Below are 144,179 nucleotides of genomic sequence, written 5' to 3'. Positions count from 1 at the left end.
GCCTCCCCGGTGGCGCAGCGGTTGAGCGCTGGGTTGCGAAGCTGCCCGTGGCATCTGCGGCGCCTGTTCCATCCCGGGCTGCTCCCCGGCCACCGGAGGAGGGTCCCACATGGCACGCAGACCTCTCCTGCCGCCCGCTGCTCCCCTCAGCAGTGTACTTCGGTCCTTCTGCCTGCTCTGCTCCCCGCTCTGGCTCTGGTGAATTCTCTCACCCTCCCATGCTTCTGACTGTACCCAGTGCATGTATAAACAAAAACAAACAAACAAATAAATAAAAAAAACATGCCTCTTTAAAAAAAAAAAAAAAACTAACTTCAAGGACATCAATCATTTGTCCCTATTGGATAAACATACCATTCTCCTTATGGGCAAAATCCTCAACTGATATTGGCAAAATTCACAGTGTACCTCCTATTAAGAGCCAAATATGTCCCTTACTGGATCAACTGAGGTTTGGCAAATGGATTTTATTCAGCTCCCTCTGTTTCATGAATGTAAATGTTTTTATAATGGTTTGTATGTTTTTTTCCAGGGGACTGAAGCTTTTCCTTGTAGATAGGCTACTGCCTCCTCTGTGGTTAAAATTCTATTAGAAAAGATTTTATCTGAGAGAATGTAGGTGGACTACACCAAAGCTGGCAGGATTTGGCCAACATCTTATTTAAATTACGTGTTTGACTTATTTCTCCAGACTAATAGCCAATTCCTGAAAAATGGCACCACACCCTAAAATGGCTAGTCCCCCCACCCTTTTTCAACAGCTGATAGTGGCACAATTCCTTGGAAGGGGTAATGTCAGGGGCTCCACATATGCTGATAGTGTAAGACCCTGACTTATAATGACCAAAGTCTCACTAGCACACTAAGACACAAATCCCTGGGTAGAGATTTAAGATGCTACTAAACAGACATGAAGCAGCATGTAATCTGTCTGTGCATACCCCAGGGCAGTCCAACCCAGAACACAGTATGGACATTGCTCCACTTTACTTCACCCTGATAACCAAACTCCTTCAGCCCCTTCCAGGCCCTCAATAAACCAACCTGAAAACCTCTCCTTCAGTGCTGCCTCCCTTGTGCTTAAGCATAAGCCTAATACAATCTTGTTTGGATGTAATGTTTTGCCTCCTTGTCAATTTTTTTTTTTCACAAAGGGTCAGAACCCATACAAAGACCCCAGGCTGCTAAGGCACCTACATGGAGAACCCCTCGAGCTCCAAAGCAACTGAGAACCCATTTTACTGGCCAAATATTACAGCAAGTTTATTTGACCAGTGCTACATTTCTGCTGTGCTTACCACCCTCCATCCACAGGGTTAATGCAACATACAAATGGCACCACTAAGATGCAACTGGCAAAATTTATAAACACTGCAAGAACCCTGGCTAAAAGCCAAAAACCCTTCTATTATTTCTCTAAATCTCAGGTCTATCCATTTTAGAACTCATAAACTCTCTGCCTTGAGATAATCACAGGATGCCCAATGTGCCTGGTTCCTGTTTCTTTTGATCTACAGCTAATACAAGGGGAGATAGACTTCATTATCAAAAGGGCCTAATTGTTTACGTTGAAGATAACCACCCTTGAGTAGAGCAATCTTTCGCAGCATGCTCACAAGAGATGACAACCCTGTATACCTCATTTAGCAACCTGTAGATCTTGTTCACTGGGAAAATATTCTCTCCAGCCTCGCCAGAAAGGTCTCTACCAGGTAATGTTAACTAATCCTTGTGCCACAAAATTCCAAGGAGTAAAGTCTTGGTGCACATATTTCATCTAAAGGAAACACTGAACTCCCACGTACCTGCAAACCATGTAACCTGAAAATAAAAATCTCTAGGACTTCATATAGATGACATTGGAGGCCCACAGATTTCATAAGGAGACCAGACCAGGCCTGTATACTTTGTTTACCTTGTTCATTCTCTTACCTTTTGCCCTGTCTTTCTTGGAAAGACAAAGCTCTTAACCTGCATTTCTCAATCTACTGCAAAGAAGTGAAAAATCCATCTTACTGTCTGTCACCAGAAACTGATCTGTCCATGTTCATGATATTGGAACACTCTGGTCTTAACTATAACCAATTTCTTTTTAGACCCTGTAAGCGGGTGATCTGGAGGTCAGTGCATATTGGGATGTCTGTCCCTGTTGACAGTCATAACAAATCTGAACTAAACCTTCATTGTCATTTTGAATAGGAACTTCCTGGAGGTGTCACTGTTGGGTCTGTGGGGAGCCTTTTCCCATTCATTGAAGTGAATGCCAGTGAACAGGTGACCAGGAATGTCTCCCTAACACATGAGAGCGAGCTAATTCCACAGGCAAAGCAGTTGTATTCCCAGAACAATCACTTGGCAACTGGCTACACTGGTTTTGGATAATTAGTCTTGGATTAGCTACTTGCTGAACAAGGAGGGGTTTATGAGACATCAACCACCACCTGATGGAGAGGGCTGTGTTCCTCTGGGGAAACAGAAGCCTAATCACATAAAATTGGAAAACAAGCACATTGTCTGTAACACACTGTACCTGACGACTCCTGGTCTTTTTTTTTTTTTTAAGATTTATTTATTTATTTTATACAAGAACCTGTGTACAGGCCAGATGTGCAGAAGAGTGAGAGGACTCACTAGAGACAGAGTGGGGAACAGAACAGGCAGATGACCGAAATACACTGCTGAGGGGAGCAGTAGGTGGTCCAAGAGGTCTGCCGTGCCATGTGGGACCCTCTCCGGCTGGCCGGGATTGCACCGGCGCTGCAGAGGCTGCGGGCAGCTTCGCAGTGCTCAACTGCCTGCGCCACCATGGGAGGCCCGACTCCTGGTCTTTTGATCTATTTAGCTGGTTACTTTCAGGTTTGGGCTCCTAACTTAGAACCATGATACAACCTGATCTCATTCAGGCATCTATCTAAGAAAAATGAAAATATATATCCACACAACGGATTATTTTTAACTGTCCAAAATGGAAACAACTCAAATGTCCTTCAACTGTGAATAGACAAAACATGGTATCCTCATGCAATGGGATACTATGAAACAATAAAAGGAATAAAGTCCTGATATCCTACAACATGGATGAACTTAGAAACACATCAGTGAAAACCCAAGACGACATGTAACTCTTTTTATATAAAGTGTCTAAAGAAAGCAACTCTATGATGACAGAGAAAATGGGTTAGTGGTTGCATGGGATTGGGGTTTAACTGTAAATGACTTGCAGGATCTTACTGAGATGACAGTGTCCTGAAAATGGGTTATGGTGATTGCCCAACTCAGAGAATTTGCTAAAACTCACTGGGACACTTGAAATGATTTTTATGACATGTAATTTATACCTCACTAAGGCGGTTTAAAAAATAAGTATACACTCCAGATTCCCAACTGATACTGGTACAAATTTGGGGGAGTATAACTAGGAAACATTCTGGAACAAGCTTTTTCAAGAATTTTACATATTTAATTTTTTCTATAAATTCTATCTTTTCAGAAGAAACAAACCAGGGTGCCTATCTTTGCAGAAAAAAAACTTAAACCAGGGCAAATGAGTCTCATAAACCATGTTCCTTCCATGGCTTGGATGGTTCTGACTAATCCATTTAGTAACTATACAGATAAGTGTATCATGATAATATTTAAACTGTAAGCTCCCCCTCCCCAGGGGGACTAGGGGCACAAAGAGGAAAAGAAAAATACCCCGAGGTAGCGGTACAAACGTAAACCTACTATATCACAGCAAATATTGCCAAATCTCAGGTGAGCATTAAGCATCTCTTCACTTTCATAACCTGAAAGTCTTCTGGTTTAGTTGTCTTTTTATAGGAGCTGCTGAGCTCATTTCAGCTTTAGGGAGCTCTTTACTGCTGAGTCAGGGGTGCTCCTCCTCAACCCCACGGCCTGAGTCCCAAACCCAACTGAGTCCCAAGCCCAACTGAGCTGCTTTTTCGGTTAGTAATTATCATTCAGACTCCACAATGAAATTTATAAGGAATAAGCTACTCACATATCTATCTACTCCGTTCCTTCAAAGTCTAATTTCACAACAGAAGCCTTAACTAAAAATATATTCTGTATCATTTCTATATTCTTGTTCTGAATCAAGGGAGTCTTTTTAAATTTTAGAACATATATTTACCAGGTGGAAGGGGATCATATCAAATTCCTACAGCTAGGAATAAGTAAGTCAGATTAAATAAATGAGTAAATTTGGCTTGTAGAGAAGTTGATTCTCCATTTAAAAGACTGTAGCTACTACCTAAAACCAGTGGAATATCCCATTGAAACATGGGCAAAATGTTGTCAGCCCTTATAATTTTTCAAGATAAGATTTTTTTTTTGGTATGAAAAATTCCTAATTTTTAAATGGTAGCAGCTAATTACACACACACACACACACACACACACACACACACACTCAATATACCAGGCAGACCAGATGACCATGTTCAGTGGCCCAATCTTAGCCTATGCCCTTTGCATACAGAATGCTTACACACTAAATATATATAGGACGCTCTTTTAGTATAGGCAAAAATTAAAAAAATACTATTCTATTTTGTGAAAGATAAACTTTCCAGAATAGCTGTTATCAGCACCCATTCCCTTCCCCACCCCCTGTCCCCAAAACCCCCATTCTGTTTTCCTAGAAGTGTTGTTCTTATGGCTGAGATGGTTCAGGTACATGCCCACTAGATTCCCAACCTCCTCAGCCAGCCAATGCCCAGAGGAGAAACAGGGTGGGGGTTCTGACCAATTAAGACATTCCCTGAAAGCAAAGTTGTCTGAGTTTCACTGACGTGCCTGTCAGTAGTATTCCAGTGATTGTATTCTAGCATCAAGTATTCAAAAAATACACTGCATTCTACTATGCTGGAAGGTCAGCATCCTGAGCGAGGACTCTCCTACTGGGGAAACATGAAAAATCCAAGGAATCAAAAAATGTTTGACTTTAATCCCCTCAACTTCAGAGTAACAGAGATATAAAAAATAAATAAAATAAACCTTAGAATTCCTGAGTCCCACTTACTCATTCTACCAGTAAAGAAACTAAAATTCAGAGAGGTCAAATGATTTGCTCAAGGTTAGATAGGGAGTTGCTTGGCAAACTGGGACAGAATGCATGCTCTCTGACTCCAGTCAATATCTCTTCCTCCTACACTACATGGTAATGAAGTAGAGAAGAAAAGGAAATCTGAAAAGATGGTAAGGATGGTCCTGTGCATCCCTCCCCCGCTTTTTAAATTCACATTTGGCTTTTTAGAATCATTTCAAGTCTCATACTACTCTCTTGACTTTGCATGTGATTTTATCAACCCTAATGCTAACCTACCGAAAGGTGACATCCTAGCAAATATGTGTGGTGAATGGGAAAAAAAAATATTCCTAGCTGCCAACCTATCAAGAGTAGCAGCTACTAATCAATGCAGGTTTTCTTTTAAAAGGGTCAATTTGGAGCAGATATCCCCCCCCACCTTACCATAATCCAAAATTACTCTCCAGAATGGAATCCCCGATGCCTGATGAGGCCTGAATTACTCTTAAATGTCTTCTCACACTCATTACATTCATATTCTCTTCTGCCAGTATGAATTTTTAGGTGTTCTACCAGAATTGAGCTTCGACTAAAGGTTGCTCCACAATAGTTGCATTCATAGGGTTTCTCTCCAGTATGAATTCGGTGATGTTCATTGAGAGATGAACTCTGGCTGAAGGATTTTCCACATTCTTTACATTTGTAAGGTTTTACACCAGTATGAATTCTCTGATGGCGACTAAGGAGTGAATGGGTAGGGAAGGCTTTCTCACACTGGTTACATTTGTAGGGTTTTTCTCCCGAGTGAAGTCTCTGATGGTAAATGACAGATGTAAAATGGCTAAAAGTCATCCCACAATCATTACACAAATATGGTTTTTCCCCAGTGTGAATCCTCTGATGACGGGTAAGGCAAGAGTTCTGTCTAAAGGCTTTTCCACATTCACCACATTTATACGGTTTCTCTCCAGTGTGAATTCTCTGATGTTTGGAAAGGGATGAGCTGTGACTGAAGGATTTTCCACAATTGTTACAGGTATAGGGTTTTTCTCCAGTATGAATTCGCTGATGCTGAATTAAAGATGAACTGTCACTGAAGGGTCTCCCACATTCTTTACACTTATAGGGTTTTTCTCCAGTATGAACTCTCTGATGCTTAATGAGGTGAGCACTCAGGGTGAAAGCTTTCCCACAGTCATCACACTTGTAGGGTTTTTCTCCACTATGAGTTCTGTGATGTGGCGTGAGGGATGAACTGTCACTGAAAGCTTTTCCACACTCATTGCACATATAAGGTTTCTCCCCAGTGTGAATTCTCCGATGTTTGGTCAATGAGGCACTATAGCCAAAGGCTTTTCCACATTTGCTACATTTATGGGTTTTTTCTCCATTATCAGTTCCCTCATCTTTATTTAAGGTTGCCTCTTGACTCAAATCTTTGCAACATTTTTCACACATAGAGGTGTTTTTTCTCTTAGTCAGAGAAGAGCTTTGAGTCAAGGCAATCCCACAGTTACTACACTTCTGTGATTTATCTGCCAGATGAATTTTATGATGTTTCTGATGTTCAGTAAGAGATGAAGAATGATTTAATGTTTTCCTGCCTTCATTAGATTTCCGTGATTTTTCTCCAGCATGTTCCTTGCGGTTCAGAATGAGATCTGAATGAAAACTGAAGGGTTTCTTGCATTCATTATACCTCCGAGATTTCTTCCGTAAGTAGACTCTCAGATGTTTAATTATGTCTGAAGTTTGTTTGAAATTATTTCCAAAGGGAATCTTTTCTGGGTCAAATCCCTCACCCTTACTGCCTCTCCCATGAGTTTTCTTTTGTGTGACTGCTACTTGTGAATAGTCCTTATTACTAAACACCTCTTCTAAACTGCCATAACGTTTCCAGGATTCTCCCGTCAAACCACAGTCATCACCACTCAGGTATCTTTCTATTATTTCCTCTAAAGTCAATTCTTCCATAAGAACATCTTGAACAGTTTCCTTCAATTCACCTCTAGGATCATACTCTAATAAAAGAAATAACAGAATATTTCCTGTTTGTAAGAAAATCAGCTTATTTGGGACTGAAATAGGAACAGACAGTAGTGATTATAAGGAATGGCTGGACAGTTCTCAGTTAAGAGTCTTATAAAACAGGAGAAAGAATGGTGATTTAGGGAGACTATGTAAACACAGGGGCTAAGAAAAATTTGAAGGAGATGAAAGTTTGTGCTTTATAGTTATAAATGAAAGTTCTCATCCTCATTTCAAATTTCTGTAATAGGCTCAAACTTACTCTCCACACATCCAATCTATTCTCTTGCCAAACTGATGAACATTTATATTTACCAAAAGCCAGGTCCCATACCATATCATGCACTTATATTTCACATAATTTTCAGAACTGCATGAAATGTGCCTATCACTGTTCCTGTTCTATGGATGTGAGCTACTTAGAATGTAAGCAGCCTGCCTGAAGTCAGCATATTTGTAACCCAGTCTGACATCAAAGTCCATACTTTTGATCCCCATACCATACTGCCTCTCTTCAAAGCAGCCAAATAGCACTAGGTTTATAGAAAACGTTAAGTACACGTGTTGCCCAGATATGCAACAATATTTTACCCAAATCTGGCCTCGGCAACCTTATGGATTCTCTAAAATCAGGCATCTACTTATTGTTCCCACTACTCTACATTCAATTTCAATTCTATTCTTTCAGTCTTAACTGCACACCTGCAATGTAATCCCACAGCACCTTCACTGTTACAAACGTATAAATTTGTAGGACTTAGAGTTCAGGTCTCCTCAGAGCTTTCTCCAATACCATATGCTCAAGTCTTTTTTAAACAGATTAACTGATTACCCAAAATTAACCTATTAAAAGGTCTGCATTTTCTTCTAGAAAAATTTCTATATATTTTAGAACAGAAAAACTATGTAATGTGTAGTGTGACTTTTTTTTTCATTATGTAATTCTTTCCCCTCTCATTGGTAATTCTTCATAAATATAATTTTATTCAGTTATATGTAATTTATGTTTGATTTATGTTGGTTAGTTATTCCATCATTAAATATTTATGAAATGATTATGTTCTCAGAAAAGTCATAAAAGGACTGCCGAACCAAAAGGTAGAAAAATCTCACCACTAGACAATGATGAGCAGAAGTTTCTGAGCATTGATCTCTGGTCAGATGATGTTTGCAAAAATCTTTGCAAATACGATTCATAATATATTGACCAGAGATGCTGAACTTCTGTTGTCCACAGCTATTTAGATTTTTTTAAAGCTTGTCGGTTGTTTTTAAATTTGACAGTTTTGTATTCAATTTCTTTACCCATCTTTCTAAGCGTAAAAGAACTCAAGAGTTCCTTTTACATGAGCTTTTTATAAATTATGGCAATTGGCGGTTGTCTATCAAAAGTTTTCTTACCAATTGTGTTGTAAGTTACTTTTTAAACAAGTTGTACATCTAAATGATCCTTCTATTACATACGCATCTGGGGGGGGGGCGGGTACAGAGGCTGTTAAAAGTACTTAAAACACTTTTAGAATTTATTTTTTGGAATTACTCTCCCAAATTCTACTTCAGCCATAATAAATCAATTGTTGTCATCATTTGTTTTAATTATACTGAAAACAGCCAATGGATTTTATAAAATTAATTGTAAAGATGAATGAGGCATGAGGAATTACTTTTTCTTTAAAATAAACCGAGGTCTTGATATACCATTATTTTTATTTTTTATTTTGAAAATTTAAATTTAAAATACTTATTACTAAACTTTAAGATAAGGAAAGGATAAAGAAAAAAATGTAATCCCTCAAAGGTAAACAGTTAACATATATGGTCTTCAGATATTAAAAATCTATGTGTACCTATGTATTTAGACAGATACATGTATATGTACTTCTTTTTCCTTTTAACAAAAATGGGATTGTACTATGCACACTGTCCATTGTGTGAATCCCTATTTATTCCTTAAGATTCAATTTAAATGCCAATGAAGTCTTTGCTCCTGTATTTTCCCACTATTTGTTATACATGCCATGATTATAGCCTGTATTATATTACTAACACTTATTTTGGTATCTGCCTCTGTGGCATTCGTAAAAATGCTCCTCTGAGGTCTCCTATGGGCTGCTTCCCTATCACCCCTGCTGCTGCTCTGATTCCTCCACAACCTTCACCCCGAAGTCATGTCCCCACTGCTCTCAGTCAGCAAGAATGGCAGCTATATTTAGGTACATTTCTGTGAGTCACAGGACTCCTCTGATAGATGGGGTCGATTCTGACTCAAGGACTCTTTAGGCCTTGCCAAAACTTTCTTAGAATGCCACTTCAGTCTAAGACTCCTACCCAGGCTTTCTTCCTTCTGTTTCTCATGCACAAGTGTTTGACCTGCATCGTTAAGCCTCTGGCAAGGCTAATCACATCTTGACACTTACTTCTCTGAGGACCCAACTCAGAGTCCACCCACTAAAATGAATATTCCAGGAACGCAAAGGATCTATTCTCATCATCTTTGTATTTTAGCATCTGTCCCACCCAACATTTCAAAAGTTTTTCCCAAGACCTTGGTAAACAACTGTTTTAATTTCTTTGTCTACTTTTCACCAACTTACCTATTCTGGAGCCTTCTGAGACTTCTTTTTCCAGCAGCCATGGTAATTCAACCCACTTTAGCTGGGAAATCAAATCTAATTTGGAAACCGGAAAACCTGCTCACAGAGAAAAGAGTAGAAAGTGGCTGTTCATATGTAGAACAAAGGCATCCCAAAATTCATACTTAGCTGTTGGTTCTCTAGGGAAGAGAAGATGCTGTTCAGTACAGGCATCTATACTGGAATTTGAGGAAGAATGTTGGAAAGGTATGGCTTGATGACAGCAAAATGATACTCAACATTTCAAGTATAATGGAACAGACTCTTTATTTTTTTGCAAGTAATACTGCAGAAAAATATTTTCAGGACCCATTTTTAGAATTAGTCATATCACCCCTGCATTCCCAGCCAGAAACAGCTGAAGTACTCTACACAGCCCTTATCTTTCAGTAACAGACAAAAAAAAAAAAACCACAGCTTAAGGAATTTAGAAAACCTAAATAAGGGACCAGGAAAAAAACTAATTATAATAAAGTAAAAAGCAAAATCAACAAGCAACTATAAACCAGAGAAACACGGTGGGGGGGTAGGAGAGGGGAGGGAAGGAGGGAGTAGGATCAAAACAGGGTAGTAGGAATTGTATCGGCACTATAACCAAGATGAAAATGCATATATTGTGCAAAAATGAAAAATGATGTAAAAAATGTATAAAAATAAAAAAAAAAAAAGAAACCCAGCTTAGATGCTAGATCATGAAAAAAAGATGTCTTTACCCAGAAATTCTAGGTTCCTAAAGTTCTCCAGTAATACGTCCTTATAAAGCTCCTTTTGAGGAGGCTCCAGCTTCTTCCACTCTCCTCTGGAAAAGTTCACGGCCACATCCTTAAACGTCACAGGCCCCTAGAACACCATACATGGTCTTTTTGCATTGGTTTGTTACCAGATTGATCCCAAGGATTCAGCGAAATGCTTAGGACATAAAGTAATCACTTTAATAGTACTCAAGTATCTAAGAATTCCAAGGCAACTTACACAGTTGCATTTTATGGTTATTATGAATAACACAGAAGCAGGGTAATGCACACTCCCCACCTGTTCTATTGGTCCTTGGTGTGAAATGCTGTGCAGGGTTTCTCTGGGATGTCTAGCCTCAGGAAATTCTCCCTCACATACTGATTTACAGGGTTAAAAGAAAAATACTAAATGAAGGATACAATTTACATTCCTAGACCCCAAACTTGCAGAACGAATGCAAGCTAACTAATAATTGAATACATTATAGTAGTATCAGTGATGACATTTCCAATGTTAATTCCCAGTTGATTATCAGTAGCAGTTATTTCCTATCACAATCAAACAGGAAACTATATTGAATAACATACTCACTCTTACAGTTACTCCACAAACAAGCACACTGACTCATTAAAATGCACTTTCTATAGCATCCTCTGCATGGCCTTTGCACAGTGGCTGTTAACACTTGTCTTAGCTTCCTGTGAGCAGTGTAACAAATTATGGTAATGGTAGTAAAACAACAGATGTATTTTCTCACAATTCCAGAGCCAGAAGTCTAAAGTCAAGGTGTTTGCAAAGCTGCATTCCCTTCCGAGGCTCCAGGGTAGAATCTGCTCCTTGCCTCTTGCAGTTTCTGATGGCTGTCATCCTTCCTTGCCACTCTTTGGTTTGTGGTATTATCCCCTACCTCTTCCTCTGTCCTCACAATGCCTTCTCCTGTTCCTATGTTTAATCTCCCTCTGCTCTCTCATAAGGACACTTTCTGGATATACTTTCTGGAGCCACTGTTAGCCTACTGCAGCACCTCTATCCACTACTGTGAAAAAGAATTGCTTTTTCTTTGCTGATCTATTTGCATACAGGAAATGCGCTGGATTATCACCAGCTGCTTTTCTCAACTACTACATGAGTATCAACACTTGTTTAGTTGATTCTCCGAGGTTCTCCAAAGATTGTATTATCTGCAAATTATACACATTTGCCTCGTCTCACTGCAAGAATATTCAGAAGACTGCCTGTTCTATTCCAACACTAATCAGTTGGAAATGTTTTAAGTCATGCTAAGGAAATATAATTCTATTTCCGCAGAACTAATTTTATCAGGAGTACCTGCTGAATTTTAGTAATTTTTGTTTGTTTTTATTAGAGACAGACTTGTGGCCAATTTTGGTAACTGAAATAAAGTAGCAGGTGAAGAATGAGTAGTAAGAATGTGAAGAATCTGAAAAGGAGACTAGTCAATATTCCAGTACTTTACACCACTCAGTAGCAGCTCAACCAAGCATTCACTTAAGAGTAAAAGCCTGAGGGCAGAAGCTTACCCAAGACTCAGTATGTGGAAGGACGGAAACCATCTTATCTTCTTCAGGGTTCTCCTCTTGGGAAATAACAGATTCTTGAGAGATCAAATCTAGGAAAGGGAGAAAATAAAAAATCCAGTCTTTCAAATGGATTCCTTACACTGGAAATTCTTTTATATGTCTCATGTCTCTCTGGAGAAAAATGAGAAGAAACAAAAGGTTCCTACTCTTTAAGGTAGACAGAGTAGGCACAGATAAATTTTCTATTAAAATCCAAGCCTTTTGGGCCTCCTTTGGTGGCGCAGGCAGTTGAACGCAGCACTGAGAGGCTGGCTGCAGCCTCTGCAGCGCGGATTCGATCCCGGCTGGCCAGCGAGATCCCACATGGCGAGGCGGACCTCTTCTGTCTCGCCTGCTGCTCCCCTCAGCAGTGTATTTCGGTCGGTCTGCCTGTTCTGCTCCCCACTCTGTCTCTGGTGAATCCTCTCACCCTCCCGTGCATCTGGCCTGTACCCTGGTTCTTGTATGCATGAATAAATAAATCTTTAAAAAAATAAAAATAAAACCCAAGCCTTACTCCTTACACCATAAAACAATCGTTCAATTCCTAAGTTTATAAAAAATACCATTCATCCAATACCATCTGTTTTAATGTATTTAATTTACATAATCATTTTAAAAATATTTGAGATGTGTTACAGTAAAAGCATTTTTCAAATGCATGAACTTTTTTTTAAATGTATTAACTTGCTTTCCTCAGTTCAAGCATAGTTTCTCATAGTGCCTTGTGTAAGCGTCACTTATTGAATGAAAGCACAAAGCTGATCTCAAGAAGAGATTCCACCTCTGGAGTCACGAGCAAATTCCTAAAGATAGAAATCAAAAATTGGAACACGTGAACTAAATGTATCAAGTACCCTGAGATACCAACAGCTCTTCGTCTAATAAAAAGTTACTTTTATAATCATATTCTACTTTCTTATGAAAAGAATTTTAGGTAGCTGCTTAGACAAGCTATAGAAATTAAGGAACAGATAAGTAATCAATGAGAAAAGACAGATTAAGGAAACTGTTCTACCTTAAAGAATGCAGGAGCACTCTGTCCAGGAACTTCTCCACCACAGGGGCTCCACAGAGGCCTTAGTTTAGAAAGTACCATGTTACAGGGACAAATATTTGTAGTCTTACTAGAGGAATTTTATATAAGCTGAGCCACATGGCCTCAAGTGGTTATCTTCTCTAGTCTTTTAATCAATATTGTACAATGACATAATTGTTACAATTGTGCTTCTATTTATACATTTATACATAATTTATAATAATGTAATTATGAAAAATGTAATTCAGTTGTTTCTCCCCGAAGGCTGTGGAGATGCACTATCCAGTAAGACAGCTGTTGCCATATACAGCTGAATTTAAATTTAATTAAAAATTCGTTCTGTTTGCACTAGTTATCTTGCATGTGTGTCATCTAAGGTACAGAACAGTACACAGAACACATTTCCATCATTTCAGATACTGGGCAGGGCCAGCCCAGAAACGTGCTGCTTCACACAACTGGGGCCAGAAGCTGAGGCTGCAATGTGAGCCATGCCTCCAAACACCTGCAGACAACTTCCTTCTCGCTTGTGTTCTAAGGTCCCCGCTAACCCAGTGGTGAAGGGAAAGAAATTAGTATTTCTTGAGCATCCATGCTGTTATATCTCATGTTGTTTAATCCTCACAAGAGAACTGCAGAAAAGATGTGATCCCCTTTATACAAATTTTAAAAAAAGAAATTAAAGTTCTGAGAGGTTACATAGCTTGCCTGAGAGCAGAGTAAAAGGCAGGGCCAATTCAAACCCAGTGCCAACCACAGCTAGACTCTACCTCACAATAAACTTCTTTCTTTTGGCTAGGTCACTTTCACACCTTGCGATGTGTCCCACACCCTCCCTGCATCTATAAACTCACCTTCCTTTTCTTCAAGCATTTGAGTCAAATCCTCTATTAGGGTCACCACTTCCTCACTACTCTCAGGATGTTGTGACTTTACCCAAATCCCGATCTCCCCAGGCAAAATGGTCAGGAATTGCTCAAAGACCAAAAGCTCTAAAATCTGTTCTTTTGTGTGAATGTCTGGCCTCAGCCATCGAATACAGAGCTCCCACAATTGATTCAGGGTTTTTCTGGGTCCAGACACATCTGAGTAAGAAAACCTTCTGAACCTCTGTCTGAAAGACTCTGGCTCAACAGTGTCTCCTCTTAAGAGAGCTTCTTCATCCCCAGAGGCATCCACTTTTAGAGCCGTGTTTTGTTCACTTAAGACCAGAGTTTTAGGGTCTGGGGAGAGGGTGGTCATCTTGTTCAAGGGCACTATCGCTTGCATGAGTATCACCAGCAGCAGTCCAGTCGCCTTTAGCCGCCCCTCGACTATCAGTACACTCCTCCAACAGGCACTAGAGACAGCAAAAGTATGAGAATTCCAAGGATTCAGCTTATGGTCTTGAAGAAACTGTAAAGAAGATTAAATAAATAAAACAAATTGTTAACTCTGAAAATACTGTTCTTGGTTTGGCTGAAATACATATAACTATGCACATAACTTTCAGAAGCCTAGAACAGCCCTGCCCAACTACTATGTTAAAGAATAAATTTTTTTGTAAGTGAAAAGCCAAGCTGTTATTTAAGGGTAATTGCAGGTATGTGCCAAGGAAATCATTCTTTCAAGCTAAATAGGGTCCTATTTACAAGGGTATTCAACAACTCCTGCCCCCTCTCAGTGCATGGCCACACATGTCCCACCACTTGCTCAAATCAGTAGTCTGATTTCATATCTGACTCTTATATTTCTCGCATAATCAATAACCAGGTTCTGGTGGTTTAATTTCCAAAGCACTTCCCCATTCTATCCCAGTGAAAAAGCAGACATACAGTTTCTTCAATTCAGTTTCACGCTGTAGCCTAACAATTCCCTCTAATATGAAATACATGGTCCTATCACTCCCCAACTGTCTCAAAAACCAAAAGCAAAGGTCATGCATGATAATGGACAGAGCCTGCCCTGATGATGTCACCTCTTAAGCTCCAGCTTCCCCGGATGGACACTGCAGCCATAAAGATGTAGCCCCCCATTTTCAGACTGCTCTTAGACATTCTCATTTTTTTTAAACCTGACTCCTTTCACCTGTCACCTCTTATGTGAAGATCTCTGATTCCCACGTGCAAATTTGCACATTCTTTCATTCTCAATAACTGGGGGCAGCCACAGAGGTAGATGTGTTGGTAGATAAGGGGTCCCCCTCTCACAGAGCACCCAGGAAATAGCAATATAGACTAAGATGTGCTACAATGCAAGTGACAAGACACTCTCCTATTGCAATTAAGATACCAATAATGACACAGCCAGAAAACACAACTGGGTACACAGCATACACGAAGTCACTTATTCTTCTGCCACATGTTAGGTGCCCACCACCTACCTGGCGCCCTGCTGGCGCCTGGGACTCTGCAGTGACTAAAACGCGCATCTAGATCCCCAGGGAAATTACAAATGAAGCTCCATGAAAATGTGACGCAGGTAGAAAGAAGTTCTTAAAACCGGGGCGGGAGGTGAGGGTTGCCCACCCGGGACGCGCAGCAATGTCTGAAGACATTTTTGGTTACGGTGGCTGGGAATGAGGGGTGCTCCCGGTACCCAGTGGGCAGAGTCGGAGATGCCGCTGAAGATCCTGCAATACAGCGGGTCTCCCACTCCGCCCCATGCGCACCCTAGGACCTTTCCCGCTAAAACAGTCAAAAGTACCGAAGTTACGAGACTCCAGGCTCACAGAGGGGATGGGCAGAGGCACAGGCAAGCTCCATCACTCAGGAGCGCACGTATCTCCCGAGGAAACTGCAGCAATGGGAGTGCACGGCGAGATCGGTCGGCTGCCCTCGGTCCCCACCCGCCCCAGCTGCGCCATCGGAGCCAGCAACTCGGCTGCGGACCCCAAACTAGGAACCCGGGACAACCAATACCTGCGTCAGCACCTGCAGCCAGCGAGGACCAAAGCGCCACTGCAATGAGCTTCTAGAAACTGGTCCTGCAGGAGCTGCGCGCGCAAGCCCGCTGGCAGCCGCTGCGCCTGCGCAGGGGCGCAGAACTACCATTCCCGGGATGCGCTTGTCCCGTTTTGCGAAAGTCCTGTGTTTTCCATAGGCTCCCACCCTGGCCTGTTGCGCATGGATATTGGGAAGCGGCAGGTGGGCTTGACCGCAGAATTATTGCTGCGCCAGAGGCCTGAAGGCCTAGAACCATCTCTGGTTTTCAGGTCCTTGATGTTATATCTCCTTGGTAACCTCAAACCAGCCCTCCTCCTTCCCTCCTTACTTTCCGTGAAATCCAGGCTGGCAAAACCCACCGCAGAAGCATATTAACGTTGCATTCAATGCAATCCATGATTAATGCCACAATTTGAATTAAACAAATGTTAATTTTATGTTTTGCATACCTGCAACCATAACTCAAACCGCCATCATGTGCCACTGGATTATTGAAAGAGCATCTGGATTTCACTAATCTTCACCCTGACCATGAGAAATTCTTCAAAACATACAGCAGATTATGTCCCTCCTCTGCCTTAAAACCCTGCAATGACTTACCATTTCACTTAGCACAAACAGGCAAATCTTTACAGTGGCCTAAAAGGCCTACTGGACCTAACCTTAACCTCTCTGACCTCTTTCCCATTTTCCTGCCTTTGTCTTTTCTTTTCAATTTTATTGAAAAGATTTATTTATTTATGCATGCAAGAGCTGGGGTACAGGTCAGAGGTGTGGGGGGTGGTGGTTAGAGGATTCACCAGAGACAGAGTGGGTAACAGAACAGGCAGATTGACCAAAACACTGCTAAGGGGAGCAGCAGAAGAGACAGGAGAGGTCTGCTGTGCCATGTGGGTATCTCCCTGGTGGCTTGGATGGGACGCGCAGTGCAGAGGCTGTGGACAGCTTCACAGACCTGCGCTCAACCACCTGCACCACCAGGGGAGGCCCTCAGCCTCTGTCTTTATGGCCTCTTCCTATCTGTCTGCTTCTCTCTCTAACCTGCCTGGCATTTCTGATGGACATGCTCCACCTCCAAGCAGCCTAATGTTTGACTCGCTTACCCCTTCCGAGTCTTCTCTAAGTTCTCCCATCACTGTTAAATTGGAACACGCCCATCTCCAGTCCTATGTCTCTTTGTAACATAGCGTATGTTTCTTTCTTGTTTACTACTTATTATCTGTCTTCTTCACTAGAATATCAATACCACAAGGATGAGGATTTTTATCTGGTTTGGTCCATGAAGATACAACCTCCAGACCCTAGAACAGAACCTGGCATATGGTAGGTACTCGATATCTATTTGTTTATTATATGAATGAGTGCTTGCATAGATCACTGGGGAATAGCAAAAAGGGCTGCAGAACTCTAGAATGGTTGTTTGGAGGGTCCTAATAAATGGATAACACTTAGAGGGGTGGAATTGGGAAAGAAAGGCCTTAAAGACAGAAGGAGCAGAATAAGTGAGGTCCTGAGACTTTAAAAAGACAGAGCAAGCTCAACTAAATGAACCACTAGATTCATCTCACAGACAGCAAGACAAGTGGAAGAAAGAGGGCTGTCCCAGGCCAAGAAGAATCTAGCCTAGTCGCAGGTCTGAATAAGTTACTCCTCTCCTCCACCACCTCCTCTTGGCTGACAAAAGATGGAGAGGACATTAAGGAGAAGCTGGGGAAAGTGGAGGGTTGTGAAATGAAACTGGCTTATTAGTTTGACTGGGAAAGACAGAGACACTTTTATTAGTGGTTCACTATCTTTTTTTTTTTTTTTAATAGAGGCATGTTTTTCTTTATTTATTTGTTTGCTTGTTTGTTTTGTTTATACATGCACTGGGTACAGTCAGAAGCGCGGGAGGGTGAGAGAATTCACCAGAGCCAGAGCGAGGGGCAGAGCAGGCAGAAGGACCGAAGTACACTGCTGAGGGGAGCAGCGGGCGGCAGGAGAGGTCTGCGCGCCATGTGGGACCCTCCTCCGGTGGCCGGGGAGCAGCCGGGGATTGAACCGGCACCGCAGAGGCCGCGGGCAGCTTCGCAACCCAGCGCTCTACCGCTGCGCCACCGGGGAGGCCCTGGTTCACTATCTTTATGTGACTTAGAATCACTTAGTGTTCTGTGTTTGAATATAGTTTTTGGGACTCACCTTCCCTACGACCTGCTGTAGGTGATCCTTGAAATACACTTTGCGAAACACTGCACTAGGTGAAATATTCTATAATTTAATGGCATCCTACATATGAATAAATTATAAGGAAAGAATAACCCCTTCTTGGAACTGGTGACCAAACTAGCTTTTGAGTGGTAAATTGTGCATTAGAAAGAGAAATGCCCTGGGCCTCCCTGGTGGTGCAAGGAGTTAAGTCTCAGCACTATCAAGCAATTGCCAACTACCAGCATGAGAGAAAGAAAGTAAAGATATAGAGCAAAGAATCATTCTATAGAGTAAGAACTCAGAAGTTAGGTGGAAGCACAGAGATGGAGAGATGAACCTCCAACAGCAAAGCCAAGGGCCACTGTTCATTGTAACAGAGGGAAATGAGTCAAGGAATGGTGTGTGTGTGTGCAAGTAGCAGACTAGGGGCAGAGAAGAAGCAAGGTTGGGTTGATCTAGGAGATGGGGTTTTGAAGAGTGAGTTTGACAGTGAAGTTGTGGGACAAGGATGTGAGGAGATGAGCACATGTTTTAAATGATGACGGATGGAATCCAACTTAAATAAGTGAGATGAAGTTAAGGGCTAAAATAAAGGAAGAAAGTAGAGAACTAACATAAAGAAAGCAGAGCTACAGTGACAGAAATTAGAAAAATAAGTGGTTGCCAGGCACTGGAAGTGGCCAGAAGGAGTTCAAGGGAAACTTTGGGGGAATACTCTATCACCTGATTATGGTGGTGATACATGATTTTATGGCAATCAACTTAATAGACTATATACTTTTGTCAGATAAAATTGCGCATTTTATGATAAGAGAATTATACCTTAATAGAAATAAAAGCCTATTTGTATATGACTATTCACAGCAGCTTTTTTCAATAATGGTTAGAGAATGGACACATCTCAGATGTTTACAACTAGACTATAGTGGTATATCCATATGATGGAATACTACACAGCAATGAAAAGGAATTGTTGATACATGCCACAACCTAGATGAAACATCAAAATGTGCGAATGCTAACAAAAACAGAATGCATGGTATATGAGGCCATTTATACAAAATTCTAGAGAATACAAACTAATCTATAGTGGCAGAAAGCAGATCAATGCTTGCCTGGGAGAGAAGAGTGGGAGAAATTACAAAGGATCATAAAGAAACTTTTAGATGTGACATATGTTCCTTTTATTGATTGTGGTATGCATGCATATGATACACCATATATGTGTTGAACAAACTCATCAAATTTTACTTTTTAAATGTTTCGGTTACTGTTTATGAATTAAACCTGGATAAAGCTTAAAAATTTGTTACTCAAAAACTTGACTAAGAAAAAAAATGAATGAATGGGAATAACTGAATTAAAGGCAGAATGACAGGCTAGTGGATGGCCTGAAAACTAAAACAGTAGTAAAGTTGCAGGTGGTGACCAAGTCTAGGGTCAGTGGAATGAAGGTGAGGGGGAATGGAGAAGAAAATTCAAGGAACTGAAAGGCCAAGGTAAGAGATGGCTTCACCAATGGATGTTGACATCCAAGGTAGCCAGCATTTAGGAGGGAGAAGGAAGCCTTATGCTAGGTGGAACATTATAAGAGATTTAGCACATATAAGAGATTTAGCAGTCACATATAAGAGATTTAGCAGTTTATATTGGAAATGGCTGCATACTGAAAGGCATTACTAGATAAGGTCGGATGTAGGAGTAGGTTTTGTGAAGATCTTGAGGATATAGGGTGTTTGTAACTACTTAACAGATTCCAGGAGGCTCAGTGGAGGATTTGGAGGTGATTATGAAAGGTTGGTACAGCCTGGAGGAATGTACAGAAGCATGGGGGTTGTAGCACAGGAATAGAAAGATCCTCTGGGGAACCCTGAGGATTTTAAGAGAGGCAAAGCATTTCTTAGCCCAGGGTGAATTAAAGCTGGGTTTCAATAGCTGTTCCCTCTGTTTGATAGTATTAATAATTTGCTTGCATTCAGATCTTCCCTGCTTCATATTTATTGGCCCCATCCAGTTCCAGAGCTTATCAGCAGAGATAGGTGTGTCTCTCTGAATAGGGTTGTTGTAAAGTAAGTGATTTTTCAGGCTTTTCTGCCATCCTGCCATTGGGATTGCCCTGCCTGAAGGGGCACCTGCATTTTGTTACATTGTTATAAGTTATATTGTTTACTTCTGTGGGCCATGGCTGGAGTATTGAGGTAGTGGCTAAGAGAAGCAGAAGCAGAAGAGGCAGGAGAGAGAGAAGGGGAGAAAGAAGCCAAGAGTGAAGACTTGCCGGGATCCTCCTGGCCTCCTGGACCCCCAGCACCCCTGTAGGCTGTGTACCTGGTGACTGCACTACCTGTAAAAGCTCAATAAAAGCCTGAGAAAGCCACAGAGAGCTCCAGGACTCTCCTTTACCCGTCTGGCAGGCATAGGATCATAGAAAACCTGCTCAGTGGCCCTTCCTGCCCCTACAGGTTGGAATGAAAGGATTCTTGGAGACTGAATACAAACACTGAATGTGCCTGAGATACTCTCTCACTCATATTGTCTCTGCTTTCCCTGAGTCTCAGTGACTGCTATGGAGCTTCTCCTTGGAGTTGGCTGGTTTCTCAACATTGGTTACCAGGTTGCAGGGACTGGGCCCCGATGGTCTGGGAACAAGAGATGCGGGCAAGCTGGCATGTGGTAGATGCTTTTTTGAGTGTGTCAATCTTACCTAGTTACAGTTGATGTCCTCTTGACTCAGAAAATTTCACCTTTGCTTGGACATCAGCTGGATTTTTTCCTGTTTGCTTTATGACTTGGCTTTTGTCTCCATTGACAACCTTTGTTCTTCCTTATTACTCTTATTATAAGAGTACTATCACTACTTTTTTTTTATATATATATATAGAGGCATGCTTCCTTCCTTCCTTCCTTCCTTCCTTCCTTCCTTCCTTCCTTCCTTCCTTCCTTCCTTCCTTCCTTCCTTCCTTCCTTCCTTCCTTCCTCCCTTCCTCCTTCCTCCCTCCCTCCCTCCCTTCCTTCCTTCCTTCCTTCCTTCCTTCCTTCCGCCGCGGGCAGCTTCGCAACCCAGCGCTCAACCGCTGCGCCACCGGGGAGGCCCACTATCACTACTTTTTGATACTAAGTAGGTGGGAGGGAAAAGCTAATGAAGTTTGTTTCTTTGTTTAGACAGTTCAACACAGTCAAAACCCATTTTCGTAGCTTTTCTGTTGTTTCTAAACTCTTCCCTCTATCTTGGTTAATGACATTAAATATGCTATCACATCTCTAAACAGGAACCTCAGGATTGCGCTCTCTACACCTAAACCTCTACTTCCCATCTGCCTTTGCATAGTCCCTTGAATTTGAAACTCAACTTGCCATCTCTGTGACTTTCCATCTGGAACATTGCAATGGCTGCAAATAGTTGTCTTCCCTTTGTTATTTCCTTCACATTTACCAAACATATGCATTTGCAAGTGAATTGAGTACAGCATGAGAATTTAATGCAATTGGAGACTAATAGTCATAAAAAACAAAAAAGAGGCTCTCATGGGCCTCCCCTGGTGGCGCAGCGGTTGAGCGCTGGGCTGCGAAGCTGCCCGCAGCCTCTGCAGCACCAATTCGCTCCTCGGCCACCGGTGAGGGTCCCACATGGCGCGACAGTGTCCTTCTTCAGTCTGCCTGTTCTGTGCCCCTCTCTGGTTCTGGTGAATCCTCTCACCCTCCTGCGCTTCTGACTGTACCCAGTGCTTGTATAAATAAACAAACAAACAAACAAATAAATAAATCTTGAAAAAAAATTAAAAAAAAAAAAGGAGGCTCTCATAAGACAACATGGAAGTTTTTAAGATTCAAAATTTTTCCTGGAACTACTTTCTAGTAAAAACTATTCCTTGGGGAAAACAACCCCAATGCCCAAAAACAAGATGACTGGATCAAGAAGATGTGGTACATATACACAATGGAATATTACTCAGCAATCAAAAAGATAAACTCATGCCATTTGCAGCAACATGGATGGAGCTGGAAGGGATCATGCTCAGCGAAATAAGCCAGAAAGAAAAAGAAAAATACCAGATGGTCTCACTCATAGCAGGAATTTAGAAAACCTAAATAAGGGATCAGAAAAAAGACTAAATTTAAGAAAGTAAAAATCAAAATCAACAAGCAACTATAAACCAGAGACATACCACAGAGGGGGAGAAGGGATTAGGATCAAAACAAGGGAGGTGGGAATTATATGGGGATTATAACCAAGATGAAAATGCATACATTGTGCAAAAATGAAAAATGATGTAAAAATATATAAAATAAAAAAATATTTTAAAAAAGCTATTCCTTGGGGAAAGGGCATTAGAAAATGTAATGGTCAATTTCTTTAAATGGATTTTCCTTAACAAACAAACTTTTTTTTTTTTAAAGATTTATTTATTTATTTATACAAGCACTGAGCACAGTCAGAAGCACGGGAGGGTGAGAGAACTCACCAGAGGCAGAGCAGAGAACAGAATAGGCAGACTGATGAAATACACTGCTAAGGGGAGCAGGGGACGGCAGGAGAGGTCTGCACACCATGTGGGCCCTTCTCTGGTGGCCAGGGATCGAACCGGCACTGCAGAGGCTGCGTGCAGCTTCGCAGCCCAGCGCTCAACCGCTGTGCCACCAGGGGAGGCCCCAAACAAGCAATTTTAATCTTACTAATGTAGTAAAATAGCTCAGCACTCCCTTGGAACTAATACAATGTTAGTGGACCTAGCTGAGCTAAAAGGAACAAGGCAGGAAAAAATTGAACAAAATTATGAGAAGTTATTTCCCTCTTAGAATTCTTTCCCAGACATCCTGGTTGTTTCAGTGTAGATTAGAGATATTTTTTGATATACAGGCCCCTGATAATGACCTTCCTGTCTGCACTTCTCAGGAATGTCCTAGAACAGAAGGCAATGAACTCTGACCCTTAGTCCAAATCTCACCAACTGCCCATTTTCCTAAATCTTTATTGGAACACAGTCCTGGTCCATATGTAGATAAATCTTTATTATTTACCCCCTTACAGACCAAATTTGTCAGTAAGGTACATATGGGAGCAAAAAGGGGAGGTGTTAATGGAATCTGGTAGACTTTATTTTTTTAAAGATTTATTTATTTATGCATACAAGAACTGGGGTGTAAGCCAGAGGTGCGGGGGGTGAGAGGATTCACCAGAGAGAGTGGGGAGCAGAACAGGCAAATCTACTGAAATACACTGCTGAGGGGAGCAAGCAGGCAGGCAGAAAAGGTCTGCTGTGTCATGTGGGTTGCTCCCTGGCTGGGGATCGAACTGCTGCTGCAGTGGCTGGTGATAGCTTGATAGCACTGTCTTTAACCCTTGCGCCACCTTGGGAGGCCTCCTAGTAGACTTTAGAAAGAAGAAAAATGAGGGCCTCCTTGGTGGTGCAGGCCTTTGAGCGCAGCACTGTGAAGCTGTCTGCAGCCTCTGCAGCGTGAGTTTGATCCCAGCTGGCAGCTGGCGAGAATCCCACATGGTGCAGCAGACCTCTTCTGTCTCTTCCGCTGCTCCCCTCAGCAGTGTATTTTGTCAGTCTGCCTGTTCTGTTCCCCACTCTGTCTCTGGTGAATCCTCTCACTCTCCCGTGCATCTGGCCTGTACCCCGGTTCTCGTACAAATAAATAAATCAGTCTTTGGGGAAAAAAAAGAAAGAAGAATAATGAGTCAGGGATGTTATGAAAATGGAGTTGCCAGAAATATTTGATGTTCAAGAGATGCCAAGCTAGCTGTCTTGAAAAACCACTAAATATAATATAAGGGGGTGGAGGATAGGGGAAATGTGTGAAGGAGGCCAACAGGTTCCAGTTACAAGATAATAAAGTCCTGGCATGTAATGTATAGAATGGTGACTGTAGTTAAAAATTTATAATATATATTTGAAAGTTGCTGAGAGAATGGATCTTAAAAATTCTCATTACAAGAAAACATTGTAACTGTGGGTGTGATGGACAATATGTAAACTTACTGTGATCATTTCACAAAATTATATACTTAATCATTGTCATACACCTGGAACTAATACAATGTTACATAGCAATTTTATCTCAGTTTGAAAAATATTTATTATGAGAAATTACCGGTAAACTTTGAGAATAATAGTAGTGATCTTTTATCAGGGTAACTTGAAGAAGTCAGAAACCAGAATGCAAAGGGATTAATGACTGAGAACTTTTTTCCACCAATTGATGCCTTTCAAAACAATAGATTAAGGCAAAATATAGAGAGAAAGTAACAGATTAAAGCCCTTTTAAGGAGAATGAATATTTACTAGTTACACAACTGGGATGTGGTTGCTGTGGTCTTCTATTACTAGTGCCCACTCCCTAGGACAGAGTGGATAAAGTGATCCAAGCTAAATCAATCAACTCTTCCATCCCAGGATTTTAATCTTCATACTGTCTGAGAAATCAAACTCTGTTTTGTGTTTAGATAAGCTACATCAGAAGTGACTTTAATTTCTATAGGTATGAGAGAGAGTCATTCAAAATTATCTTGGTCTGACAAAAGAACCCATATAGTATAGTGTAGTGTAAATTTATGTATAACATGAATAAGGTTAGTGAATTCATTTACAGTATGAATTAGAACAATAGCTTGTGTTCCTTACTAAACTTGAAAGAAGTTGTAATTAAAACAAGAAATGGAGCATGCACAGATTTGAAACTTAAACTTGACTTTGCCCCTTCAGAATTAATTTCTTACAGTTTTAGTTATCAGATTGTATGTTTTTTTCTGATCATCTTGTTCTTTTGTTTTTAAGAAATGTTAGACCAATAGAGTACTTTGGATTCTCAAAGAATTTATACCAACAAATTATTTACCTGTCACCTATTTCAGCTTAAAGTTTCTTTTAATTTTAACCAAGGTTGAATCACAATTTGGGACTTACAGTTCTTATTCCACAATATCCAGAAATGAAAGACTGTGTTGTTGCTGAATTATCTGATTGTGGTCCCCTGGGGCATGAGCTTCAAGTTCCTATTGCAGAGATCCTGGAAGCCGTCCAGTTTCTTTCCTCCTTGAAGCCTGCTTGTTAAACTTTTCTCTGTTTCTGTGAACTACTGCAGTCCTCTTCTACAAATATTTTTGCGCTTGCATGCATCAGTGATACCAACTCACTGGTGATCTGAGGTAGTGAGCAAAGTGAGGGAGGAGATAGAATTGGTGACTACACCCAGGTCTCTAGTTTGGTCTGCGGGATGCTGGTTCCACCTGTTCTGAGGGATAAAGGAAGTACATTTGAGAAGGAAGATTGGTTCAGTTGGGGATCTAGGGAAACATACATTTGAAACATACATTGAAACATACAAGAAGCGTACAAGAAATTTGAAACATACAAGAAAGTTACAACAATACAAGAAGCTTACAACATACAAGAAATTTACAAACTTAACTGGAGAGAGAAATGAAAGGGTCACTTAGTAATGGAGGATGAGGGAGTGGTGAGTGCAAAGAAGGGGAACAGGGTAAGAAGTGGTTGGTGACTCAACCCAAGAAAATACTGACTTTAAAGCAATGGCCAAAAAAGGGGAAGCAGTGAAGATAACTGATAAATAGAAAACAATCAGGAGAAAGTTGGTATAAGGAAAACCAATCAAGGAGTGTTTTGAAAAGGAGGATGGAGTCAATAGTTCAAATCAGGTTTGGATGAAAAAGTATCCACCAGAGTCTATAGTCGGTTTGTCCTCTAGCAACTAGTTTTAGGGGAGTCCTATGTGGTTTGACAATGAGAATGGAAGAAGTAGGATTAGGGAGGTTTTTTTTAAGGACAAACTATGAACAGGATAGGGTAGGAAGAAATGCATCACTCAAGATGCATTGTTCTGGAGCAAGGGTGCACTGAGGCTACATGAAAATTTTCTTTGGACATACAGGCATCCATTTCTGGATCACTTGTATTTTTTTCTCCAAATTGCTTTGTCTAAGTACGCCTGTAAAGTCAAAGTGTCCTTTTTCATTGTGACCTTTCTCTTACTTCATAAAATCAAGTTACACCTCTCTGCCATCTCCAGTCTAAGTATGGAAGACTTCCAAAACACTATCAAAGGGACAATCTGATGTATCAAATTAGGTAACAAGGAAGTGAATGATGTCTGGGTATTCTTTAAAAAAAAAAAAAAAAATTAGGGCCTCCCCTGGTGGCGCAGGGTTGAGTGCTGGGTTGCGAAGATGCCTGCAGCCTCTGCAGCGCCGGTTCGATCCCTGGCCGCCAGGCGAGGGTCCCACATGGTGCGCAGACCTCTCCTCACACCCGCTGCTCCACTCAGCAGTGTACTTTGGTCCTTCTGCCTGTTCTGCAACCTGCTCTGGCTCTGGTGATTCTCTCACCCTCCTGTGCTTCTAACTGTACCCAGTGCTTGTATAAATAAATAAATCTTAAAAAAAATTACTTATTTATGCATACAAGAACTGGGGTACAGGCCAGAGGTGTGTGGCAGGGAGAGGATTTACCAGAGACAGAGTGGGGAGCAGAACAGGCAGATTGACTGAAATACACTCCTGAGGGGAGCAGTGGGTGAGACAGGAGAGGTCTGCTGCACCATGTGGGTAGCTCCCTGGCTGGGGAAGGAACTTGTGCTACAGTGGCTGCAGATAGCTTCATAGGTTGTGTCTTAACCCCTTACATCACCAAGGAGGCCCCAGACTGGGTATACTTTCTGTTGTTGCAAAAAAATCCTATCCTCGGGCCTCCCTGGTGGCGCAGCGGTTGAGCGCTGGGCTGCGAGGCTGCCCACAGCCTCTGCAGCGCCAGTTCGATCCCCAGCCGCCAGGCGAGAGGGTCCCACATGTCGCGCGGACCTCTCCTGCCTCCCGCTGCTCCCCTCAGCAGTGTACTTCCGTCCCTCTGCCTGTTCTGCTCTCCGCTCTGGCTCTGGTGAATTCTCTCACCCTCCCGCGCTTCTGACTGTACCCAGTGCTTGTATAAATAAAAATCTTAAAAAAAAAAAAATCCTATCCTCACTAAAGATGCATTTACAATAAAATATGTATTGTGTTTATTAACTCAAAAGTTGCTAACATAAAAACATGCTAATCACTGATAGTTGAAGACTTAAAAAATTGTAATATATTTCTGGTTGTGATTATGTATACTACTAATTATGATTACTCAGCTATAATGATTTTTAGATGGCCATTGATAATTGTGAAAATTTTTTAAATTATTACACATATTTTTGTTGAGGAAAAGGATGATAAAGTGAACTATAAGACTCATTTAAATGAGTAGAATAAAACTGTTTGCATTAGTAGAAATTATTGTGAGGGAGGTAAAATTGAAATACATGTTCAAAGAAAAAATGCCATTGTATAAACTTTCTGACTAATAAGAACTTGGTCATGTTTTTTTTTTAAGACTTTGTGTATTTATGCATCCAAGAACTGGAATGTAGGCTAGAGAAGCAGGGGATGAGATGCTTCACCAGAGACAGAGTGGGGAGCAGAACAGGTGGATATACTGAAATACACTGCTGAGGGGAGCAGCGGGTGAGACAGAAAAGGTCTGCTGTGCCATGTGGATTAGAGCCCTGGCTGGAATGGAACTCATGTTGTGGTGGCTGGCAATGGCTTCATAGCACTACGGCTATAACCCCTGCGCCACCAGGGAGGTGCTGGTCATATATTTTTTAATAGATAATATAGGCATCAAATTAGTATATTAACTGGAAAAATTTTTACTTAAATTCTATAAATTTATTTTAGAAAGTGATAAAGAAGGGTCTTTCTTTAAAATGTTAATGTTTACACTTGAATTTATTGTTGAAATTTCTCCTTTTCAATTATTTAGGTTAGGAGGGAAATTTTCAGATGCCAGCCTAAAAATGTGTGAATAGATTACGTTGTTTTAAAAAATTTTTTAGGGGGACATGAACCAAAAACTTCAAAGTCACCAAAGGAAATCAGCACAGATAGAGGCAAGTCTTACCCCTAAGAGAAAGCTTGCCTTAGTTTTCTAAAATGCAGTTTGTAGTAATATATTGGATCAGCTCTTTGTCCTTCATATTTGGGAGGAAAAAATAAAGTGAATGGTGGGATTTGTCCAAGGTTGGGATTGGTGTGGCACTTACTGTAGGGTAGAAACAAGGAAAGATTTGAAAATGCTAGTGAGAATTCACTGTCATCTTTGGGGATCAGGGTACGAATCTAGCAAATGATACTTATGAGAAGACAGCTCGGAGCAGAGCGCAGTCAGAATTGAGACAATGAGGATCTAAAATAAATTCTAGGGCCTCCCCTGGTGGTGCAGGCTGTTGAGCGCAGCGCTGTGAAGCTGTCCGCAGCCTCTGCAGCGCTGAATCGATCCTGGCCGGCCAGGGAGAATCCCACATGGGGCAGAAGCAGACCAATCCTGTCTTGCCCTCTGCTCCCCTCAGCAGTGTATTTCAGTCAGTCTGCCTGTTCTGTTCCCCGCTCTGTCTCTGGTGAATCCTCTCACCCTCCCGCACGTCTGGCCTGTACCCTGGTTCTTGTATGCATGAGTAAATAAATCTAAAAAAAATAAAGTAAAATATATTTTATTTATTTTTAAAGATTTATTTATTTATTTATACAAGCACTGGGTACAGTCAGAAGCGCGGGAGGGTGAGAGAATTCACCAGAGCCAGAGCGGGGAGCAGAGCAGGCAGAAGGACCGAAGTACACTGCTGAGGGGAGCAGAGGGCGGCAGGAGAGGTCTGCGCGCCATGCGGGAGCAGCCGGGGATTGAACCGGCGCTGCAGAGGCTGCGGGCAGCTTCGCAACCCAGCGCTCAACCACTGCGCCACCGGGGAGGCCCATAAAATATATTTTAAATCCGCAAACGCAGAGAGTGAAACAGTGGAAGGATTTTATATGATGGTTTGACACTGTGTTTCTGAGTTTGGTTTTTAGAAGGTGGAATGTTGTGAGTTGTAACAGGGGTTTATGTGCAGTGAGATATGACTAATCAATAACTGAGTTAAGAGTGGCGATGAAGATCAATAGTGGTGTTGGCTGCTGGCAGCTTGTACTCAGTCCCTGACTTTTTTCAGCAACCAGAATAACTATTGTATGAGATTTATTTATACAGAATTTTGACTTGTGTGGAACACTTTGGGGTGGGTAATTGATCATTTGGGATAGTTGGACTTTCAGGGTAGTTTAACATTAATCCCTTTAGGAGCCTAAAATTGCATTTAAGATGAAAACCTTGGTAAAATATATTCCATACTTTCTTGGTTTTTGATGCTGATATAATAGACAAAATTTTACCATTTCTTAAAGTTGGGCCCAGCACCGTGGGCCCAGCACCCATATTCAGGGCCTATGGGTGTGGGATGTGGGGTGGGGGGTTGCTTTTTATATTTTACAAATAAGCCCAGAATGTTTTGCTTTTTGAGTTTTTAAACTTCTTTTCAAAGTTTTCCCCTCGTTTTTAGGGTGTTAATTTTCTGTCATGCATGTGAAGATTGCTAGTATTCTGCTCCTAATCTACTTTGACATTGGAAACAAGATTATTTACTTTATTAGAGCCTTAATTTTTTTAAAGATTTATTTATTTATGTACACAAGAATTGGGGTACAGGCCAGAGGTGCAAGGGGTGGGGTGAGAGGACCCACCAGAGATAGAGTAGGGAACAGAACAGGCAGATTGACTGAAATACATTGCTGAGGGGAGCAGAGGGTGATACAGGAGAGGTCTGCTGCACCATGAGGGTCAGCTCCCTGGCTGGGGATCGAACTGCAGAGGCTGCTGGACTGTTTCACAGTACTGTGCCTTAACCCCTTGCACCACCAGGGAGGCCCCACCCTTACATTTAGCATGGCTGACCAAGGCCTAAAACAGGGCAAGGGGACTGCTCAGGAGTAAAAGACGTAGCTTTCAGTTTTTGGATTTTGTTATCTCTTATAGCCGGCAAGAAAGGAAGAGGTCTGCTGCACCATGTGGGCAGCTCCCTGGCAGGCAGGGATTGAACTCTTGCCATGGGGGTCTCAGACAGCTTCACAGTGCTGGGTCCAACCTTCTGTTCCCCCAGGGAGGCCCTGTTGTGTTTTTTTAAACTTAAAATCTCTAGAAGGATCTATATGGGATTAGGGGAAGTCAAATTCTTCCCAAACCAGTCGTTGGTGCAGCCACCCTATATGTCTTATAAACCTTCAGGAAAGGTTGTGTGTACCTTAAGGTAAACAGCGATGATTACAGGGAAAAGCATGAAGTGCTGGTGAGCAGAGAGGTGGAGGAGAACTTTTATTCACTTCTGTGGTGTACTCTTTGTAAATAGTTCATTATGCATTTATTTCATAGTCAACGTCAAATGAAAAGGGCCAAAATGTCCTCAAAAAAGGCTTGGCAAACTTATTACCATGAAGTTATCAACCAAAAAGCGATGGTGGTGGAGAGCTTTTTTATTTTTATTTTTAAAAATTTACTTATTTATGCATACGAGAACTGGGGTACAGGCCAGAGGTGTGGAGGGGGAGAGGATTTCACCAGAGACAGAGTGGGGAACAGAACAGGCAGACTGACTGAAACATACTGCTGAGGGGATCAGCAGGGGAGACAGGAGAAGTCTGCTGCACCATGTGGATAGCTCCATTGGTTGGGTCTTTATTTTTTACATCATTTTTCATTTTTGCACGATGTATGCATTTTCATCTTGGTTATAGTCCCCATACAATTCCCATCCCCCTTGTTTTCATCCTACTCCCTTCCCCCACCCCCATGCAGTGTGTCTTTGGTTTATAGTTGTTTGTTGATTTTGATTTTTACTTTATTATAATTAGGTTTTTTTCCTGGTCCCTTATTTAGGTTTTCTAAATTCCTGCTATGAGTGAGGCCATCGATGTTTTTCTTTTTCTTTCTGGCTTATTTAGCTGAGCATGATCCTATCCAGCTCTGTCCATGTTGCTGCGAATTGCATGAGTTTATCTTTTTTGATTGCTGAGTAATATTCCATTGTGTATATGTACAGAAAAAGGAACTCTCCATAGGTTGGGTCTTAACTGCTTGCAACACCAGGGAGGCCCTGGAGAGCTTTTTGAATTAACAGTGGAGAATGTTTATGGGGCAGAAACTTTATCTCCATACTTTATCTTGAGTACTTGTATTTGGGGTGGCATATATGTGGAGACAAGGATTGGAGGATGAACTTTCAGCAGTACCAGAACCGTATTTTCCTCTGGGTGTGGGGGTGTTGGAGGTGGGAGGAGGGCATTTCCCTTTTACTTTGAAGATAATCAGAAACATTTGAATTTTTTTTTTTTTACAAAAATCACGTATAATTTCTATAACAAAAGCAATAAAGAAAAAAGACTGTCTTTAATGTTGTGTAAGTACCTTGTACCTGCCTACTTTATATCTGGAGTGATACATGTTCATTTTTAAAGACATTAACTAGGGCTTTATAGATTTTCGCTCTGAGGAATAAATGCAGTTTCAATCCATTTAGGATCCTGATTTCTTCCTATAAAGATCTTGTGATCTTGTACCTAATTTGTTATGACAGGACCATCACTTCAAGTACAGCAATTATACAATCCGTTCCTCTGAATTCCATTTAGCAAGTGTTTTTCGCGGACCTAACCTCACGGAAAAACTAAAGCATGCCGTTTACATCGGTGTCTTAAAAATAAATCGCTCGGGTTACCGAAAAGAGCGTAGATATCCGAATAATAATAATAATAATAACAATAATGATACTAATGATAATAATAATGGAAAACCTCCTGTAAGCATATATACTCCAACTCGCACTTGAAAAATCTTGGTTCTTGGAACTTTCTGTAGGGCTGAGTGCTCTTCTCTCCTCAAGTTCCTAAACGCACCCGCGACGCTCTCGCCAGCTCCGCTCGGGCACCGGAGCCGGGGGAGCAGGTCCCGGGCGGCTGGCGGCGCGGGGCTCGCGGGGCCTGGGACTGAGTCAGCGCCGGGGCCGAGAAGTTCGGCGGGAGGCGCAGGGCGGGGCTTCCTCCCGCCGACTCCGAGCCGGGCTCCACTTTCCCGAGTCCACGTCTCTTCCTCCGGACAGGCGTGTTCCCTCAGGTCGGGCATCGGCCAGCGTGACAGCCGCCGGCTTTTACGAAAGGGAGCCGCGGCCTCGCCTCGCGGATCTCCCGGGCCGGGGCGGTCCAGCCCCTCACGGACTGCGGCGCGCGGCTCCTCGGGGCCGAGCCCGCCGGACGCCTCTTCGGGAGCCCCCCTGGCGGCGCCGAGCGCCGCCTCCCCGGCATGGAGACCGGCTCCGACTCAGGTCAGAGGCCCGCGCGTCCGCCCCGCGCCGGGGCCCCGGAGGCCGCGCCGGGCGGCTAGGCTGGGCCGCCCGCGCAGGCCGCCGCGTGCCGGGTCGGCGCGGGGAGCGCTCGCGGGGCGGGCGTCGGCAGGTGGGCAGGACGAGCCGCGAGCGAGCGAGCGAGCGAGCGAGGGCGGGCGGGCGGGCGCGCGAGGGGCCCGGCGGGGGGGCCGCTGGGAGGATGGCTCAGCTCTTTCTAAATATAAAACCGGCGTGAGCCGGGAGCGCGGCGCGGAGCCGCAGAGCCGCCGCGCGGGCCGGGCGCACCGGGTCGCGGCCGACGGACGGCGGCGGCCCCGCAGGGGCGCGAGGCTGCGGGAGCGCGGGAGCCGCGAGCTCGCGGGGGACGGCGAGAGCGACGCGTGCCGCCCGCAGGACGCAGGCGGCGACGGCGGCGCCGGGCGGGCCGCGTGGGTGCAGCGCGGCCCGCGCGCAGCGACCGGCGGCGGCTCCCGGCCCCCGCCGCCCCGCCAGCGGCGAGCCCCCGCGCCGCCCGGCCGTGCCCTCCCCCTCCGGCCCCTCCCTCCCTGCCCGGCGCAACATGGCTGCGGCCGCCGCCTCCGCCTCCCAGGACGAGCTGAGTAAGTGCCACGGCGAGCTGGGGCCGCGAGCCGGAGCCGGCGAGGCGCGGGCCGGGGGTGGAGGCCGGGGCGGGGCCGGGGCCGGGGCCGGGCGGGCGGGCTGGGGCGCGCGGCGGCCCGCGGGGCGCCGGGCCCGGCGGGTGGGCGGGCGGCGGCCGCGGCGCTCGGGGGGCTGGGGCGCTCGGGCCTGCGGGCGGGCGGGGCGCCGGGCGCCGCCGCGGGCGTTTGTAGGCCTCAGGTTTGCACCGTCACCTTGCGAAATTGAAACCGGAGCTCCGGGCGGAGCCACTTCTGCCCGCGGTCCGCCCCGGCCGGGGGCCGGGGGAGCCCAGCCCCCTGCCCGCTGTGCGGGGCCCTGGAGCCCCTTGGGTGGCGAGCTGGGCCCCCCCCCCCCCAACACCCCCGACCCGTCTGACTCCGCCAGGGCCCCGGGCCCCGGTCACTGGGCGAGTTCGGGTCCCGGAGCTTTCAGGGAAGGAGAGAAGGTGCCTTTCGGTGACACCCTAGAAATCAGCCGAAAGGTCAAGAATAGGCGGTGACCCGCAGGAGGAGCAGGAAGGACGCGAGGGCGGAGAGGGTCTCGGCGCTGGGCGCAGGAGACCGCGCGGCGACGGTGCTTCCAGAAAGGAGGCCAGAGCACTCTCGACCCCTGAATGTTGCCATTTTCCGGGGCTCGGCGATCCGCGCTCGGGGAGAGCGGTGGTCACCCTGAATCCCAGGCGGCCCGCCCGCGCCCGGTTCGCCTCGCTGCTTTGTGGGAAGTGTAGTTCCAGGTCGCCGCAGGCCCGCGTTAGGGTCGTGAAAATGGCATTATTCTAGGATGGATAAAATAATTTTTGCTTGCGTTTGGGGTCGTGAAATGAAATATTTTAGGTTGACGGCTCCCTGCCCTCACTCTTCCCCACGCTGGCCTTCAATTGATCACAAAACCCAGAAAGGTGTTATTTTGGGGGGAGGGGGGAATGGGAGTTTTACAGGGAACGAAGCTTGGGTGAGGTGTCTCAGGCTTTGTGAAGTTTGTTGCTGCCTCTTCTGATTTTCCATTTGTAAGTAGTTATAAACGTAATAATTTCGGTTTCTTGCTGCTTGGCAGTTTAAAGCTGATTTAAATACATGAGCTCACTTGTGCACTCATAACAATCTTGTGAGGTAGGTAGGAATTACCCTTATTTTAAAGAGAGACCGGTTTGGAGAGAGTCAGTTCCTTGCTGCTTTGACACAGAACTGGAGTAATGTTTGAAGCTGACATAAACAGTTGATGTGACCCTGGGCAGGACAGTGAGTAGACAGTCTTTTGGTGTGGTTAGAGATAGGGGTTGTCTTTCAGTTCCATGCTGGAGCACCCCAGGTGCTCCTTCTGAGGACATCAGCTCCCTGCCCCACCTCTTTTTTTTTTGTTACTGAGGTAAAACACAAAAATTGCCATCTTAACCATTTTTAAGTGTACAAGTCAGTGGTACTAAGTACATTCATCTTGGTATGCAGTCATCACCACCATCCATTTCCAGAACACTTCATCCTGCAAAACTGAAACTCAGCCCTTTAAACCCTAACTCCTCCTTCCCCTTTCCTCCTGCCCTTGGCCTCCACCAGTTCACTTCCTGTCTCTGTGATTTCTGACTTGACTAGTATCCCATGGTAAGGAAGTCTTTCTGTATTTGTCTTTTTGTGACTCATTTATTTCGCTTAGCATGATGTCCTCAAGTTTCATTCATGCTATAGCATATGTTAATGTAGTCATGTGTTGCCTGACCATGTTTTGGTCAGGGACAGACATTGTATGCTATCACAGTCCTGTATACAGACAGACATACACACACACACACACATTTAGCTTAGCTGTGCAGTAGGCCACACCAGTTTTATGTGAGTATGCTGTGATGACTGTCACACAAGGATGAAGTCCCTTAATGTATCCCTGTCATTAAGTGACTCATGACTCTTATTTCTTTTTTTATAAGGTGAATAATATTCCCTTGTGTGCATATACCACTTTTTTTCTCCATCTGTTGATGGACACTTGGGTTGCTTCTGTGTTTTAGCTATTGTGACTAATGCTACTGTGAAAATGAATGTGCATATATGTCTCTTTGAGACTCTGCTTTCAGTTCTCTTGGATAAATACCCAGAAGGGGGGATTGCTAGATCATATGTTAGTTCTATTTTTAATTTTTTGAGGGACTGATAAACTGTTTTCCACAGTAGCTGTACCATTTTATGTCCCTAACAATACGATAACAGTACACAAGGGTTCCAATTTTTCCACATCCTTCCCAATGCTTGTTATTTTTTGTATTTTTGATATCAGCCATCCCAGTGCCTTTGAAGTAATCTTTTAAAGTTGTTATTCTTCATGATATCTGAGTTACTTTTGCACTGCTAGACATGTTAAAATGCAAATTTCCTGTTAGAATGGGGAACACCACCAGAAGAATTGGCTATCATTCTTAGGTGGCTGTATTTGTATTTGTATGTGTGCAGTGTGCTCCTGTATGTCAGGTACCTGTTAAGACATTAATAGTATTTCTGGTTAAGGAACTTACTTCAACAGCTATTGGTAAAGCTAGGAACAAATAATTCCAGCCCTTGCTTTTCCATTGTTTTGCTTGATCAAATCATCAATTGTTGGCCACACATATCAGTTGACTTGGCTTTTGTATTCTTCAGGAGACATTAACTACTTCATAGTTGGTACCACAGAATAATCAAAATCACATATATTTACTAGCTAAGATGTTTTAAATAAACCACTTGTGGTTCCAGAATGGTTATAATAAAAGGAGAGATGGCTGATAAAAAGATGCTTATAAAAATAATGCCTTAATAAAAGGAGCTAAGTATTTGAATATTTGCTGGGACATTATGTCTGACTAGTAGAGGATAATAAAAGCAAACTGCTAGAGGCCAGCATTGCCTTTCCCCTGCTTAACATTGTAAACATGTTAAAAAGTACAGAGAATTTGAAAATGAATTTTCATATACTCAATACTTATATGCTACATTTGTTGTTTTACTAGCTTTGTCTTTCCCGTCTTTTTACTCATTTTTAAAATTTTCATTTAAGTATTTTATTATTTTTAAAAAAGGCTATGGTAAAATACACAGAATTTATCATCTTAATTTTTTTCCTCTCAAATTTTATTGATTTGCCACTCATTTACAGAACTACAATTTTGGGAGCTCTGTGTTACATTCCATATATGCGCATGCCTCACCTTCTACCAAGGGGCTAGTGCCACCACTCTGTCATTTTCTACCCTCTACTCCCTCATCCTCTTCTCTAGTAACCAGTATCTTAACAATTTTAAGTGTGGAGTTCAGTGGCAGTAAGTACTTCAAACCAGATGTTTCCAATTGGAAAACATCAATTACACCTTTTCTTAAATATTTAGTATTGTTTTAAGTGCTTTTTTTGGGTCAGATTTTTATTTGTCGAGACTTTATATTTTTATTTGTCAGAATAATTTTAAAAGGTAAATAAACTTACCGTGGTTTTATGGAACGGAAGCAGGCTTCTTTGGTTCCCAAGATCCTGCAGCTAGTAGGTGGTGGAGCTGGAATCGGATCCCAGGTGTCTCATCACACTCCACTGTGTGCTCATAACAAATCTTCAGACCACATTACCTCTGTGCACTATAGTCAAAGCATTTATGTTGATGAAAAGAGGTCATAGATTTTGGATGCATTGCTAAATTCTCAGATGTTCCGTGAATCCAACTATTTGACTACTATTTAATGTTGCTGTGGGGTACAGAGGAACACCAGAGTCTAGGAGTGGAGTTATTCTATGAAGAAGAAAGAGGAAGCATAAGTGTAAACAGATACATAAGGACCAAAACTTATGATTATATTGTACAGATAATGTTCAAGTAGTATTATCATTAAATGTTAAAGTAATATTATCAACCGCCTGTGATTCCCAGGTCTTTCATTTAGAGATATAAAACTGGCAACATTGCGTCCATATAGATTTCAAATCAGCATTTGTACCTTTGCATTTGAAGTGATGACATGTCATAAATTTAAATCTGTAGCTCCTTTCACTTGTATTTGTCACCACACTTTGCATTTTCTCTTGAGACACGGAATTGACCGTTAGGTTTTTCTTTGATTTATTTCCTTTTCTTTCTTTCATGTTTTTCATAAGTGAAAATTGTCAGAAGGTAAGCAAGATGATCTTGGGTTGGAATTTGTTAGATTTTTTTTTTCTTTTTCACAAATGTCATGTTAATTGTCACTTTGAATGAGGTGATTGTCATAGACTAATAGTAAAGCTAATGTTTATTAAGGCTTACCTTGTGTTTAAATCACTTTGTAGGTATTAACTGATTGAATCCTTGCCACAAAACTGTGAGTGTGATACTATTGTCTCCCAGGGGGAGCTACCCTCATACTGCAGAGTTAGGGCTTGAAACTCAGGTTCTCTCATTCCAGTCTACGTTAATTTTGCTCTACCACTGTTTTACTTTCTCTGAAAGGAATATGGGCAACCTATAGCAAAATCAATATAAATTCCCCTCTCCCCTCTCCATGTCTTGCTAGTCTCCAGAAGAATCCCCTGTCTTGTGGAAATTGTGGCAATAGTCTGATATTCATTAGATAGAACATACTAGATTTCTGGGGTCAGATGTCAAAATAGAGAAGAATGGGTTCTGACTGTTAAAGGCAGTCCTGAAATCTTGTTTGTAATGTACTTAAGGTTACTGTTTGCAGTTTTCTTTCTTTACATTCGGTGTGATAGAGTTGTATGGCACGGAGTGAAATTCAGTGCAGGGCACGTGGGCTTGCTTTCTTCTAATGCTATTTTCTGCCAATTCATGGAAAGGTGACATTGTAGTTACATGTCAGTGGGGAGATTTCTGATAGAGAGAAACATTTGAGACTTCACGTGCTCAGCTCTTTAGTGGTGTCATATTCAGAGCTTTATAATTTTAAGACATCCTTAGAATTTGATCTTCATTGGAATAAAGACAACTCATGAAGCAGTATTGAACTATAATCTTAAAGCATATGTTTTCAGTTTGACTGTTTAACGTAGCTGCTAGAAACTTTAATTACAAAAGTTGACCAGATAATCAACATGTCAAGCGCCTTCTGAGACCGTCTCTGCCAGTGCTGGTAATCCAAATGGATCTTTTAGAGGATGGGCAGTGGGAAGCTGTGTGTATAGCTGTGTAGGCGAATGCGATTCTGGGGGCATCTGAAATAGCCCCAGAGAGAGAGAGAGGAGCTATAATGATCGCTGCCAGGCAGATGGACTGATATTTGTAGAAAGGCTGAACCAAGTGTGCATCCTTTAAATTTTGGTAACTTAACCAAATAGGAAGGTTAAAGAGGGAAATAATGATATTTGGTTTTTGTTTTAAGCAACCTCTAGTTTTTCCACTACTACCCCATTTTGCTTTAAATTATGCTTTCACTAAATCGTAGTATTTAATAAAGGTCAATGTTGGTGAGAATAGTTGGCAGTGGGGCATTTGACTTTGTTGAGAAGACAGATATTAAAATTGCAGGCACTGCCAGTGTGCTCAGATGGCATGACCCAAGTTGCTGGTCTCTGGTTTCAGGCCTGGCCAGTCTCTGCCTTGATGCAAGCAATCTTATGACTTGTTTTTTCCCACACATTTCAATTCAATAAACAGACTCCTCACAGGTCTTATAATTCAGTGTAGAGACAGGCTTTTATATAAATAACTGGGAGAAAGCATGATTTGAAAATGCCTAACAGATCTTTGGAAACATTAAGGAGAGGACTGTCCTAGGCTAAGGGAACAGTAGCTTGAGCTAAGAAATAAGTGCTGGAAAACATGTGTTTTCAGAGAAAGTTTGAAGAATTATGATAATACTGGAATGGGGTGCTTTGGCTCCACGAAGTTCAGGGAAAGTAAATAAAATTAGGAGTTTGAGGCTTGGCTCTTTCTGCCTTTCACAATTTAGAATCCTGGACAAATTATCTTCTCCAAGTCTCAGTTTCTTTCTCATAAAATTGAGATAATAATAAAAACTTGTTGTACTGTTAGGATTATTATATGTGAAAATGTGCTGTATAAACCATTAAGCTCTATAAATTATTATTATTTTCAGTGAGGTGGCAGGGAAGCTGAGAAGATAGGTTGGAACTAGCTTGTGTAGGAATGCCAACACAACTAGTTTAGACTTTGTTCTGTAGACAAGTAGAGAATCATCAAAGGCTTTCAAGCAGGGGTGTAACATGAGTACATCTGTTTTATAAGGGTAACAGGTGGTAGTGGTGTAACACTGATTGCCAGGATCTAGCGACCAAGAGCAGTGTGGCTAATTATGAGGGACTGGGAGTGGTTGAATAAAAGAAATTTAAGGTCCAAATTGGGACAGTGGTATTGAACTTGACAAGGAAGTAATATAATCTAGAGTCCCTAGTATAGGCAGAAATTATTGGCTAAGTAGATGAGATTTATGTAAGAGAGGGAGGAGTTGGAGATGGTTCTAAGAATCTACCTGAGTGATTGGGATTAGGGAGGAAGGTTGAAGAGTATATAGCTGCCAAACAATTTGGGGAAGTGGAAGTGGAGAAAAGAGAGAGCAGGTTGATGTACAACAACTAAATTATTTGTTGAATGAATGAGATAAATTATTGAGTCACTCAACTGACTTATTTAGGAAGACTGTTTTGAATAGTGGCTTAAAAGCTCAGGTATTGGAGTCAGAGCTGGTTTTGAATCCTGGATCTGCTACCTTTTTTTTTTTTTCTTAGTTCATGTCCTTGAAAAAGCACCTAACTTCTGGGTCTTGTTTTTCTCATCTTTAATTTATTTTTATTTTTTAAAAATTTATTTATTTATTTTTTTATACAAGAGCTGGGGTACAGGCCAGAGGTGTGGGAGGATGAGAGGATTCACCAGAGACAGAGTGGGGAGCAGAACAGGCAGACTGACTGAAATACACTGCTGAGGGGAGCAGCGGGCATGGCAGGAGAGGTCTGCCATGCCATGTGGGGAACTCCCTTGCTGGCTGGGCATCGAACCCACGCCACAGAGGCTGAGCACAGCTTCACAGTGCTGTGCTCAACCTGCTGTGCCACCAGGGAGGCCCCAGTTTTTCTTATCTTTAAAATGGAATAACAAAGTTTATTTATATGGGATTGTTGCAAGAATGGGGAGAGATGATGCATATTAAGAACTTGGCGTAGTGCTCGGCAGGTAGATTGCAGGTGTGTGGAGAGTTTGATTCTAAAACTTGGAGTGTGGGATGAGGGTGATAGTGGAGTCACAGGAATGCTGAGGGTTATAGTAGAGTCCAGAGCACAGTGGGGGAGCGGGGGTTGTGCATATTTAGGAGTGAGAAGACGGAAAAACCAGGCATCAGGAGAGGGCTAAGTTTCTTAGCATTATGACTATTAACTATTTGCGTTCTCATGTGCTAAAATATGTGCCCACCCACTAATACTTAAGTGAAATGTAAACATAATTCAGATGCTTTCTTCCAATTTCAATATAAGGTTTTGTATGTATATCATGTATTCACATGTGATAAAATATATGTTGTATTGATTGGCATTGGAGTATTTTTATAATCTTCAGCAAATAATCACCAGCGTATTTTTTTTAAAGTATTAGCATATTACTTTGCACAATAAATTTTATTTGTGGACATATTCCTTAATATTTTTCCAATTCTGTAATCACTGATTTTCGTTGTTCTTTTGAAATTGCAAAGCAAGGAGGGCATTTTAGAAGATATTAGCAGACGTGGAAAAAGTGCTTATTTTTTTTTTTTTCTTGAAAATGGTAGCTATGAATATAAATCTTTTAATTGCTTTTTTTTCCCCTGGTGTTCTAAATAATAGATTCTTTATACAATTGCATATGTCCGAGTGGATGAACATACCATTGGTGATCCAGAGGATTTTTGTCAAGACTGGATAAACCATGTATCACATTGATTGTAGAGGTTAGTAGATTTAGTTCCTTAGGATATATGCTTTTTTTAAAGTAGCTTATAAAAATGCCTAGGTTTTCCAGCAATTTCATCCCCGGGTCTTCATGAGTTTTTCTCCTTTGTTGGTTATCCTGAGAGAATCAGTGAAGTTCCTGTTCATTTGTATATGCCTGAAGCCTCTATTCTCAGTGATGATAAACAGTTTAAAAATAAAAAAAGACAAAAGAAAGATAAAATTTGAAGATGCTACGTAGCAGTGTGCCCAAGAAAAGACTGTTAGTTTATAAGTAGACTTGTCTGCCACAACAACAAATAATTGTACATGCTCAGGGATATCATTATGGAGTTGTTTTATCTGTGAAAAGCAGTCTTCTGAAAAACATTGTCATAGTAATTAGATGTTCCTAATTCTTCCATTTTGACCTACCCTGTGATGGGAAAGTCACTTAATTCTATTTCATTCTGGTGTCAGTTTCACTCTTAGATGATACTGCATGGTCCTTTGATTGAAATTCGTCTGGTAGTTCTCTGATATCTTGAGTTCAAGGTCTAGCGAGTCATTGGGGCTTCTTAGCTTTTTTCCAATGGTACATTTTATTGCTACCTTCTGATTTAACTGTTGGATTCCCTCTGTCCCACTGTATTCTACTGCTTTGCAGCCAGAAGGTTGCTGATAATGGTGTGATGCCTTCATTTTGAGGGTTGGAATGAATGTTTTATAAAAAAACCTCAGTTTTAGAATGAATTTTGGTTTATTTTTACTATTTCACATATCTTCATTCCAGAAGAGAGAAATGGAAAGTTGGGAGGTTGGAGGAATTGTTTAGAATAGAAGTGAGAACATTGTTTATTCTTTCCTAGATTATTTCTTTCTTAGAGCTTTTGGGCCTGTGATGTGTTAATGTCATTATGATATACCCCAGGCAAGCAGGTCAAACCACAATTGCTGGGATTTAAATAGTGACTTAAAAAAAAACATTCTACAGTTTATACATCCAAATGAGCATTGTTGTATGTAATTAGCTGCTTTGGGTGGATCTTAAGTATCATACATTTGACTTTTATGCAGTCTGAACTCTTGCATAGTATATATTATCTCCTCTAATCTGGCTTTCATAAGCTAATCTTTCTGCTCATCAGTTTACTAACACTGATTTCTAACTGGGTATCTGCCAGCTGCTGTCTCTGGGGCAAAGTGCCTCCCTTGGAGGTGGGAGTGTTTATGTACCTCAGTGTATCTGGAGCCTAGCACTACATTCATTAAATCTAGGGTACAGATGAGGGCTGCTGTTTCGTCACTTGGCCCAGTCCTGCCAACACACCCACTTGGGCTCCTTTGGCTGGAGGGTGGCAACTCTCCCAGGAACTGTAATGGATTACTTCTTTCTGGAAATGGCTCCTCTCCCAACCTTCAGCTTATTGTATTTGTTTATGTGGACTTCCTAACATGCTTCTTTTTAAGTCACATTTGCATTTAGTGACTTAAAACTTTTCAAAAGATGGTGGGTGGGGGTGTAAACTTGTATTTAAAAACACAAGAATAGAAACAGTTTAAAACATTAAATACTAAAGAAATGTCCTGCTGGCTTCATTTGGATTTTGACAAATATTTGAGTGGCATTTAGTGAATTGAAATGGCATATAGGGTTCAGTAGATGATGTGAACTTCACCAGTTAGTATCTGGTTAGATTTATAATTCACATTATTGAGCTATCAGAATATATTGAGTATTACATACAAAATCTAGATGCCAGCAAGGGCTTCCTTACTCTTCATAGTTTGAGCCTTAAACTCTTAGTTGGAGAGATTATTTAAGTCCAGAGGTATTTATCCTTTTTTTTCCCCTCACATCCATAATTTAGTTCACTTTTGCTTTTCTTAGCTTCTGGGCTTCCATTTCTGAAAATGGTATTTTGAATCAGCTTGGACATGAAACCTCTCCATTTCAATGGTCTACACACATATATATACACCTTTCCTCAAGCATTTCAGGAATATAGTTTACTGTTAAAGATTTGGTGAGTCGTGGGGTAAGGCTTCCTGCTCTTGATTTTCTCCTCCTTCATTGGTTCATCCCTTCTCTCCATCTTTTTCTTTTCTACTCTCTCTGTGATAACTGTTGGTCCCCTTCTGTTTTGGAGATGAGTTCTGCTTAAGTGGCCAGAGAAGAATGGCTGAGACCTTCTAGACTCTCTAAGGAGGAATCCCTATTCTCCCTCCTCCTACTTTTCTTTATTTTTATTTTTAAAACTCTAAGCAGGTGTCATAGTATTAAAAAAAATTATAGCCCCCTTTTAAAAGATTTTGATGTCAGGTTTATTGCTACCAGTCTTCTCCTTTCCCTTGCTACAGATGTTAGATATGGAAATTTTTTAAAATAACTTGTTTAATGCACAAGGAATATTTCATGCATTCACCAGGTATTTGGGCAACCATATTCTGCAAGGCATTGAATTTAGTGCTGGAATATCAAGAGACTAAGTCACAATTTCTCAACCTGAGAAGCTCTGGAAATGGATCAAGACTAATGAGTAGGCAGTCTGGTGGAGTCAGATTTAAGTCACACCTCAAAGAGCTGTGATACTCGAGGAAAGGGAAGATTGCTGTTATCTGTAGCAAAAGATAGCAAGTGCCAGGATAGATGTAGCAAGGGCCAGTTTTGAAGGACGGATGTGTGTGTGTGTGTGTGTGTGTGTGTGTGTGTCAGTCAGTGTGTACCATGTACTATTTGAGCTGGACCTCGGATGAGAAGGATGTGTGGAGATCAAGATTTAATCAGGAGAGGTTGGTTGACCAAAAGAGTTGAACTGGAAGAATTTACGGTATACGTAAGAAGTTACTGTGATTTGGATGGCTGTTGGGGAGTGATGAATGCTGGTGGAACTAGCCCTTGAGGCTTGACTGGCCAACTTTTAACTAGGACTCCCTTTCTGGTCTGATATTCATCCTAGGCATAAGCTTGATGCTTTTTATTTTTATTTTTTATACTTTTCTAGAAGAATGTTGTTTGTTTTTTCTTGGCAAAGACTTTCAATTTGTATTTGTACATAGTTATAAGCTGATTTAAGCAAAAATGAGGCACTTACTCTAAGGAATCAGGGAATCTTATGGGAACAAGAGGTGCACTCAAGAGGGGATTGGATCTGCGCACTTAGAAGTCATCCAGTTCTTCCAGCTTTCATTGGGTGCCATTCTTTCTTCAGACTAGCTGCTTCTGATTTTGTGCTGCATGGGTAGGCTGAAGATGCCTGTGTCATAATTCTTGACTTAGTCTTACAGGTTCAGACACTCAAAGGAGGCTTGACTCTGGTCCCAATTATGAATTCCTGAGAAAGGGGCAGTTTGCCTCAGTGACCTCTGTCACTGCGGCCAGGGTATGAAATCACGTTGTCCATAGTTGCCTAGTAAGGCTTAGTGCCATCTCCACCCACATTGCTTCAGCCCTGCTGTAATTTAGGAGGAGCTTCGGGTTGCGAGTTGGACGGCCACTTACCAGCTTTGTAATGTTGCTTAACATTGGTAATGGATTCTGGACTCTTTCCTTATCTGTTAGGTTGAAGCTATTATCACCTGCTTCAGTAAATAGTACTATAGTGGGAGGTACTGTGTTCTGATATATTCTTGGTGTGTAAAAACTTGTATAGGTTCAGTTTATAATTCCTGTGTCTCATTTGCTTGGTAACCTTTGCTTGGTGACTAACATTTATTAAGTTAGATCTCAGGCCCCATCTATAAATACAGACTATAGCTGTCCGTTCACATTGGTTTTCTGCATGAAACTGCTTTGTGACTGTAGTGTATTTACATATTTGTGAATGGGAAGAAACTAAATACCACTACGGAGAATGATTCCTTGTGAAATATTCTCTCATAGTCCAGTGTATTTCCATGGTAGCTTAATAGAGCTTCCTCAAAATATCCTGTAGCTTTAGATAATTAATTATTTTCTGAATGTGATGGCACTTAGTTGTCTAGGTGTTCTGACTTCACTTGAGACTGCTAACCTAATTTATAACAAAATTTACTTTCATATCTGAAAAAATAATGTTCCTTGTAGAAAATGTAAGCAATCTTAAAAAAATCCAATGCTTGTCCCCAAGAAATAAAAATTTTCTCTTCTTAATTCACACAAGTAATTCATGCTCATGAAGTAAATTTACTAGTTAAACAAGTAAGGAAAAAAGACTCCTGAAATTCCACCACATGAACATAATCACTACCTTAAATATAGTCTTTTTCCTGATTCTTTTGACAGTGTTTACTTTTCTTGCATACTTTGTAAGGAATGTTTTGATGTTCAAGTTGTCATGAAAAAATGATAGATCTAGGAAAACTGATTTATTACTTTTTTGTTTTTTACAAGTTTTTTCCTTATAAGTAATGAGTGAAAAACCAGTAATTGCCTTTGTTAATCCTTTGAGAAAATAGCCTTTCCTTTTTTCCCTCCCTTTTTCCCTCCCTTCTACCCCCAGGCCTAGTCCTTAACCTTTCCTTAACTCAAAAATCAAAGTTGTGTACTTTTGAAGAGATCTGAAGAATGAGTGATTTATATGGACAGTTTTATTTCTCAGAAATATTTACACATTTTCAGGAGTATCAGTTCCCAATGGTGAAATGAAGTCCTTAAACCATGCCTGGTTATTTCTTCCTTGGGGAATAGAAGGAAGGCAAGTCCCTTCTTTCTCTTTAGATAGAGAAAATAAAGAGAGATAAATATGAACTAGAGAATTATTTAATGGAAAGGAAATGAATGTATATTTGTTTTAAGTATACTAAACTGGAAATTATTTTCATTTGGTGACTTGAGAATCTCAGTGTTTTTGATGTTTTCTTTGAAATTAATTTTTTTAAAGACTTAAATTTTTTAGAGCAGTTTTAGGATTATAATAAAATTGAGAGGAAGGCACAGAGACTTCCCATAGCTCCCTGTCCTCACAATTTTATAGTGTTCTCTATTGTCTAATATGACTCACCAGAATGGTGCATATTTTACCATGAATGAGTCTGTGTTGACATCAGAATCACCCAGTCTGTAATTCACATAATGGTTCATTCTTGATACTGTATGGTCTATATGTGTAGAAAAAGTACAACGGCATGTGTTCATCATTATAATTTTATATGTACTGTTTTCATTGTCTTAAAAATCCTCTGGCTTGACCTATTCATCGCTTCCTCTCTGGTCTTTTTTACTGTCTCTAGTTTTGTAATTTCCAAAACATCATGTTGTTGGAATTATACAGTGTAACCTTCTCATGCTGGCTTCTTCACTTAGTAATGTTCCTTTAAGGAATATTAACCAGGGAGGCCTTAAATGTTCTTATTTTTATTCTTCCATATTCTTTAAGGTTTCTAACTTTAATATTCTGTGATTCAAATTTTTTTCTTTCTCCTCACATTATGTATTCTTTAAAATAATTTGTTCTGTATATTAATTTTTCTAAAATGTTTATTTTTACTAAATAATATTTGATTAGTACATGAAACTATAGAAAAATTGCTGTTTATTCCTTCCCCTTTTATATAGTTTGATCATAAAAAAGTTATTTTGTGAGGCTGGCCGCAGTCTCTGCAGCACGGGTTCGATTCCTGACCCGCCGGGGAGATAGCCACATGGCATGGCAGACCTCTTCTGTCTCTCCCGCTGCTCCCCTCAGTAGTATATTTCTGTCAGTCTGCTTGTTCTGCTCCCCGCTCTGTCTCTGGTGAATTCTCTCACCCTCCTGTGCTTCTGGCCTGTACCCCAGTTCTTGTATAAATAAATAAATCTTTTTTAAAAAAAGTTACTTTGGTATATACACTTTTTAAAATGAAATACCTCAATTACAGAGAAATGGAATGAGTAATCTTAGAAACACTTATGTGTGTCCTATCTGTCTTTGTCAAGTCTTTTCCTTTTCTTGCTGTTAGCTTTTAGGTCATTTATATTTTTAAGAAATAAACTTTGCAGATACAATTCAAACTCCATGTGTTAGTCCCTCCTCTCCCCTCCCTTAAATCCCCTTCCCCCCAGGTGTTATACCTGTAATCTGTATATCATACGCAGAATATACATATATACACATATACATAAACATATTGGATTTAAAAACTACATAAGTGGAACTATACTGTACAGTTTGCAGTTTTCTGCATTTTGCTTTCTTTGATCTTAGTTTTTTTAGAACTTGTCATGTTGCTTCATGTGACATGTAACTATTGCCTGTTTTCACTGTCATATGATCCGGCCACAATTTCTTTACCCACTCTTCAGTGGACTGACGGTTAGATTGTCTCCTTTTTTAATTCTTTTTTCTTTTACTGATGCTCTGAGCTCTTTCTTGCAGGTATCTTTGCGTTTGTCTCTCTCTGAGAGTTTTTCTCTAGGATAGTGGTACACAAAGTGTGGTCTGAGGACTAGGGAATTATTTCTTACTAGGAAATTTGCAGCAAAGTGTAAATCAACTATGGCTGTTAATTTAGATAAAATTTCTTGTCCTAGACGACTTTCTCAGGAAAGGCAGAAATGTTCCTTATATATCTCTGCTGACTGGTGGCAAGATTTGAAGTGGGGCTTCTTTGACTAGCATTGCTTTGGGGTGCCTTACCCTGGAGTAGAATTCAACCCCAGGATGAAGGGTCTGTGCCTCTTCTTCCACTTTGCTGGAGATGACATGATCAGAGACCTGTCCTTCAGAGGCTTTGTCAGTGTGCACCCTGACACCTGTGACCACCTGGTTGTTCCCAGTCATTGCCAGCATTTGGTTGCTTTAGATTTGGAAAGTTTTTCTAAAGTGAATGGTGTGAAATTGAATCTCGTTGGTGTATTAATTTTGCTTATTCGTGATAATTGTGATCTCTGCTTTTATTCTTTGTCTATTTAAAAAGTTAGAATGAATTCACTGTCTTGGTTTGCAGGATTTTTTTTTTTAAGTATTCTGTGTTTAATTCCTTTTCGTTTGAAAATATTGTAGCTTTTTTTTTTTTTTAAATATTTATTTATTTATTTATATAAGCACTGGGTACAGTCAGAAGTGTGGGAGGGTGAGAGAATTCACCAGAGCCAGAATGGGGAACAGAACAGGCAGACTTGACGAAGTACACTGCTGAGAGGAGCAGTGGGCGGCAGGAGAGGTCTGCGAGCCATGTGGGACCCTCGCCCGGTAGTCGGGGATCGAACCGGTGCTGCAGAAGCCGTGGGCAGCTTCGCAACTCAGCGCTCAACCGCTACACCACCAGGGAGGCCCATGTAGCTTATTTTTTTACCTTATGTTGTGATTAATGATATTATAAAATCTTAATCTATTGGTCTTTTATATTTTATGCTTGATTTAATGTTCCCTTCTCATTTTTCTATTAAAAACATTAGCATCTTGCTTTTTACACTTGACATTAATCTGTGAAGGAGTTTTAGGCATTTTTTTTTTTTTTTGGTATGGAGAAAATTGGTTTATCTATCATTTTCTTTGCTTTTCATCCCCCATAGTCTGTTTTCTTTTTGTTACCTGCCTGTCATACCCATTTTTGAACACTTTTCCTCATTATCCGTAAATGTCGCTGTCTTGAGCACTCTTTCTTAGGTCTTCTGTTTTCTTTCTAACTGCAAGTACCATACACACACACAGTAAATGGCAAATATCCTTGCCTTTTTCATCTTCACATTTTACACCTATGCTCTCCAAGGTCTTATTTATTTATTTTTTTTAAACACATTTTTTTTTTTTTAATTTATAGAGGCATGTTTTTATTTATTTATTTATTTATTTATTTATTTATTTATTTATTTATTTATTTATTTGTTTGTTTGTTTTGTTTATACATGCACTGGGTACAGTCAGAAGCGCGGGAGGGCGAGAGAATTCACCAGAGCCAGAACGGGGAGCAGAGCAGGCAGAAGGAGCGAAGTACACTGCTGAGGGGAGCAGCGGGCGGCAGGAGAGGTCTGCGCGCCATGTGGGACCCTCCTCCGGTGGCCGGGGAGCAGCTGGGGATCGAACCGCTGCGCCGCAGAGGTCGCCGGCAGCTTCGCAACCCAGCGCTCAACCGCTGCGCCACCGGGGAGGCCCCCTCTCCAAGGTCTTATATGTAGTAGAGTTTCAGTAAGTACTGAAATGAGTGAATGAGTGACCTGGAGAGGGAGATAAGTGCATCATAGTAGAAGTAGGAAAATGGGAGAATTTGAAGGAGGAGAACATGTAGGTGAGCAGAGAGGAGAAAGGATGAGTTGCAATTTGACACGTTTGGTATTAGTTTCTTAATCACAGAGAGTTTTCTCTGGTGATGGTGTTTTCTGATCTTGAATTTATACATTTTCCTGTTTTGTCATGAATGCCACATTAATGAGAAAAATTCTTGCAATCTTTTGGTGATACTCTCAAACTGGGCTCCTTGTATAAAGTACAGTATATTGTTTAGTGTCCTATGGAAAATAGGGTCATTGTTGTAGACTGTTACATGATATAGGCAAACATTTTTATACTGAAAGTCAGAAGACCCTAAAGTCAAACTTCTTGTTCTGCTGCTAATTTCCTCTGGGACATTAAGTGAGGCCTTAAAACTCACTGTACTTTTTGTGTCAGTATTTCAGTTCTCTTCAACTTTGAGTCCAGGGTAGAAATCGTTCTTTGTACAAGTTTCAAAATAAAAATTTTACTAAACTTTGGCATTGTTACATGGATGTTTATAATCGTTAAATGGCACATTTATATTTTGTATATTTTTCTGTTTTATTTCATAATGAAAAAGACTTGAAAAACCCATAGAAGACTGTTTCTTAATCCTTCCATGTACCAAAAAAAATTCCAGTTGGTTTAAAGACTTGAGTGCTGAAAGCAAAATCATAAGAACTAGGAGAAAACATAGATAAATATATGTGCTAGGGTCTTCAGGTCACCCCCAAGTTCAGTGATTTGCTGGGAGGATTTATAGGACTTCACACATGTGTATACTCACATCTAAGATTTATTATATGAAAGGAGAAATAAGCAAATTCAGCGAAGGGAAAAGGCACGTGGAGCCAAGGAAACTGGGTGCAAGCTTCCACGCGTTCTCTCCCAGTGGAGTCACGCAGGACATGCTTAATTCCTCTAGCAACAAGTTGTGACAACATGTATGGCATGTTGTCTACCGGGGATGCTCATTAGCGATTCAGTGCTGAGGGTTTTTATTTGGCGCTAGTCACCTTGGAACCTTCTGCCTAGCATGTGCCAAAATTCCGATTCCCAGCAGGAAAGCAGATGTTCTGCATGGGCCCTATTGTTTGTACAAATAGCTGAGGCGTGGTGAGCCGCTCTTGCCAGTTCTGGGAATGGTGGGAACTCGCCTGAAATCCAAGTTTCCAGATATCAGCGAGGGGTCATCCTTACAAGTAGACATTCCTAAGGATGGCAGTCCCAAGACATGCTCTCTTAGCTTTTTTCTGCACAATAGAATGTTTTTGATAATCCAGGATTGAAAAAGTCATTTGTAAGCATGACTGGAAATTCAGAAACCATAAGAAGAGAGATTAATAAATTTTTATTTAAAATCTATTCATAAGTTATGAAAAGAAAATACTAGAGTCACAAGGAATACTAGGAAAAAGTATTTACAATATATGGAAGAAACGGGAGTTTTTTCCTCAATATGTTAAAGCTTTTACAAATCAGCAACTCAGGGCCTCCCTGGTGGCAAAAAGGGTTAAGCACAGCACTATGAAGCAATCTGCAGCCTTTGCAGCATGAGTTCAATCCCCTGTTGGCCAGGAAACAACCCACATAGCGCAGTAGACCTCTCCTGTCACGCCTGCTGCTCCCCTCAGTCAATATGCCTGTTCTGTTCCCCACTCTATCTCTGGTGAATCCTTTCACCCCACACATCTCTGGCCTGTATCCCAGCTCTTGTATGCATAAATAAATAAAAATCTTTTTAAAAAACCCCAACAAATCAGCAACTCAAAAGAAGAATAATTTGCCTAAGAAGAAATTTCAGTAAAAATCTGAAAAAGATACTTTACTTCAGTAATAAAGTAAACAACAGTATGATCTTCCTTCATCTATCATATTCAGCTAAGATTGATTACTCTGGGTGGGAGTAGATATAGGGAAATCAGTGTTTACACATTCTGCTGGTGGTGTAAACTAACACTACACTCCCTTTTCGAAGGGCATTTTCCCCAAATCTGTTAATCTTGATTATACTCATATGAGCACACAGATACACATGGGTAAGGATGTATCCTCTGGAACATTGTTTGTAGTAAAACTAGTAATAGAGGACTATACAAATAGGGGGCTAGTTATATAAATTAAACTACTTATGTAGACAAAGTTGCCATGCAGCCATCATCGGTTCTGTCTTTATGTAGTGCTGAGGAAAGAGATTTAAGATATTTCAGTGTATTTCATTTGATATTAAAATGTAACCTGAGTGGATATATGAAGTTCTTTATAATCTTTGATTATCCCATCCCATATGTTTTATTTCATTATGGGAGGATAGGGCTATTTGAAATACACAGCATTACACTATATTAATCATTTTAAAATCTGAAAAATTCTCACATATGTATATTATTCTCCAAGGGTTTCACGGAGAGAATTTGTGTTATTCAAAGGGGAAAAAAGGATGTCATATTTCCATTTTTAGGTTAAAATGTTAGTGTGTGATTAAGAAAAAATAATAGTTCGGAATATATTCCCCATATAACAGTGATCTGATATGGTAACGTCCTTAATTTTTTTATAAGTGAAATTAATTTGATAAATGTTTGAATAAGATAAAGTTGAAATTGTGGTGAGGATGAAACTTGTCCCTGAGTCTCAAATAGTGTTTGTCACATCTCAGGTATTTTTGTGATGATCTGATCTCAGTTCCTGCAACTAAAACTGAGTATGTGAAAGATGAACCTGAGTTTAGGTTCCTTATAAATTGTCAGAACATTTGGTGACATTGCTTCTTGTTTCTGAACAGATATTTTTGGAGACCTGGGCCTAATTTGGATTGTCTCTTTCATGAGTCTGTGTTTCCTGGGCTGTGGGTAAAGGTACAGGCTTCACATTCTTTTTGTGCTTCTAAAAACAGGATTCGAGGGCTGTACTGTTGCTAAGTCTTTACTCTGTATTTTGCTTGATTTGACAGGCTGAACAATTTAGTAGTTGACTTTATTTACACATAATTTACCTTTCTTTTCATAAAGTTTGAAGGTGTATCTCTAGAACATAGCTACGTGTCTAGAGCTCACAGTGTCAGTTACCTGGCTCCTCTGCAGAGGGCTGGCCTCATCCTCAGCTGCGCCCTGCCTGTTTTAGCCTGACTCCCACATTATGTTTGGTTCTCTTTCTGGCATTCCCATTGTAAGTAATTTTATTGTGTTTAGAATGTTATATTTTCCTTTCTAGTTAGGCACTATACTGGGTATGCATAGAAAGCACCCAAATAAGTAATTGTATGAAAAATGAAAGGGACCAGGTATCACCTGGTGTTTGAAGTCTCTGGCACAGATTCCCTAGTTTGTTATGAAGAATTTAACCTTCTGCCTTTTCCCATAGAGCAGTTCTTCTACAGTGTTTGTAACTAAAATCTGTAGGCATTCGTATATCGTGAAGTGATTACGGTGGTCAGCCTGTGATCTGTAAGATATTAAGGCGAGTCTCTTTGCCTGTAACTTCCACAAAAATGGTGAATTAAATTCTCCTTTCTTCAGAACTCCTTTTGCAATTACCAAATAAGAGCATTTGGTTAGTCAGCCTGCCTGCTTTTCCTCTCATCCCTCATTATTTTCTTCCTTTATTTTTAATTAAAAAGAAACAAACTGAAGACTATATTTCTTACAAGAGGTAGAGACTTTATATTTCATTTTTTTTTTTTTCCCATGAAGATGCTATTTCTCCTGCAGGATCTTACTCAGATTACTGTGTGTTGTTAGTTCTCCTATCACCTGTTGCCTCTGGTCTGTGGTGATGGTTTCTAGTCTTTATTTGTTTCTCATGATCTCAAAAGTCTTTATATCCCAGAATCTTGTCTCTCAGGTTTTTCTGATTTTTTTTTTGTGTGTGCATGTGTGTGTGTGTGTGTGTGTGTGTGTGTGTGTGTGAGAGAGAGATTAGAAGGGGGCTGTGCGTTTTGGAAGGGATACCACAGGGGTGGAACGCCCTGCTGGTCAGGGGTCAGGGCAGCCACATGCATCACTGATGACACATTCTATCACTTGGTGATGATACTATTTATCAGATTTCCCCTGTGTAAAGTTAACATTTCCCTTTTCCTTTATTTTTTGGAGTAAGTCTCTAAATCTATTCTGTCCTCTTGTAGGGGGAAGTATCTGCATATGTTACTATTTGGAATAAATATATTTGGAATTCTGTAAGAAAGACTTGTTTGCTTTCCCCAGTGTGTTTCATTATTCAGTCATTTATTTCTGTCAATATGGATTCATGTGTGGATTTATTTTATACTTGGTGTTATGATCCAGATTCCTCATAGGTCACAGTGGGGCTCTCATAGGCTGCCTCCTGTATCCCATTCATATGTAACAGACTCCATGTTCTTTCTGGCATTATAAGATGCTTCAGGTTTATTTTGCTTTTCCTGCTGCAGCCTTAGAATCAGCTGTTTTTTCAAGGAACCCGCTTCTTTTTTTTGGAGGGGGAAATGGCATTTTTATACAAGATTTGGTGTTGGATATGCTTATTGTTGGAAGGCTGTCTTTGCCTCTAGGTTGTCTCAGAATATCTGTCTCTCTTCCTTTAAAACATTAATTTGGAAAATTTCAAGCACATACAAAAGAATAAATTCTCAGTATCTATCATGCAGCATGAACAATAGAAGTGGTTAATCTTGTTTCATTCTTAATGGTTTCCTATTCTCATGCCATGTACAGTTATTATTTTTTAAATGAGATCCTATTTGAGGCTATGACTTTATAATAAAATTGTATGAACTTAAGGTATGTAATATGATTTGATACTCATGTATATAGTGAAATGATTACGGTTGTCAAGCTATTAACATTTTCTCATATAATTACCTTCTATTTTGTGATGAGGCATCTGAAATCTGTTCTTCTGGCAAATTTGTAGTGCACCCCTGATATCTAATGTAAGTCACAGTAGGCAACTATATTATTTTACCAGAAGTAGTTCAGTCTTTATTTCTGAAAACTAAAGTCTCTCTTAAATAAAATTTTAATTGAAGCATAATAGGTACAGTAGAAAGTATTAAAGTGTAGAATTCAGTGAATTTTTAGAAATGTCTCTCTTCTGTAACCATCATTCAGAGAGAGATATAGAATATTCCTTCAAAGGCTCACTGATCACCACATATAATTTTTGAAAGAACCTTTAAAAAGCAGCTATAGTTATAGTACCAATATGGCATCTAAAAAAGTAATAATAATTCCTTAAAATCATATATCCAGTCATTTGCAATCTGTTGGTTGAAGAAATAGAATTATATTGGTTGGTTGGTTTATATTTATCAGTTTGGGTGTTGCCGAGACCACCCCTCTCTGACCAGCCATCCCTGTTGTAATGTTTAACCTGTTTCTCTCTCAATGGTTTTCTTGGTGGAAACTTGTCTTATTCTGCTTAGGTAAATGAACACAGTATTGGGCAGTGATTCTTCTTTGGAGAAATGTTATCAGTAAGATATTTTCACCAAAGATGTATTGTCTCTGGTGTCTGATTAAATTGTTGCCTTACTCAGGTAGGTCTAGAGATTTCTTCAAAATCCTTGTATACTTTCTAGTGTCCAAATCTTTTTGGAAAACTGAAAAACCTTGTATGCAGAGGAGGAAATTTTGTTATTCCTTGCTGTGTTTTCCTCCCTGGTAGAGGCTATGTGACCAGGGCAGTTGTAAGGTAGTATGATTAAATAGTGAAGCTTTTAGTGTTGTTTCGTAGCTGTATTAGTTATCTGTATACAGGGCTGGCTATGGTGAAAAGTTCTGAGTGAAGTACAGAGAAGAGGATTAAATTATAAAAAAAATCAGTTTTGGTAGAATTTGATTTGCCTAAGTTCTCCTTTTTTCTTTTTATATTATAGATCAGCTTGAACGGGTCTTTTTACGACTTGGCCATGCTGAAACAGATGAACAGTTACAGAATATTATATCTAAATTTCTTCCTCCTGTTTTGCTCAAGCTGTCCAGCACCCAAGAAGGAGTACGTAAAAAGGTAAGCTGGTTGAGACTATTAGGGGAATTAAGTGGTAAATAAATGGTATATATTATCAAGTGAGTTTTCTATTCCCATTATTGAAAATCTAGGTTCATATGCGGATTATAACCTTTGAAAGTGGAGAATAAGCCTAGGACCAGCTTACGTGATGATTTTTTTTTTTTCAATTGAGGTAACACTCATGTACTATACTGTGTATATTTTTGGATTATAGGTTCACACCTTTTTAAATGTCTTTACTATCCCCACCCACCACCAGATTACTAATAACCCAGCACCACAGTCAGTTGGGTCTTTGTCCCCTTTGTTTATACCTTCCCCCCTCCCTCTGGTGACCTTATTTCTTTAGTTAGAATCCAAGGGTTTATTTGGTTGTAGCTAAATCTGTAACTAATTAATTTTATCTTTTCTTTTGCTTTGTTTCTTTATATTCCACACATGAGTGAAGTCATGTAGTGTTTGTGTTTTTCCTTTGACTTGACTTACTTCCCCTCCAATGCTTTGTTGTCACAAATGGAAAGATTTCGTCTTTTTTTCCTAGCTAAGTAGTATTCCATTATGTATATATGCCACATCTTTATCCACTCATCTGTTGTTGGGGGCCGTTTCCATATCTTGGCTATTCTAATAAATAGTGCTGCAGTGAACAAAGAAGTGCTCATATCCCTTTGAATTAGTGTTTTAATATTCTTCCATTTGATATCTAGGAATGAAATTGCCTGATTGTATGGTGGATCTATATTTAATGAGAAGAGTCCATACTGTTTTTCATAAAAGTAGATCATTCCCACCAACAGTTACTACCATCAGTGTATAGGAGTTCCTTTCTCTCTCTGCCTTTTCCAACACTTGCTTTTTCTGGTCTATTTGATATGGGCCTTTCTCACAGGTGTGAGTTGATATTTCTTTGTGGTTTTGATTTGCATTTCCCTGTTAGTAAGTGATGGTGAACATTTTTTTTTCATATGCCTGTTGGCCATCTGTATGACTTCTTTGGAGGAGTGTCTATTTAGCTCTTGTGCTATTTTTTGATTTTTTTTTAAAGATTTATTTATTTATATAAGAACCGGGGTACAGGCCAGATGCACGGGAGGGTGAGAGAATTCACCAGAGACAGAGTGAGGAACAGAACAGGCAGACTGACTGAAACACACTGCTGAGAGGAACAGCGGGAGAGACAGGAGAGGTCTGCAGCGCCATGTGGGACCCTCGCAGGCCGGCTGTGATCAAACCGGTGCCGTAGAGACTGTAGACAGCTTCACAGCACGGTGCTCAACCGCCTGCGCCTCCAGGGGAGGCCCTGATTTTTTTAAAAAAAGATTTATTTATTTATGCATACAAGAGCTGGGGTACAGGCCAGAGATGCGGAGGGCTGAGAGGATCCACCAGAGACAGAGTGGGGAACAGAACAGGCAGACTGACTAAAATACACTGCTGAGGGGAGCAGTGGGCGAGACAGGAGAGGTCTGCCTCCCCATGTGAGTTTCTCCCTGGCCGGCGGAGGGGGATCGAACTTGTGCTGCAGAGGCTGTGGACTGCCCCATAGTGCAGTGCTTACCCGCCTGCGCCACCAAGGAGGCCCTGATTGGGTTGTTTTTGAGTTGTATAAATTCTTTATAAATCCTGGCTATTTACTCCTTGTTAGATGTATGAAGTACAAATATTTTATCCCGTTCAGTAGACTGTCTTTTTGTTTTAATGATGGTTTCTTTCATTTTGCAGGCAGTTTATATGATTTTAAAATAGCTTTTGTATGCTTAGTAGAGCTGCATACCGCGCCAACTGTACACTTGGCATCGGTGCCAGATGATATAATTGAAATAATTATTTTGGAATGTATGGCGACTTGATCTAAAATCCATGCCCTTGATTCCAATATGAAAGTCAGGTATTTTTAATTATTGGCTGACTGTGAATGTTACCTTAATTAAAAGTAAGTAAATAAATGTTTTTAGAGCAAGATAATGTTGTATAGCTCCTCTTTCAGGGTTATATAAAATAGTGTTATTGAAGTTGGAAAACTGTCACATCAAGATTTTCTTTTTTAATTCAGTGTTCTACATGGAACATTTGCTCCAGTCATTTTTAACATAGTTCATTAGTCTTCAGTGTATTTATACTGGACCATCAGATCTTTGAGTGGTCATCAAATTTCATCCCTTAGGTCATTCTAAGTGATTGACAATGACTTCCTGCAGAACTGCCCTGAGAGGAATTCTGAGGCCTGATTTGGGTTTGTTGGAGAAAGAGTATCTTTAAGAATGTCTGTTATGTTTGCAGAATGGAATGGTGCATTCTTGTTCTATATTTGATATGCCTGCTGTTAATACTGCTTTGCTGACACACATATATATGTATGTATGTGTATTTGATCATGTCATCCTTCTATTTAAAACTCTTCTCATGGCCTTCTGCTGCCCTTAGGATAATAAGTTATAAAGGGTTCTTCATGAGTTGGTTTCTGTTTATTTGTTTAGCTTTCATCAGTCTCATCATTCTTTTGACAGATATTTACTGAGTGTCTTTTACATGCCAGGTGTTAGGATTACATTGGTGAATGAAAAATAAACCACATTTAGTTGGGGAGATCAGTATTAAACAGTCAGGCAAATAGCATAAATTATAAATTATGATATGTGCTGATGGGAAAGGATTCTTAAAAAAATCTTTGGGGGCTCACTTTAGGTTGAGTGGGGCAAAAGTGAGGCCTCTGTGGTGTGTAGAGAGGTAACTGCTGATGGCACAACGAGTGAGACAGGTAAAGACACAGGCACAGTGCTGAGATCCTGAGCTTTCACAGAGTGTGAAGGCTTCACGAGACTAGAGAGGGCCACTCAATGCAGGAGAGGAAGAGTGATGGGAGGTCAGGTGTGGGGAGGAACAGGGATTCCAGTGTGCAGTGATTTGAAGGGTATTGGTTGGGAGTGACTCAGACACTGTCTACTGGCGGAGAAAGACTTGCGGTAGAGACCAGGAGACTCAACAGAAGGAAGTTTTTGCATTTGTTCAGGCTATTTTCAGTAGTAGTTTTTTTTTTTCCTTACCTTCTTACTTAGGATTTTATGTTTCCTTGTATTTTACCTTTTTGTACAAAGTAATATCTAACTACTATCTAACTACTAACTTGTACAAAGGAATATCTAATATCTAAATGTTTAGTTTTTTTATTCAACTATCATGCTATTATGACACCTCATATTCTTATAGTCAAATGGAGACATTCCATTTTCATTTCTAATTTTATTGATTACTACTGCCCAAGGTTTAATCTTTTTTATGAGCCATTTTAAAAGAAAAACCAACTTCTAGATTAATTTTCCTTTTTAAGGTATATTTAATAAAAATTATTGTGTTCAAATTATTCCTCTTTGTTTTGGTTTGGTATGTTTTTCTCACCTAAGTTTAATAGTGGTAATGCTATTATGTGTGAGTAGACGCGCTAAGCTCTTAAATTCTCACAAGGTTATATAAGGAAGGTATTATCCTATTTTTATCCCTCAGATAACTTGTTTTAAGGTCAGATAACAAGTACTTGAGGCAGAATTTGAACCCAGGGTGCTAAAATTTCAAAATGTGAGCTTGGTTAGTCCCCAGATAATTGCTTAGTTCTTTGATTGTACAGATTATATTTCTTAAAGCTCACAGAACCAAAAATTACCTTAGTTTATGAATTTCTCTTTAATTATTACCTGGTTATACTCAATAGTTATGTTTATAAGCAGTGCTTGGTTTACTTTTGACTTAGTATTAGTTTATAAGAACTTTTTTTTTTTTTAAAAAAAAACTAGTCCTTTATTGTAAGATTTTTATTTTATTTGTTTTTGCACAGAAGAACTGGGTTGTAGGCCAGAGGTATGGGGGTGTGAGAGGATTCACCAGAGACAGAGATGGGAGCAGAACAGGCAGATCCACTGAAATACACTGCAGAGGGGAGCAGCAGGTGAGACAGGAGAGGTCTGCTGTGCCATGTGGGTCAGCTCCCTGCCTGGATCAAACCCAGACCACTTTTTGGGAGGGCCTTCATGATGGTGTTAGCGCTGCTGAGATTTAACCCCTTGGCCACCAGGGAGGCCCAAGAACATTGTTTTTGGTTAAAAATATTCAGTGTGTGGGCCTCCCCTGGTGGCACAGTGGTTGAGCGCTGGGCTGCAAGGCTGCCGGCAGCCTCTGCAGTGCCAGTTCGATCCCCGGCCGCCTGCGAGGGTCACACACACACACACACACACACAAAAAGAAAAATTCAGTGTGCAATTTACCTGATTTTACTGCATTCTGATTTGCATTTGTACTGTGCAATTGCTCTTCCTTTTAAGGTATATTATTTATGTTGTTTATAAAACAGATACTGCTGGTAGAAGTATAAATTAATATTACCACTTTTGGAAAATGGTTCGAAAATATTCCCAAGCTTATCATATGTGTTTCCTGTGACAGATCATTTCAAACCCTGGGTCTCTATACTACAGAAATATGCATATATGATCACCAAAATAAATATCTAATAATGTTCATAGAAGTGTTGTTAATAACCCAAACTGGAAATAATCTAATGTCCATAATTGTAGAATTCATAAATAGTGGTGTTTTCATTACTGGAGTAATGAAAGTAAAAAACTTCTATAAGCAACAATGTGGATAAATCTCAAATATAATGTAGAATGAAAAAACATTCAGACACATGAGTTCATCCTGTATATCCATTTGTATAAATTTAAAAATAGTATTGGAAGTCAAGACATTGGTTATCTTCTAGTAAGGAGTGGTTATCTTCTAGTGAGTAAGGGATAGGAGCATGGGATGCAGACTTTTGTGGTTCAGTTCTGCTGGTTATATAGGTGTGTTTATTTGGTGAAAATGTTGGGACAGTTTATGTTATACTTAAGTTATAACAATAATTTAGCAAAATAATGAACAGCTATTAAGATAACAGATTTGGACAAAATACTCGACCCCTGAGCTTTTTATTTCTGGGGGCTTATTGATAGAGGTTAACTGTTATCTCTTTATCCAGCAGGAAGGACTGATTCTGCTGACTTCTTGATTTTTATGAACTTACAGAGGATTCCAGAGAATGGATAACCAAATTTAGAAAATTAATCTTTAAGGGGATATTATTGCTAAAAGGAAATTAAGTAGTTAATTCTTTTAAAATTTAAAAATTTGTCATAAAAAGAAAGCATGGGGTCATGAATATGATGTCTAGCATCCTTAATAATGGTTTTCCAGAGTCTTTCCTTTCCATGGAGACCCATTCTGGGTCTCTGTAAAGTATTAGGGGGTCCTGAGATGACTCAGCTGGCCAGACACTTTAGATGAGTAGAGCTCAACTATCAGTGTTTGAAAAGGTTAAGGATATGAACCCTGGGGCCTCCCCTGGTGGCGCAGCGGATGAGCGCTGGGTTGCGAGGCTGCCCGCAGTCTCTGCAGCGCCAGTTTGATCCCTGGCCACCGGTGAGGGGCCCACAAAAAAAAAAAAAAAAAAGGGCCCTGGAGTCAAATCTAGACAGTGCCACTTGTTGAGTGGGTGTCCTTGGACAAGTTATTCCACTCCCCTGAGCCTCTGCTTTCTCACTTGTAAAATGGAGTGGCAAACCATCTCTGGTGAGGATCAGATGAGATAAGGAATGCAAAGTGCACAAGTATCTTTTGCATAGGAACTGCTTAATAAATGTCACTTATTTTATTATTATCATTCATTTAACATTTAACTTTGATTATAGGTTTGTTGTTACTCTTAAAATTCATCGATTTCATTATTGCTGTAAATTCCTTTGAACTTTTGCTGTTGTTTTGAACATCCTTACGACTCTTGTTAATACTTGTTTTGAAACTATAGCATAAATCAGAAATGATGTTAATATGGGCCTGTTTCTCCAGAATAGATATTTTAAATTCTTGAGTCTTTCTTAGGTGAGGTTTTCTATTTGTAACCTTTCTTGCCTCTCTCTCACCAAGATAATCTGACTTTTATTGTAAGATTGAGGCCATTTGACATAAGCATCTGTATCTTCCTTTTCACCCATGGAAATCGTTGACTTGTTGACCTCTATTTCTGCTCTTTTTTTCCCACTTAAAGGAGAGGAAGATTGTTTTTACTTACTGAAAATTATTTGGTAAAATCAGGTGATCTTCAGAATAAAGTAAAAATTCCTCAGCATTGTACCCGAATCCTTTTATAATCCTGAGTCTATCTCTTTCCCCTCTGTCTTCAGCAGATACGGTGTATGTTCCATGTTCTGTTAGAGTTTTTCCCTACTTCCTCTTGGATTTCTTGCTCTGATAGATAATTTCTCTTCTGGAAACACATAGTGTACATTTCACTTTTTGTAGTATCCATAGTGTGCCTTAGTTTGGATTGCTATAACTGAATGCCATAGGATGGGTGACTTAAACAACAAACATTCTTTTGTCACAGTTCTGGGGGCTAGGAGTCTGAGATCAGGGTGCCAGCATGGTCACATTCTTCTGGAGAAACTGCATGGTTTGCAGAGGGCTCCCTTCTTGCTCTATCCCCATGTGGCAGAGAGAACTTTGAGCCTTTCATCCCCTGTTAAGAATACACAATCCTATCTTGACGGCTCCATCCCATGACCTTGTCCAAACCTAACCACCTCCCCAAACCATCACATGGGGAACTAGAGGTTGAAAATACGAGTTTTGGGAAGGCAAAAACATTTGAGTCCATAAATGGTATGTTGCAGTCATTTGTTTATAGGTCTTCTGGGGATTGTGAAAATAAATTCACTAGTAAAATTCTGGCGTATGGAATCTTGGGGGTACCATTTTGGAATAAAATTTTGATACTTATTTTATGGGATGTCAAATTTTATTTTTCAAGAGAACAAAGTAACTGCCACTCATCAAAATAAGTAATACCAAGAAAAGTGAATTTGCTTTTAATAAGGTAGGCTCATTCATTTTGGTCCTTATCTCTGTTTTAGGTTATGGAACTGTTGGTCCATCTGAATAAGCGTATAAAAAGTCGCCCAAAAATACAGCTACCAGTAGAGACACTATTGGTTCAGTACCAGGACCCTGCTGCAGTTTCCTTTGTCACAGTGAGTGCTATTGTGCAATGCTTTCTGACTTACAGTAAGTTTTCTTGCAGCACTTATCAGATGTCATCAATATATTGGCAAGCTTAAGATTTCACCTTAGTTTCTAAATGAAACATAAGATGTTTGTGTTTATTTATATATTTTTTTTAAGATTTATATATTTATGTATACAAGAACTGGAGTACAGGGCAGAGGTGTGGAGGGTGAGAGGATTCACCAGCAACAGAATGGGGAACAGAACAGTCAGATCAACTGAAGTACACTGCTGAGGGGAGCAGCGGGAGAGTCAGGAGAGGTCTGCTGTGCCTTGTGGGTTGCTCCCGGGCCGGGGATCGAACTCGTGCTGCAGTGGGTGCGGACAGCTTCTTGGTTGCGTGTTAACCCCTTGCGCCACCAGGGAAGCCCCAGGTGTTTATCTTTAAATGACACACTTTTCCCACTGTGTACCAGCCCAGAAAAAATATTTACCTTAAAGGAAATGGGAGGAACAGTATAATACGTGGCTGTTTACACTGGGCAAAGGATTGTTGGTGAAGTCACTTGTCAGGTACATTTATATATAAGAGAATAATTACTTCTTGGTAAAGATTATATGAAATCAGTTTGAGTAGAAATAAGAGTTTAATGTAGTGTAGGTGTGAATAAAGGTAGAAGAAGAAAAGGTCCAATGGCAAGAAGAAATTGGGAGACTGAATTAAAAATCTGTGTTCCTGAACTGTATATACGTATATACTCAGAAAGTTATACTTTCAAAAAAGTGGAGTAAACAGAGGTTGGTAAGACGTATTTCTGTTGTCATCTTCATAAAAATTCAGGGTAAAGAATGTTGATGCGGTATGATGACAGATGTTCTTTTTTGATCCCTGTTGTTCCTAGCGTTAAGGCTGAATCTTGTTGGGGTTTATCTAACATCTGGATCCTAAACCTTTGGAGACACCTACTGACTTAGAAATCTTGTCGGTGCCTATTCTGGACATACAGCTTCTTTGCAGTTGTCCTTTCAGCAAATAGAAACATTGCCAATAAAACTGGAAATAGAATCTCTTCAGAGGAATAACCTTATAAAATCTGTTCTAAACCGATAAGCCCTTCAGAAAAACAAACCTTTGTCTTATATATAAATCCAGATATACATTCAGGAGTTTGCTTAAAACGAGGCACTCAGTTTCTTTTGGTTCATTATCTCCTGGTCAGTTGTGGGAGTGAGGAGGCAGAGGGCTGCGGTGTACAAGGGGGTCCTAATGCTTGGCCAGCTGGGAAATGGCAGCTTTGGCTTTGCGCCTGTAGTTTCCTTTTAGCTTGGAAGAATTGATGCGGTAGACTGGGAGAACTGATGCTAATGTGTGGCGTACAGATTTAGTGAAATGACAACTTTTGCTTTTCAGTGAAAAGGAACTACATGTATTTATTCTACTCCTCCGGCTTTCTGGAGGCATGGTTAACAGAAAAATTGTGTGTCTTTAAAGTGTACAGGTCCGGTACATGAGCTTTAGATTAGGTCACGTGCCCTCTCATGAGGCGCCTGTGAGCAGATGTTTTGAGTAAGTGGGACTGGAATTCTTGCTGAGCTGTAGTAGTTGGCCAAGCTATAATAAACACGTATGAACGTGTGGGTTTCTTTTTTATAAATGTAACTCCCTAAGTTATTAGCCATAGAATTTTGTTGAAATTCTGGAATATTGTCTGCATTCTCACTTGCTTTTCTCTTATTATATTAGAATTTTACTATAATTTATGTTAAGATGGGCTATCCTCGCCTGCCAGTGGAAAAACAATGTGAACTGGCCCCTACGCTTCTTACTGCCATGGAAGGGAAGCCCCAGCCACAGCAGGATAGGTATGGTCTCCCAAATTACTTTCTTACCTGCAAATGTTAATAGCTGCCTTTCAAATTAGGTCTGCATATTTGGTTTCACTTGGACAAATGCGTACACTTAAACTCTTTCAGCCGACAAATAATTGAATTTTCTGTTACCTTAACATTATCATCTTATTAATACTATTATAAAATTTTTGGATAAGAGCATATTAAAAATGTGCAGAACTAACAACATTACGTGTATTATGGCCATCAGTTATTTTGAAGCAGCTAATTTGATGTGATATTGAAAGTTAGAAAATGACATAGAAACAGTAATTCTAAAAGGCACCTGCACCCCTATGTTTATAGCAGCACTATTTACAATAGCTGAGCTATGGAAGCAACCCAAATGCCCCGAAACAGATGACTGGATCAAGAAGATGTGGTACATATACACAATGGAATATTACTCAGCAATCAGAAAAGATAAACACATGCAGTTTGCAGCAACATGGATGGAGCTAGAAGGGGTCATGCTCAGCGAAATGAGTCAGAAAGAAAAAGAAAAATACCGGATGGTCTCACTCATAGCAGGAATTTAGAAAACCTAAATAAGGGACCAGGAAAAAGACTAATCAATACAAAGTAAAAATCAAAATCAACAAGCCACTATAAACCAGAGGCACACTACCGGGGAGGGGAGTGGTAGGGAGGGGCAAGGAAAGGAAGGACTAGAGTCAGAATAAGGAGGGGGCGTGTAAGTGTATGGGGAATATAACCAAAATGAAAATACATACATTGTGCAAAGATGAAAAAAGATATAAGAATTATATAAAATAAAATATTTAAAGAAAAAAAGAGTTACGCAATGCTTAATGTCGAAACATTTCTATTCTGGAAAATGTAAAATTACAGAGTAGTTGTCTTAAGAAACAGATCACCTGATTATATTAATATGGAAAAAGGAGAGGTGAAAAAGAGGTTTAGATGACAGCTTTAGTTTCTAGGCTTAGCCCAGAAGTCTGCATTATGGCCTCTCAGTGGTGAGAGTCACAGTAAAGAGTGCAGAAGTCATGGAGGAAGGGTGATACTAAATGGTGTCTTCATTTATTTTTTCAAGCATGCACATTTTTAATAGAGACTGTAATTTGTAGTCAGTACAAATTAATAAGCATTTACAAGTGCCTTTTGAAATTGTTTTCATGTGTTTTAAGCATAACAAGTAGTGTAGTGAAAGAAGGAATTACTGAAGCCACATTACTTAAATTCACAGTAGAAACCTCAATATTCAAAATATTGACAAGATTAATTTTTAATTTCTTTAGATTTAGAATAAGTTCAATTTAATTAACTTTGGAAGAAAAAAATTTTACTGAAAGGAAATGTTCTAAGTTAAACTTTAAGGTTTCATTTGAAATCTCTTATGGTAACTTCAGGTATTAATACTGAATCATATTATGTACTTTATTCCAAGGCATTTTTAGTGATGTGTCAGATTGGCTAAATCCCAAGTACCACTCAGTACATTGAGCTTTCAACAAGAAAGAAATCTGGGCCAGTTCCTGGATTAATACTTTGCACGTTAGTGGTATTGAAAATGAATGGCCCTACTACAGTTGCTACTTGTTGAGTTGTGGTTTTTGTTTGGTCTGTTATTTGCATGTATGAAAACCTTATTTTTTAAAGTAGTTGCAATAAATGTAATTGTTTTTTCAGCTTAATGCATCTTTTAATACCAACCCTTTTTCACATGAAATACCCTGTTGAATCATCAAAATCAGCTTCTCCGTTTAATCTTGCTGAGAAACCAAAGACTGTGCAGCTGCTTTTGGACTTCATGCTAGATGTCCTTCTGATGCCTTATGGGTAAGTTAAAAAAGTGAAAACAAAATAAAGCAGCCTTGTTCTTGAGTGAGTGAAGAACTATTTTTAATGATTCAACGTTCACTTAAAAGTGGATGTGTCTCAAATTCTGTTTGCTGCAGCTCCGACTGCATGGCCTGTTGGCCATATATATAGGTTTGAAGTTGCTGTTGTGATTTCAGACTCACCCTGTCCAAGCTGAAATGTCTTCTCTTATAAAATAATTCCTCTCCTTTAATCATTACCAGTGCTATGATGATTTTGCTAGTTGTCTAGGCTTACAATTATAAATTGAATCCAGTTTTTCCTTGTTGTTACAATATCAATTTCATAGTAACGCCTCCCTCCTTGATATGTCCTGGAACTGTCCCCACTGATATCATCTATTATTGTGGCTCTGTTCAGCTCTTATCATGATGTTTTCTTCAGCTGCTTTCTCACAACTTTCTACCCTGCTATAGAGTTTCCATATTTTTAAAACACAGATCTTATCAGTTCACATCTTAAAATACTTGGGCTATTATTTTACAGTTATTAAACACACTCAAGTTTACACAGTCTCTATTTTTCAAGAAAATATAGGTCTCTCCTATGTGCAATGCTTCCCTATGAAAAATAAAGAAGGAAAACAAGAAATGCCAACTGAAAAAAGTCACTTTGAAAAAGTGTTCCAAACTAGCTTAGCTGCACCCCGTGTGTATCTCTGACTTCTTGCCCTAGACAGGGTCACTGTTGTCCATAACTAGATGCCCTTCTGTATTGCCACTTTGTGTCTGTCGCATTGTTGACATGTGCCTCTTCCCTAATAGATTTGGAGTTCTTGAAGTCAGGAGCTGTTTCATCTCTCTCTGCCCCTGCCACAGTGCACATTGTGAAATGCTCCCAACTTACTTATTTTGTAGGCTGTCCTGCTTTAAGAGAGAGTTTTCTAAAATTCTGCTTCTACCAAGTTTCTTCCTTGATCACACATATAATAGATATTGGTAGCCTTTTCAGATAGAAAATTTTTCCTGATAATAAAATTTAACTTCATTGTTTATTCATTTGGAAAAGTATGTGCAAGTCTTTATAGAGACATTAACTTTTTATTTTTTAATTTTTTTATAGTTTAGTTTTTTATTAATTTTTTAATTTTTTACATCATTTTTCATTTTTAAACAATATTTGCTTGCCCCAACCCCCTCAGGTGTATATTCCCCATAGAGTTTCCTTCACCAATGTACCCGTGTACCATCACCTCAGTCCCCTGTGCTCCTCCCTCCCTTCCTCTGATCCCTCTCCCTGTTCCTCCCTTGTTAGAGACATTAACTTTTTATCTCTTTTCCAGATATGTGTTAAATGAATCCCAGAGTCGCCAAAATTCATCTTCAGCACAGAGTTCTTCTTCAAATAGCGGGGGAGGTTCTGGAATCCCACAGCCTCCCCCTGGAATGAGCTTTTATGCAGCTAAACGAGTTATTGGTGATAATCCCTGGACACCTGAACAGTTGGAACAGGTATCCATCCCACATGCTTGTTCATAATGGCACCTCTACACACTCACCCCTGTGAAGTTGATGAAAGCATGTGCGACATGGTTCTAGTCTTTTCAGATTCTCTCGTGAAATAGCTTTAAAAGGAGCAATTGATGTAATGCTCCCTTCATTATGTCAGTTATTTGTTAAAGCTCCAGGGAAAGGGAGGAGTGGGGTATGCGCTTCAGTTTTTCTAAACAACTTACATATTGCAAGTACAAAATACAGCCCATTTATAGCTTGAGTATATTCAACTTCTTTCATTTTAGTTTTTAATTATAGGTCTGATAACTATCCAGCTGCTTTGATTTAGCTAGAATATAATTTATTTTAACATTATTCAGCCTTTTAGGGCTGTACATTTTGAGTAAAGTGAGGAACTTTAATAAGAAAGAAATCTAGGCCAGTTCCTGGATTAATACTTTGTACATTGGTGTTATTGAAAATGAATGTACTTCACAAGGGACAATATGGGGAAAAAAGCATGACTCCCTTTTATATTTCTTACTGGGAATTAAAAAAATTGGCATTAAGAATTTTATTCTGGATTTAAACAGGACACAGATGTTCTCTGAGCAGCTTTTATAAAAGACTGGTGCTCTACAGAGAAGGTGCCTCACTGTGTCTGTGTCATCAGGCACCTCAGGGAAGAACAGATGAGATCAGTATGTAATTATTTTGGAATTCAAGCAACATGGGTTAGTCTTCCAATCCTTCCTTTATCTCTCCATGGTAGTGTAAATGCCTTGATCCTTTTTTTTGGGGGAATGTAAGTGACCACTGCTCAAAACAAGTGTTTCCAAGAGAGGGAAAATGGCAATCGGGGCATTCTTGTCACAATTTATAGAATGATTTGTTCATCACGGTTAAGTTTGATTAGATTGCCTCCTTCTTGTTTTATGGAGTTTTTTCTTCCTTAAACCATAATGTAAGTAAGAAAGGTAAATAGTAACAGAAACTGTGCTTTATAATTACCTGTGTGGCAGGTACTATACTGAATACTTTAAATACATTATCTCATTTAATTCTCACAGCAACCCAATGAACTGTAGAAATTGTTTCCATTTTTTAAAAGGAACTGAGATTTTGACATTCATCATGTTCTGACTCCTAGGCTTTGAATCTAAGTCTGCTTAGGGGTAAATCTATAAGTTCTGTAATATAATATATAATTTTTAACATTAAATTGTCATCTTTTATTGGTCATTATTTGCTAATTTCTAAGGGCGTCTATGATGTTTGTCAATTTCATAATCTGGTGTTCAAATGAAGAGTTTAGTTTTAAGGATGAAAGTGCTTTTCTTCTAATTTTTTTTAAAGAAAGATTTATTTTTTATTTATACAATAGCTGGGGTATAGGCCAGAGGTGCGGGAGGGCAAGAGGATTCAATAGAGACAGAATGGGGAGCAGAACAGGCAGACAGACCGAAAGCACTGCTGAGGGGAGCAGGTGTGACAGGAGAAGTCTACCCCGCCATGTGGGAATCTCCCTGGCTGACCGGGAATCGAACCCACACTGCAGGGGCTGCGGACAGCTTCACAACCTTTTGCTCAACGCAATGTGCCACCAGGGAGGCCCGCTTTTCTTCTAATTTTTAAGTGTCTTTTGTATCACACTTTTTCTTCCAGATAAAACAACTTTCGTGGGTTTTTTTTTTTTTTGATGATAAAGCTAAGATTCAAGTAGTAAAGAAAATTGTTAAGAAAAATTAATTACCTGGAATTCTACCAACTCTAGTTTGTCATTCATCTGAATCTTGTGTGTGTGTACACAAAATTTTGCATAACACATTTTTTATGTGTCATATAATATTTTATTTGTAGTTCACTGTTTTCATTTTACTTTATATCAGGTTTTAAAAAGTCATCTTTTTAAAAGTCTATATAATCAGTCATTTGTAGCAAAATTCATAGCTCTTTCACATTGCATGTCTGTCTTCAGTGTGTGTTCATTTGAGCTTGTTGATTAGATTGAAAACTGATTAGAATTTCTCTTGCATTGATGCAAGTGCATTTAAAATCAGACTGTTTTTAGTATATAAGAATATTGAGGACAAGAATGAATGTTAACAGTAGAGTAGAGGGGACTCCGTGAACTGTGGGTTGTTTAGTTCTTTCTGGATTGTCTTAACAATCCGTGGAGCACTTTATTCCTAATATACTGCTATTTTACCTGGAGTCTCCAGATTTGGAGTACAGTTTAAGGTGTTATCATTGTAGAAGCTACGTAAACTAAATAGGAAGTCTGGGTATCAAAATGGCCTGGAGTCTGAGAACTTGAATTTTAATTCTGCTGTTATCATTTACAATGTGTCTTCATCTCTTGCCTCAGTTTCCTCATTGAGAAATGGGTATAATAATTCTTACTTTGTAGATTGTGAGGGTTAAATGAAATCATGAATATATTTGGTTTAGTATAATCCCTAGCACATTGTAAGACTTAAAGAGGAACTGCTACTTTGTTATTACTAATCCTTGGTTTATGACCTAATACATTAAACTGTTTTTGGCTGGTGTTTTTTCTCTGTTCCTGTTCTCTGTTCGATTATCACTGTTTTTCCTTCCCTTTATTTGTCTCCAGTGCAAATTGGGCATAGTGAAATTCATTGAAGCTGAGCAGGTGCCTGAACTCGAAGCTGTTCTCCACCTGGTGATTGCTTCTAGTGACACACGCCACAGTGTCGCAACGGCCGCGGATCTAGAATTGAAAAGCAAGCAAAGGTAAACTACTTCCTTTCAAAATTTCAAAATTGAAAATAACTAGATTTATAAAAGCTTGCTTAACATTGTTTGTTATTTTAAGATTTTGTGTGATGAGACATTCAATTTATGCGACTATGAAATATAACTTGATAGTAATACAGTTTTGCTAAAGACCAGAATTCTGTGTAAGGCAAGAAGAAAGCTGTTTGGAGATGCAGTTAAAAACAGGAATGGGTCAGGAACGTTACCATAAGAAATGAGACCTTTGAGGTCTCCCCGGTGATGCAGTGGTTGAGTGCTGGGTTGCCAAGCTGCCCGCCACTGCAGCACCAGTTGGATCCCCTGCCGCTGGGCGAGGGTCCCATGTGGTGCTCAGACCTCTCCTGCCGCGCCCGCTGCTCCCCTCAGCAGTGTATTTTGGTCCTTCTGCCTGTTCTAACCCCGCTCTGGCTCTGGTGAATTCTCTCACCCTCCCGTGCTTTTGACTGTACCCAGTGCTTGTATTAAAAAAAAAAAAAAAAAAAAAGAGAGATCTTTGACTCGATAAATGAACTGATATTAGGAAAAATGTCAAAACCCAGAGGCTAATCAGTTTTGATTCATCTTTTATCACAAACCTTTCGATTGCTTTTAAAAAGGTTATGTCAGTATTGTGATTAATAAAATGAAAGTTGGACCTGAAAAGAGAAGTGCTGATTAGATCATAATCCACACAGGAGCAAGCACAGGTAGTAGGTAGCCTCACAGAAGATACATGAGAAATCAAATTAATACGAAATAATGCACTGGAATAGCAGTTTGTATCCAGTGGTAATAAAGTTGAGTAACAGTTGATAACTCCACTTAGGTTTCTGTTGAAACTATTCTTATGTACCCTGTTGATTGGCATCATGAATTGAAGTACTTTTTAGAAAGCTATTTGTGGTAAGTAGTGAATCATAAAAATATTTATAACCTTTCATCCAAATCTTCTGGGAATTTATACTAAGGGAATCATTGAAAATAAGAAAAAATATTTAGAAAAAATGGTACAGATTTGTTCATTATGCCGTTTCCTATAATTATAACAAATTCAGATTTCTAAGACATGACATGGAAATAGTTAAGTAAATTAACTGTATCTTTATGGAATGTTATTTATTTACTAGCATAATTTTAAAAATAATAAAGGAGCATGTAAATTTTCACCAATGAGAGCAAACCAGTAAAGCAGAATACAGAATTATATTTGTATGGATTTAAAACTTGACATGTGAAAGACTGAAGCATAAAATGAAAAATTGTAGGTACTTGGCTGAAAACTAAAATTATAGAAGTTTTTTTAAAGAACATTTTAATGCTTAATGTGATAGATAACATGCTAGAAGACTGGATAAGATAATAACGCTTTTTAAAGATTGCACATACCAGTTTCCCCTCTTCAAAGAAGCCTTTGCAACTATGTGTAACAGGATAAGGAAATGAACTTCATGGTATCTTAGTTTGCTTATTGAGATATTAGCAAACTGTGTGTGTGCGGGGTAGGGAATAGTTTACACTGAAGGGCATGTGAGGCCTCATAGAGGAGAATCGTTTTAATTATGGAGTTGATTCTGGTTCTGCCTCTTGTTGATTGTCGGCATTTGGAGCACTCACTTAACCTTGTCAGGTCTATAACTCTGTAAAATAAGAAAGTCGAACTACTTTGGACTTAAGTGTAAGTCCACTTAAGTGTAAGTCCAGTATCTCCCTTTCAAGACCAATATCCATTTATGCTGCTAATAACCACATCTTCCTAGTATCCTTAGAAAGGAATTTGTTTTTGTTCTATCGAAAGTCTTTTTAAAAACTCCTTGTGTTTAAATTGATCCTATTCTTTGTACCATATAGTGGATGGAATTGTTGGGAATACAATTATGGTGCTTAAGCATTCTAATTAGTTGTGCTTTTGTCTATTTTAAAACAAGTGTAGGCATTTTTCAATAATAACACTTTAATTTTTTTTAATAGCTGGACTTTATTGGATATAACTGATTGCCATATCATTAGCAAAGATGGTACCAAATCATGTTTTTCTCTTGTGTGTGAATTTTCTAAGTTGCCATTATTTGAGTTGATTTGATATTTCTATTAAAGGAGGTACATAATTCCTATTCAGATGATATCCTTAAAGAATTTGTTGAAGGTAAAACAAAACTAAGAAGCTTATTCTAAATTGTACTGGTTTAAAAAAAAAATATATATATATAGTTACCACAGTAAAAATTCAAGCTTTCATTTAACTTATTAAAATTTGTGATTCTTTTCTACTAATTAAAACCCTTGTTGATGTATCATAAAAAGTACTCTGTGTTCTACTAGACTCCTCTGAAAGTATAAAAAAGAAAGAAAGTAAACTGTATTTTCCTTCCCTTCTACTTATCTCCTGATTCAAATACGTAACTTTTGCAGTCAGCTAAAAAACACAAAATTTTAACATTAAAACATTGTTAAGAGAGGAAAAAGTGAGTTGAGAACAATATGTAGATATTACCCCATTTTGTTAAAGAAGAATCTGAAAGTACTTCTTCAAGTGATGCATCTGTTTGTTATCTATTTCTTCACTACCTGCCTGTTGTACCCATTCACCTATTTTACATTCATTGATGTCTAGAAAAAGATACACCAAAGTTAGCGGTTACTGAAGAGGAATAGAGAGAGAGAGAATGTGACACAGATTATAAGGAATTATATTTTCTATATTCATTTCTGAATTTTCAAAACAAACATGCAATCAGGAAATTAAAATTAAAAAGATGGCAAGAGGAAAAATAGAAGAAAACAGTGAAAATTGTCTTTATTAGTTAACCATTATTAACTTTTAGGGAAATGCCATGGACTGCAAGCTTTCTAGGGTTTTGACTTTAATGGGTAAAATGGGTAAAAATTTTCTTGATCGCTTCCCTTATCACTTTTGATCTAAGTGGTAGTTAGAAGAATCATACCTCTATACTCTTAGAACTAGTGTCTGTATTATAGTGCAGCTCTCTTTGACTATTTCGTGACATTGACCCTGAGAGTGGCCCTGAGAGAGTCTACTTTTTTCCTTTGGTACCAAATTGGGCCCTTGGATACACTGATCTGTTGATTCAAGGAGGAATAAGCAACTTTTTTTTTTCTGTTTTAAAATAAACTTTTGGTAGCTTATTTTCTTCTTTTCTGTAATGTCAATTGTACATTTCAAGTTTGTGTTTTAACACTTGCCGTTGGAAACAAATATTGTGACTTTGATTTCTTGAAATCATAGAAGTGGGAGTAAAAAAAATTAACAAGCTATGTTGAAACCTTCTGCAGCTTGATTGACTGGAATAATCCTGCCATCATTAATAAGATGTACAAAGTATACCTTGGCGATATCCCACTGAAGACAAAAGAGGTAGGTTGTTTTAGTTTATTCTCTCGTTATCATAAAAAATGTTTTGTTGACATGAGCTCTGTATAGTTGAACATTTTCTCATAGTTATTTAAATCAACTCTGTGCTATAGAAAATACTAATTTTAAGTTGATTTAAAAATAGTTTGAGTTGTGTTTTCAATTCAAATAATTAAACCGTGATGATACATTGTCTAGATTTAGGATCAGTAAATTTTTTCTGCAAATATTTTAGATTTTATAGACTGTAGATTCTGAATTCAACTACATGACTCTGTGATACTATGAAGCAGCCTGGGCAACACGTTACTGAGTGAGCGTGGCAGTGTGTTAGTAAAACTGTGTGGATAATGAAATTTGAATTTTCTACAGTTTTTATGTTAAGAAACACTGTTCTTTTGAGTCAAAAAAATCATTTTAAAATGTAAAAACACATTTAAAATGTAGCTCAGAGGCCTTCCCAAGACAGATGGTGGCCCTATTTGGCCTGTGGACTGTATTTTGTTGACTTCTGAACTCTGAATCTAGACGCTTCTGAGCCTTAAGGTAGGGCATTTGCTTAATCCACGCTCTGCTCAGTTTACTGTGTTTAAAAGTATTCTGACCCCAAACCCAGAAATAGAAGATTGTTGCTTTTTAAACTATAAGTAGTTTAAAATTTTTTATTAGCTCCAATTTGATTAACTGAGTGTGATATAATAGAAAGAACAATGAATTAGAAATTGGGACCCCTCTGGATTCTAGTCCTGAATGGTTGTACGTCCATGTATTGGGAGAAGGGATTTCACTAATCTCTCTAATGAACTCCTCTGGGCCTGGTGTTCTTCATGTAGACAATAAAGAGGTTGGATTATATGAGTGGTTTAAGAGTCTGGTGCTGACACTTAACCCCTGGGCCACCAGTGAGGCAAGAGTGTGGTCTATGAACCTTTGTCAGGACACAGACTTTTCAGGGTCCATTCAGGCAAGACTTTTTTTTTTTCAAACTGTGCTGATAGTTGCTCTGATGGTGCAGAAGCAGTGTTAGTATAAGTGCTAGCTAGGGTCACAGCGCCAATCCAAGTGTCTTTGCATACTGCTAAGTAGTGTTCTGTTCTTCGCTGTTAGTACTCATGGTTTAAACAAGAAAATGAATCAAGAGAGAATAAAGCTCAGCTTATGAAGCAGTAAAAATTATTTTGCCTGAAGACTAAACAGGCAAATTATGCTTATGGAGATTAATATTTGGCAGATACTGTCTCTAAAATGAAAAAATGAGACTTCAGATTGACAACGAACATGATTTATAGGCAATGATAAAAGTTGAGCTTTTAAAAAGCAAAAAATAAAATTTTGGAAGCCTGTATTCATCATAATGAACTTGACAATTTCTCAAAAATTAGACTACTGATTGGATCAGTGGTGACATTATTAACATGATTTTTAAATTTTGAATGTTTCATACTGAAACATTTGCTTAACTCAGTGAATCAGTATTTTCGAAATGGCCAGTGGTGTCCCAGAACCATATAAAGATAGGGGGGCTGTTCAGTGTGCAAGATAGACCAGTGGTATTTAACATAACAGCATATGCAAAAGGTTCATTGATGCAGAGTTTCAAATCCAAATGGCAACTAACCTGTAAGCAACTATTTATCAAGTTTTTATGTAGAATCAAAGAATATCCACAGTTACCTGGAAAGGCTAAAGTCATCCTTGCTTTTCCAACCACATATCTGTTTAAAGCTGTTTTTTCCCCCCCGCGCATATTTCTAAACATACTGAGTGCACAAGAAGATTCAAGAATCTGGGTTTTGGGCCTTCCCGGTGGCGCAGCAGGTTGAGCACAGTGCTGTGAAGCTGTCCGCCGCCTCTGCAGTGAGGGTTCGATCCCCTCCTGCTGGCAAGAATCCCACATGGTGCACAGACCTCCTTGCCCACTGCTTCCCTCAGCAGTGTATTTTGGTCGTCTGCCTGTTCTGCTCCCTGCTGTGTTTCTGGTCAGTCCTCTCACCCTCCCTCACCTATGGCCTGTACCCCAGCTCTTGTATAAAAATAAATAAATCTTAAAAAAAAAAATCTGGGTTTCTTCTACTAAGGGGGATATTGAAGAGATTTACAGAAAATGTAGACCAATACCATTGTCAGCATAGTTTTTTCTTTTGGAAAATACAGTTATTTTTCTGACAAGTATGTTTTTGAAAATATGTAGTGGGTTTATTAACATCTTTAAGTGAGTAAATAAGAATTTCTGTTTTAATTTCTAATATAGTAACTATTGATAAGGTATCCCAATATAAACAAAAACTTTTTTTTTTAAGGGTGAGGGAGCTTGAGACAAAAGTTTGAGAGACAACTGATTTAGATATTTCTCATGATTTTTTTCAGTTCAAAACAATTTTGAAATTCTGAGTCATAATCAAATATTTCCTACAGGGAGCAGTTCTGAAGCCAGAGCTGAAAAGGGACCCAGTCAGTACACGGGTCAAGTTAAAGATCGTTCCTCATCTCCTTCGTTCTAGGCAGGCTGCGGAAACGTTTCCGGCTAACATTCAGGTAACTGTTCTTTCCAGAGAAAAATGGCCTTTTTGTAACTTTTGTATTCTCTTTTTTGTTAGAGAAAGAACTGTGTTAATGGGTATTGAGGAGATAGGTTGACATCTCTAAACATATTAAGGAGATTCCACCTTTTTTTTCTGAATCTCAAGTTCAGCTGCAGAAGTGATTTGTGAAGCTCTCTATATAATAAATGTTATGTATGTGGTTACTATTCACACATACTGTGTGGTGATCATCTAAAATTAGTTTTTCTTCACAAATGGTACCACCAGAAGCTTGAATCACTTGAGTAGAAGTGCTCTTGCTCTCTACCTTATGCTTCAACAAAAGATAGTTGCACTTTAAGTATTTTGTGTTCACTGTATGGTGGACACAGGCTGCTGTCTTAGCATCTCTCTGTGTTAAGTCTTGTTTGTTTATGTGGCTGCTTCCTCCTTCTAGATGTAAACTTTCACTCCCAATTATCTGGCACTCTAACGGTTCATTAATTTCAAGTATTCTGTCTTCATGAAGTTAGAATTATTGCACAGCTTCTTCAGTTTCACTTCCAAGCTCTGTTTCTCAGATAATACCTTGATAATTCTGGTTCAGAAAATTTGAAGTAACATTGCATTGCATAATGAGTGGCTAGAATTTTGTGAGAAAATAGTCATAGACTTTTTATTGTGTACACATTAGATGTAGTTGTTTATGTTTTAGAAGTAAGTTCAGCTAAAACTGAGCATTCAAAGACAAACTCATTGTCTGTCATCCTTTTCTTATATTCTCACTACTATGAGAATCACAGTATTCTGTGTTTGTCAATCACAGAATTCCTGAAGGTATGGTGCAGATGAGCTGCTTCTTTCCTGATACCTCAGCCTTTAAGTAGACATGGGCTACCTCACCTTGATTTTCAACATAAGAAAGCACCCAGCAGTTCTTCACATGTTTTCCATGAATTTTATTTTTCCTTTAAAACAGTAGCATTCTGATTTAATCCTTTTGTCGTAGCACATTATTCCATATATTACAGCATTGTCAGATTAATTTAAGAAAAAGTCTTTTCCAGAAAACAAATAATTAAAGTGGGGAAAAGAGCTAAATAGACACTTTTACGAAGAAGACATACAAATGGCCAGCAGGCACCAAAAAATGCTTATCGCTTGCTGTCAGGGAAACGCAAGTTGAAACCAAGAAGAGATACCACCCCACACGTGTGAGAATGGCTTAAATCGTAAAGACCAGAAACAACAAGTGTTGGTGAAGGTGTAGAGAAAAAGGAACCCTCTTACCCTGTTGGTGGGAATGTAGATTTGTCCGGCTTCTATGGAAAACTGTGGAGGTTTCTCAGAAGGTTAAAAATGGATCCTTCCACACGACCTAGCAGTTCCACTTTTGGCTGTCTACCTGAAGAATGCAAAAAAAGATGTTGGATTTTTTTTTTTTTTAAACATAGACTATCCCATTAAAAAAAGGGAATTTGAAGAGTTTAGATTTTTTTGATATTTAATCAATGCAGTCTCTGGATGCTGCAAAGAACCCATTATCTTCATGATCTCTTTGCCTCTAGCCCTAACTACACAACAGGTGGAGCACTTGTCCCCCAAGTACAGATTTGTAGAATGCTTTCATTTTGATATTTTTCTGAGACGCTTTTATTATAGTATCTTCTGAATGGATACATGTAATTAAGAAACCTATTTCCCCCCTATGATCTCATCTGCTAGTGTCCCCTTTGCAGTAGAGAGTGCTGAGTGGTGGTGCACAGCAGCGTAGAATCTTAGTTACTCCCCGGTGGCATACCTGCCAGTTCTGTAGACTGGTAGGACCAACTGTTGTGTTTGTTACTCTACAGACTGCTGAGTGGAGCTGCTGATTGACTTCCTAAGTCAGTAGGCTAAAATGTTTGTACTAAAAAGAACTGCATTAGGGCCTCCCCAGTGGCACAGCGGTTGAGCGCTGGGTTGCGAAGCTGCCCGCGGCCTCTGCGGCGCCAGTTCGATCCCCGGCTGCTCCCCTGCCACGGGAGGAGGGTCCCACATGGTGTGCAGACCTCTCCTGCCTCCCGCTGCTCCCCTCAGCAGTGGGCTTCGGTCCTTCTGCCTGCTCTGCTCCCCACTCTGGTTCTGATGAGTTCTCGCCCTCCCGCGCTTCTGGCTGTACCCAGTGCATATATAAACAAAACAAACAAATAAATAAAACATGCCTCTATTAAAACAAACAAACAAACAAACAATTAAAAAGAACTGCATTCGTTTTGAAGAATAAGATGCACTGCAAAAGGTCTATAGTTGACTCGACTAATACTTGGAAATAGTAATTGATATTCTTGTTAATTGGTGTTCTTGACATTGTTCCTTTCTTATAGGTGGTATATGATGGACTTTTCGGTACAAGTACAAATTCAAAATTAAGAACATTGTCTCTGCAATTTGTGCATCACATTTGTATAACGTAAGTTTTTTGAACAGCTTGTAAAGTTTTCAAGTTGTTGGAATGGTAATGATTCTAGTATATCTTACCTAAAATTAATCCTGTTATCTTAAAACTTTTAGATTTTAATTGTTTATATAAGTGTATTTCACTCTATCTCTATTTTAACTGATTATCAAAAAAGGTAGTAATAGCAATTTTCTTTTCTTGCTTTGTCTGTGTATGTTATTTTTTTAAAAGCTGCCCAGAAATCAAGATTAAGCCACTAGGTCCAATGCTTTTGAATGGCCTCACCAAGCTAATCAATGAATATAAAGAAGTAAGTGTTAATTTCATAAATATTTTATATTTTAAAATATTTTGTTATAAACCTTTCTGGTCTGCATGTTGATTTAGTTAAATTTTGCTGGCTTTTCTTCATTTCTTAACATATTTAGTTGAAGTGGGGCAAATTTTAGACAGTACTTCATCTTTTACTTTTTTTGAAAATGAAAAAAAAAACCTGATACTCTTGAGGAGTCTTATGGCTAATTTAACATAACTCAAAGCAGCATCCATTTGGAGGTACTGTGTAAAAAATGGAATTAAAATTTGTTTTGTAGTTTATTTTCATAAGGGCCTATTTGGATTTGCTTGTATTGAGAAACTGTTAGTTATTAGGGACTGAGATTTTACTGATTCAAAATTCTGTCAAAACATGCATTCAGTAAATTTTTGATTCCTTATCTAATTGGGATGAGGATTCCTTGGAATGTAGATTTTTGAATCCTCTTTGTCTTTGCTGCATCGTTCTCACCATTTCCAGGCTTGCAGGTAAAGTTTTGCTTAAGCAAGGAAAGGTTTCAAGAACTCTAGTTAGCATTTTCCCCCTAAGTTACAGCTAAACATGAATGCATGTTTGCAGTAGTGTGATCAAGATTTTACCGTTTGGAGTTAGAATTGAGTTTGAATACTAGCTTCATTCTTTGGTGAGTAACTTAAATTCTTTGGACCCCCATTCTCTATTAGAAAAAGAAAACAATGTTGCCATTTCACTGAATTATTATGAAGATTAGGAGAGATAAATATGTCCATCGTTCAGCACAATGAATTGGTAAAACACTGTCCCTTCTTACGCAGCTGTGCTCTGGGGGCTGTGTTAGGCCTGAATGACCTATCTTTCTCCTATTGAATAGTGCTTGCATGGTTTTATAAATAACCTTCTGATTATTTTAATGACATAGTCAGATGCTTTGGGTGGTAGGTAGAAATAAAAAAATGCTTTGGAACATTTAGGGGAGAAACTATATTTAAAAATAGATTAGAGAGGCCAGATAGAGCACAGGGCTCTAATCCTCTTACCTCCAGATGACAACGGCATGTTTTTTCAACAGGTATCCATCTAGGTGTGGAAGGGGGAATCCTCCGTTAAATGTATGAACTTCAGCTGATAGAAGTGTTGCTATGTTCTGAGTAATCAGCAAGACTCTGTTTTCATAAAACCATGTAAAGTGGATCTGTATTTTGAGTGGGAGGATTACAAACTCACTTGATGACTGATTGCTTTAAATGTTTTATGGTGGAAGATATGAGGAGCCATTCATTATAGTACAGAGTTTTAGAAAATCACTCCCAAACTTAACGTACTTCTGGGTGAGAGAGGGAGGATTCTAGTCTGTTGGACCAGTGATGAATTTTCTCATGAGTTAAGCTGCTTCATGAGTATGTTGAAGATGAGTTCTGGTGTTTGCAGGTTACATAGTATTGACAATACCATGAACTTAGATCAGTTAAGAGAATCTTTTTATATGTTACTGCTGCAATTTTCTTTTGAAGTGAATTGGGGATTCAAGTTTTGTTTTGTTTTTCCTTTAGTAGTGTGATGAACTCTGGGTTTGGACATTTTTGTTTGTTTTGCTCAGGTGCTAGTATCATGTACTCAGGCAGAGTAGCAAGGAGTAAAGTAATGCATGCAATTGCAGCAAAAAGGTTTGCCGTTTACTATTTTTTTTGTCTGTTTTTTGTTCTTTTTTTTTTCTTTCTTAATTTCAAGGACCCTAAGCTACTGTCAATGGCATATTCAGCTGTTGGAAAACTCTCCAGGTGAGTAAACTCTTTTTCAGTGAGGGATATCCTGTTGGTAAACTAAGAAAAACGATGTGTATTTAATAATGGATGGAGAATAAATTAGTTGTGATTCTGAAAGGAAATGTATTTAATGGCCCTAGATGTTTAGAAGTAACTTCTTTGTAGAAGGAAAATGATGTGAGACACTTTAATTTACATTTGAAATTACGTTGCCATATTAAACGGTGGTCTTGAAATGAGATTTTGAACTGGATTTTGTCATAATGAGTTACTTTCTTGTATCCTGGAGACATTTGATTGTCTTTAAGTGTTCTTGTTGCTACTTACTTTGAGTCTTTATTAACTCTAATAATCAAGGTTTTCCTAGTGATTCTCTTTTCTGATATGATTCTTTATGATTCTGAGTGACTCTGCTTCCAAAGATGGATTTTCCTCTTCCACTTAGTATGATTTCCTCCTCCTCTTCCTCCTGGTGTCCTCTTCCATCACTGTATTTCTAGGTAGGGAGGTAGAGGTGCAGTGACCTCAGTGGCACCATGTGTTGCTGCTACCCCAGCGCTTCCACCCTACTGTATTGGCCTGTGTAGGCTAGGTCTTGCTTTCTGTATTGTGCAGGGAAAGGAGCTTTGGGGCTCAGACGAAAGCTACCCTAGATGTGATGTAGTGCAGGGTTGTCAGCAGTCCTTGTCTCGTGTCTGTTGGCATGAAGTAACAAAGCCCATCATCATAATAGCTTTTAATTTAAATAGCAATTTGGTCTTAATTATCTGTTTTCTTTATATTAAAATCAGAAATGTTAACTGAATGCATGGAATATTATAAAGAGTATCTATCTGGATAGCATGTATGTTAATCAAAGGTTACTTAGATAGTTGAGGAATTAAATATGTACTTTAAAATATTTGGTTCATTGGGGAGGTAATCTAATGATGCTACTAACATTGTGTTCAGAGATGAAAGTGCAAGTTCAGGAATATTTATGTTGTTTTGTTTTCTTCCATCTTGTGGAAATCTATGATAATAATGAGGGTCTTATATTCTCTTACAGTCGAATGCCTCATTTATTCACTAAGGATATAGCTCTTGTGCAGCAGCTTTTTGAAGCCCTATGTAAGGTAGGGAGATACCTGGAAAGTTTATGCTGTTTGGATGCTCTCCTGAATGCCCAAAAGGAGGGAAACATTATCTTTACTATCTTTATAGGAAGAGCCCGAGACGAGACTTGCTATTCAAGAAGCACTATCTATGATGGTTGGAGCTTATAGTACCTTGGAAGGAGCACAGCGAACTCTCATGGAGGCGCTTGTGGCTTCGTACTTAATAAAGGTAGGTCTAGATATGTGCACTACGGTGGCTGGCGCACGTACATACTACATTTTTAAGAACAAGATTTGAATTACCTTGTTAATTATCTTAACAACTAAGAGGAATGCTTACTTTCGTTTGGCTTATGATTTATGATTTATTTTTAGTTCTTCCTGATGGAAATCTGATTTTAGGAGAGAAATCTGGTGATGGTCACAGAAACTTTATGTTTAAAGTCTTCCATGTTGGAAAACTGCTATTAATGTCATGTCCTCCATGTTGGAAGATTTTTATCTTAACTGATAGTGAGCGCTCAAGTCCATAGATTTTAAAGGTAGCATCAGGGAAGATAAGCAGAGGGATTTTATATATATATTAAAAATTTTTTATATCAAAATAAGTATGTTGGAAGTCAGTCAGTACCATCATACCTACTTTTCCTCCTTCTAGTCCTTTTTATTTGGTTTTCATGAGAGTTTGTAGGAGAATTTTGAACATCTATAGATATGCAGGCATATGTACACCTGGTATATATTATACATTATAAAATAATATATTATGTATTTTCTTTAGTCAGTCATCTTCCATTTCTAGTGGAAAGACGGAGATTGAAGAGGGAGTGCTGTCAGACAGGGAGATTGAAGAGGGAATGCTGTCAAAAATACTAGTGAGAAGAATGTATATTGTGTCCTGATTTGACTGGCATATTTAATACATTCATATTGAGGGAATTATACAACATTGAGAAAGGTATCTGATGTCTGTGAAAATATCACAGAATAATTATGTACACTCAGAAAAATTCCTTTTTGGCAAGTAGATTGCTGTAGACTCCCTTTGCCAGCTGCTCTTGGTGTCCATTGTATATAACTCATGATCATATGTCACAGAAAAAAAGAATAGGCCTGGGCTTCCCCGGTGGCACAGTGGTTGAGCGCTGGGCTGCGAAGCTGCCTGCAGCCTCTGCAGCACCAGTTTGATCCCCAGCCACCAGGTGAGGGTCCCACATGGTGCGCAGACCTCTCCTGCCACCCACTGCTCCCCTCAGCAGTGTACTTCGGTCCTTCTGCCTGTTCTGCTCCCTGCTCTGGCTCTGGTGAATTCTCACCCTCCCGTGCTTCTGACTACCCAGTACTTGTATAAATAAATAAATAAATCTTTAAAAAAAATAGACCTGTTAGGAAGCTCATTTGGACACTTAAGAGTACAAAGAAGTAAGATTCTTAATTATAATGTATGTGGGTATGGTTATACTCTTGCAAATCAAATCATGTAACAATATTACCAAGCTAAACTAATTTGTTTCTTTTCTCATACTGCATTTAAGGCAATCAGGGTCCAGGCTAAATCTTAAAGACCAGTCCTTAACACTGTTGCTCTTTAAATCTCAGGAAGTGCTTAAAGATCAAGAACACCAGAATCCATGGGACAGAATATGTTTCTTTTTGCTGTCATCTCAATTCTGTTGTAGCTGGAAGACTGACTGGGTTGGGGTGGGGGAAGTACAGGAGAACAAACCTTTCCTGGTTGAACTTTGTACACTGTTAACCCTTTTAAGCTAATTGAATGTATTTATGTAGTTGAGACTGCTTGGGAGTCAGTTTTAACTGTAGAGTGGATATGAAACAGTTGGAGGTATTTTGCTTCAGAGTTGTAGGGATTCTAGGTAAACTCTGTTTCCTGAAAAATACCTGAATTTCACTTGTGTTACTGAGTTTGAGAGGTGGGGAAGCAGAGGTAATGACAAGAAACTGTCAAAGTCATTTTGGTCTCTGTACACGCACATCCTTGGCACAATCTTGGGACCATTTTTGGGCCGAGGGTGAGTGCGTCCTGAGAGGTTCTCTGATGGTGATCTTTGTGGTCTTGCTTTCCTTGGAGGAGCCTCTTAGATCAGAAATGTACTTTTTAAGTAATAACTCTGTTTAAACAGCTTTAAAGATATGATTAAAGATCTTGAACAAAGAGTTTGTCTTGATTTTATTTATTTGGATACATATCTATTGAGTTAGCAACTTAAATTTTGATTGTTGCAACTAATATAACTTAACTAGACTGAAATGAATTGTTGGTAATTGGAATTTTTAAAAAAAGGGTCTCTCTCTGTATTTGCATTTTTATGTCAATAGCCTGAAGTTCAAGTTCGACAGGTGGCTGTGAAATTTGCCAGCACGGTGTTTCCCTCAGATCATATACCTTCCAGATATTTGCTCTTATTAGCTGCAGGAGATCCGTAAGTATCAAAAGGTCTTAATTTGAATTTGGGTTTATATAAAATTTATGTGAACATTACTAAAACTTACGGTTGCCTGCAGTGTTCATTTATGGAATTTAGAAGCAGTTTGCTCAACAGTTAAAAGTATGACCCTTGATATGCTATAGACACATAGTCGTGTGTGTGTGTGTGTGTGTGTGTGTGTGTGTGTTTGTATCTATATAACACATACTGTGTTTATATTTATAAAATATACATAGGTTACATGTATATATTAATGCGTGAATAGATAATATAGAGAAGTGTTTATGAATTAATCAAGTGTAGATAGAACAAATTATGATTGTTACATAATATAATTATATCTCAAAATCAAACTGTAAGGAGAAAAAAAGATGAAATGTTTATTGATTCAAATGTATTTTAGTACTATGTTAATGGAATATTATCTTGTTTCTAGTAGAATACTAAGATTTTTAATGAGTTGTGTATATTGAATTTTGTTTTAATGATTATATTACTACATTTTTTTGGTATGATACATATTCTGAAACATGTGATTCTGAAGTTGGGACATACCTTTAAAAGCCATGAGTATATATAAATAAGTGTATATGTACATGTTAAAATTAAAATTTTTATCAAATCTATTATCTTTAAATCCATGAAGCATTTTAATATATTTCATAATAGCAATTTCATTACTTCAACTAGTGATTGGAACTTTTGCATCTTTTATGTGAGGTTCTTGCATATTTTTTTCTTTTTTGTGGTAGACTTAGGAAACTTCATCATCTGTGCTTAGGAATGGTTTAAATAAAATCAATCACTATTCTGATTGGTCCAGTATAAGCCCTTCAAACCATTTTTTTTTTTCCTTATAAGTTTTTAAAATTTTGCTATCTTTTTTTCTAACTTTATTGAGATATGACTGACATATTACATTATGTAAGTTTAAGATACACAGTGTGTTGATTTTACGCATTTTTATATCACAAAATAATTAGTGTTAACCATGGTATTAGCTCACACTTGTATCAACTCATAATTACCATTCTTTTTTGTGGTGGCAATGTAGGAACTACTTTCTTAGCATCTTTTAAGATTATAGTGGTATTATTGACTATAATCACTATGCTGTATATTAGCTCTTTAGAAACTTTTCATTTTTATAGCTAGAAGTTTATATTCTTAGACCAGCAACTCCTGTCTTCACCTCCTCTCCCCTACCCACCCTTGCTACTTGGAAATACCATTCTACTCCCTGTTTTTATGAGTTTAGCATTTTTGGCTAGAGCTTTTTTATTGGAATTTTAATTATATTTCAAAGGTTATTGCCAGGCCCCAATGTTGGCTTTTTCTTCTCATACAGTTGCATTTATATTTGGTTAAAGTGGCTTTGGATTGTTAATCTGTATTCTGGTGCTCTACTGTTTGTCATTTTTCTATCTTAGGTTCCTAACCACAGGCAGAGATCACAGACTCTGTGGCCAAGATGGCAGTTTACATTAGAGCTGTATTTTTGAGCCAGTCAGATGGACTGCCAGGCAAAGCTCTTGACCCACTGAGCCTTGTCTCTTAAGTGCTGAAAATTAGCTTTATTAAAGAAAACTAATCAACAGTTTTTCTTCAATTTAGTTAAAACTGTTCTGAGTAAATATTAAAAGTCTTTCTTTTTGATTTTACTCTGTTAAGAAAACTAGAAACAATTCAGAGGCAAGTAAAATAAAGACTTAAAAGAACCTTTATATGGTTTTTGGATAAAACTTTACCTGTAGGTAGTCTGAAATTGGTTTCGTATTTTTACACATTAATTTCATATTATCAGCTACTAGTTGTACATAATTAGAGCAGAATCCATAAAGGTGTAAGAGGGCGTAAGGTAGTGTGCATGGGTCACTGGAGGAGAGGGATTGACTTTTTAAAATATATATTTCAGTTTATGATTTACCTCTAATAAGGATAAAGCATAGACATAGCTATTTATATAATGAATCTTGTTTTTTTTCTTTGGGTAAAATTCAAAAGATGGATTTATAGGGTTTACCAAATCTCTTAAAATTTCCAAGAACTAATTTCTTTCTTACCATGTATTTTATGATTCTTTATTTGATAATTAAGGCATTTTTCCGCAATCAGATAAGATTGCTGTTCTTAACTCTTCAAATGATCATTCTCCAATTGGTTGAAATTTCTTTTTTATTAATGTTTGTCTTTCTGAAAGACGGGAAGAAGTTCATGGAGAAGCACAGCGAGTATTAAGGTGTCTTCCTGGTAGAAACAGAAAAGAAAGTGTTGCTAAGCAGATGCCTTCTTTCCCAGAGATGGTGTATTATATCCAAGAAAAGGTAAGCATTGAACTTCAGATAAATTAGTTTGAATCATGTAATGGAATGATGACAGTAAGCATAACATTTTTTTAGGTTAAAAAGTGTGATCATTTAACTTTAAACAGTATTAAAGTTTCTAAAAATGTTAATATTTACAAGAGGAACAAAATGAGAAAAGTAGAATTCTCCGTGTAATCTTGCCCAAATCTGAATTACTTAACAATTCTTTCTATACTCTTTAGTATCTTAGTTGTATTTAAAACTGTTTTCCCTTGGTATAACTTGCTTAGAAATACATCTTTTTATTTTTAAAAGCATTTTTTAGGGAATCATCAGTTTAAGAATGCTTCAGGAAGCAGTCGATTTTTACACTGAAATCATAAGAGAACATCTCATCTGCTATGCAAATCTCCTCTTTTCACACTCTGCTTTCTGCTGGTAGAGCAGAGAGAGAATAGACAGTCAGCCTTGTCCTTATCCCACTTTTTACATCAGTGTTTCTTTGAATATTCTGGGGGAGTGCCTTCCCCTCTACTGGAGGCCCTAGCTTCTTGCTAGATAGAAATCTTCAGGGAGTTGGGGTTGGGATGGAGCGGCTATGATTCTTTTCTCTGTCAGCACACGTACATATGGTCAGAGATAGATTTTCCCCTGCCTCCATGGTTAATGGGCATAACTAGCATGCAGTGACGTGGGATGACAGTGTCAGTAAATGCTTACAGTGGGTTATTCTTTTTAAACAAGCCAGTGAAAACACAAGGAATGAAAACTACTACATCTGTCACTTAGGGTTTGAGGGATATGTGCAGTTAGAAGGATTAATGGGAAAATGTTTTGGCTAGAAAATCAGTGACCTGTAATGTAGCCAGAAGTAGTTATTTTTGAGTTGAGGAAGGGTGTCTGCTCCATGTGTCAGTTTCTGTATTTGTTTTACACTTATTAGGCTTCCCATCGAATGAAAACACCAGCCAAGTACATGACTGGAACCACCGTCCTCCCATTTAACCCAGCAGCCTTTGGAGAGGTAGGACTGGCACAGATTTTTATTTTGCTTTCTTAAAGTTCTAAAAAGATATTCACACTCAAAGAGATGTCTGAATTTTTTGTGTCCTATGTAAATCCATGCATTGATCTATCATATACTTTGTTAAAGAAAAACAATATTTGTAAATGGTTTATTATATTTCATAATACTCTGTGCATATATGTAGCTCAGTGAGTATCTGAAAAAATTGGGTGCTCTGCATTGATTTTGACGGATTTTACAGCAAGTTAAGTTTGAAATTTAAATTTATTATTGATGTCTGGTTTATCTAGTTTTGAAGTTTAGAGAGTTAGATTAATTTATGTTTACTAAGGGAAGTTTTATTTAAATCATTGTCTTGTACTAATTAAATAATGAGATAATTTTGTTCAGAGTAAGAATACCCACAGTGAAATTGCTGTCTGCCCTATTTAATTGTCAAGGAATGCTGTTTCTAGAGGACTCCTTAGTAACCAGCTTACATCAGAGGTTTTGATGATGGGTGTTCTGTAGGTGATTTGAATTGTTTCCTCAAATTCATGTGTCAGAGAGATTATAACTGGAATTTCACAAGAAATAGATCATCTGACCTAGGTTTCTTTCTAGTGTCTGTCTAGCTTCTTTCTCCTCCCCCTCACACACTTACACATTTTAAAAAAAAATTGTTTTCATTATAATTTTTTAGACATTTTAAATTTATTGAAAGAAATTCTGGATGTATGAAAGCTTGTTATGTAAAATTTTCTCCAGTTAACATACTGAATCATTTTTCTAGTTTCTGTGAGGATTGTTCACTAACTTAATGAAATAAGCTTGGGGGGGATCAAAAGTGGAAACGGTCACTTTGAAGAATACCCTCCAACTTGGGTTTCTTTAGCCCTTACCACGTGTTCTCCCTTCTGTTTGCAGATCGTTCTATACTTGCGCATGTGCCTGGCTCACAGTGCAGGTGTGGTGCCCACCTCTCAGAGCTTGGCTGATATGCAAGACCACTCCCCTGCCATTGGACGCTACATCCGGACTTTAATGTCAGGCAGCCAGGCCACATCCTCCTCGTCCTCTTCCAAGAGTGGAGAAACCAATCCCGTTCAGATCTATATTGGTCTGCTTCAGCAGCTGCTAGCAGGTGTTGGAGGTAGGAGGTTGTGAGACTGAGGTCAGGTATGAAAGTGCTTCAGTGGAAATCTAAACTTTAACCTCAGCTGAAAATAAAAGCAAAATTATTTTCTCTCTCCACTATTGTAACTGAACTTTAAGTCTTTGTTTCTTTTCTAAACTTATCTGATTCATCCTTTGTATACCATTTCTCTGTACAGAAAGAAAGGCTAACAATAGGTAACACAACTGTACTTTGGAGGTGGGTGAGAAGAATAGGGCATCATTTTATAGATAACCTAGCTGTAAATTTCCTGTAACACAACTGTACTTTGGAGGTGGGTGAGAAGAATAGGGCATCATTTTATAGATAACCTAGCTGTAAATTTCCTGTATTGAATCACATACTGTATTAAGGTTACACTTTAAAGGAACTTAGAGGTCCTGTATGTTTGTCACTTTTCTTGAAATTAAAATGGCTCTGAATTCTTTTCTTTTTGAGGTTTGCCAGTCATGTACTGCCTGTTGGAAGCTGTGTCAGTGTATCCAGAAAAGCTGGCTACCAAATTTGTAGACAAAACAGAATGGATAAAGGTATGTCCATTGCCTGCATGTTGCCCTTTATTTGTTGTATTCAGAATTTTGCTTTAATGATTTTTGTCTCCCCACCAGTGTTCCTATGATCTTTTCTGCCTTTGGGTCATTTGGAAAACTCTTTTCATCAGACACTTAATGGGAAGCTTGTAGGTTAGTGTATTTCAGTTGTCCTTCTGTGTGGGAGTTGAGCTAAGTCATAAAAGTAAAAAATAATAAATTCTTTGTTTTTAAAAGTTAAAAAGAAGTAATAGATTTGTATAATTTAAGTTGAAAAATATGTAAAATACCTTCTTTTAATTACTCTCCCTCACTTACCCAAATTGTTCAGTTTTCTCCTTCCTTTCTCACTTGACAAATACATAAGGCATCACTTATTTATAAGTGGTATTTATTTATAAATTATTTATTTATTTATAAGCATATTCAATTTTTCTCCTTTTACACAAAAGGTAGCATCGTTTCACACTTTATTTGTGCCTTTTTTCACTTATGTTAGCCCGTGGAACTGTTGTCATAGAGCAATGGGAGGAGAGCCTCTTCGTGTAACAGCCTCACTGTTTGAATTGTGATAGTTTATTCTAGATCGTTACTCATGGTCATTGAGGGTATTTGAAGTTTACTGCAATGAACAGCCCATCCTTTTGAATATCAAGAAGTATAATTTTTAGATAGGTTCCCCAGTAGTGGAATTGAGGACATGGGCTTTTGCAGTTTTTGTAGATAGTGTACCTCCTCCTTGTAAGCATTACTGGCTTGCATTCCCACCAGCCATGTTAGGAGTGTTCTTGTCCCCTGGTCACACCAGAAAGGATTGCTAGATTTAGCGATGAACATCTTTTTTTTTTTTTTTTTAAAGATTTATTTTATACAAGCACTGGGTACAGTCAGAAGCGCGGGAAGGTGAGAGAATTCACCAGAGACAGAGCTGGGAATAGAATGGGCAGACCGACGAAATACACTGCTGAGGGGAGAAGCGGGCGCAGCAGAAGTCTGCACGCTGCCATGTGTGACTCTCGCCAGTGGCCGGGGATTGAACTGGTGCTGCAGAGGCTGTGGGCAGCTTTGCAGCCCAGCGCTCAACTGCTGCGCCACCAGGGGAGGCCCTAGCAGATGAACATCTTAAATTTGAGTTTCAGATAAACAGTGAATTTTTTTTTACATGTCATGTATGTGTTTGTTTTTTTGCACATACAGAGTCTCATGAATAGCAGTAAGGAGGAGATGCGTGAACTGGCAGCACTATTTTATTCTGTGGTGGTATCTACAGTGTCGGGAAACGAGTTGAAGTCCATGATAGAACAGCTTATAAAGACTACAAAAGACAGTCACGTATGTTGTCAGTTTTGTCTTCATCCTTTATTGTGGGAGAGTTTTACAAAAGTATCTAATATATTTTCAGTTTTTGTGTTCTTGTTTAAAAAATGAACTTAGAAATTCCTTGTTTTTATGATTGCAAAGATTAAATGATATAGATTTAATGGGTTCACTCAACAAATTTGAAGCCTTATGTCTGATAGGCACTTGGCTTAAGTGCTTGGATTGCATTGGGGAGACTATGTGCGAATCCTGGATACTACCTGTGCTCAGAAATGTCAATTCCTTTTCCTTCCCCATCAGAAACCTATCATTGTGCCTGTCCCATCAAAAACACACTGTCAGGACCACATGCTTTCAAATATTGCTGCCTACCTTGTGTTTGGAGATTTTAACAATTAGAAATGGGATCTCTTTATTGTATTTTGTTGGCAGTAGGGAGGACCTCTGCTTGAAAATTACAATAGTGTAGTCACATAAGTACTGTGAGCTAGAAGAAAGTGTAGGTCCTGTAGGAGTATGCAAGAGAAGCCCCTCACCCAGGGCTGGCTGGGTGTGGGGTTAGGAAATCCAAATCCTGAAGTGAGTCAAGACACAGATTAACTTTTTTTTTTTTTGGTGTTTTATCAATGGGAAATATGATTTATCTAATAAGAAATCCAAGAACGGTATATCCATCAAACCCAAACTGGTATTAGGTCCTTACTTTATACATAACCAAAAATTATTTCAAAAAGATTAAAAAACAAACAGAAGCTACAAAAATATAATTAAACAAAAAAAATTAAAACCACAAAGACAAAGATAGATCATTGACTATCAAAATTTAAAAGACAGCAACATTCCCCACCCCCTCGCCACAATGGACATATTATTGTAGTTTTTGTTTCCAGAAAAAAATTTTTTTAAAGATTTATTTATTTATGCATACAAGAGCTGGGGCACAGGCCAGAGATGTGGAGTATGAGAGGATTCACCAGAGACAGAGCGGGGAACAGAACAGGCAGACTGACTGAAATACACTGCTGAGGGGAGCAGCGTGCGAACCAGGAGAGGTCTGCTGCGCCATGTGGGTGTCTCTCTGGCCGGCCTGGGATCGAACTTGTACTGCAGAAGACACAGATTAACTTCTTATTAGGATTCTCTGTTAGAAACTCAAGGTTTCTCTTGTTTACACTTCTGATTCATTAGAGTCCAGTGGAATCTCACATGACCACTTCATTCTTTGACCTTATGTTTTATTGGAGGCACAGCTGTAATAAATGCATAGTTATTTCAGTGCATTCTTACCCTGTGATAGAAAGACAGACATATGCTGTTGTGTTGTTACATTCAGAGCCCGGAGATACAGCATGGATCCTTGCTTGCATTGGGATTCACAGTAGGAAGATACTTGGCTAAAAAGAAAATGAGAATGACAGAGCAGCAAGACCTGGAGACGACAGGTGATTTCCTGCCTGAGCAAGAGCAGCTCATTCAGAGTGCCACGGAAACGATAGGTGAGTGGCATGTGTATGCTGGCTTGGGTGTTGTAGTTCTTGAATAAGGTTAACATTTGTTTCATGCTTTAATTTCTTTTCACAGCATTGCACTATAAAGGTACAAGCTTTCTCATAAAATCTTACTTGATAGTAAATAAATTCTGTATTTTTAATAACAACGAAAGTACTCCTTTTAATGTTTCTATATAACAGAGATGATTCTGTCATGAAAAAAAATTTAAACATTAAGAAAAGGACTCTGCTCTCTTCCCTGTTTCTATAGTGTTTTATTACTGAATAAATTGCTTACTTAAGGAATTCTTTTGTTCCCCTTTGCTTATTCTTCCCTCCACCCCCCCACCCCAGTTGAGGTTGCACTAGTTTACAACACTGTGTGACTCAGAGGTTTAGGTTCACACCTCTTCAGATGTGTGTCGCGACACCACCCCTACCACCCAAGCATCCATATCCTCTTAATACAGTTCATTGGATCCTTTTCTCCCTTTCTTCCCTATCCATCCCCTTTGGTAGCCTCAGTTCTATAGCTAGATTTCTAGGGCTCGTTTTGGTTTAGTTTTGTCTGTTTGTTTTTGTCTCTTTATTCCTCATATGAGTGAAATCATCTGGTATTTGTCTTTCTCCTGACTTCTTATTTAACTTAGCATAATCCCTCTAGTCCCATTCATGTTGTTGCAAATAGCAAGGTTTGTTTTTTTTTTTAATAGCTGCATAGTATTCCATTGTGTGTATATACCACACCTTCTTAATGCACTCATCTATTGTTGGGCAGTTTGGCTGTTTCCATAACTTGGCTATTGTAAATATATTACTGAATAAATGTTAGTGTATTATTAACTGGAAGGTATTACAGACTTTGGTTTTGTTTTGCTATCTTTAAAAAGAGTCTTGAGTACATTGCTGGCTGCTTTGGATCACAGGGGTAATAGTGTATTATTCTCTGTTTTTTCCTAAATGTGCTCACAGGCTCGTTTTTGGATAGTACATCACCCCTCTTGGCAATTGCTGCCTGTACAGCTCTGGGTGAAATTGGCAGAAATGGTCCACTCCCAATCCCTAATGAGGGGTCTGGCTTTACCAAATTGCATCTTGTGGAAAGCTTACTAAGTCGAATACCGTCCAGTAAAGAAACAAATAAGGCAAGTCTTTTTCTTTTTTCCTTCCCTTCTGAAATTCTTTTATAACACTGGGCCAACAACCATCTGTTTACAGGTCACTTTCACTACACTGGGCAGATTCATAAATATGGAGAGGAGCTAAATCACAGTTGTAAAGATAATAGATGGCATTGCAGCTGGAGGAAGGATTTAATATGGAAAGGAATGATAAAGAAGAAAATCTAGGTGACTGTTTTATTTTGAGTTAGGGAGGATTTGTGTCCCACTTTTGTGTATACACTATTTGACCCAATAACTCCAATTTAGGCCCACAGCTGTTAAGATTTTTCTTGCAAAAGGTGAATAACAGGGTTAAATAGCATTTTAATTTCAGTCCAAATCCAAATCTTAATCTACAACCAGTTGTTTTTAAGAAGTCTAGGCGTTAGTAAGCCTTGTGAGTAATCTGTGGAGGAAAGAACATTTAAAATCTTATAGTTTTAGATAAAATTTTCATAGACTTTAAAACGTTTTGTCTGAATTACAAATGATTTAATGAACAGAAAATTCATCTCACTGCAATTTTAATAAACATGTACTCTTACTCTTGATCTGGCTACTACTTCAACTTTTTCTGAGATCATACAGTGTAGTTTTTGCTAGCTATTGCTAACCAACCATTGTTGAATACCAGAAATGTGTCAGGCAGATGCTAGGTGCTTCACATACATTAATTGAATCCTCCAGGTCTATAGTGAAGTATCTATAGTTCTGATCTTTGTTTTCCAGGTGAGGAAATAGAGTTATAGAGAGGTGAAGAAACTGCTTCAGGTCACACACCTGTAAAAGCTGCTGAGTTATGATTTGATCCTAGATCCTCTGGGCTCAGAACTTACATTTATAACTGTTAAAATTTGAGTGATAATAAACCTAGTTAAAAGTTTTCTTCTTTTCAGCTATCCACCATCTACCTTCAGTGTATTATAGACATAATTCTGTAAAATTGTGCATGAATGCATTAAACACATTGCCCTTCTCTGCCATCTCATTTTGTAAACATTGTTTTGCGTTAAAACTTTTACATACTTGTTTTTTAAAAATGAATCTTTTCTTCCAGATGAAAGAACGAGCAATTCAAACACTGGGATATTTTCCAGTTGGGGATGGAGATTTTCCTCACCAGAAGCTGCTCTTGCAAGGTCTGATGGATTCTGTGGAGGTATTTATATTGCTCTCTGATTGTTAGTCATGCAAACAAAAGCCATTTGCTGGTTGAAATTTTGCATGCTATTGAGATTTTAAATTGAACTTCTGTTGATTTATTTGCTGAATGTTTATTGAGTGCCAGCTTTGGGCTCATCCCTGTTTCAGGTATAGCCTTGACTAAATCACCTAGATAGGAGATAATCTTTTCTCATATTTTTTAAGTAAAGCATGGGCAGTTTGGGTCGAAGGGGAAACCTATGCACTTGGCTGGATTTGGTGAGCAGGTACTGGATCCATTTGTACTGCGGTGTGATAACTTAAGCTTCTGTCCTTAGACTTCTGCCCAGTGTGGTGAAGGTGACTATAAACAGATGGCTGCTGGCCCAGTGTGATAAGTGTCTTTGCATGAACTGACCTGACCCCTGACCTAGCCTATGTTTTATCACTAACAAAGTCACAAAACATTTTTGTATACCAGCCTCTTTGTGCTTTGAGCTTTTGAAAGACATGTCTTTCTAGGGTTGTTACTGTGCCTCTTAGAAGGCCTTCCCTGACCCCTCATATTATATTCTTTAGTATTTGTGCTGTCATGATCTCCACACTTTTTCTTCATAGTATTTATCCTGGTTCCTAATTGCCCACTCCAGTGAAGGCAAGGTCTCTTTTGCTCACCATTACAAAACAAGCATCTAGCAGTGTGATTGGTAATGGCAGGACTTCAGTGATGGGTAGAGTAATTAAGAGACATTTTCATTTAAGGCAGTGGACTCACGAAGGAGGTATAACTGTATGAATTATATGTCCTAGAGACGTGGTGTAGATTTTTGGAGATGAGGTTGTTCTTGGAACCTGAAGGATGTGAGGGAGGAGAGAAGATAGTTGGAACTGAGGACTAAGGCAGCTGAGTGGTGGAACCCATGTTGAATTCAGGTGTCAGGATTCTGAATTCAGTATTTTTTGAGGTGAATTTTTTGGACAATGATTGATACCCACATCAGGTTCTACCTGGATGTACTGACGTTATACCACTTGGGAAAGCTTATGAGGTTTACTTTTTCATCTTTTTCCTGTTTCAAAACCTGTGAGAAAGGTGGATTTTTTTCTAGTTTTGTTTAACTGAAGATTTGTCAGGATTCTTAACTTGCTATTGAAGCCACTATTTTAAGAGTTTGGAAGTACAGCAATGCATGAAGAGCTAGAAACGTGATGGAGAGAGTCAAGGATAAGAATGAAAAGCAGAAATCAGAGAACAGAGTATCTTCACAGTGTGCTAGGACAAAGGTCTAGAATTTTTTGTTTCTTTTAAATTTTATTATAGAAAATTTCAAACACACATGAAAATAAAATAGTAAGCGCACAATGAATCCTTATGTGCCTGCTTTTATTTCAATTTTATTTCAACCCCCTCTTTATTTCTGAAATGTTTAAAGAAGTATCTAGATTCATGTTATTTATAATTGCAGTTAGATAGTATTGTATTTGTTTGTAAGATCATCATATTGTTATTAATAATAGAAAACATGTAAGAACAACATAAAGTGAATCTTTAATATAGGACTCCCTGTGTGAAATAACTTTTCTCATCGTGGGTTGCCAACAGACACTTTTGACCAGGGAAACTGTAGGACAAAAGCCTACAAAAGCCTACAAAAGCCTAACTTCTTCCTCAGAGGAGGAAGCATGTGGTATTGCTTGATAGTTCATCAGTTGAGGCTAGAACATATAGCTGATTTAGCTTAGGAATGACTAAACTATTGTATGTATGCTTTGTAGTTTTCCTAAAGGTGAGTATCCCTATAGCCCTCATGTTCTTCCATTCCTTGTTCTGTTCTCTTCCCCTCAATCCACAGTAGACAGAGAAAAATGCCAAAAGGAACTGATAGGTCTAATTCCGTGTTGAGTTAGTGATTCGTACTTGTGAAGCATGTCAAAATTTCTGAATCAAATTAAAAAAAAAATTGAGTATATATGATGTAGGATTTTTTTTAGCATTTGATTTTTTTAGAATAATTTCAAACTTAAGAGTGCAGTTATCAAAATAATGTAACCCTTTTACTTGGATTTACCAAATTTTGATATTTTATTACGTTTGTGCTATCATTCTGTTTTTTTGTTTGTTTTTTTCTGAGCCATTTGGAAATAACTTGCAGGTTATCATGTAATTTTAGAGTGCAAAAAGGAGGTATTAATAAATGATAATGACTTATCTGTTATACAGTTACTACATATTAGTTGTCCACTCAAAACTTTATGTCCATTAACCTCATTTAATCCTTACAATGTAATGAGGTAGGTGATGATATGCTCATGTAACAAACGGAGAAGTTGAGGCTCAGAGCTTAAATAAGGGTGTGTAGCTGCTGAGATACAGAGCTAGCATTTGCTCTGAGATCTGTTTGGTTTCAAAGTCCATACGTTTACCCCCTAGGTAACTGGTGTCATGCTTCCAAAGATTAACAAACATTGCTTCATGGTTCTCTGTTTAGGGTGAGGAATATGACATGGGATTGGAAAAGATCTCCAAGTCATTCTTATTTTCTCAGTTCCTTCGCCCTGCCTCACTTCTGAACCATCCAGTTAGCTGAATGTAGCAGTCCAGGCAGAAGAATAAAAAGCCATGTTTATAAACAAGATATGAAGTTGTCTTTTATAGAAATGGATATTTTTTTAGAAGTGTTCTCTCTGTTTCATGGATTTTATTCCTTCCCTGTAGGCCAAGCAGATAGAACTTCAGTTCACTACTGGCGAAGCTATTACCAGTGCTGCCATAGGAACGTGTTCTGTGGCTGCCCGGGATGCCTGGCTGGTGACCGAAGAAGAGTACACTCCTCCTGCTGGTACCAGATACTCCGCTAATCAGTTTATAATCATTAAGTAACCCTTTTTCTTCTCTCTCTCTCTTTTTTTTTTTTTTATCATACAGTATCTTCTTTTATCTCAATGAAATAACCAGGTGCTTGAAGTACTATTATTTCTGTTTTACATTTAGAGGAGGCAAGTCTTATGAGATTATATATTTTTTCACATTACATAATTAGTAAGTAGTAGCACTGGGTACATAATAGGTTTTTTTTTTTTAATTTAAATTTTATTTTTATATTCCCCATACAATTACAACCCCCTTATTTTTACCTCAAGCCCTCCTTTCCCCGCCCCCACCCTCCATAGAGTGTCTCTTGTTCATAGTTATTTGTTGATTTTGATATTTTCTTTCTTATAGTTATTCATTTTCCTGGTCCCTTATTTAAGTTTTCTAGATTCCTGCTATGAGTGAGACCATCCGGTATTTTTCTTTTTCTTTCTGGCTTATTTCGCTGAGCATGATCCCTTCCAGCGCTATCCATGTTGCTGCAAATTGCATGTGTTTATTTTTTTGAATGCTGAGTAATATTCCATGGTGTATATGTACCACATCTTCTTGATCCAGTCATCTATTTTTGGGCATTTGGGTTGTTTCCAAATCTTAGCTATTGTAAACAGTGCTGCTATAAACATAGGGGTGCAGGTGTTCTTTGGAATTGATGTTTCTGTGTCCTCTGGGTAAATACCTAGGAGTGGAATTGCTGGATCATATGGAAGCTCTATGTTTAGTAGGTCCAGAAATCTCCACACAGCTCTCCATAGTGGTTGGACCAGTTTGCACTCCACCAGCAGTGCAGGAGAGTTCCTTTTTCTCCACATCCTCGCCAACATTTGTTGTTGCTAGTTTTTTTAATATGTGCCATTCTTACTGGTGTAAGATGGTATCTCATTGTAGTTTTGATTTGCATTTCCGTGATTACAATGATGTTGAACATTTTTTCATATGCTGAAACCATAAAATACATAGAAGGAAATAGAGGCGAAACACTACATGATATGCACATCAAAGACATCTTTACAGACACATCACCCAAAGCAGTGATAGTGAAGGCAAAGATAAACAGCTGGGACTACATCAAATTAAATAGTTTCTGCACAGCAAAAGAGACAATAACAAAAACAAAGAGAAACCCCACCGACTGGGAGAACATTTTTGCACACAACACTAATGATAAAGGACTGATCACAAAAATCTACAAAGAGCTGATGAGACTCAACAAAAACAAAGAAAATAATCCAGTCAAAAAATGGGCAGAAGAGCTAAAAAGAAATTTCTCTGAAGAGGAAATGCAAATAGCCTTTTTCTTCTCTTTATCATGTTTGAAGCAAGATTAAAAAAAATTGTACCCTTCCTCCTAACAAATTTCACCTTTTTCAAATATTTTTTTTTTAATAGTGAAGCTTTTTTTTTTTTTTTAAGATTGATTTATTCATGCATAAAAGAGCTAGGGTACAGGCCACATGTGTGGGGGTGAGAGGATTCACCAGAGAAAGAGTGGGAAACAGAACAGGCAGATTGACCGAAGTACACTGCTGAAGGGAGCAGCGGGCGAGACAGGAGAGGTCTGCTGTGCCATGTGGGTTAGCTCCCTGGCTTGGAGTCAAACTCATGCTGTAGTGGCTGTCGATAGCTCCATGTTGCTAAGCTTAACCCCTTGTGCCACCAGGGAGGCCTGTGACCTGGATTTTGATCACACTGGTTCTGTTTGTCATTCTCAAGTGAGAACGACTTAAAATTTTGGGTATTTTTTGTTCTGGTCTACCAATTTTGCCTGAATAGAAGGAACAGCATTTGAAATGTCAGCTAGGGCCCAGGTCTTAGCCATCTTAGCATCTCTAGCACGTGGCATAGTACCCAGCATATTGTGTGACTCTAACCAGGGCTTTGTTAATGTGGTAATTCTAGTTGCCCAGATAGTAGAACTACAGGCAGCAGAGTTGTGGTTATGAATTGAGTGTGAGGTGTAAGGAGTCAGAATGACTTTAGAGATTTTTACATGAGCAGCTTGAAGAATGGAGTTGACATTTACTAAGATGTGGGAAGCTGTAGGAGGCATAGATATGTGGAGTCGGGGTGGAATGGGTACTGGAAAAACAGCTTTCCTGGCTCTTCTCTCTTCACATTTCGTGAGGTGAGCAGGACCAATATCCTCATGAACATAATCCAGAAGTCAGTTGAGTATGTGAAGATGTAATTTTGAGGAGTTTCAAATTAGAAATTGTTTAGGAGTTTCATGTAAAGAATTTACCTTTGAAAGTTACTCAGTTTATGCTGGCTTCTGAAATGAATGGTTATTCCTCCAGCAAATTATTTGAAAGTCTTAATTGTTTAGATTTTAGTGTTACAGGATCCTTGTACTGAGTAAATGTTGATTTAAATTTAATTTTCTCAGGAAACTATTCAATTATTTTAATTATCTTTGCTTTTCCCAAGGAGCCAAAGTAAATGATGTGGTCCCCTGGGTGTTGGATGTAATTTTAAATAAACATATCGTCAGTCCCAACCCACATGTGAGGCAAGCAGCTTGCATCTGGCTCCTTTCCCTTGTGAGGAAGCTTAGTACCCATAAAGAAGTGAAGGTAAGTCAGCCTTCTCTATTGGAAATGACTTATGAAATATTTATAATTGCAAGGTGGTAGGAAATAATCATTTGAAGGTGAGGGCTCTTAACCAATGGCAGAGATCTTAAACAAAACCGTACATGAAGAGTTGAAGGGTGGTAGCTGGTATATATTGGCTAAAAAATGATTCTAAGCTAGAAGATAGAAAGTCAGAAGAAGCAGATAAAGGATGGGGAGGCTCAAATTGCACCCATCAGACCTAATTCTAAGCTGTTCAACCTTCTGGTAGTTTGCTGCCTCCGAAGCTGAGAGCACAGCAGGGTTTATGACTGCCTTGGGGTGTAAAACTTTTCACCCATACACCCTGAAAGCAACATTCTTACTCTCCCGAAGAGATGGAGTCTCAGTGTTCTAATGCCTTTTTTCTTCTTTCAGTCTCATCTTAAAGAAATCCAGAGTGCATTTGTTTCAGTTTTGTCAGAAAACGATGGTAAGGTTATTGGAAAATATTTGCTTTTTAAACTTTGTTGAACTTGTTCTTTAAAATTGTGAAAAATACGAGTTAATAAAAAAGATACTGGAAAATTGAATTCTTACTAATTGGATCCCTTCAGCTTTGCATTTAAAGATGGAGCTGACTGCAGTGACCACACCTGAGATATAAAATCAGAAGTAGTAGATTAAGAATGGGGAGGCTCAAATTGCAGTCATCAGACCTATTCTGTCAAAACGTGAACAAAAATGTACAACCATGCACTTCATTAATGAAAAAAAATTCATGTCACAGAAAAAAAGATGAAAGTTTTATAAACAAATAAAAGCTTCAACTTTGTTTTGAATACTAATTTGGCGGGGGGAAGCTATGAAGATGTTTGGAGGGAAATTTGAATATGGACTAAATGTTAAATGATTCCAAGTATGGTAATATCACAGTTATATAAGTGAATAGCTTTATTTTTAGAAATAAATATTTAAGTACATAGAGGTTAAAAAGTATTACTTACATAACCAACATTTTATTTATTTTGTATGTATGTTAATATGTTCCATGAAATAGTAGTATACCATTCACATAGCTTGCCATTAACTCAGATACCATTGTAAATATTTGGAGGTGATTAATGATCTTTTCTGTGATATCTCATTAATAAATAATTTACAGTTTACCACATTAAAAAAAGTAAAGCTGGAGCTGAAAGCTTCTTTCACTTTAATACCTCTACTAGGTAATGGTTTTCTTCTGCTTCTGATTCGTTCCCCTTATTCCAGAAGAGAGCAAATATCACAGATGTATTCAAGAATTGATAGCACCTTTGTTTTATAAATGATTTGAAATATGTGGTCTGGTATTGGCCTTTGATTTAAAAGAAACTGAAGTTCTATGAACCTGTTTCACTGAACTCTGGTCTGAGTCCTTGAGCCTCTGGCACTGTGGATCGCACAGAGAGGCAGTTTGTGAGTAGGCTCTTCTATGAATGTAGTTCTCACTTACAGGAACTCCTTAATGCTATGTCTGCTGAGAGGATTTAGTATTGATTTTACTTTTATATCTTCAGTATCATTTTGGGTTAATGTTACAACTTGTAAAAAAATTTTGATGCCCAGTAAACAAACTTTTCTTAAAGTATTGTTATTTCTGTCTGACTCTCCTGTAGAACTCAGCCAAGATGTTGCCTCAAAAGGCCTTGGGTTGGTTTATGAACTGGGCAATGAACAAGATCAACAGGAATTGGTTTCTACCCTTGTAGAAACACTTATGACTGGCAAAAGGTATGGTGAACTTGAAAATTTTAGATTTAAACACATAGGGCAAGTTTTGCAATACTGAGTATATGCAATGGATAAATGAAAATTCTGCTTTCTCTTTTCCTGTTTATTAAGCATCTCTTTCTAATTTGCAAATCAAAGATTGTTACATTGTAGATAGCAATTTAATTATGTAGTGTGTACTGTTCAGAAACTAAACTATTATTTAAAAACATGGCTATATGATCAGTCTTTGAAAAATGAATAAACCAAGACAGTTAAAGTATTGGGTTGCAAAAATACCATAATATGTTGGTATGAAAATTACAATGTGAAGAAGAAGCTTGCCTATCATTGACAGTTTGATCTGTGAAGAGCATGAGAGATTGATCATTGCTTTATGTTGCCTGCCTTGTAGAGAGACTAAATTTTAAGATGTGACCACTTTTAATTCAGTGTAACATTATATGAGATATCCTGTATGTCAGTTACTTCATTACTTTGTTTATTCTAGAATTTGTTTTTTAAAATTTTCAGGCTTGTGGAAAGAATTAGTTGACTTTCACATTTTGTACATGATAGATACTTGATAGGAATTTGAATTTATCAGTTTGTAAATAATAAGTAGTTCAACACTGGTGTGAACAATTTGAGGCTATTTAAAATTATTGTTCTTTTTGTTTAGAGTGAAACATGAAGTTTCTGGAGAGACAGTGGTATTTCAAGGGGGAGGCCTTGGCAAAACACCAGATGGGTAAGTATGCCAAGTCCATCGATCAGTCATTTTAGGCATCTTTAGTTTGGTGAATAGAGCACTCACAAGGTTGATTTCTATCTTTCTAAGAAATACTGTATGTTAGTGGAAAAAGAAAACTTGTATGGAAAAGGCCTAGTGTTACCAAATGGGTTTCCAGGGAAACAGACCTATGAGTTGGGAGATTTATATGCTGAAAGTTTATTGAAGGCTTCCCTGGGATTATCACCCTAGGAGCAGTGAGGACGCAGGATATAGCTGATGGCTCAAAAAGGAGGTGAACTGCTCTCTGCCCTCTTGCAGATACCCACCTCTGGAGGCTCCGGAATAGGGCCGGTGTGGCCTTGCAGAATTGTCCTGCTTTGAGGTGCCAGTGTGTATTGTCCTCCTAGCAGGCTTTACCTCCTGTCAGTGATTCTATCAGTGGTGGCCTGCTCTATGGAGGATGTGACCTCGGAGCAAGGGCCGTTGTTAGCCAGTTCCTGGCCAGTGAGTTCTGAGGGGGCAATGAGGCAGGGCAACTTAGCTTCCATGCACCTTGTTTTGTGTTGGGAGCAACTCTTTTTGGTGTCTTTATCTTAGAGTTCACCAACCTGGCATTTCAAATTAGTGCCTAGAACTTCACTATCTTTATCTGATAATTATTCCATTGTGGCTGTGGTGTTGGGCTGCCTCTAAATTTTCAGCCCTTTATTTTTTTAAATTTAAAAAAATTTTTTTTTTCAACGATTTATTTATTTATATATTTATACAAGCACTGGGTACAGTCAGAAGCACGGGATGGTGAGAGAATTCACCAGAGCCAGAGCGGGGAGCAGAGCAGGCAGAAGGACCGAAGTACACTGCTGAGGGGAGCAGTGGGTGGCAGGAGAAGTCTGCATGCCATGTGGGACCCTCTGCCCGTGGCCGGGGAGTAGCCGGGGATCAAACCTGCGCTGCAGAGGCTGCGGGCAGCTTCGCAACCCAGCGCTCAACCGCTGCGCCACCGGGGAGGCCCTGTCTCTAAATTTTCTCTGGTGAAACTGCAGCTCACAGCCTTCCTCCACACAGCCCTACTCCATGCTGTCTGCAGTTCGGCACACCCTTCACTCTGTCCTTGCCATTTGCCCACAGCTGTCTGGTTTCACAGAGCCTTCATTCTGCTTGTTCTCCCTGTAGACTCCTGAGTTTTTAAAAAGTGCTAACTTTCACAACATTACTAACGCAAAGGATCAGGTACTTGAGCAGATACTCAGAGGCAAATTAACAGGTCTCAAAAAAGTTACTGGGATTGGGGTCCTTTAGCTCAGAAAAGACTTAGGGAGACAAGAGTTGTCTTGCCTGATGATTATGAAAGAGATGTGTGCACGACACCCTGCAGAGCCACCGTTCTCCTTCTGCGTGGAGCATGTCGCCTCCATCGGGCTGGCAGGTCTGCCCAGGTCTGCACTAGGCCTGCTGATAAGCAAGTTAGGTGACTGGATATTCTGCTCAGTTCCCTCTCTCTATCCAGTACTAGTAATTTAGTGAAAATGTAATTTTAAAATATCCTGGGAATATTGGTGGTGTAATTTTTATTAGACTGGAGGTAGAGATATACTAAAAACTTTTTGTTTGTTTATTTCCAAGCCAGGGCCTCTCTACTTACAAGGAGCTTTGTTCTCTGGCAAGTGATCTTAGTCAGCCAGATCTGGTGTATAAATTTATGAATTTGGCCAACCATCATGCAATGTGGAACTCTAGGAAGGTAAGTTACTATATCTGGACAGCTTTTTTTTTTTTTTTTTTTTTTTGACATTCCATGAAAACGTTGCCTGCTGCACTGACAGACATTGGTAGTTGATGTGTTGTGTGGTTTGTAAAGGTATGTGAGTAAAGAGAGCCAGACCCCCACACAGCCATTACTGACTGGGAGAGCTGGGTGCTTTGTAAATTGAACTGTTCAGGGACTACTTTGGGAGGGAGAACTTTGTGATTTTCATATATCTAATATGTTAACAACTTACTATAACAGAGCTGAGTCTCTTTATCTTACTGTTTTTTAGGGTGCTGCCTTTGGTTTTAATGTAATTGCTACCAGAGCTGGAGAACAGCTGACACCTTTTCTGCCTCAGTTAGTTCCTCGTCTCTATCGCTACCAGTTTGATCCCAACCTTGGCATCCGACAGGCAATGACAAGTATTTGGAACGCGTTGGTCACCGACAAAACGACGGTAAGTATCTGTGAACCCTTGTCCGAGATTATACTCAGGACTTAAAGCCAGTGTTCATCTCCCTTTCTACTTTGTGTACTTACCTGTTCAAACAAACTTTCATTCCTTGCTGTCTTCCTTCTTTCACAGTTCAAAGATGCTCCTGGCAATTTTTTTTTTGGTATCTCATAAATGGAAACCAGCCAATGGTAGCTGGCTAAGGAAATGGCACTATATTCACACCAGTGGGATACTGTGTGTCATAGATACGGGTACTGTGTGTCCTTTGCCGTTGATGCAGTGGAGAACAGGTCATGTCATTCCTGCCTGAGAGGAGTTGGCTTAGTTGAGGAGATGGACAAAGAAGCAGACAATTCTGGATATGATTTTCTCTCTTGGTTTCCTGTCATCTGACTGCTCCTCACATTTCCTTCATCTTTATATACTAGGATTTCTCAGGGCTTGCCTCTGAGTTCCTTCTGCTTTCTCTATTTTCTTTCTAGATGAGCACATCAGTTCAGTGGCACGTGAATGTCATTTTTACTGTGATCATTCCCAGTCTTACAGTTTTACCCCAGACATGTCTTGTGCACCCGACTTGCTTACCTCACTCCTGCTTAGCATCTTCACTTGGTGGTTGTTCCAAGATAATTTAGACTAACCATGCCTGGAACAGGACATAAAACAACCATACCTGTTTTTTCTCACTCTTCATTTGTTTACCCAATTCAGGAAACTTGGTGTCATCTTTGATTTTTATCTCTCTCATTTCACACCCTCAGTTAAATCCAGTATCAAATTGTCTCTCGTGTCCTAAGTATTCCCGAATCCACTCTGTTCTTTCTTGATGAACAGGTGGTGACCTTTCTCCTGTCTGTCTTCATTTAGTTATCAGAGTAAGATTTTTTAAAATGCAAATTAGGTTGTGCCCTATTGAAATAAAATCCTTGAGTAACTCCATAGTTCCACTTTAAGTACCATGTCTTTCCAGTTCCTGCACATGATGTGGCCATTCCTGCTTCTTTCTATCTGAGTATTTTCTGTTCAGGGTGGTAAGCACTGGAGGGTTTAGCTTTGAAGGCTTGGTGAGTTTCATTTGTTCTGGGAGATTATTTGGTACCATTGGCACAGCCAAGATCTAATAGGCCTTGACTTTAGAGATCTGAGTCAGAGTGTAGGCTTATGTTCCTAAGATACCAGTGTCATCTCTGGAGAATATTTAGAGACGCAGATAATAGAAAGACATCAGTTTGTTAAATTTTAGGTTATTTACTACTCTGTCTTGATTTTCTTATGTATGAGTGTGAATAACAAACCTCTCTTACCTATAAAAGTGGAGAAGCCATATGTTTTCAGGTTCTTTGGGTCAGCATAAAAACTGAGTCTGTTATCCAGGTTTTGTTCTTACTGATTTGTAACTGTATAACAAAGCAGAGGGTTAAAAGATTAAACTCATCTTTTATTCTGAGCAGTCATGATACTTCTTTATGTGCCAGACACTGTGCAAGGTGTAGTGATGCAGAGACAAGTGGGACAGTGTCCCCTGCCTTTGAGGTCTCAGTGTGGTGGCATAGTGAGTTAATGTGTGGTCGATAGGATGTGCTTTAAGAAGGTGCTGTGGCAGTGCAGAGGACGCTGGGCCTGCCTTCTCTGAAGAGCACTTGATTTGAACCTTGAAGGGCAAGTAGGAGTCTGGCAGACAAGTAGGAGGTAGGAGTAGGTAGTATGTGCCAGGGGATGGAGCTGAGATGGGATCGAGACCTATAGAGTGAATAGGTCACTGAGGGCTGTGTGTCCATGCTCAGGTGATTGAACTTTATTCTTATCCACTGAAGACAACCAAGTTTGCATTTTAGAATGATTATTCTGGCAGATTTTAGCAACCAAAGTGGGGAAAGAGTAGTTGACTGAGAGGCCTTGAGAGACCCTTAATGTGTTATATACAGAAACATTCATGTGGTTGAGAGATGAATGATTTGTTGATGGATTTTTAATTTTTAATTTTATCCTTTTGCTTTCATTAGGTGGATAAGTATTTAAAGGAAATTCTTCAAGATTTAATTAAGAACCTTACCAGTAATATGTGGCGAGTTCGAGAATCCAGGTACCATTTTGGAAAATACAAATTGAAATTTTTTTCCTGCATATGTCCAAATTTTATACTTTGTGCAAAAGGAGTAAATTAAGATGACAATTAAGCGTATTTCTTGCTAGGTTAGACAGTTATCATTAGCCATTTAAACTTGTCAGAGGTTTTCCTGAGTTATCTTACGTTTTTGTAAGTATAAAATTAAAGAAATAGAAGATCACTCGTTAAATTGGTAGGCATCAAGATTTATTTTATAACATATATATACATGATAAATGTATAATCTCATGACTTTCTGGGATAGCATATGTATATATACACACACACACACACATATGTGTATGTATATATGTGTGTGTATATATAAACGTATTTCTCTCTTACACACAAACAATTTATATTTATTCAGTACTTACTTGTGATGCATTTGGCGGGGTGTATGCCCTGGGGTACACTGCACACTGGTAAGTAAAAAAGAATGTGTCATGTAAAGAGATTGTGTTGTAGTTGTAGGAAGCAGACATTTGTTGGCTGTAAATGCCATATGCTTTTGGTATATTTGCAGCACAAAGGAGAGAACAGTCATTGTTACTTTGGGGTAAGGGGCTTAGAACTAGAAATACAGGCAGAATTCATACTCTTATTTGATAGGAATGTTTCACAGTAAAGTATTGAGCTTTCTTGATTATATATTTGAAATCAAATTGCTTATTTTCAGCTGTTTAGCTTTGAATGATTTACTGAGAGGAAGACCCTTAGACGACATCATTGATAAACTTCCAGAAATTTGGGAAACTCTATTCAGGGTACAAGATGATATAAAGGTATTTTGGAAATAAATCTGCATTTATTCATAGAATAGCTTAAACTGAAATTGTTAAAATAAACATGTTACAGATTTCAAAATTCAATATTCAGGCAATTTTAAGATCTTAGTTTCTCCCCAAAGTTTTAGTATTGATATGTCGTGAAGTTGCAAGATTCGGTTTCTTTAGCTCTAAATTGAATTGACTTTCCTTTCCTTTTCCTTTTACTGGATGGTGTCACTTATATGTGAAATGTAGAGAAACCAAACAGAGGGTCAGATGAAGCCAAACTAAGACCTAGCTCTAGCAAACTGACCATAGAACTGAAGCTACTGTAGTGGGAGGCAGGGGCAAGGGCAGGGGTGGAGGAAGGTGGGGAGAGAGCACAGAGGACAATGGGGATGAACTGTGGGTGCTTTGATGGTGGATGTGGTACAGCAACAACACTTGAAGAGGCTGACTCTATACTTCTAAAATACAAACAATGTAAACCAACATCAACCTTGACAAAAAAAGAAAGAAAATAAACATGGCCATCTCCTGATTTGCTTTCAGAGGAGACTCATGTTATCGATTAGGATCAAGTTACAGTTTTGAAATAATCCTGAATAATTCTACTTCGATCCGTTTCATAAACTGAATCAGGCATTCCCAAATAATGTGACCAGTTCCTCCTAAATTTTTCCTGGGCAATCTAATGTTAGAGCTGTTGATATGTTAATATTAGGCACTTCATCTTTGCCTTTCTTTTTGCTTTATTCATTAGAGATTTAGAGTCTTTCATAATCCTCATGTTGATCTTTACATATTTACTTTTGTAATGCATTTAGTTTGTACAACATAATAGCCATATTTTTGTATGGTCCAAATAGATCATAAGTAATTAAAAAATATATATGGTATGATAATATGTTCCCTCATGAGCCTGGTGAAACACTGTTTTTTACTTAGTATTGAAAATAGGGTTTTTTTTTTTTACTAATCTGCTTAAAGTCACAGGCACGTAAATACTGTGGGGTAGATGAGAATGAAAATCTCTAACTTGCATGATGCCAGACTTTTTTCATTTTTAGGAATCTGTACGAAAAGCAGCAGAACTAGCTCTGAAAACTCTAAGCAAGGTGAAGACTCTTATTTTACTTTGGGGGTGAAGTGGGGCATATTTCTGTGTGCCATAACTAAAAAGGCTTGTTTTTTTGGTCATATAAAATGACATTTAGTTACAGTGTAATTGGCCCCCTGGTCTTACAATGAATGAGAAATTGGTGGGGGATAGTATTACACTGATATTTTTAATAATGTATATATATCTTTTTAATGGTGAGCTTATCTGCGCCTTTAGATAAAGTTTGCCTTCTCTTATGTATTCCTAAGGAACACATTACTCATTTAGATCAAACAGCATCTGTCTTTTCTGTTACTATTGCTATGTTTATGTGTTAATATGCCTGTGAAATCGGCAAGCTTTTTTAAAACTCATTTCCCACTTGGACTTGGTTTTGTGATCTGTGAGGGACTTCTACATTCTAATTGTATAAATCTTGCCATAGGTCACATTGTTAGTAAGTAGTAATCCAGCTTTTAACCCAAGTGTTTCTCATACTAGATTTGTTTTTGACCACTGTATTTTGCTGCTGCCCAAAGTTATGATGATGATAAATCTTTTTATACATTTTCTCATTTCGTCTTTAACTGTTTCCTATGTCACAGATTAGAAGACCAAAACTTAAAAAGTAAAAAATGTATTACCAAAATTTCTGTTTAGTTATTGGCAGACAGAACTCAATCCCAGATCTCATTCTTCTGTTTCTCTCTGTAGTGTCATATTTTAATTTTTTTCTATGAATATGAGAAATAGGAATTCTTTTGTCAGGTAAATTCTTTATTGGATGAGAGATTGGTTCACTAATTTCTATGCTCTTTGTATGTGAGGTTTGTGTGAAAATGTGTGACCCTGCCAAAGGTGCAGCTGGCCAGCGAACCATTGCCGTCCTTCTGCCTTGCCTTTTGGACAAAGGAATGATGAGTCCTGTAACAGAAGTTCGAGCCCTCAGGTGTGAATCAGCTGATAAATGAATGTGTTGAATTTACTTAGTCCCTAGCCATGTGGTGGGAATTAGATTTCTTTGAATGTTAGATTCTTGAAAGTATGGAAAGTGAGTTGAGGGGACTCCATGGAGGCAGCCCAAGACCAATTGTTGAAAGTTGAGAGTCAGAGCATTTTCACAGAAACATCCTCATGGGACTTATTATTGACAGCCTTATTTTGACCAACGTTCTGCCACCACCTTGAGTAAATGTGTTAATTTTACTGTCATCAACCTCTTTGGGTCCCAGTCAGGCATGTTCCTGTTACTCCACAGGCCCAAGGTTGTTGGTTATGCTACTTCATAATATTTCAGAATAATTCAGTGCAGGGGAAAAAGTATGCCCATGTATGGAGGAGGTATAGATGAGAACACAGTTGGCCAGAGGTTGCCGATTGTTTAGCTGGGTGAAGAATACCCAGAATTTTATTTCTGAGTATCTTTACTTTCATATATGCCAGAAAATTTCTAGTGGAAAAAAAAACAGTGCTAATACCAGGCTCTGTAACCAAAGGATCATATTCCCGAATGGGATAAATAGGAGACCATCCCCATGATTAAATTTGTAGTGCTTCATGCTTACATTACGAAGATTCAGGAGTTGTGTTCTGTGTGTCTGTAGCATTAACACGCTTGTGAAGATCAGCAAAAGTGCAGGAGCCATGCTGAAACCACATGCACCAAAACTCATCCCAGCTCTTCTGGAATCCTTAAGTGTATTGGAACCCCAAGTTCTCAATTATTTGAGCCTCCGGGCAACAGACCAAGAAAAGGTGAGTTGGAAGCACAGGCTTATTGGTAAATACTGTGGAGGAAGAACCCTGTTAAGGTACTGAGGCGCTTCTGGAAGATCCTTCATTGGCCTTAGGCAAGCCCATGATTCCAGCTCACGTGTGTCACACACACAGGATGTTTTTTTGTGGGCGGGGAGGAAGAAGAGTTTCATATTACTCTGTGAATTGTATGAAAGTAACATTTCTACCCAAAAATGCATTGACGTTTATTTAACATAGTTTTTTGATACATGTTTGTTTGTTTGTTTTTTTGAAGTGTGGGTCTATACTTTCAGAATCTTTTTATGGACAACTTATCTTCTGCAAGTAAAAAGGATTTGTCTCTAGACTTTGGCATGGCCCACATCATTTATTGTGAGAAATCAATAGAGCAGAAAGTTATCTCCTAGGAATCCACCTCCCCTGTTTTCTGAGGAGTGCCTATTGTTAACAGTTCCCTGCGTGTTTTCAAATTCTTTCGTAGTTCGAGGCTGCAAAGCTTAGCAAACATACTAATTTAAAAGTAGAATCGCACTGTGATTGTTCCGTGACTTACTTTTTGTTGTTAGCAATGTATCATACCTGTATATAGATCTGCCTCATTCTTTTCAGTGCATGAAGATTAGTCCTACAATAGGTGGTTTTGATTTTTGTGGGAGATTTTGACTTTAAAAGTTATGAATGTTCCGTGTTCTTCACACCTTTGCCAACATTGAATAACATTAATCTGATAAGCAAGAATCTTTTTGTTGTGGTTTACACTTACCATTACTGTTTCCAGTGTCTTTTCACACTGTTTTAGCCATTTCTATTCTGTAAATTGTGTTTTTCTATTTGATGCCTATTTTTGCACTTGACTTATTTATGTTTTTATGTTTATTTTTATTAGTATCATCAAGTCCATGAATATATATTGCTATTTTTTCCCTCAGTTCACTATTTAACTTTTAAATTTGCGTAAATTCTGATAACTTGTTTTCTTTCCCATTTGCCTCTGCTATTGCTGTTTTCTTCTACATTCATCATTCTTCCCTTTTTTTTTTTTTTTTTTTTTTTTTTTTTGTAGCAGAAGACATTTCCCTTCCTGGCTTCTTATAACATGTTTTCTAGGTGCTGACAATTAGGAAACATAAATTCTAGTCCAGACTTTGCAACCATAGGCAAACCACTTCTGTATGCCATACGATTTTTCTTAGGATGTCTGAGTTGTGTTAACTTTTTCTTTAGGGTAGTTGTTAAACTTAAATATCATTGTAGATATGAAGGCCTTTTACAGAATTGAAGCGGTAAATGTATACTTTTTTCTTATTGCTTAGAAAACCTTAGAAATTTATTTAGTCTATTCCTGCATCTAGTGGGTGGAGAGTCTGAGACTTACAAAGGGTGGAATACTTGTTAATTTATAACTGCAGTCAATTTCTCAGTATCATCTGAATTTGTAACCTGTGGTGAGATGCTCCCTGTACAGGTAAATGGTTGAGTCATGGTCAAAAGAAATTAGAGTCAGACTTATGTGTGACTCTGTTATTTTGTATATTATAAGAAGATTCATTTTTGAAATGAATCCCTATTAGGGGAGTGTCCTTGGGGTCCTTAAATTGCTCAGTGACTTGAATTTGTGTTCTTTAGGCTGCAATGGATAGTGCTCGACTCAGCGCTGCCAAATCCTCTCCCATGATGGAAACGATCAACATGGTCAGTACCTACATGTAATATGTTGTTTTTCACCTTAGGATGTGATTGTTCAAACTCCACAGGCTACAAATACTAAAATCCATTAGTCCGGATTGGTGTTGCACAGGATAACAACATAAATGATCTCTCTTTTAATATGTTTCTTTTGACCTATCTTTCTTTTGGCCTGCCTGTTTAGAAAGGTTCAGATTTCACCTCTGCTTGAGTGTTATCTTTGGGAGGAACTGGGAAGGTTTCAGTGAAGTGGGTACCATAGATTGGTGAAGAAAATTGTTGTTTTAAAATTGCTGTTTAAGTTATGGGAGGGGATTTGTAGAAAGTTGCTTGGCTCTGAGGTTCTAAGTTCCAAAGTTGTGGAGTTTGGTTTAGAAATTACTAAACTCATTAAAACTGACTGCCATGCTTAGCCAGTAGTGGTTAATTGAGAGCTTGTTAGTTACTGGCAACTCTTCTCCTAAGCAAATCATAAGGCTGGGCAAAAGAAATCGGTAATTTAGGTGCCTACTGGGAGACTATTACCAAAATTTGGTCTGTGGACCTTGTATCTTAATTGGGTTATTGGGAGAAATAGAAAGCTTAAGGAAATAGTGAACACCTGCAGATACGTTCATTAATAATAGGATTTATATCACTGCATTATGCAATATGGTCAGTTTTGTTAAGAAGTTGACAATAATTGCTTTTCTTTTGTTTTGAATGTTGAACACTGATGAATACTTTTTTGTGTGTGTAATACATGGTGGTTTTAACATTTTTCAATTGAATGTGAAATCTAGTGGGTACATATTTAACAGTTTTTAATTGGAGATGGGGTACAAGTATTTGTTAAGGTTAACTTTATATTTATGTTCTCTTGTTTCAAAAGTGCCTGCAATATCTTGATGTGTCGGTGCTGGGTGAGCTAGTTCCTAGATTATGTGAGCTGATCAGAAGTGGTGTGGGTCTTGGAACTAAGGTAAGTAAGTATATTTTTCAAATGAGGAATTTGCAACTTCATTGGTTTTGCCCACGAAAATAGAATAGCCATCATGTTTGAAGTTCTTATTTTTCTGTAAAACCTAATATTATTTTATAGTCACTTTTGTTATCATGACTGTACTCATAACTTAAAACATGTAACTGATTCAGAAAATAAAACATGGGACTTAGTGAATATTGTCTTACTTTATTAATGCAGTTCTCTCTCTCCACTGGTTGCCCTGCACATGCTGGCTCTCTCTTGGTTCATTATTGGTTATTGGTGGGGCTGTTCACGCCTCATCAACCCCCAGGTGTGTTTTTTAGGGAATGATTAGCTCCCCACCCCACTCTTTAAAACAGACACCTCAATTTTTTTTTTGTCTTGAAATAATTAATGCTTACCTTTAAAGATTTTAGTAGAAATCCCCTACTTTTAGGCGAACACTAAAAATTGTCTGTAATTTAACACCTAGCGATAATTGATGGTAATGTTTCCAAGTGTTTCTTCCTGGACTCTTCTATACATTTGCCCTCTATGGTCTCTCCTTTAACGACCATGTAGTAGTTTATTGCGTAGATAATCCATCCAGTAACATCAAGTTTGTTTTCAGCTTTAAACAAAGCATGAAATGAGTGTCTTTTGACATATATAAGGCTATTTCCTTTATTAAATTTTTAGAACTGGCGATGTTAGAACAAAGGTGGATACGATGACTTATGGTGCCTTCCTGAAAAATTGTATCAATTTTCTTTTTTACTTGTAGTGTAGCAGAGTATGCATCTTCCATGCTGAAGGTCTTGAGAAAAATCTTGGCATTTTAATTTGATAGGAGAGTGTTCCTCTTTATAATTGAATCCTAGAGAGTCTGTTCAGCTTCATGGTTTGATAGACAAAGCATTGTGACCATCACATTTAGACCTTTGCTTTTGTAACCTTGTAGGGAGGCTGTGCCAGCGTCATTGTGTCATTAACTACTCAGTGTCCCCAGGACCTTACACCTTACTCAGGTGAGTTTGTCAGAACCATGCTGGTGATATTTTTGTGTCCTCAAACCTTGTGTGACAAAGTTTTAAAAGGAAAAATAATTATCTTTTAGACACACTTGTAATACTATATGCTTTTTTCCTTTTCTTCCCTTTTTATTTGCAAGAGGCACAGTGATTATCAGGTTTAGCAAGTTTTCCGTTTTTTGTGTTTGATGTACAGTGGTACATGGAGGTGAAATTATCTGCCATGTAGATTTGCTTGCTGTTTATTGCTAGTTTTTTGCATGAGCATTTTTCTCTACTGTATTGGCTTCTACATGGGTTTAATGAATTTTATGTAGCTAGTTCTCATTTTTGCAACTTCCCCTACAATAGTCTAGACACAAATTATTTTTAATTTTATGTCTATCAAAGGGAAGCAAGTGGATAGTATAAATGTAACATAAAAGGGATCTAGACTTTCATGGAGTAAGTAAGATGTTAATTACAGAGTTAAGTTTGTTTTCATCCTCGGAATAGAGCAGGACATTTGGTCAACCAGGTATCAGATTTTTCTTCCATATTCCTGACAGGTAAACTTATGAGTGCTTTGCTTAGTGGCCTGACAGATCGGAACAGTGTAATTCAGAAATCCTGTGCATTTGCCATGGGCCATTTAGTTCGGGTGAGTTGAATTTCTAATGTAGCTAAGTAATTACACTGTAATAATTACAATGAAATGATGATGCTTGTTTTTTTTTTTAGACCTCACGGGATAGCAGCACTGAAAAACTCCTGCAGAAGCTCAATGGCTGGTATATGGAGAAAGAAGGTATCCTCTCTCCTCTATTTCATATTATCTTTAATTTAGAAGTTATAATTTAACAAAAAATTCAAATCTTATCCTCTGTGATTTTATGTAGTTTGCTAGAAACATTTCTAATTATCTATTTATCTGTTTTCTGTGGTGCAAATTGAGCATTCGTCTGTTTAGATCATCTCTAAAGATTATGCTTCTCTTTGCTACTGTTTAGAACCCATCTACAAGACCTCTTGTGCTTTGACTGTTCATGCTATTGGACGGTACAGCCCTGATGTGTTGAAGAACCATGCCAAGGAAGTTCTGCCTTTGGCGTTTCTAGGCATGCATGAAATTGCTGATGAGGAGAAATCTGAAAAAGAAGAATGTAACTTATGGACTGAAGTATGGCAGGAAAATGTCCCTGGTTAGTAAATAATGCCTGTGAGTCAAGTCTGTTGTTTAATCACATCTGGATGTTTTATTCATACTCTTTATTCAGAAACTCCTGTAGTTACTTTCCAAGGACCTTAACATGTATCCCATTTGGTTTGCAGCCTATCCAAACAACTGGGTTGTCAAGGTTGGCGCTCAGAACTTTTCACTCATGGCTGCGTGTGTGAGCAATACTTTTGCTCTGTCCAAGCAAAGGAAAGCTTTACTTATCTTAGATGAGAGTAAAACAGTGATTCTGTGTCACCTTCGAGTATTATTTTAGAGTAGTATGTCTTAGCAGTGTTTTTCACCTTGATACATATTAATGGATGGTGACATTTTCATAACATCCTTTCGTGGACATACCCAAGTTCATAGAGCCCTTCTGTTGCAAAGATAAGTTGCCATACCTCACCCTTCCTCTCTTTGAGAGAGTGGTGTGATAATACCATTGAGAATCATTGCTTTAGCCTAATGGTCTCTAACTTAGGGGGAAAAGTCAGTTTAATTTATTTTGTCATTTAAACATTATTTAATTTTGCTTTTCATCATATAGGTTCCTTTGGTGGCATTCGATTGTACCTGCAGGAGTTGATTACCATTACCCAGAAGGCTTTACAGTCTCAGTCCTGGAAAATGAAAGCCCAGGGTGCAATTGCCATGGCATCGATTGCAAAACAAACCAGCTCCCTAGTACCTCCATATCTGGGAATGATACTGACTGCATTACTGCAAGGCCTAGCAGGAAGAACATGGGCAGGAAAGGTAAAGGAACCATGCATGCCCAGTTGAATTTAAGGTATCCTTTAAAGGATTATGACTTCATTTTTCCTTTTCTAGAAAAATAACCTGGCTTTGTGGAACTTCATTCTGATGAATTGTTTTTGTGAGCCAGATTTCATAGCCAATGGGGAAATTTGGGTAACTTTGCCTGATAAAGTATATGTCATCAAAATAACCCACGTGTCCTTGAATATGTGTGGTGATGCTGAGGATTGATTTTATTTATCATGCCCAGCTTTCCAAGCTAAGTCTTAAACTTAAGAGTTCACCATTTTGTACCAGTTGACCAATGGATGATCAGAATCAGGTGTATGTGAAATTGAGTAGCAAGGCAAGCTACATCTAATCCTAGAGCTGAGAATACCAATCTCCGGGACATACGAATTCATACAAGTCATTTTTATATGAGGGCAATAGTATGGTACTTAACAGTGAGCACTCAGTGAGAACATGAGATTGTGGCAACATACAAGGATCTATCTGGTTTTGTAAAAGTCTATAGTAAGTTGGTAGTAAAAGCCAGTACTGTAGAAGTACTGAACTTAGGAGGAAGACTCAGTCAGATGACGTGGGTGCACATCTACCTGAGTGACCTTGGGCAAGTCAGTTCTCTAGCTCTTTATAGAAATGAATATAGTTGTCCTGTCTCTGGTTTGGAGTAGAACTATTTTGAAGTGCTTGTTAAACAGTTAAGTGCATTAAAGAGAAGATGGGATTGGTTAATTTTTGAAGTCGTAATTATTAAATATTTCTGAGGTAACTGTAGTCATTGCAGGAGAATATTCCAGAGACACATGTGCTTAATGGTATTTCTTCATGTTTCATCCCATCAGGAGGAGCTCTTGAAAGCCATTGCCTGTGTGGTGACAGCTTGCAGGTAATGTTCTTTCAGTGAAGATTCTATTTCTTAAACTGAACCTGAAAGCTCAGCCTTCATTAATTGTTCTGATGCTTTTGTGTGGATCCTGTAGTGCAGAGCTGGAAAAGCCTGTGCCCAATCAACCCAGCATAGATGAGATTCTCCAAGCTGTTCTGAAGGAGTGTTGCAAAGAGAACCTCAAGTACAAGATTGTAGCTATCAGCTGTGCGGCAGATGTCTTGAAGGCCACCAAAGAAGACAGATTTCAGGAGTTTTCTGACATTGTCATACCTCTCATCAAGAAGGTAATGACCATCTCTATCCTCTCAGGTCTGGTTTATGCTTTAGAAAACTTTAAAAAAAAAAAGAAAAAGAAGAAAAGATTTTCCTGTGTCCTGTTTGCTTGTTTTATTAGAATAAGTGTAATAAGTGTATTTATTAGAATAAGTGTAACTGCAAATAGCAGAAAACACCAAAGTGCCGCAGCTTCAAACACAAGAGAAGTTTGTTTCTCACATAATAGTTTAGGAATTCTGGCTCTTTACAGCTGCCAGCTCTGCTGTCCCTGGGATGTAGCCATTGTCTTCGTGGTCCACAGTGTAGCTGCATTGCAGACAGGAGGTGGCAGAGAAGATGAAGAGAGGATGAAGGATCCAAGTGGACTTGACAGTTTTCTCTTAAGGACAGTTTCTGGAAACTTCTCCACAGCACTTGCACTTCTTGCCCGTTGGCTTAGCCACATAGCCACACTGGCTGCAGATGAAGCTAGGAAAGGTTGTCTTCATTCCAGGCTCCTATTTGCCCGCTGTGGCAGAAGGGCAGAGTGGATGGTGGAGTGAATGAACTCTGTCTGTCATAGTCACACTAAACTTAACCCTGTGAGCACGAACAGAAGCCACCCCAGTCATTTCTAGAGTGAAGACGGAACGCACTGTGTCACTGTTGACTGCCTTTGCCATATATTCGGGGACTTTGGTGTTTGATTTTATTTGGAAAATGAAATATTTGTTTTTAAAGGTTGAGTACTGAGTCAAAGAAAAAAAGGTATCATTTACCTGTTTATTTGTGAAAGATGAAATATTTTGAATAATGTTATTTCTTATGTTCCTGCTAATTTGCAGTTGTTTTCTTTTAATAAAACAATGTTGAACGTGTAATTTCTGTTACATGCAATACAGTGTGTGGCTTTGGGAGGCTTGCATTTTAATTTGATTACATCACTAGCTAACTGGCCAAGTCACTTTTTGGCCTCTGTTTCACTCATATATTAAGGAAGAATTTGGATTTAGATTTTTACTGATGAGTTCTTCCTCTTTAATTTCATGATTATAGTGCAAGTCTTTGTTATGTTGAGTTCAAAACACTATATATACATTATTTTTTCTTACTTTGCTCACAGATTTCTTAAAGGATTTACTAAAGAGGTATAGTGTTCTTGTTACAAATTGCAAAAATCATTTAGCATTTAATTTAGCATTTTAGCAGAGAATTTAGCTTTTAATTCTTGGTTACCATATCATACTCTGGTACCTTCAGTGTATACCTGCAACTTTGAAAATTTTTTTTTTTTACTTTTTGCCGTCCTTTCTATGACATGTCCTAGAACTCACCTGAAAGCATTGGAGTCCGGACTAACAAAAATGAGGATGAGAATGAGAAGGAAAAGGAGCTCCAGCTGGACTCCTTGCTGGGAGCATTTGAGAGTCTTGGCAAAGCCTGGCCTCGAAATGAGGAGACCCAACGTAAGTACCTGAAACTGCATTTGAAGAAGTAATCAGAGGTTCCTTAGTGAGGGCAAAGATGCTTTGCATGATAAATTATAGTTATTGTTGTCTTGTACAGCCTGATTCAGTAATAGTGAAATGTCCAATATAAATTTTATTCCTATATCAGCAGATAATCTCACTCACCATTGTATCAGTTTGCTGGGACAGCTATATCAAAGTACCACAGATTGGGTGGCTTAAACACCAGAAAGGAATTTTCTCATAATTCTGGAGACTAGATGTCTTGAGATCATGGTGTTGACAGAGTTATCATCTTCTGAGATGTCTCTCCTTGACTTGTAAATAGCCACCCATGTCTGTGTTCTAATATCCTTTTTTTAAAAGGCACCATTGATACTGGATTAGAGGTCACCCAAATTACCTCCTTAAAGACCCTGTCTCCCAGTACAGTCACATTCCATTTGGAGTGAGGACTTTAATATAGGAATTTTGAGAACACAGTTAAGCCCGTAACAACCATGATATGTTTTATATATATTGTTTGACTATAAAAAAGAATGCTGTTACCTTTCTTTATGATGCTCTATTTTGAGGAATCCACAGAATTTATTGGTGGGGTATTCTTGAAATTTGTGAAGAGTATTATTGATTGTGATTGGTTATGTCTTAAATCAGACTTAATGAGCCTTGCTAACCTTTGTGTGGACTTTAAAAAGTATATTTACTATGTATAGAAAGAATTTTCCAAGACATACTATAAATTTTGTGTTCTTTTTTCTTGGAGTGAAGTGGAAGTCCTCATGTTTGACATCATCAGGACTACTAGCTTTTGCTTGAAAGGTCTTGGAGAATTTGACTGTTCCACATTGGTTTCTCCTGTACGTCTTACTGAAAATGTATCATCTACAGTGTCGGCTTGGTCTCTTGAAAGCAAAGGAAGAATTTACAGTCTTTCTCAAAGCAATTCAAGTGTAGAATTCTTGTAGATCTTTAGCCGACTTCATTTGTTTTGACTGTCCTAAATTGTACAGCATTTAAAAAATGGCTTCTTTGTTATGTTTTATATTCCTGTTTCATTAGTTAGCATACTGTTAATTACATAATTGTAATAACAAGTCCAGTTGGCCTAACAGGTTTGGGGTAAAACACTGTTGACTCTTGGTAAGCCAACAACTTGTAAGAAGCCTGTGACTGTCTAGAGAGGAACTCCTGACCTCCAGAGTTCTCCTTTTTTTGGCCGTCATTCAGGGTGTTTTTTAGGGAAGCAGGAATGTGGTTAAAATGTTGTGTCAGTTCCTTGGAGAAAGATATTGCCTTGGAAGTGATCATTTATGAACATTTATATTGGGACCTTAAGTTGGGGCTGGGTGGGATGGGAGGTGGGAGTGGTTTTTATTGGGGAAATTTGTTTAGGGATTTTTGGGGGAAATTTTGGTCTTTAATTAAAGGCATTTATTATTTTATTTTTTCCCTCTCTTCCTTCCTCTCCCTAACCCTCCTTCCCTGTCCCTCTACCCCTCTCTGTTCTTGGCTACCCGTGTCTACCCCTCACTTACTTTGTGTCTTGCTCCTTCCCATTCTCTGTCCTACTTTGTCCGATTCTGTTGCTTTTCCTCCCCACTCCAGGTTGTTATCGCCAGGAGCTGTGCAAACTGATGTGTGAACGGCTAAAACTCAGCACATGGAAAGTGCAGCTAGGAGTCCTGCAGTCAATGAATGCCTTTTTTCGGGGGTAATTTGCTTTATGATTCAGTCATTTATTTTACATATTATCAGTGGAAGTCTTGTAAAATTTAAAACTCACAACTGACATCATGAAAAGATATATGGAATAGAAATTGTTTCTGCCAGAAAGTTTCGGAATTTTTTTAGTAACATTTGTATCTTGCTTTCTGGTTTGTACAGACTAATGCTTTTAGAAGAAGAGCATGCAGATCCTGAGGCTTTGACTGAAATTCTCCTTGAAACTTGTAAAGCAATCACGTATTCTTTAGGTGAGCCTATTAAACTGACATTGATAAGGAGTCCTGGTTTTAAAAACTCAAGGATCTAAGCTTCAAATAATATTCCCTACCTTGTGCTAGGAATTAAATTTATGGAGCAACTATTGAACAGTTTTATTTAGTATATTCAATATGTTCCCCTAAGCTTTAATATTTTAACCTGGAACTTTGATTTAGGATTTTAGGCCTAGATTAGGAAAACCTTGTAACAGGTATTTTTAAAAACTTTCATTTGGAAATAATTTCAAACTACACAAAAGTTGTAGTAACAGTACATATTGTGTCTGTGTATTCTTTACTCAGAGACATCTATTAACACTTCTCCATTTGGTTTATCGTGCGCACTTCTGTGTGCATAGTTTTTTCCTGCTCCATTTGAACGGGTGTTGCTTACCTCATCCTCCTTTACTTCCAAGTTCTTCAGTTAGTATTCTTTTATGTAACCACTGTACCATCATCAGCTTTGGTGGTATTACATTGTTAACCTTGTATTTTAATCAAATTTTTACCATTCATATTCTACATTTTCAGTTGACTCAGTAATGTTCTTTACAAAAATTACCCCTACCTCTCCATTAGGAAATTCAGTCCAGGATCACTTACTGAATTTAATTTTCCTATTTTCTTAGTTGCTTGTAGCCTGGAACATTTTCTCGGTCTTTGTCTTGTAGAACATTTAAAATTTTGAAGAAAAGACAACATTACCACCTTCCCCTTAAAATTAGAATGTGTCAGAATGTTTCTCATTTGATGTTTGTCTGATGTCTCCTTGTGATTAGATCCAGGTTATGAGTTCCCAGTTGGCATACACCATAAGTGATGTTGTGTCCTCTCACATCAAGAGGCACACAGTGTCCATCTGCCTTCACTGGCGATGTTAATTTTGCTTACCTGGTCAAGGTATTACTCAATTTTTTCTGCTGTACAGTTACTATTTTTCCCTTCTGTGTCTAATAAGCAGCCATGGTAACACGCTTAAAGACCATTCAAATAACCTGCTTCTCTTGAAAACTGCATCTAATAAGTAGTCTGGGAGAAGACACTTTAAGACATGCAAAAAATACTGCTCCTCTTCAAAATGTCTTCTCTGGACCTAGCATGCATTAATGGTTTTTCCCTGAACCAGTTTTTACTAAGATGATATTCTAACTCTGGCACTTCCTCCACATTTGCCATTTGGCAGTTGGCATCCTATCGGAAGCAGGATCCTTCCTTTGTTCCTTATGTCTTTATTTATCTATCATCAATGTGAATATATAGATTCCCCTGCTCCCCCCGCCCCATTGGTTTATAATGCATTATATTCCTTCTTTCATTTGTTGCTCAGATTGACTGAGATTTGACTAGGGAAGCCCCTTCAAGCTGCCTTCCGTGTCCTCTTGGCAGGTCTCTGTCATCCTTTTAAGCACGTCCTTGTAGTATCACAGGATGTTAAAGCTCATCATTACCCCTTGCCTTGGACTTGGTTATTAATTTTTTATGCACAAAATTCTACCGTGAACTAGAAATTAGAGTAGATACCAAGGAAGCATATTTCTGTCACAATTCATGGAGGTAGCGTGCCTTTGGATAAAGAACTGGCAGCCAAGAGGTGTGTCTGTGCAGGGTCTCAGCTATCTCTGAGTTGATGTAAACCCTGGGTTGTGTAATGTTCTTTGGTAAAATGAGGAGAGTCATGTAAACCTTAAGTCCTTTCTTAGGTGTCATATGAAGATGACTGTTTGGATAGTGTGTTTTGGTTTTCACCTTTAAAGTACTCTTTAAAGTTTTTCAAGTATCATATAAGATAACCTTTTAACCTTACTTAAAAACAGGTGTATCTTTCCCTGAATTTATAATTTCTGAACATTGTTCTTTCAGTAACACTAATTTAGTCTTAAGAGTTTCTATCTGTAAAGATCATAAGACAAGTAATGTGAACTATATTATTTTTCTCCTTAGAAAATAAGACCTACTCATCTGTGAGAACAGAAGCTTTATCTGTGATAGAATTACTGCTTAAAAAACTTGAAGGTGAGTTTTTGAGAATTCTGGTCAGAGGAAAAGCCAAGACTCTTTGTAATGTATGTTTTAGGAGTGTTTTGGTTTCATTTTTGCTTTTAATAATCATACAATCTAGAATACAGATCGACAGAGGTATATGCAAGTGGAATGTACAAAGCTAAATTCTTTAAATTTTACCAAGTGTTTAAATTTGGTACTCTTATTTTATATACGTTTAACGTATTATGAAGCTCTAGTTATCTCACAGTACTACAGTTTTGTTTCCATTGTAGATCCTGATTTAATCTTCATTAATTATAGATTGTGGTCAACAGTGGCAAAGTAGAGTTCATTGTATACATCTAAGTAAACAGACCGACACACTGAAAAGTGGAGTTGGAAAAACGTTTTGACAATTACTCATCAAATTTGATGGCGATTTTCTTTTTCTTTTTTTTTTTTGATGGCGATTTTCTTAATCTTATTTTTTACCCTCCCCACCCCAGCTTGCTTTCTTTAAACCGTCTTAGCCACAAGCAGATTTCTTCTAATGTGTCTGTTGTATGAATGGAAAACTGCTGGCATTTTCTCTATGAGTGTGTCTATTACCAATTTCAAAAGAAGCCGTCTTTATTCTTTTTCTTTAACTCTGTGGATTAACATTGGGGAAGGTAGTGAAGATGGGGAAATGAATCTAGTTTTCTTTTGACTTTTAGTTATTTGCTCCTTCTGCTTCGCTGTATCTTTGCTTTAGCAATAAAATCACCTCTCCTAGAGTCCATAAAACAGGCCTTTTGGACCTGCTAGCACTACACTTCTTATAATCCCTTTTTTTCCTTGTTAAATAAAAGAGCTAGGCACTTAGTTATATCACTGAATTTTCGGTTTGCCAGAAAATGAGGCTAAAAGGTGAAATAATAACTTGTTTGAAATAGCTTTAGAGTTACAGAACCTCATAAACATTTAGGCTCTGCTTGTATTTTTTGAGTTTCCAAAATTTTCCATATATATATTCTCTGATGTTTTTACAATTATGAAATTTGTTCATCATATTTTTATTGAGCGTATCTTATTATAAAGAAGCTTTTAGTTATTGAAATGACTTTTTGTTACCCGTGTTTTGCTGTGATACTTCTCACTTCTCTTTTTGCTTCAGTATCTCTCATTTCCCCTTGTCCCACCAGTACTGGAGTAAGGGGATGAAATTCCCTGATATGCTTCTAGGGTTTTGTCACCAATCAGGTTTTGAGACAACTATGAACGTGCGATCATTATCGACTGTCCTGTTATCAAGGGGTTGCTTTGCATTTATTTGGGGGATAGATTCCATGGAAGAAAAGCAGAAAGCATGATTCTAATTGTTTTTTGCTTGCTTGTTCTATAAGGACTTCCCTCCCTCCCCCTTTCTTTTCCTATTCAGAATCTAAACAGTGGGAAAGTTTGACATCTGAATGCCGAGCACTCCTAATTGAATCTTTAGCAACTATGGAGACAGACAGCAGACCTGAACTGCAGGAGAAAGCATCATTACTGAAGAAAACACTTGAAAATCTGGAATAAATTAGAAGGGGAAGAAACAAACAAGTGCCATGTTTATTGGGGTTGAAATGGTGGTATTCTTTGAAAAGAAGTGGGAAAAGTAAAGATTAATCTGTAGCATGCATCATTCCTTGGCTGAAATAAAAAAAAAAAATGCCTTAAATTTTGTTCCTTATTAGCTTTATTTTACTCGATGTTTTCAAAATAGCTGAGCTGAGTGAACTTAATGGAACTTCGAATGTTTGAGAGGTGATTGTAGATGAAACTGACACAGTTATTAAAAGAAAGAAAGCTGTTATTAAATGAATTGACAGACAAAAGTTGCAGAGCACGCTGGATAAAAATCTTACAACTGCATCCAAATTAAATAAAATTATTTCAGAAAGGGACCTGTAATCACTTCATTTAACCCCCTTATTTTGCACCTGAAGAAATAGTCTATGAGATGACACAATTTCCTTTATGAGTCTGTGCCAAAACCAAACCCCAGGTGTTTGAAGACTTGCCTGGTGATGCTTTCTTTTACAACCTGCTCCTGATCAGTGCTAACCCTGGCCGACCTGAGAAACTCCTAAGATAAGGTGCATACACTAGCCTTTACCAAACCCACCCATTACCTCAGCACCACAGGAGCTGAATATTGTCTTGTCATTAGTTTAGATAATTGACTTTTAGAAATGATTATTTAGCGTCTTCACAGGTTGAGAGGGAGAATACAGTCACATGATCATTCGGATTGTCCTTTTACAGGCAGATGAAAATAGATTAGGACAAGGGTGCTCATTCTATCTATCTTTGGTTGCATATTTAGCAAAACCCTATCCAAAAACCAAAATCACAACTGCTTTGGTTTAGACCATTTATAATCTCAAAGCTGTAAAGCCAACTTAAAATTTTCCACCCTCTTTTCCGCTATAGGAGAGAAAGGAAAGCATTTTAATTAGCCATCTGGGAATAATGTGATACCACTCAAAATAATTGCAGGGTTTCTTCCTTTCTTTCTACAGCTCACACCCCTGCCTAAGTAAGGATGCAGAGCAAGGGGGGAAAACTTGTTTAATGTAAATGTTTATGATACACCAAGAACTCCTAGCTTCTCCTGGATTCCAAGCAGAAAATGCGCTTACACTCAATACTGACCCCTTATTGACAACACCAAGATAGAAACTCCATGTTTATTAATTTTGGTGATCTCTATTGGCCAATTTCAAGCTTTTTGGACTGTGACGCATAGTTAAAAATCCTTTTTTGCGTTGTGACCCAGATGAGAGAGAGTGTGTGTGTGTGTATGTAGAAAATGTAAAATCATTAGCTGAAATAAATGTTTTGTGAAATAATGCATACTCTTACTATGTGTGATATACTTTGATTCCTTGGTTCTACTCCCCTGACCTACACACCATCCCACCCCCCACCACTCTCCACCCCCATTTTCACGTGCACCTCAGATTCACTAAAATTCCTTTCCTAACTCACAAATGAGTTGCTATTCAGTTCTTAAAAACAGTACCGTCAATAGTACCTAAACTTGGCTATATGTTCTGAGTTTTGGGGTTGCTTCTGATTGAAAAAGGGGTTTACAAGTGAAAATTTGTTACCAAAAGATTTCTTCGCTGATACAAAATATAATTGTTTCAGTAGTAGTGTGAATTTTAAGAAACCTAGGAATGGATTTCCAATTAAAATGGATTTTGCTTGGTGAAAATCAGCTTTGGGTGTTTTTCAGAAACTTAGGACTTGGTGTTTTCCACAAAGTCACCTCTGATTTTCATTTATAGGACCTAGGAAACTGTTTATAGGCAAAAATGCAGTGTAGGCCGGGTATTTTCAGAAACTAAGAATGAAAGAGCGAGAATTGTACTCTTGGCCTACATCGTGTGTTAAAACCTCATCAAATTTTGTGATTTTTCAACTTTCTGTTATTTAATATAGGGAATTTCCCATGGTGCTGAGTGTGGTGCTAAGATACTTGTGCTATTGAATTTATTTATTTGAGCTTTCTAATCGCATTTCTAATTTGTACACTTAATGCCTTCATCTTGGCCAGCCAAAACATTTATTTTACATAACAATGCTAAATCAGGGCCTCCTGTTGCAGTAGGTCTTGGTGTGCATGTGCTTACGTTTTTATTTAAAAGGGTTAATAACTGAGAGTTTGTAATTGTGGGATGTTGATACTGTTGAACAAATGGCAGAAGGATCCAAGCATGTTTTTATCTTTGGCCTTTATCTTTCAAAGCTATCTGGAACAGATTTTTAATATTTTTTTCCTCTAGGAATATTCAGTGCTACTTGTCATACAAGCATCTGATTAAGATAGTCTAATTACTGAATTCCTTATTCCTGGATTTAGTGCACTAGATATATCTTCACAATTTTAGTGATACTTGAAGTTTGGTAATTGGAACTGAGAACAATAAAATAGTGTAAGATTATCTTTTTGGTGATAAAGAGCAACAGTTTCTTTAATGTTTGTGTCCCATTTATAATTTTCAGTGTTTCTGCCTGTAATAGAGTTCACCTGCACAATAAATCTGAAGGCCACCAAATCCCCACTGTTCCCCTCTCCCATCTTGTACTCATGTACTCACTCTAGGTGCAACTGCAGGCATGGACACTGCCCGCTAGGGGGACGTTTCTACCTGCTGCAGCCACAATACATTCATGCTGCTTGTTAAGTAGAAGGAGGCTTTTTGGTTTGTTCCTTTTTTTTTTTTTTTTTTTTTTTGGGCACTCATTGTAATGTACAAACTGTTGTTAAATGGATGTTTGTGTAATAGATTTTTGTATTTTATATGCAAAGTCTTCATAGAATCCTCTGCAATATATAGTCATCTAGCCAAGCATGTGATCGTCTTTGAAAGAAAAATTCTTTCCATGCCAAAGAAGATAATAAGTGGAAAATAAAAGCTGCGTGATCACTTCTTTTGAAGGAGTGCATTAATTTTACCAGTTATTTAGGGGAAAAGTTCAACTTCTAAAGCACTGACTATATACTTAAACATCAGAAAGATCTTACTGCCTTTTGTATTCTGAGCTCCTCGAGCGGAAATTGTTGGCTTAAGGGGAAATTATAAGGCAAAACAAATAAAGGTAAGACAAGACAACTGAATGATTGTTATTGAGTGCATGGAGAAATTTTTTTTTGATGAAAGTAACTCCAGATGAGCATAAGACAGCAAATAGGCAGTTCTTTTGACTAAGATTTATATATATGGCTATGGACATAAAGAATCAGGTACAGGCACATACTGTAAACTGCGAAAAAAATTCTCTGCTATGTGAGATAAGCTAAAATGTGAGATTTACTTTGCTTGTTCTCTCCTACTAGTCATCAAGTTTTATTTCAGCACTACAAAGGTGTTCCACTGTTTCTGGCCTCTTAGGTTTCCTGTGTGACATCTGTGCTCATTTAAATTGTTTCCTTGGATTTGTCATTTCCTCTGGCAGTTTCCAGGATTTTTTCTGTTTTGGGGTTTAATCACTCTGATGATTATGTATGTTTTCCTTTGTATTTATCCTGTTTAAGATTTGCTTTGATTTTTGAATTTCTAAATTTTTGTACTTCACCAAATTTGGGATATCTTAGGCCATTATTTACTCATTTTTTTCCTGGTGCTATCTTGGACTCCAATTTTACCTATTTGATGATACAGTTCTCTGTACTGATCTTTAAAATAGGAATATAGAGGAATCCTATACACAAGTGTATACGAACAAGTTAGATAGCATGAAATGGACAACTTTTTAGGAAGACAAACTAAAATTGTACTAAAGAAATAGAAAATATGACTAGAGCTCTATCAACTAAATAATCAAAAAGCTATCTACAAAGAAAAGCTCAGTCCCGGATGGTGAATTCTAAAGACTACTGTTTCTTCAAATCTATTGAAAAAAATACAAGAGGGAATACTTCCTAACTCATTCTGTGATGTTGGTATCTTATCTGAAAATGAAATGGCACCCTGATACCAAAGGCAGACAAAGACATCAGATGAGAAGAAAAGAAAAACTCTAGAGCAATTTCTCTTATAAGTATACACATGAAAATCTTCAACAAAATACTAGAAATGGAATGAAGCAAAATATAAGAGGGGTTATACATCATGACCATATGGGGGGATTGATTTTAGGAATATAAGGTTTTTTACATATGAAGAACATTAAAAAAATTTTGGTAGAAGATTTATTCATGCATATAAGAACTGGGGTACAGTTAGGGGGTGAAAGGACTCACCAAAGAGTGGGAAGCAGAACAGGTAGATGTACTGAAATACACCTCTGAGGGAAGCATCGGGCAAGACGAGAGGTCTGCTGTGCCATGTGGGTCAGCTCCCTAGCTGGCTGGGGATCGAACTCGTGCTTTACTGGCTGGCAGTAGCTTGATAGCACTGTCTTTAACCCTTGTGCCACCAGGGAGGTCCAATTCATGTAAAACATTGTACACATAATAAAGGACAAAACCACATGATCTCAATAGATGCAGAAAAAGCATTTGACAAATTGAACACAGCTTCATATTTAAAAGAGGATAGGAGGAGGGCGTCCCCTGGTGGCGCAGCGGTTGAGCGCTGGGCTGCGATGCTGCCCGCAGCCTCTGCAGCACCGGTTCGTTCCCCGTCTCTGCGAGGGTCCCACAAAACAAAAAACACAGGATAGGAGGAAACGTCATCAATTTGATAAATGGCATGTACAAGAACAGCTTACATCATACAAAGTGAAAAATAACAGTACACAATGTTACAGGATGGGGTTACACAATACATAATGGAGAAAGAGGAATGCTTTCCTATTAAGATCAAGAATGAGATAAAGATGTTTATTCTCATCATTTCTATTCAACATTATACTGGGTCTTTAACCAGAGCAATGAGTCAAGAAAATGAAATAAAATGCATCCAAATTGGAAAGGAAGAAATAACATATTTCTAGATTATAATATATATTTGTATATAGAAAATCCAATGAGTCCATTGAAAACCAGTTAGAAAAAATAAAGGCATTCAGCAAGGATGAGGATACAAGATCAATTTACCCAAATCAATTTTATTTATAATACCATTAGACAATTCATATACATCTTCCTTAAAATGAGTATCTTTATTTCAAGGGACACCACCAAGAGACAAGACAGCCCACAGATTGGGGGAAAATACTTGCAAATCATGTAAAATATTTTCTCGTGTAAAATACTTTTTCATGATATAAAGAAGGTGGAAAGAAAGTGAAAGTTACTGCCTTTAAACCCTGGAACACAGAGTTTAGGATTCCATTAATGTTCCAGCCAACTTTGCCATCACCCATAGTCCACAATGATTTTTCAATTAGCTGAACTCTAGATCATTTTTATCTGTATCTATGTTGTTAGACTCATCCTAGACTCTCAATTTTAATGTAGCTGATAATAGTATCTTTCTGGTTGCTTTTTCAGCTGGCTGCAAGAAAATTACTAATTTTTATTTCTTTCACTAGGCTACGTCACCAAACTTGCTGGGGAACAATTTCAATCTATTCTCCTTAGATACAAAATCGTAGTACGTGGGTGATAATTTCCTCTAATATCAATGCCCATTTGCATTTAATATCTTATTGTCAATCTTCTAGAATTTTTTTACCTTGTTGCATGGTGATGAATGATTTATTATAACCACTGATCTTCAGGAAAATAGTCTCAAGTTAATATTAAAAAATGTGAAGCCATTAACAGATGTTTCCTGTGTTTTACAATTAAACAAGCCCATTTGGGTTTAGCACATTTATTTCAAGTTTGTCTTGAATGGGTCACTCTAGCCCATCATCCCCAAATTTCAGCATCCAGCTGAAAGCTTCGGCAGGGGAAGAAATGGAGGGAAAGACGAGGACCACAGAATAAGTTTAAAGGGGGGCTTTATTCAAATTTAGAAAACCTAAATAAGGGACCAGGAAAAAGATTAATACAAAGTAAAAATCAAAATCAACAAGTAACTATAAACCAGAGAGTAACACTACGGGAGGGGGGAGGGGCGGGGAGAGGAAGGATAAGGATCAAAATAAGGGGGGGTGCAATTGTATGGGGAATAGGACCAAAATGAAAATGCATACATTGTGCAAAGATGAAAAATGATGTAAGATTTATATAAACTTATTAAAACAGGGGGGGCTTTATTGCGTTCCCTGGCTAACTTCACCGACCCAAGGTGGGGGTCGGTGAAGCCGCGCATATTGTCAGGGGAAGGCAGGTTTTCATAGGATGGGAAGAGGGAAACGGGCTTTTGCAGGTAAGGAGGAACAGTTGTTTTCCCATGGTATCAGCAGGTCCTCATTCTCGCCCCTAGGTGGGCTTCCTACCTTTTCACCCTAGTAACTCTGGTTCCCGCCTGACCTTTCACTGCAACTTTTGTAAATTCTTGTATCATTCAAGTCTAGCTGTTACTTCTCTTTTCCTAAAAGGAGAACTGTCTGCTTATTCATGTGGTGTGACCAAGTTCCCCTGCAGTCCTCTATCTGGACAGCCTGTTTATCCTTGGTGATCCTGAGTAAGTGAAATGCCATAAGGACACAGGAAATAGGGAAAGTGCAAGCCGAGTAGAAAGAATGTGGTAATAAATCTATCTGTTCTCCACGCACAAGTGCAATACAGTGATGTATTTTTTTGGTGACAGATCCAGCTTATTCTGCCTTGGGAAGCTGGTCCTGACAGCGGTGGGTGCCCCTCTGTCCTGGGGAGCAGGAGGGACCAAGGGCCATTTAGGCCAATGGTGGCAGTGAGAGGGCACCAGCTGCTGGCTTGCCTTGAGGCTTGATTTGGAAACTGTTCTTTATCTTTTCTGTACTGCACACTCATTGTTTTAAAGTTCCTTTCCATGAAAGCGCTTACATGTTTTGTCTTGATGAGGCAGCCAGCAGAACCTATTTAGAGTAGGCAGGTTTGGGGTTTCTGGGGTGCCCCTATCCCTGTTCAGTAACAAGGCCAGGTTGAGGCCAGAGGCAGGTGTGGAAGGGTGGTGCAGGTGCCAGTGCTGCCCAGGCTGGAAGGCACCGGGCTGGAGCCTGGGTCACAAGGCACCTCAGAAAGGGGGGCACAGGGTCATATGATTTATAATATAAAACTCAGGCATGTGAGTAAGCACGTGGACAGGGGGCACTCAGCCTCGCGGACACATGGACATACAGGCCATGGGGTCACCTGGCACTGTGGGACACATGGACCCGGCCCCATGGCACAGGGCCAGCCCAGGAGTGCAAGAGACGGGAGAGGGGGCCTTTTGGCACGAAGGCAATGCAAACTTGAGATGAGGGCGGTGGGGGCAGGGCTGGCGCTCTGGGGGCTCAGTCTGTTTTCCACACTTTGTGGAACAGCTTCATCACCTCCTTGTAGACGACCAAGATGGCCACGCTCAGGCCTAGCCGGCCCAGGCCGGGGACAGTGGCCCCGTGGGCTGCCTCGAGCCCCTCATTCTTGACGATCTACACGTGGCAGTTCCGCGTGTACCGGGATTTGGTGCCGCGCGGCCCTGCAGCCGGGTCTTGAGCTGATCTAGTGTGCGTCCCGGGCACCTGCTGCACCTGCTGTAGCTCCAACCACCAGGGCGAGCAGCGGTTCTCGGGCTTGTCTGGCCCGCGGCCTCGGTAGCAGCTGCAGAGGGTGTTTATAACGCTGATGAGGGCGGCCTGGTGGGACCCTGGCTTCAGCACCGTGTTCCCGATGTGCTGGTGCGCCCATCCCCTTCCGCGCTCGTGCCCGCACCATCTCCCTCATTGTGGACAATCCTCTGGTGTGGTTTGGGGAAGTCTGGTCGTGGGTGAACTTCATCTTGATGGACTCTTCGGACACACGACCACCCGGGCCAAGGACATGCCGGCGCCCTGGCAACAAAGCAGCCCGTGTCGCTGCGCTCCTGTGTGTGGTTGCTGAGGAACTCAACACCCCCACTTAGCCACCCCACACTGGACCACGCGCATCTGGGGGCTGCCTCGGGAGTGGATGAGCCGAGGAGCTAGGGTGCAGGCCCACAACGCCAGGACAGCGGATGTGCGCCCCCACCTCCCCTACACCCCAAAGCCCAGGTACCGCGGTGGGGCCAGCTCTGGGGGTGGGGTGGGGGGGAAAGCAGGGGCAACAGCCCGACCCAGAATCAGGGTGTGGGGTCAGCCCGTCCTTGGCCCCCGGGGTTTCCTGTTGTTTTCTTAGGGAGGGGCAGGGCCCCTACCTGCTTTGAACTTAAACAAAAAAACAAACCACGTTCTTTCAATTAACTGTTTGAGGGTAGGTTGGAGACATTTTATCCTTTAACACTAGATGCTTAAATATTTAAGAAAACAAGGGCATCTTTTACTTAATCACAGGACACTTATAACTATAAGGACTTTCACGCTGACGCAATACTATAATTCACAGCCCATATTAAAAATTTAATTTTAGTCCTAATTACCTTTAAAGCTACTTTTTTTCCTGGTGTAATAGTCAATGTAAAGCCATTCAGTGTATTTAGTTGTCAGATTTGTTTAGTCTTTTGGAATATTTTCTTAGCCTTTTGTTTGCTCCTCGACCATGACATTTTGAAAGTAGAGACTGGTTATTTTGCAGAATATCCTTCAATTTAATTTTATCTGTTTTCCCTCATGATTAGATTCATGCTCTTTATTTTTGTAGAAGTACCCCAGTGATGTTTTGTAGAAGTACCTCAGTGCATTGTATTAGAAGGTGCATGGAATTAATTTGTCCTCTTACTGGTAATGTTAAGGTGGTTATCATTCAGGTTTTCCTGCTGGAAAACGATTATTGTCTTGTTCTTGGATGAATAAGTAGTTTGTGGTGAGATATCTTGTGTATTTTAACATTGAGAAGGCTAGGTATTATTCCCTCTTTTAAGGTTTGGTAGAAACATCTAGTGCTGATTTGGTAGAAACATCCAATTTATTGGTATAAAGATATTTATAGTAGTCTCTTAACATTTCTATATTCCTGAGATGTCTGTTTTATTTCTGATATTTTAGAGTGTTCTCCCTTTTTAAATTTGTGAGTCTAGCAAGAGGTCTGACAATTTTGTGTATTTTTTAAAAGAACCAGTAAAAGCATTTTTTTCTGTTTTTGCTCAGGCCACATAATGACTGGGTTTCTTTTTGTGGTTGATTTCTAGTTTTAATACTCCTGAAATCAGAGAAGATATTGATATAATAATAATTTCAGTCTTGATGAATTTATTGACACTTGTTTTATTACCCAACATGTGCTCCATCCTTGAGAATGTTACTTGTACACTTGAGAATGTTACAGGGCAGGATGAGGGACACTCCAGGACCCCCAAACCTGTCTGATCTAAATAGATTCTGTCATCTGCCTCATCAAGACAAAACATACTTAAGTGTATAAGACCTTTAATGGAAAGGAACTTTAATGCAATTAGTGTGCGATAAAGAGATGACAAGGGAAAGAATGGCTACAGTTTTTAAATCAAGCACCCAAAGTTACTCCTCCCCTGATGGGTAAATATCCAGCCAAACAGGGTTGGCCCAGAGCAGGGCCACTGAGACCTGAAAGCTGTCCTTTGGGTAGATCCCTAGGAGTGGAATTGCCGGGTCTTATGGTAGCTCCATTTTTAGTAGACTGAGGAACCTCCAGACAGCTTTCCACAGTGGTTGGACAAGTTTGCACACCCACCAGCTATGCAGGAGAGTTCCTTTTTCACCACATCCTCACCAACATTTGTTGTTGCTTGTTTTTTTTTGATATGTGCCATTCTTACTGGTGTAAGGTGGTATCTCAATGTGGTTTTGAATTTCATTTCCCTGATGATAAGGGATGTGGAACATTTTTCATATGCCTGTTGGCCATTTGCATTTCCTCTTTGGAGAAATGTCTTTTGAGTTCTTCTGCCCATTTCTTGACTGAACTGTTTATTCTGTTTTTGTTGAGCTGTGTGAATTCTTTGTATATCTTTGTGATCAGTCCCTTATCAGTTGGATGGAGTGCCAAGATTTTTTCCTAATCAGTGGGGTGTCTCTCTGTTTTGGTTAATGACTCTTTGGCTGTGCAGAAGCTTTTCAGTCTGATGTAATCCCAGGTGTTATCTTTGCCTTCACTATCACTGCTTTGGGTGATGAGTCTTTAAAGATGTTTCTGAGATGTATGTCTTATAGTGTTTTACCTATATTTTCTTCTATATATTTTATGGTTTCAGGTCTTATGTCCAGTTCTTTTATCCATTTTGAGTTGATTTTTGTGCACAGTGAGAGATAGTGGTCTAGTTTCATTTTTTTGCATGTGGAGGTCCAGTTTTCCCAGTACCATTTATTGAACAAACTGTCTGTGTTCCATTGCATATTCTTTGCTCCTTTGTCAAAGATTAGTTGTTCATATAAGTGTGGCTTTATTTCTGGGCTCTCTATTTGGTTTCCCTGGTGTATGTGTCTGTTTTTGTTCCAATACCAAACTGTTTTAATTATTATGGCTTTGTAGTATAGCTTGAAGTTTGGAAGTGTGATACCTCCTTTCTCCTTTGTTTTCATCAGTAGGGCTTTGGCTATTCGTGTTTTTTGTGGCTCCATATGAATTTCATCAGTATTTGTTCTATTTCTTTGAAGAATGTCATTAGGATTTTTAAAAATTTTTTTTTAAAGATTTAATTTTATTTATTTATGCAAGCACTGGGTACAGTCAGAAGCGCGGGAGGGTGAGAGAATTCACCAGAGCCAGAGTGGGGAGCAGAGCAGGCAGGAGGACCGAAGCACACTGCTGAGGGGAGCAGCGGGCAGCAGGAGAGGTTTGCCTCCTCCAGGGTCGGGGAGCAGCCGGGGATCGAACCAGCGCTGCAGAGGCTGTGGGCAGCTTGCAACCCAGCACTCAACCACTGCGCCACGGGGGAGGCCCGTCATTTGGATTTTTATTGGAATAGCATTGAATCTGTATATTGCTATTGGGAGGATGGCCTTTTTAATAATGTTGATTCTTCCAATCCATGGGCAGGGGATGTCTTTCCATTTCTTTGGGTCTTCTTCAATTTCTTTTAACAGTGTTTTATAGTTTTCTTTGTATAGGTCTTTCACCTCTTTTGTTAGGTTTATTCCCAAGTATTTGATTTTTTTAATTTCAATTATAAAAGGGATGGTTTTCTTGATTTCTTCTTCTTCCAATTGATTGTTTGTGTATAGGAAGGCTACTGATTTTTGTGTGTTGATTTTATATCCTGCTACTTTACTGAACTGGTTGATTATTTTGAATAGCTTTTCTGTGGAGTTTTTAGGGTTCTCTATGTATATTGTCATGTCATCAGCAAATAGTGATAGTTTTACTTCTTCTTTCCCTATTTGGATTCCTTGTATGTCTTTCTCTTGTCTTATTGCCCTGGCTAGGACCTCCAGTATTATATTGAAGAGCAATGGTGAGAGAGGACATCCTGGTCTTGTTTCTGATCTTAAAGGAAAGGCTTTCAGCTTTTTGCCATTGAGAATAATGTTGGCAGTGGGTTTGTCTTATATGGCTTTTATCATGTTAAGGTATGTTCCTTCTATCCCGAGAATTTCAAGGGTCTTCATCATAAATGGATGTTGGACTTTATCAAATGCTTTCTCAGCATCTATTGATATGATCATATGGTTTTTATTTTTCTTTTTGTTGATTTGTAGGATTACACTAATCGATTTTCCTGTGTTGAACCATCCTTTTGCCCCTGGGATGAATCCCACTTGATCATGTTGTACTATCCCTTTGATGCATTGTTAGATTCTGTTGGCAAGGATTTTTGCATCAATGTTCATTAGGGAGATTGGCCTGTAATTTTCTTTTTTTGTGCTGTCTTTGTTTGGTTTTGGTATTAGTATAATGTTGGCTTCGTAGAATGTATTTGGTAGTATTCCTTCTTTTTCAATTTTTTGAAAGAGCTTGTATAAGATAGGCACCAATTCTCTGCTGAATTCATTTGTGAATTCATAGAATTCATAGAATTCATTTGTGAAGCTGTCTGGGCCTGGGCTTTTGTTTTTGGGGAGTGCTTTGATTACTGCCTCAGTTTTGCTGCTTGTACTTGGTCTGTTTAGTTGTTCTATTTCTTCTTTGTCCAGCTTTGGGTGATTATATCGTTCTTGGAATTTGTCCATCTCTTCTAGGTTTTTGAATTTGTTTGCATATGAGTGTTCATAGTAATCTCTGATTATTCTTTTGATATCTACTGAGTCTGTTGTGATTTCTCCTCTTTTATTTGTAATCCTATTTATATGTGTTTTCTCATGATTTTTCTTTGTGAGCCTGGCTAGAGGTTTGTCTATTTTGTTTATTTTTTTTTTTTCAAAGAACCAACTGTTGGTTTGATTGATCTTTTGGATTTTTAAAAAATTTCCAATTCATTTATTTCTGCTTTGATTTTTATTATTTCCTTTCTTCTGCTGGCTTTAGGGTTTTTTTGTCGTTTTTTTTTCTAGCTCTTTGAGATGTGAGATTAGGTTGTTTTTTTTGAGTTCTTTCTTGTTTGTTGATGTGAGCCTGTATTGCTATATATTTTCCTCTTATTACTACTTTTGCTGCATCCCAAACATTCTGGAAAGTGGTGTCCTCCTTGTCGTTCAACTCAAAGTATTTTTTAATTTCTTCTTTGCTCTCCTCATTAGTCCAGTGGTCTTCCAGTAGTGTGGATTTCAATCTCCATGAAGTGGGAGGGTTCCTTGTTTTTTTTTTTTTTTCATTATTTATTTCTAGCTTGATGGCTTTATGATCAGAGAAGATAGTTGGAATGATTTTGATCTTCATGTATCTGTTGATATTTGTCTTGTGGCCCAGTATGTGATAGATTCTGGAGAATGATCCATGCGCACTTGAGAAAAATGTGTACTCAGATTTTTTTGGGTGCAGTATCCTATAAATATCTGTTAAGTCCATGAGTTCTATGTCTTTATTTAGGGCTCTAGTGTCTTTGTTTATTTTTTGTCTCATTGATCTGTCCATTGGTGAGAGTGGGGTGTTGAAGTCTCTCACTATATATGTATTTTCTTTAATGTCTGTTTTCAGAGCTGGTAATAATTGTCTAATGTATTTTGGTGCCCCTTCATTGGTGAGTATATGTTGATGAGTGTTATATCTTCCTGATGTATTGTCCCCTTGATCATAATGTAGTGTACATCTATGTCTCTTTTTATCTTTTTTAATTTGAAGTCTATTTCATCTGATATAAGTATGGCTGTTCCTGCCTTCTTTTTTGCTTGTAGGATTGTTTTCCAATCTTTTACTTTCAATCAATGCTTATCTTTTGTGGTTAAGTGTGTTTCCTGAAGACAGCAGAAGGTAGGATTTTGTTTTTTAATCCAGCCTGCTACTCTGTCTTTTTATTGATGAGTTTAATCCATTTACATTTAGAGTTAATATTGATATATTGGCATCTGTGTTTGCCATTTTGTTTGTCTTTTTTTTTATTTTATTCCTTGCTTTATTCTGTTCTTCTTGTTCATTCCTCTGTTGGTTTTGGCTTTAGGACTTCTTGCAGAATTTTTTGGAGTGGGGGTTTAGTTGTAATGAATTTCTGGAGTTTCTGTTTGTCTGACAAGGTCCATATTTTTTCTTCGTAGAGGAAGGAGAGCTTTGCAGAGTAAAGTATTCTTGGTTGGCATTTGCTGTCTTAAAGTTTGCTGAATATGTTACTCCATTCTCTTCTTGCCCGTAATGTTTCTTCAGAGAAGTCAGAAGTTTACCTGATTGGTTTTCCCTTATAAGTTATCTGTTTCTTCCCCCTTGCCAGTTTCATTATTTTTTCCTTGTCTTGGACTCTTGCAAACTTTGCTATTAGGTGTCTTGCTGTAGTTTTCTTTTCATTATGGTAATTGGGAGTTCTTCTCACTTCTTGTATGTCTATATTCATCTCCTTTTTCATACTTGGGAAGTTTTCCTCAATTATCTCCTTGAATAATTTCTCAGTTCCTTTGTCTCTCTCCTCACCTTCTGGAATGCCTATAACTCTTATATTTCCTCTCTTCATGGAGTCTGATAATTGTATAAGAGTCTCCTCATATTGCTTCATTTGCACTTCTCTCTGCTTTTCTCTTTTGGCTCTTTTTATTTCTGTATCTTCGATAGTACTGATTTGTTCTTCTGTTTCATCAATTCTGTTTTCATTGCTTTTCCCAGAGTTCTTTATCTCCTCTAGTAATCTTTTAATCTCCTGTGTTTCTTTTCTTTCCTTTCTTAAGGTCTCAATTTCATTCTTCAGTTCAGTGATTATTTGTCTCAAATCATTTTTTTCCTTTTCGTTTTCTTTCTGCTTTTTAATCATGATGATCATTAATTCTCTATCTGATAGGCTGAGAAGTTCTTCCATGTCATTGTTGAGTCCTGGTGACCGTATTTCTTTTTGTGGTGTGTTCTCCTGCAGGCTTGCTTGGTTTTTTATATTTTTGCTTCTCCCTGTTTTTTGCTTTCTAATTAGTTCTATGCTTTGGGACGTTGTGCCACTGGTGTTGGCAGGCATCTCTTTGGAGTGCTCCTTTAGGGGTGCTGGAAACTGTTTACCAGACTGAGACCAGCACTGGTAGGCCAAAACTCCACCAGGGTGTTGATACTGTGTTGCTGGGTACTGTCCCTTAGAGTTTCCTCTCTCTGTATTTACTCAGTTCCAACAGGGAATCAGCTAGTTGGTGATTTTGTTCTGGTCATGAGGTGGCGTCAGAGATCCGAACTTACTGACCTATGATTTTTCCCAGTGGTTCTCTGAGAAAGGAACATGGGGTGGAGGGGAACACCTCAACACAGGGGCTCTTATTACAGTTGGGTGCTGTGTCTGCCCTGTGTTCACCAGGTGTTGTGCCCGCAGCTGTATGGATCCCGTGCCCTGACTTCTGTACTCTAGGTCTCAGTTCCAGGGCTATCAGATCCAAAATGCTTGCTGTCACCCTGTGCAGTGCCTGCTGCTATGGTGCGTCCCATGCCCCGGATCCTGCACCTGGCTCTCAGTTCCAGGATGGGGTCTTGCTCCATGCCTTATTTCCCTCCTTACCCTCCCCCCTCCCCGTTTGCGTGGCCCACCCTCCCAGAGCCTGAGGGTGTTTTTGGGATCCCAGGTTTCCAACTATCAGGATGTTGGTGATTTTTTTCTGGCTGGTAGGTGGCGCCAGAGATCTTTCCTAGTGTCCTTCCAAAACTTTTTTTCCCGTGGGTCCAGGAAACAGAGTGAGAGTGGTGTGGAGAGCCTCCACGGTGTGGGGGTGCTGTTTCTGCCCTGTGCCCTGCCATCGTGGGGAATCCCTCTCTCCGAATTTCATGCCCCAGGTCTTAGTTCCGAAGCCCTCAGATCCAGGACACGGGTTGTAGCCCAGTTCAGTGTCCATAGAAATGGCGCCTTTTGCACCCTGCTCCGTGTCCAGGTGCCTGGTTTCTGATTACTCGGTGAGTGACATTCACCTCAATGAGGGCTCCCACGTCTCTCCCGGCAAGCCTAGGTCGCAGGTGCGGGGACCTGGGCAGCTGTGATCTGCAATCCGTGTATGCTTTTCTAGCAAGCCGCTTCCCCGGCACCCCCTCCCCGACACCCCCCCCCCCCCCCCCCCGTCCCCCCCCCTCCCCCTTGTCCCCCTCCCCCACAAGCTTACCGGCTGGCCTTGGGCTATTTGTAGGTCTCCAAGGAGTCCTTATCTTCCTCTAATGGCGCCAGGAGCCATTCGATCACCTCTGCTGTGATTCCTGCCTGGTTCTCCACAGTTCCAGTTCACCAACACGGCATACAAATAGTGGTAGTAATTTTGCTACTTATCTTAGAGTCTGTTTTTGCATAACTTACATAGGGATTTTGTCTGTTTTAACAAAAAAATTGGACGTGAGTTTGATTGTGTGGCTTTGTGTGGAGTTCTTCCAAAAAGTTAAAAAAGAGCTGAACCAAGAAGAGGAGAACCTGTTTGCCTTGTTTGTAGGGTTCCAGAGACCTCCAAAGAAGGTGAGGAAGCTTGCCTCCATTGGCAGGACTGGACAACCCGGCCAACGAAAATGCCCTGGTACCCTCGAGAAGAGGAAAGCCCAGGTGGAGTCTGATGAGACCAACTTTATACCTGAAGCCTACATCTACTGGATGCCACCGGTTCGCTCTGATCCTGTATGGAATATTTCAACAAAGCCAGCTAAAAATTGCTGTTAGTTATTTTCTGCCCTGTGATTTTATGCAAAAATAAAAAAAAATGGTTTAAAAGTAGATTTAATTTGCAAACTTTTGCTATGTTGTTAAAGTTTGGGATCAAGGTTGAGAGAATTCGTTTTTGCGTAAGTTGAACCATTTTAACATTTTTTCCCTGTGATTTTGATATATTTGCTATCTTGTTTTAGCCAATGCTCCAAATTTTTTTCTTTTGGCTTGCATAATGGACTATTTTTCAAAATGAAAAACTGTCATACTGGACATTCATGGACAATGCTGCTGACTAATTGTTGCTTCTCTTACACACATTCTAACCCTGAAAAAAGACTGTCTCCTAAGATTACACCATGAGATCTGTGCCACCATAGATATGGTGGAATAAAAATTAAAAGGGGGGATTGTAACAGGGTGGTCCCCAGGAAAGGGGGAGGTTCCCTGCCCCACCCAAGGGAGGGTGGAGCTGAGCAGGAAGAGGAGAAGCTGAAGAAGAGACTGAGGTAGGAAGCAGGATGGAGCCAGGAGACCTGGAGGAGGCACATGGAGCCTAGAGACACGTGAAGAAACTGCGCTTGTCTTTTGGTCGTGGACTGGGTGACACAGATGTGGGTGAGACCCGTGGGGAGGTGACAATGGCAGCTTTTATCTTGATGTTGATTTTGCTCTTTTCCTTCCAGGCTTGTACAGTTGTTTGTGACCCTTTTCTGTGGGTCCCCACTGGAAGATGCTTTAGACTTGTAGCAGGCTTTGGGGCCTTGTTCTGGGCCAATCCCATTTGGATGGACTTTTACCCACGAGGGGATGGGTAACTCTGGATGCTTCATTTAGAAACTAGACTCTTTGCCTTACCTGTATTGTTTCCTAGTTTTATTAAAGATCCTTCCCATTAAAGTCTCCTATGTTTTGTGTTGATGCGGCGGATGGCAGAACCCATGTAGAATAGGCAGGTTTGCGGGGTTTGGGCTGCCCCTCTCCTGTCCTATAACAATAGTTCCTTTCCACTCACAGTCCCACTTGATGTGTAGTTTGTTCTTGTTGGTTGTTTTTGTTTGTTTGTTTTCCTCCTTTCTGTTGGCCGGAGAGTGCCAACTTTGTGGGTGGGGGAGGGTAGCAGGGTTCTTGGAAGTGTATTTTTTTCTGATATAACTATCCCTGCTTTTTTCATTTTGGTCCCATTTAGTTGCAAATTGTTTGCTGGTCATGTGCTTTCTTACATTGTTCATTTTTGTACAATATTTGATTTCTCCCCTCTGTTGTAGTTCCCATAATTTCCCCACCACCACATCACCCATGAACCATCACCATAGTCCCCTGTGCTTTTCCCTCTGCTGTTTTTGACCCCTTTCCCTTCTCCTCCCCTGCTGTATGCCTCAGGTCTATAGTTTGCCTGAAAGTTTTGTCTTTTTTCCTGACCTTTTGTTTGGTTTCCTCATATTTCACCTATAATTGAAACCATCTGATCGTTTTTTCTTTTTGATTTATTTTGCTTAGCATAATCTCTTTCAGCTCCATCCATGTTGCTACAAATAGCCTGAGTTTATCTTTTTTGATTGCTGAGTAGTATTCTATTGTGTATTTATGTAACAGGGTGGTCCCCAGGAAAGGGGGAGGTTCCAGGTTCCCTGCCCCACCCAAATGGAGGGTGGAGCTGAGCAGGGAGAGAAGAAGCTGCAGAGGAGACTGAGAAGGAGGAAGCAGAATGCAGAGCCAGAAGGAGACCTGGAGGAGGCACATGGAGCCTAGAGACACGTGAAGAAACTGCGCTTGTCTTTTGGTTGTGGACGGGGTGACACAGATGTGGGTGAGACTTGTGGGGAGGAGACAATGGCAGCTTTTATCTTGATTTTGATTTTGCTCTTTTCCTTCCGGGCTTGTCTGGTTGTTTCTGACCCTTTTCTGTGGGTCCCCACTGGAAGATGCTTTAGTCTTGTGGCAGGCTTTGGGGCCTTGCTCTGGGCCAGTCCCATTTGGATGGACTTTTACCCACGAGGGGACGGGTAACTTTGGGTGCTTGATTTAGAAACTAGATTCTTTGTCTTTCCTGTATTGTTTCCTAATTGTATTAAAGTTCCTTCCCATTAAAGTCTCATGTTTTGTGTTGATGCGGCAGATGGCAGAACCCATTTAGAATAGGCAGGTTTGCTGGGTTTGGGCTGCCCCTCTCCCTGCCCTGTAACATTTATACTACATCATCTTGATCCATTCGTCTGTTTTGGGGCATGTTTTGTTTTTTGATATAACTAGTCATCCTGTGCCTTTTGATTCATGGTTCAGTTTTTACATATAGAGTGATTAATGCTTTTGCCTTTTTGCTTTTAGTTTTTTGGTTCTACTACTTCTTTCCTTGTGGATTTTTTTTCTCATTGATTTAGATTGGAGACTTCTTTTCAACATTTCTAGTAGAGAAGATATAGTGTGTTGGCAACCTCCTTCAGTTTTTGTTTGTCTGGTAGGCCCTTATTTATTCTTCATATCTGAAAGCAAATCTTGTAGGATATAGTATTTTTGGTTGGCAACTTTTATCTTTGAATAATTTGAATAAATGATTCCATTCTGTAATGAGGTGCTTTGACACCTTGTAAATATCCTGTTTCTCATTCAACTCTTGCCAATGACAACTATCATACTTACCTAATATAACATTTTATCTGTGATACTCTATTACCACAATAGCCTTTAGCCATGACTGATGTTTTTCTAACTATATCATTTCTCTGTATTTATTTGTTGGCAGTGTGCTATAAGGGAGAGCTTCCTCTCCCCTCCCCCTTTCTTCTTTTCTACTTCCTTCCAAAGGAACTCATGCAGTCTTAATTTATTCTAAGGACTAAATCCATTTTTCTATCAATAAATTTGATATTAAAAAGAATTTGCCCTAGATTTGGCCAGTGTGAGCCTCATCAAGTGGGTTCCTATTGCATTCTTTACATACTTCCCTCTAGTGTGATAAGGTACTTCATGCTATTCTTGTCCTTTTCCTGCGTCAACCTTCATATCAGTCATGTCTTTAAGGAGCTGTGTTTCCTTTTTGCTAAGAATTGTATATAAAAACCAAGATTTGGGTGCTCCTTCCGTTGCTACTCATAGCTCATTATTTTTTTATTTTAAAGATTTATTTATTTATTTATACAAGCACTGGGTACAGTCAGAAGCGCGGGAGGGTGAGAGAATTCACCAGAGCCAGAGCAGGGAGCAGAACAGGCAGACTGGGGAGCAGCGGGCAGCAGGAGAGGTCTGCGCACCTTGTGGGACCCTCACCCGGCAGCCAGGGATCAAACGGGTGCTGCAGAGGCTGAGGGCAGCTTCGCAGCCCAGGCTCAACCGCTGCGCCACCAGAGGAGGCCCTGATAGCTCATTATTTTAAGGCCCTCTCAAAATGAATCTGTTGACTAAAATTTCCAATATGTCTTAAACAGTAAACTTTCTTTCCTTAGTTTCACAAGTGAGAAAATATATATCTTATGATTCTAGGGACTTCTTTTCTGCATATACTGTTAAATATTCTACATTGTAATTATTCAAGGAATTTTTTTTTTTTTTTTGGTATAGTTAGGATGGGGGAACTGTAGTTCATTTTATCTCTCAACTTTTCAAAGCTTGATGTAGTTAGATCTGTGGGACATTATCCCTGAAGGATCTAAAGTTTTAAACCTCTGCATATTATAGCTGCTAAACTTTAAATTGTTCAGGGACAATAGGTATTCCCACAAAACAACAGATGATTAAAATTACATAGTATTGCAGTTGTTATCTTTTGGCATTTCTGGTTGTGGAGGTAAGTCAGTGTTTTTGAAAGAAATGAATTGTACCATTAATGAACATTTTTTAAGTGGATACATTTATTCTTTCTTGCACACAACTCATTTTGTGAAGTACATCATAAAATAATACTTTTTTTTAACTTTTTTTTTAGATTTATTTATTTATTTATATAAGCACTGGGTACAGTCATAAGTGCGGGAGGGTGAGAGAATTCACCAGAGCCAGAGCAGGATGCAGAACAGGCAGATGGACTAAATACACTGCTGAGGGGAGCCACAGGCGGCAGGAGAGGTCTGCGTGCCATGTGGGACCCTTGCCCAGCGGCTGGGGATCGAACCGGCGCTGCAGAGGCTGTGGGCAGCTTCACAACCCAGCGCTCAACCGCTGCGCCACCAGGGAGGCCTCTTAAAATAATACCTAACGTGGAGTTGGTGTCCAGAAATTCAGGTGGGAGAGCCATTTTTTCTTGCTTACTCTTTTAAACAGTAGAAAATATCTGGTCCCAACTGGACTGATTTTTCACTATAAAAAAATGTTTTCTTTGCTATTTGGAAGAGGACACACAAAAATGTTTCTTTAAAATAATCTCTTACAATAATATAATACTTTTTTGGGGTAGAAAATTTGTTAAATATAAAATCTGGCAGAGA

General features: G+C 39.1%; 2 protein-coding genes across 5 annotated transcripts; one reads left to right on the top strand and one right to left on the bottom strand.

Annotated features, from left to right (window-relative positions):
* Window positions 1-4,647: 4,647 nt before the first annotated feature.
* Window positions 4,648-15,997, bottom strand: ZNF483 (zinc finger protein 483). The gene is made up of 6 exons (XM_037494232.2): window positions 15,948-15,997; window positions 13,902-14,442; window positions 11,970-12,058; window positions 10,407-10,533; window positions 9,655-9,750; window positions 4,648-7,053 (listed from the first exon to the last, which is right to left on the bottom strand). Exons 2-6 carry the CDS (start codon window positions 14,314-14,316, stop codon window positions 5,489-5,491), a joined length of 2,292 nt encoding a protein of 763 aa, XP_037350129.1. The 5' UTR covers window positions 14,317-14,442; window positions 15,948-15,997; the 3' UTR covers window positions 4,648-5,488.
* Window positions 15,998-32,317: 16,320 nt separating this feature from the next.
* Window positions 32,318-125,300, top strand: ECPAS (Ecm29 proteasome adaptor and scaffold). 4 transcript variants are annotated; one of them, XM_037494524.2, is made up of 50 exons: window positions 32,973-33,004; window positions 40,830-40,933; window positions 54,924-55,054; window positions 61,999-62,115; window positions 63,834-63,952; window positions 65,633-65,782; window positions 67,107-67,275; window positions 69,875-70,014; window positions 73,309-73,390; window positions 75,803-75,922; window positions 78,276-78,361; window positions 78,581-78,659; window positions 80,373-80,422; window positions 81,456-81,522; window positions 81,611-81,733; window positions 83,842-83,945; window positions 86,152-86,275; window positions 87,201-87,281; window positions 88,191-88,416; window positions 88,879-88,970; window positions 90,168-90,302; window positions 91,624-91,786; window positions 92,753-92,925; window positions 94,001-94,102; window positions 96,803-96,926; window positions 99,386-99,531; window positions 99,949-100,003; window positions 101,169-101,283; window positions 101,945-102,013; window positions 103,622-103,739; window positions 104,038-104,205; window positions 106,209-106,288; window positions 106,992-107,097; window positions 108,153-108,200; window positions 109,012-109,133; window positions 109,789-109,939; window positions 111,569-111,634; window positions 112,500-112,589; window positions 113,536-113,602; window positions 114,154-114,245; window positions 114,326-114,392; window positions 114,595-114,786; window positions 115,351-115,559; window positions 116,411-116,454; window positions 116,549-116,741; window positions 118,040-118,178; window positions 119,790-119,895; window positions 120,069-120,157; window positions 122,108-122,179; window positions 123,570-125,300. In XM_037494524.2, exons 2-50 carry the CDS (start codon window positions 40,912-40,914, stop codon window positions 123,707-123,709), a joined length of 5,523 nt encoding a protein of 1,840 aa, XP_037350421.1. In that variant the 5' UTR covers window positions 32,973-33,004; window positions 40,830-40,911; the 3' UTR covers window positions 123,710-125,300. The 4 variants fall into 4 exon arrangements, with proteins under 4 accessions (XP_037350423.1, XP_037350420.1, XP_037350421.1 ...); XM_037494525.2 differs by lacking the exon at window positions 32,973-33,004 and adding an exon at window positions 33,780-34,050; XM_037494526.2 differs by lacking the exons at window positions 32,973-33,004; window positions 40,830-40,933 and adding an exon at window positions 32,318-32,384.
* Window positions 125,301-144,179: the final 18,879 nt, after the last annotated feature.

The sequence above is a fragment of the Talpa occidentalis genome, unplaced genomic scaffold (genome assembly GCF_014898055.3).
Source record: "Talpa occidentalis isolate TD23 unplaced genomic scaffold, MPIMG_talOcc4v2.1 talOcc4.7, whole genome shotgun sequence".
In the NCBI taxonomy this organism is placed as follows: domain Eukaryota; kingdom Metazoa; phylum Chordata; class Mammalia; order Eulipotyphla; family Talpidae; genus Talpa; species Talpa occidentalis.
Note: the sequence above shows the minus strand (reverse complement) of the source record. Positions and strands in the feature narration are given on the sequence as shown.

Bases quoted from the DNA above. Each gene is read 5' to 3' on its own strand.
- ZNF483 (XM_037494232.2), bottom strand. From the start codon at position 14,316: ATGCAAGCGATAGTGCCCTTGAACAAGATGACCACCCTCTCCCCAGAC. The intron at 12,059-13,901 runs GTGAGTTTATAG...TCCCTTTCCTAG, and splicing joins AATGCTTGAAGAAAAGGAAG to ATTTGATCTCTCAAGAATCT. The intron at 9,751-10,406 runs GTAAAGACATCT...CTCTGTGAGCAG, and splicing joins TAGGAACCTAGAATTTCTGG to GTTTTCCGGTTTCCAAATTA.
- ECPAS (XM_037494523.2), top strand. From the start codon at position 32,965: ATGGCTGCGGCCGCCGCCTCCGCCTCCCAGGACGAGCTGA. The intron at 109,134-109,788 runs GTGTGAATCAGC...GTGTGTCTGTAG, and splicing joins ACAGAAGTTCGAGCCCTCAG to CATTAACACGCTTGTGAAGA. The intron at 118,179-119,789 runs GTAAGTACCTGA...TCCCCACTCCAG, and splicing joins TCGAAATGAGGAGACCCAAC to GTTGTTATCGCCAGGAGCTG.